Here is a 113,217-nt window from a genome sequence, read left to right on the forward strand (position 1 = left end):
GCCCATACATGTGTGTATTTCTCATGCTTACGGCCAATAGGAAAGGATAGGATGAACTTTAATATCCTCCAGGGGAGAATTGTCTTCGACACACAATACTCCTGTATACATTGCACGTTACCCATCAATAGCCACAAGAAGCCTAATGAAAGGGCCTCCAGGGGACCTAATACTGTATTCAGAATCTAAAGCATTGGATAATAGGACATGGATGCATACGCGCACAAGCGAAAGAGAGAGAGCAAAACACACACAGAGAAAGAGAGAGAGCAAAACACACACAGAGAAAGAGAGAGAGCAAAACACACACAGAGAAAGAGAGAGAGCAAAACACACACAGAGAAAGAGAGAGAGCAAAACACACACAGAGAAAGAGAGAGAGCAAAACACAGACAGAGAAAGAGAGAGAGCAAAACACAGACAGAGAAAGTGAGAGAGCAAAACACACACAGACGCACTGAAACACGGAGAGAAAGCTACAAACATATAAGACAATATTCCCATAAAAGATGAAAAACAGGGACACATTTGATACATAAAACCCTCTATTTTCCAGTCTAAATTATTTTTGAACTTTGTTTTGTTAAGAAAAAACATCAACACTTTATTTGCTATCCCAATGCCAATTGGGATACAATCCTTGATGGTATAGTACCTCAGAGACAGGCTTCTCTGTAACTTAACCATAGATGATACTGAAGAGAGGAGGAGGAGGATGAGGATGAGGAGGAGGAAGGGCATTTCACAGTGCTGCAACAGTAGTTCATCTTGAACTGGACACAATGGATGAACCTAGTGGTGGTCCCTTAAGCAATGAGATTGTGATGATGGGAACAGAGGACATTGTATGCTTTAGGGACAGAATGTACAGCACCCTCTCCTTCTAAAAATATATAAGCAATGTGTGGAGGCCACAGGAATTAGAAGAAGAATATGACCGTTGTCCAATGGAAACTTCTGGTTTATTCCAACCCCTCCGAAAGACACATATAGAGGTTGGAGAAAGGAGGAGGGGGAGGTGGATGAAGAGTGTGGCACTAGAAATGTGTGTCCATCTGACTTCCCTTGGCACCGGGCAGAACCACTCCATAGCTGTTATCCTGCCACCTCAGCCACCTCATATGGATTTCCTTTTGGACCTGATACAAACAGATACACACCCATAGAATTAGGAATTAGAATACTATAATGGACGAGAACCTTCTTATGATGGGATAAAGGGCAGCCATTTTGGTCAGGAGTTGGTCAACCAGTACTGTGATAAGATAATTGTGTAAAACAATGAATGTGAAGAATTTATCTGCACTGTATCTGTGTTAGCTAGCCAGATAGTTTTAGAGGAATGATTCCATACATTTTTCAAATTAACTGCAAATATACCAACATTCCATTCAAAGTCAATCCACAGCTATACGCTGGCTCAAATCAATTGATGATAGGATTTAGACTAGTTGTAAATGCAACAGTTACTGATATTGTATCATATAACATCACTCACAGATTTCCAAGAAAACAGTCTAAAACATTTATGGTCTGTTTACATATATTTTAGAGGCTATTTATACAGAAAGTGTATAAAACCCATATAAACTGTATTTATAATTATATGACAGGTTGATTATAATTCCATTACACAATTTCTGATATATCAAATGCCTTACTTTTATTTTCCTGCATTAGGTAAAAGCAGGGAATGCATAACCTATGCCTCTACTGCCATTCAATCCAATTAGACTGGTTTGGAATTTCTTCTTGACTAAGATGGCTGCCATTTTTGCCCCATTATGGAACTTTATGACATAGCCCCTCTAGTAATTTAATAGGATCTAAATGCACACACACAAAGACCTCAGATAACATCACCACTGACATTGTAGGAGAGACTTCAGATTACGACAGCCAGTTTCAGTGTTGTTGAAAATGAATGGATGGATGAATAAATGAACGAATTAACAAACGAATGAATGAAATTCATTGAATGATGAAAAACCGTAATCACTTATTGACTATTGTGTGTTTCTATTTACAGCAGCACTGAGTTTCATTGCTGAATTACACAAGCTAGTCATTAAGTGGTGCAAATCTGCAAAAAAAACCCCAGCTGGGATCAAATGAACTGATTTCTAAGCACTCAGTGTAAACTCAGTAGGGATGAATATTTTCCCAAAAATTTACCAGGTTTCAATACCGGGAATAATTCAAATTTATCTCGAGAGTCCCGGGAAATACTGCAAAAATAATCGGATGTGCCCCATCTACACAGTTTAAAACCAAGATGTGGTCACTATGGGTTCTCCCCAAATAAGAGTGGTGCTGCGCCACTTTGTCGGCTTGGCTGCGCCACAATGTAAAGATTTCAGAGCAAATTAAACTGATAGAGTAACTATCATTCATTACTAAATATATTTGATCACCAATGACATTGTTGTGAATTGCAAAACAGGCCTTTCATAAATTCAGAGCGTTATCATATTTCTCAATTAATTCAGTGGATTTCGACACAGAGCACACCCAGAGTATAGCATTTTCCAATCATACAACATTTGTAATGGCAGTCAAACCAAAGTAATATGGCCAAAGTTTCTAAGCTTGCTAGATAACCTCCTTTAACGCATGACAGAATATTTCCTATATTTGGAAAAATCAAGTTGATGATTATACAGATGGCAGATCAGCTCATGAATAACGAGGGGGGATGAAGAGTGGGACTAGTTTAAATATCAAGGTATCTTAATGGGGATCATCTCTACTCTCATACCGTTTGTTGATCACACATTCTCTACTGAAGCTCTCATATGGGCAGCAAGTGGGTGGGTGCTCACATTTGTCCTATTTCACACACGTGCATGTATTATGTGTGAATTGGAAATGTGTTTTCTCCATAACCCACTCCCCCTGAGACTCCCTCGGAGAGTGGGTTCACAGCCAGGGATCAACCATTATTGACTGTGACCCTGGAGCAATGTTGTGCATTTTTGTGGAATTGCATTGGTGCGACATTGGGGATGTTGTATTTACTTCTCAGGTCTTGTCATTCAATTTTTTCAGGAAATGTGAAGAGTGTTCCAGAGACAACCCCGGGATCCACGGTAACCCATGTTAATAACCCCGGGATCCACGGTAACCCATGTTAATAACCCCGGGATCCACGGTAACCCATGTTAATAACCCCGGGATCCACGGTAACCCATGTTAATAACCCCGGGATCCACGGTAACCCATGTTAATAACCCCGGGATCCACGGTAACCCATGTTAATAACCCCGGGATCCACGGTAACCCATGTTAATAACCCCGGGATCCACGGTAACCCATGTTAATAACCCCGGGATGCACGGTAACCCATGTTAATAACCCCGGGATGCATGGTAACCCATGTTAATAACCCCGGGATCCATGGTAACCCATGTTATTAACCCCGGGATCCATGGTAACCCATGTTAATAACCCCGGGATCCACGGTAACCCATGTTAATATCCCCGGGATCCACGGTAACCCATGTTAATAACCCCGGGATCCATGGTAACCCATGTTAATAACCCCGGGATCCACGGTAACCCATGTTAATAACCCCGGGATGCATGGTAACCCATGTTAATAACCCCGGGATCCATGGTAACCCATGTTAATAACCCCGGGATCCATGGTAACCCATGTTAATAACCCCGGGATCCACGGTAACCCATGTTAATATCCCCGGGATCCACGGTAACCCATGTTAATAACCCCGGGATCCATGGTAACCCATGTTAATAACCCCGGGATCCATGGTAACCCATGTTAATACCTAAAACACTGTTGTGTAAGATGCTTTGGATACAGGCATCTGCTCAATGGCTTATATTACATTATTAGCTTCTGATTTATATCAAAGCAACATTTAGAGAGCAGAACGGTTGGTGTTTATAATGGTTGGAAAGTTAGTGAAGGCTACTCACCTCTTGATTGAGAAAGCAGTAGAGGATCGCTACAATCAGCCCCTACAAGACAGAGGATATATAATCAATAACTCAATATTTATAGATTTTAAGTACCCAGATGTTCTCAACATTTAAGAGAAGTATAATTGTGAAGTATAATTGTGGCAAGTATAATTGTACATCAAGCCATAAAAGGTATATGATATATTGCTGCACAGATTCAGCCATAGCGTCAACAGCTGAACGACCGCAAATATGTATCGTGCTTGTTAATGAGCTCGCTGTAAGCTATGCTAGTGTTGAACTAGTTGATGAGACTGGTTGTATTCCCTACATAGTGCTCTAGGGATCTGGCCAAAAGTAGGGCACTATAATAGGGCGCCATTTGGGACGCAGGCGCTATCTAAACTCTCCTGCTTTTCCTGTCACCTTCAGAACCTAAAGACGTGGCACGAATCAGTTGTCAGCTGTTTCTCACTCTTCCCATGAACCAAGCCTGTATTAGAGCTCATTTATGATAGGCAACTATGAGAAACAGGAATAAACTAACGGTTTATTTTTCTATATTTGATAAGTATCATTTTTGTCTTTATCTGTTGTCTAGTACTGTCTTTTTGCTATCTAGGGCCATCTACTTTAAGTGCTGTATGTCTCCCCAGTTGCCTACTTGGTGTATGAACTGCTGACTGCTCCTAACTTGCAGATGATTGTTGACACATTCACCAGAATCAACGGGCAGGGCAATTTGTGACTTGTTTTGGTAATCAGTGGCTTTATTTGGGGGGAATGGTTTCTCCTCTCCTAGGCAATCAGCAATTAGTACAGGGAGGTGTGCTCTCCACCTGTGCTAGGCAATTAGCAATTAGTGTTAGTTCTTCAGTCTCCCCTGGTTTCTCAGCGGCAGCTGTCAATGGCGGTCGTGTCAGTCTCGTCGGCAAAACTAAGACCGTCGCCGAAACAAAGACGGTTCTGCAGAGTTCTAATGAAGGAAAGAGCGGAAGGCTACACACCACTATCTCATTTGAGTATCTTACCAAGTTATTTACATATTCTCATTTTGCTCTTTTGTAGCTTTGGCAAGTGTGTGTGTGTTTTCTATACCTGTTCGCTCCTCTCCCTGTAGGCTTTACAAACGTTTCCCACCCCTTGGCTGCAACTCTTAATGTACCCTGTGCACACAACCCATGTGGAATTCAAGGTCTTTGGCAGCATTTGGAATGAATGAATTCCATGCCGTCGATGTCATTTGTCCACTCAAGCTTAACATTGTCGTCATCTATCACCCACCAGGTCCCCTTGGGGGAGTTCCTCCATGAACTTAACACCTTGATAAGCAAATTTCCTAACAAGGGCTCACCACACTTCTTACTTTGCGACTTCAACCTCCCGACTTCTGCCTTCGATTAATTTCTTTCCAACTCTGTCTTTCCCCCTTGACCTCACCCTTTCCCAATCTCCTCCAACTCACAAGGCAGGCAATACACTTGACCTCATCTTTACTAGAGGCTATTCACCTACTAACCTCACTGCTTTGTTTCCTTTGTCTCCCTTTCCTCCAACCCTAACCACTCAGCCCCTACCAGATGGTCATGTGCCGTTGCAATCTTCGCGCTCTCTCCCACTACTCTCTCCTCTTCTGTCCTATCGTCTCTCCCTTCTGATAAATCATTTTCCTTCCTGTCTCCTGATTCTGCCTCTTTGGCCCTACTCTCCTTCCTTTCCGCATCTCCTTTCCTCCCAGCCGGCTTGCACCTCCCGTCCTGCTTCGTGGCTGAGTGACTCATTGCAAGCTTACTGAACAGGGCTGCGGGCAGATGAACAAAAATGGAGGAAAACTAAACTTCCGGAGGTCCTATCATCCTTTCAGTCCCTCCTCTCTACCTTCTCTTCCTCTATGTGCTGGTAAAGCCACCTTCTCACTCTAAATTGCAGGCTTCTGCCTCCAACCCTAGGAAACTCTCTTTTTCCATCTTCTCCTCCTGCCTTAATCCTCCACCCCCTTCCTCTCTACTGATGACTTTGTCAACCACTTTGAAAGAAGGTTGACAACATCCACTCCTCATTCACTCAGCCTATTGAGTCCAATAGTCCCACTCAAACAGAACTACCATATGCCTTGATCTCTTTCTCCCCTCTCTCTCCAGATTAAATCCTGCAACTAGTGAGGTCTGGCCACCCGACAACTTGCCTGCTCGACCCCATACCCTCCAGACCATGTCTGGAGACCTCCCATTCCTCACTTCCCTCATCTATTCATCTCTGACCACTGGCTGCGTCCCCTCTGACTTCAAAATGTCCCGAGTCGCTCCCCTCCTTAAACTCACAAGGCTCCCCTCCATCAACTCATCTGATGTGAAAACCTACAGACCTGTAACCCTTCTCTATTTTCTTTCCAAAATACTTGAGCGTGCTGTCTCTGATAACAATCTTCTTGAATGTAACCAGTCAGGCTTCAAGACGGGTCACTCAACTGAGACCACTCTTCTGTGTCACGGAGGCTCTCCGCACTGCCAAAGCTGACTCTCTTTCCTCATCCTCCTAGATCTATCCACTGCCTTCAACACAGTGAACCATCAGATCATCCTCTCCACCCTCTCAGGGCTGGGTGTCTCAGGCTCTGCACACTCTTGACTTGCATCCTACCTCGCAGGCCACTTCTACAGGTGACGTGGAGAAGATCCGTGTCTGCTCCATATACTCGCACTACTGGTGTCCCCCCAGGGCTCAGTTCTAAGCCCTCTTTTTTGTTGTAATTTTTAGCAGATGCTCTTATCTAGAACAACTTAGTGAGTGCATCGATATATATATATATATATAGTACTTGTCCCCTGGGAAATTGAACCCACAACCCTGGCGTTGCAAGCGCCATGCTCTACCCACTGAGCCACACAGGAGTCCTCTTCTCACTATACACCAAGTCACTTGGCTCTGTCACATCCTCACATGGTCTCTCCTATCATTGCTATGCGGTTGACACTCAACTACTTTTCTCCCATGGCACCTGCTCCTCTGCACACTCCAATGGCTTCCAATCGATGTTCGCATCCAGTACAAAACCATGGTGCTTGCCTACGGAGCAACAAGAGGAACGGCCCCTCCCTACCATGTTCAAACCCTACACCCCAACCCGAGCACACTGTTCTGAGTCAGGGTTAGTTTGGCCGCTGGGGTGAAAGAGGAGCAATTACGATAGAGGAAACCAAGTCTAGATTTAATCTTAGCCTGCAGCTTGGCTATGTGCTGAGAGGACAGTGTACCGTCTAGCCATACTCGAGTACTTGTATGAGGTGACTACCTCAAGCTCTAAACCCTCAGAAGTAGTAATCACACTGTTGGGGAAAGAGGCATTCTTCTATCGAACCACATAACCTTTGTTTTGGAGGTGATCAGACCCTGTCCTCATGTGACCTCGGATAAAATATTGACTATCAAGTGTTTTTACGGAGCTGTCTGGTCTACTAGCCCGAGCTGTCTGACTGTTAGAGAAGTGAATGAATAATTATTAATACAGTAGATAACTGATGGCTTGGCCTGGGAAACCTCTGCCTGGTAACTCAGGCTGGCCAAATCTCCCTCTATCAAGCACTTGGTCTTAGAGGGAGAGGAGCATTCTAGAGGGCATGATTGGGCAGAGCAAGTGATAGCTTGAAAACATTTTTGGGGATGTTATCCAATTTTATTTGATCCGATTTTTAAGTTATGTAAAATGCCAAATGACAAACTAGTATGCTATGATTATCAGGCGTTACATAACTTGAGAATTGTTCATGTAAGTAACTGCTCTATTTTATATTCTGATGACTTTGTTTTACAGGCTGTAAAAGTGCTATCCATCCCAGGAATAATTTATGTAAATTAGATTTATATAAATATTCAGTACATACGATGTACATGCCACAACACATTTTGAGGCAACATATCCACTTCATAAGACTGTCATTGTTTCCTTTCGCTGGTAATGGCTGGCTTTTAATCTATTAAAAACAAAAGCAGATGACTTAAATTGGCACCGGTCAATTGTCTAGGATAAAAGGGGAAAAAATCCCATTGCGAAATAATGCAATTTAGCCTATTCATTGATTGAAATAGCAGTCGCTGTAGCGACAGTCTCCACTACAGCTCATCAAACAGGTGTTTGTTGCTGCTGGAGTGAAACGTGCTTTAATAATCCAAATCAGTGCACAACAATTCTAAAAGCATTGGTGTGTAAAAAGAAATGTTTTCAAAATGGTGACATTGAAACTCGCATAGGCAACAAGGCAGGCTTCACTGTCACACCACTTTGCAATGAGCTGGAGACAGGTTATATGCATTTTGAAAACATGTACTTATTTGTTTGTAAGCTGAACGTCTTACTACTACATAGAGGCATGTTTATACATTTATAAAGACTTCCATATGAATAGACATTCTCTCATTCTATTGGCTTTCAAATCAACTTTCTTTCATTGTCCAGAGCCAAAGTCACAATCATAGTCATATTAGCGACCCATGCTAGTTGAATATTTAGATATCCGTCTTTCTAAATTTCGAACGAATATTTCCATCTGTCACAGCTAGCATACATGGAATGCTTTATTATGAAGGTGCATTTTTAATGGTGAAAATTTGTTTAGTTTACTTTTCCCTCAGCCAACAAGGTGAGTAATGAATAGCAAAATCACTAGCATATGTCAGTCTACTATTCCCCATAATAGAAAAGTGTACCTATTCTATTGGTCAGCTTGTCGTTCGTTCTCTTCGTGAAAGAAATTGCCTATTCCAAACAGACTCTGGGACAGTTGTGGGAGGATAGACCCCAAATGCATACAACCAGGCCTAGGCCACATCCAAAAAACATTCAAAAGCAATGAGGCTAATGCAACAGATCAAAACGTTTAGCTTAAAATTTTGATAAACTTATTTCTTCACATTGGGCACAAGGCTACACACGGGAATGTTGGTTTCATAATGCAATTAGCGGATAACATTGTGAGCTATTTAATGTGAGGGGACTTAGCTGATGTTCTCTGCTGGTGCCAATAAGAGGCTACCTTTCGCTCAATTAAGTTGAGAATTTTTCTCATTAAAAGACAGATTGGAGTCTTTTCATTATATTTACAGCAAATATAATATACCAAATTGTTTTTCTATTTGGTATTTGCCGAGCACTCTGGCCAAATTGCATGCCCTTCCGACTGGAGGCTATGCGATCTAAAACAATCGGCAGCTTTTTTTAAAATAAGCTAATGATCCTCTGTGGCCAAATCATGCTTTCTGGTGTAGTAGCCTATTTTGAATGATTATATTTATTTCTGTATAGAGGAGTAAGCTATTTAGGTAACTTTTAGCTTCCCTATCTCCTATTTGGTCAATGACAAATATACTTGATTGACAACTAAGAGACATGCTAACTGTGAATAACAGTCGTTCAAGTTTAGCATAGCTAGCTAGTTAGCAAATTGATTCAGATTTCTTGCTAGCTAACCAAATGACACCTGAATCTTTAGCTGTAGCCTCCGAAAAAGGACATAAGGGGAAAAAGTTGGCCACTCACCCACCCCTCCAATGACATCAACCCATCAGCTAGCCATCAGCTAACATTAGGCTCCGGGTTTTTAGCTTGCTAACTAGATAAATAGATATGCTAGCACAGGGGTGTCAAACTCAATCAGCTCACGGGCCATATAGATAAAACACAACAAATTCGCCCTTTATAATGTCCACTTATGTACATAGGATGCTGTATATAGCATTGTAACATTAAAACAAAAGAGATATAATAAATGTCCAACCTTTGCTGCTATTTCACTGTAAGATCTCCACCTGTTGTATTCGGCGCATGTGACAAATACAATTTGATTTGATGCTTGCAGATGTGCATAATATGCTGCGACCCTAATCCAAAAGTATTTTGGATTAGGGCTAATGCAACAGATCAAAACGTTTAGCTTAAAATTTTGATAAACTTATTTCTTCACATTGGGCACAAGGCTACACACGGGAATGTTGGTTTCATAATGCAATTAGCGGATAACATTGTGAGGGGACTTAGCTGATGTTCTCTGCTGGTGCCAATAAGAGGCTACCTTTCGCTCAATTAAGTTGAGAATTTTTCTCATTAAAAGACAGATTGGAGTCTTTTCATTATATTTACAGCAAATATAATATACCAAATTGTTTTTCTATTTGGTATTTGCCGAGCACTCTGGCCAAATTGCATGCCCTTCCGACTGGAGGCTATGCGATCTAAAACAATCGGCAGCTTTTTTAAAAATAAGCTAATGATCCTCTGTGGCCAAATCATGCTTTCTGGTGTAGTAGCCTATTTTGAATGATTATATTTATTTCTGTATAGAGGAGTAAGCTATTTAGGTAACTTTTAGCTTCCCTATCTTTGGATGCCCGGCCTATTTATTCTAACGTCTTCAAATTGCTCATCGGAATTCGGTTAGAATGTCGCACGCCATTGCATGTTGTGTTAATAAGATGAATTTCCATAAAGTAAATGTAACTTCTGGAATTTTGAGCAGTGAGTGGATGCCCTTATCAGGTTGCCCAACCAATATGGATCTGGTACATTTCTTAAATGACCGGTAAATGTAAATGCTTCCGGTCAAGTGTCCGGCGCCTCATTTTCCTAACGGAAATCCTGGTGTGTGTGTGTGGATCAGAGTACCTGAAAGGACCCCACGCAGAGCTCGATCCAGAGGCGCACGCTAACATTGAAGTAGTCAGGTAGGAAGTTAAACACCATGTAGGGGGTCCCGAAGAGGGGGATGAGGAGCAGGGTTGACTTAGTCAGCCGTCTAGCAGAGAGGGAAGAGAGAATACGTTATCTCTGGGGGTGTTCATGTTTATCAAATGTATTGGTCGCATACACACATTTAGCGGGTTTAGCGAAATGTTGGAGTATATGTGATTGTGTACAAGAATGCATTTCAAAGTAAATACTGGTATCATATGGTATATGTCTGGTATTCATATGGTATGGTTCATATGGTATCACTGGTATTCATGTCTTTTTTTAAAGTCTACTTCACTGACCTTTGAGAATATAATAGGGCCTACATATGCATGAGGGTTTTCAGGGCTCTAGTCAATTATTCTGCACTGCCCTCCAATAAGGTATTCATCCACTAAGCCACTTGAGAGGTGAAGTGGTGTAGGTTCCAGGTCAGACACACTGCAGTGACTCGGTGGTGAGTGAATCAGACCTTGCCCACATTGGAAGCATTCCATTACAAAAACATGTTTCCTTCAGCCCTTGACTACTTTCCTTCCTGGATATCAAGAGACTGGATAGGTAAGTAATAGGTAGATTTTCCACCATTGTTTTCACCTATTAAACCAGTGCACTCAGATATGTGAGGGGAAGTTAAAGGTGGTGCAATGTGAGTTTTAGAAGATAGACAGACATCCACATGAAATTAACTAGAGGAACTGAATGAAAATTAACTTAAATTAACTGATAATTTACTTAAATGAACTGAAATCAAATTAACTCCAGTTAAAAGTTTGCAGTTCTGCCTGTATAGAAAGCCTCTTAGCTCATTAAAACTGCAACAGAGCTCTTTATAAGAGGCCTGTTTCTGAACTCTCTAAAAACACCCAACTGTCACGTCCTAACCATAGAGTGCTCTTATTTTCTATGGTAGAGTAGGTCAGGGCGTGACTGTGTTTTTTAATCTAGTTAAATTTTTCTATGTTGTGTTCTAGTTTATTTTTTCTATGTTGGGTTTTTGTATGATTCCCAATTAGAAGCAGCTGATCATCGTTGTCTCTAATTGGGGATCATATTTAAGTAGTTTTTCCCACCTGTGTTTGTGGGAGATTATTTTGAGTCACTTCAGTGACCCTAGAATGTGCTTGAGCAACAAACTTCATTACCTGCTTCTGCATTGCAGAAGGTACTTAGAATACTAAGTCAGTCAGTGATTATGGTGACTTTGTCTCTACTCAAAATGGAGACTAGGAAAGTTGACTTCACTCAGATCTCCCATGTATCTGTTGCAGACAGACATCATAATAGATGGTACAGTAGACATAATTTAGATTGTATCCTATAATTGTCTCCCCCTGTCTTTTCCAGGCAGTAACTTCCCATTGGAACTGCCCAATCAAATCATCTCCCCACTAGGATACCCAACTTCTTATCCAATCATATCGATCCATTCTTGTATCATCCAATGGAGAAGAAAAAAAAAGAACTCACCTGTAGTGGTCAGAGTTATTGAACTGGATCAGACGAGGGTTCAGTTTCTGTATCAGGATTTTGATGATGTTCAAAAAGAGGATGAAATTGACCTGTTGATTTAATAAAAATTCTATCAATCATTTTATAAAGCCCTTTTTTTTATCCAGTGTTTGAGTGCTTTACAGTAACACAACATGAGTACAACTATAGAAAAACTTGGAGACAATCTTCCCAAGGTGATTCAATAAAGTAAACTAAACAAACAATATTCCTCCTTTTCTGAGTTGCAACTTGCATTGCCACGGCAACAGGAAAACCAATCTGTACTTGGTACAGATTCAGGACAATTTTCCCTGCCTAGAATTGACAGAGATCAATGGAGAAATATCAGAATAAAGCATTAACTTTCTTTAAAAGTAGGCAAAAAACAATTACAAGTTCCCTGTCACATAAGTAAGGGACAAGGCTATGCGTTCTATGGAAAATAATGAATGACATGGAAGGTGTTCGACGACGCGTTAGCTGAGTGGAACCACAGAACAATGACGCGGGTATTTCACTGGATGTATGAATGTGATGCATCCGCTTGGCGTTTCCACTCACTACCAAATATGGCAGTGAGAGGAAGCCCATTGGCCGGCAGTGGGAGAAGATGGATTTTGGCCGATATTCTGTACATTTTCTCATCAATGAAACATTTGATCTCAATACAGTTTTCTGTTCCCCAAACTAGAATCTTATGAACAGAGTGGACTAAGTTTTGTAGACTTTACCCTTTGGGCTCTGCCCACCTTCTTGCTTGTTCTGCCCACTATGACTCGCGTTCCCATTGGAAACGACGGGTTGTGGTCTATCTTGGTTTAGTTATAAAAATATTTGGTGGAACTAACCTTCCAAAGAGTTGCATTAGTTTTCAGATAAAGCATAAAGACCCAGGTTGATTATCCTTTTTATACCATGGCTATAGTTTAACACATTTGCAGCAAGAAATGTCTTCAACCTCCGCTGAAGTGGCCTTGGTAACCAAACAGACTTGCCAGTTTAGCTAACGAAACCATCAGTCCTAGCTTGCTATTATGAAAATCTAATTCAACAATGCCAGTAGTGTTTTCAATTTGACTTTTGCTTTCAAAAGCAGCTCAAACATAGAACATGTAAGAATTAACTATAGCCATTGAATTCTACCATGCTGACATACTGTACCATAAGTTATTTAAGCAATAAGGCCCAAGGAGGTGTGGTATACGGCCAATATACCACGGCTAAAGGTTGTTCTTAGGCACAACGGCAATCAGCATTCCGGGCACGAACCACCCAGTTTATAAAGGGAATACTGATTGGATGAGCAGCGTTCCAAGCCTTGCTGTATTGGCCGTCACACACACCTATGCCTGCTAACAGTTCCATCTGAAAATGGTTACATAATATGATGTTCATGTAGCTGTCTGAATCATCTTGTGTATTTATATCAACTCACATTATTCCAGTCTAGTATTTAGTTTGGTAAAGCAGGGGTTAATATAAACCTTGCTGTCTGCCTGTCTGGAAACGTTTCACTGTTGAATTTTGATCTCTGTAGTAACATACATAATCTGGTCTGGGCACCGTTCACTCAAACTTTATCTGAGCCAGTTGAAATGATGCATCAACGTTATTATCATGGGACATGTCCAAGAAAATGGCAATAGATAAAATGCGAAAATGCAGCTTCTTTAGTATCATTGGGAGGGCCCGAGTGGCGCAGCAGTCTAAGGCACTGCATTGCAGTGCTAGAGGCGTCACTACAGACCTGGGTTTGATCCCGAGGCTGTATCACAAATGCACGTAATCGGGAGTCCCATAGGGCAGCGCACAATTGGCCCAGCGTCATCCGGGTTAGGACAGGGTTTGGCTGGGGTAGGCCACCATTTTGTTTAGAACGGATGACCTGTATCACAGGTGACTGTATTCAAGACATAGCACTGCCTCATGTGCCTTATTGCTTAAAGTGGAACTGACAGTGTTTTAGCAACATAATCTTATTCAAATTGGTCTATATACACCCCCAGAAAGAATGACACTTTTTTAAAACAATTTCTGGCAAACGAGCACTTAAAAATTGGCATTTTCATTCATCCATAGAATGTTTGAGAATGACGTATAGTAAGGCATTTGTGAAAATTCTATAGCAATATAGAGTGGGAAAGCGGCCAAAGTTTGGACAATTAATTCCTTTCCTTCCAGTTCGCTGCCAATGACTGGAACGAATTGCAAGAATCACTGGAGTTGGAGACTTATATCTCCCTCACTATCTTTAAGCGTCAGCTGTCAGAGCAGCTTACCGATCGCTGCAGCTGTACACAGCCCATCTGTAAATAGCTCATCCAACCAACTACCTACCTCATCCCCATATTTGTTTTTCTGCTCTTTTGCACACCAGTATTTCTACTTACACATCCTCATCTGCACATATCACTCCAGTATAAATTAGCTAAATTGTAATTACTTCGCCACTATTGGCCTATTTATTGCCTTACCTCATTTGCACACACTGTATATATACTTTTTCTATTGTGTTATTGACTGTACGTTTGTTTATTCCAGGTGTAACTCGGTGTTGTTGTTTTTTGTCGCACTGCTTTGCTTTATCTTGGCCAGGTCGCAGTTGTAAATGAGAACTTGTTCTCAACTGGCCTACCTGGTTAAATAAAGGTGAAATAAATAAAAATACTGCAGTACTGTAAATGAAACCCCCAAAAAACATGTCTAGCGCTATAGCCAATCAGAGCTACAGTAGGCCTATATGCAAATGAGCCATTTGCCATAGGGGCCTGACCTCACTCAATTTGAACTGAAGTGTGTTTACAGGCAATAGCAACAGTGTGACTTTAGATCATTAGAACCCATTTGCCAAAAGCCACAAAATACACATAAATGGATTTCTGCAAATATGTAAATACATTTGGGTACTTCACAGTTCTATTAATCAAACAACCATGAGAATGTAAACTCTCAGTTGCTTATGCACATCAACAACAAAATCAACCAATGCTTGCCAGAGCGAGATTAGCTCAAATCTAACGAGGTAGCATTAGATAAAACCTGTCAAACCTTTTCAGCTCGTTGGACGTCTAAATTGCCCTGATAAACGATGTGGAATAGTAGCCTGCTCGCCCTTCTGCAGCTTGCATGCCAATGCATGCTTGTCCCAACCCACGTTTTGACATCTGAATGGGAACTTACCTGCCTGCCCGTCCATTTGGTCAATGACAAATATACTTGATTGACAACTAAGAGACATGCTAACTGTGAATAACAGTCGTTCAAGTTTAGCATAGCTAGCTAGTTAGCAAATTGATTCAGATTTCTTGCTAGCTAACCAAATGACACCTGAATCTTTAGCTGTAGCCTCCGAAAAAGGACATAAGGGGAAAAAGTTGGCCACTCACCCACCCCTCCAATGACATCAACCCATCAGCTAGCCATCAGCTAACATTAGGCTCCGGGTTTTTAGCTTGCTAACTAGATAAATAGATATGCTAGCACAGGGGTGTCAAACTCAATCAGCTCACGGGCCATATAGATAAAACACAACAAATTCGCCCTTTATAATGTCCACTTATGTACATAGGATGCTGTATATAGCATTGTAACATTAAAACAAAAGAGATATAATAAATGTCCAACCTTTGCTGCTATTTCACTGTAAGATCTCCACCTGTTGTATTCGGCGCATGTGACAAATACAATTTGATTTGATGCTTGCAGATGTGCATAATATGCTGCGACCCTAATCCAAAAGTATTTTACTCCAAATAACAAAAATGTAGCTATAGGTTGTTGTAACATTTTAAACATGTAATATTTTTTAATTGCACTGCATGTACAGTATCACTGGCAGTGATGCCAATTTAGCAATTTTGTTGCTAGATTTAGCAACTTTTGAAAAGTGACTCAAATGCTAAAATGCACGCATTTTCCCTCTAAATGACACAAAAACGATTTTCTCTGTCACACACTCATTCACAACACCTGGCTGCAAAAGTGCATTTTGAGTGATGTCAGCAGCAGGCGCTCAGCTCGTGCACAGGCCAGCAGCAATTTCAGCAAATTGCAAGTCATTGTTGGCCGGCTGCAGCAGCAGTAGTATGGGAGTCTGTACCTGAACAAATGTCAAATCATATTTTTTGCAGAGATGGCCAATCAATTTGAGTAACGTTATTGTGTATTCCACGTAATGACGCAGTTTTACGTTACCACGCAATGACATCACTACGTCATTTAGCAACAAATCAACCTGCCTCTAGCAACTTCCCCTGAAAATTAGTTGGCAACACTGAACTTGTGCGGTTGAATGCAGCATTTCTGTATGGTGCACTCAATGTATTGTAGTTGAATAGCTAGCCTACGCTACTGCTCAAATCTTTCTGTAATAGGCCTACATGTTTCTCCTTCGCATGGCGTTTTGTTGCAGGTTTTGTTTTTTGGTTACTCATTCTCAAACTTTAACAATAAACCGAAGCCAGACTACAACATTTTAGTAGCCTAGCTAGGACTGTGGCATGTGTCTGTACACTTTCCCTCAGCTCTGTGCTGTAAATGGGACACACGAAAGCGGCACAATTGAATTTGAATACACTGATGCAAGCACATCAGGCTGTAATTACTAGATGACTCAACTGTTGACTCATTTATACTCGCTTGTGTGTCCTATTCATCCAGCAGGCCTTGTGTGTCCTATTCATCCAGCAGGCCTTGTGTGTCCTATTCATCCAGCAGGCCTTGTGTGTCCTATTCATCCAGCAGGCCTTGTGTGTCCTATTCATCCAGCAGGCCTTGTGTGTCCTATTCATCCAGCAGGCCTTGTGTGTCCTATTCAGCCCCCAGGCCTTGTATGTCCTATTCATCCAGCAGGCCTTGTGTGTCCTATTCAGCCCCCAGGCCTTGTGTGTCCTATTCATCCAGCAGGCCTTGTGTGTCCTATTCAGCCCCCAGGCCTTGTGTGTCCTATTCATCCAGCAGGCCTTGTGTGTCCTATTCAGCCCCCAGGCCTTGTGTGTCCTATTCATCCAGCAGGCCTTGTGTGTCCTATTCAGCCCCCAGGCCTTGTGTGTCCTATTCATCCAGCAGGCCTTGTGTGTCCTATTCATCCAGCAGGCATTGTGTGTCCTATTCATCCAGCAGGCCTTGTGTGTCCTATTCATCCAGCAGGCCTTGTGTGTCCTATTCATCCAGCAGGCCTTGTGTGTCCTATTCATCCAGCAGGCCTTGTGTGCAGGCCTTGTGTGTCCTATTCATCCAGCAGGCCTTGTGTGTCCTATTCATCCAGCAGGCCTTGTGTGTGCGCCAGCCCCATTAGCTACGTTATGACTGACTTGTGATCATTTCTAGTTTGATTATATTGACGTTCCCAGCCTTAGTTACATTTGTCTGTTTCTGTTCAAAATGTTGAGTCATTGAAACTGAACCAGTGCATCCTGAATGGGTGGAGGCAGCAAACAATATACCAAACAATGTACAAAACAATGTACCAGGCCAGCTGTGATTTACAACCTGATAGCAATATTTTTGGGACTACAAAGAAATGTATTGGTGAATTATATTAATCATGCATTGAACTGCAGCCCTCTATTCTGCTAACAATGTCTTACTGTACGTCATGGAATTTGTCAAATATAACCTATTTTAAAACCTCTTAAAGTTGGTTTTGAGGCATAAACTGGGAATTATATATTTTTGAATGATATTATGATTGTCTGTTTGTTTAATATCTGCAAAGTAGTTAATGCTTTAAGTTCCACTTTAAATAATGCGCACTCTAGAATGCCCTTCAAGCCAGTCAGAAACGAGTATTGAACAGTGCCATGATATAAATGGCCTATAATCAGTACGTATCTCCCTTTAAAATATGACACATTGTGTATGACTGCACCCCTGTAGGGCCTACTCACCCCGATAGAAACAACAATTGGCCCTTTTACGATCCACCAATAGGGGGAGTCCTCATTGATGTCCCAGCATCTATAGGAGGAGAGGGGAACGATCGGTCAGACAGAACTCTCTGGTGGGAGTAAGAGTCACGAGAGTCTTTTTCAGTGAATATTATAGTTCCATGTAAACACTAACGGTACAACCCTACTGAGAATAGGGAGTAGCATATTTTCCAGAGGAAAGAAAATGGCCTCAATTGAGGACAGGACCCGATTCGGGTTATCAGGTTTACAGTGCATTCGGAAAGTATTCAGATCCCTTGATGTTTTCCATATTTTGTTACATTATAGCCTTATTCTAAAATGTATTAAATATATTTTCCCCCCTCATAAATCTACACACAATACAATACCCCATAATGACCAAGCAAAAACAGATGTAGACATTTTTGCAAATGTATTAAAAATAAACTTCACATTGACATAAGTATTCAGACCCTTTACTCAGTACTTTGTTGAAGCACTTTTGTTAGCAATTACAGCCTCGAGTCTTCTTGGGTATGATGCTAAAAGCTTGGCACACCTGTATCTGAGGACTTTCTACCATACTTCTCTGCAGATCCCCTCCAGCTCTGTCAGGTTAGATGGGGAGCATTGCTGCATAGCTATTTACAGGTTTCTGCAGAGATCAGGTTCAAGTCCGGCCTCTGGCTGAGACACTCAGGGACATTCAGAGACTTGTTCCGCTGTTAGTGTCTTAACGACCGTTCCACAGGTGCATGTTCATTAATTGTTTATGGTTCATTGAACAAGCATGGGAAACAGTGTTTAAACCCTTTACAATGAAGATCTGTGAAGTTATTTGGATTTTTACGAATTATCTTTGAAAGACAGGGTCCTGAAAAAGGGACGTTTCTTTTTTTGCTGAGTTTAGATAAAGTATTTTTGTACTTTTTTTGTAACCTGTTTTTGCTTTGTCATTATGGGTTATTGTGAGTAGATTGAGGAAAATAAATAATTTAATACATTTTAGAATAAGGTTGTAACGTAAAAATGTGAAGGGGTCTGAATACTTTCCGAATGTACTATTCAGTTCTGTGAGAGAATGTCTTAGTAATACTCACTCAGTATCTTCAAAATACACCCTGGACCCAATCCATATGACTGTGAAGACGATGGGTACACCTAAAAAATGAAGGCAAACAATCAAGAATCAACCTGAAAAGGAAACATGTTAATGTTAAATCATAATGTAAATGTAATGAGGGGGGGGGGGTGGAGAGTGCTCACCCCAGCCCAGCAGGCCAAAGCCCCAGAGGCAGCGGCGGTAGTGGTGGAAGGAGGAGAGGAGCAGTGAGTTGAGGTAGAGGGCCTCAACCAGGAGCCAGAAGAAGTTAGTCATGACACAGTAGTGACAGAAGGCCACTGATGCCTTACAGGCTGCCTGGAGAGAGGGGGAAAATCAGTGAAGAGGGAATTGAGAGAGGCAATCAGAGAGAGAGGGCATGGGAAGGAAGAGGGGAAGATTGAGAAAGAGAGGTAAGAGTAGTGGAGGGTGCAGTGGTTGATTTATGGTTTACAGGGTGCAGTGGTTGATTTATGGTTTACAGGGTGCAGTGGTTGATTTATGGTTTACAGGGTGCAGTGGTTGACTTACGGTGGACAGGGTGCAGTGGGTGATTTATGGTTTACAGGGTGCAGTGGTTGATTTATGGTTTACAGGGTGCAGTGGTTGATTCATGGTTTACAGGGTGCAGTGGTTGATTTATGGTTTACAGGGTGCAGTGGTTGATTTACGGTTTACAGGGTACAGTGGTTGATTTACGGTTTACAGGGTGCAGTGGTTGATTTATGGTTTACAGGGTGCAGTGGTTGATTTATGGTTTACAGGGTGCAGTGGTTGATTTATGGTTTACAGGGTGCAGTGGTTGATTTATGGTTTACAGGGTGTAGTGGTTGATTTATGGTTTACAGGGTGCAGTGGTTGATTTATGGTTTACAGGGTGCAGTGGTTGACTTACGGTGGAGAGGGTGCAGTGGTTGGTGTCGTCGCTGGCGAATAGTGTGGCGTCCTTGATGAACACAGCCACCGCCTTCAGCATGAAGGTGACAAACAGCTGGATGTGAATATAGTTCCTGGCACAGTGAAGCCTCCTGGGAAGAACCACAGAACGTGGTCAGGACCAAGGACCGCAGGGCAAACACAAAGCGTGGTCAGGACCAAGGACCGCAGGGCAAACACAAAGCACAGTCAGGACCAAGGACCGCAGAGCAAACACAAAGCAGGGCCAGGACCAAGAACCGCAGGGCAAACACAAAGCACGGTCAGGACCAAGGACCGCAGGGCAAACACAAAGCAGTTTCAGGACCAAGGACCGCAGAGCAAACACAAAGCAGGGCCAGGACCAAGAACCGCAGGGCAAACGCAAAGCACGGTCAGGACCAAAGGCCGCACACACAAAACACCGTCAGGGCAAAGGACCACAAACACAAAACACCGACAGGGCAAAGGACCACAAACACAAAACACCATCAGGGCAAAGGACCATACACACAAAACACCGTCAGGGCAAAGGACCACACACACAACACCATCAGGACAATCTTCAACTTATGCCTACTGGAAAGTGTGTGCCCTCCTGCCTGGAGGGAAGCAAAAGTTATTCCCCTACCTAGGAATAGTAAAGCCCCCTTTACTGGCTCAAATAGCCGACCAATCAGCCTTTTACCAACCCTTAGTAAACGTTTGGAAAAATAGTGTGTGACCAGATAAAATGGTATTTTACAGTAAAGAAATTGACAAGACTTTCAGCACGCTTATAGGGAAGGACATTTAACAAGAACAGCATGTACACAAATGACTATCGATTGGCTGAGAGAAATTGATTATAAAAAGATTGTGGGGGCTGTTTTGTTAGACTTCAGTGTGGCTTTTGACATTATAGGTCATTGTCTGTTCCTGGAAAAATGTATGTATTATGGCTTTACACCCCCTACTATATTGTGGATGAAGAGTTACCTGTCTGACAGAACACAGAGGGTGTTCTTTAATGGAAGCCTCTCATCCAGGTAGAATCAGGAATTCCCCAGGGCAGCTGTCTTTTTCAATCTTTACTAACGGCTTTGAGTAAAGCCAGTGTGTGTATATCTGCGGATGACTCAACGCTATACACATCAGCTACCACAGTGACTGTGTCACGACTCCCGCCGAAGTCGGCCCCTCTCCTTGTTCGGGCGGCGTTCGGCGGTCGACGTCACCGGCTTACTAGTTGCCACCGATCGATGTTTCACTGTTCGTTTGGTTTTGTCTTTATTGTGTACACCTGTTTTTCATTTCGCTAATCATGTTCATTATTTAACATCTGCATTTCCTGTTTGTCTTGTCGGTGATTGTTTGTCTGTTTTGTGTAGTTGGAGGTGTTTTCTCCAAACTATGTATTTTTCGATGAGAAGATTTATTGATAATTTTAGTAAACACGTTTGTTTACCTTTATCCCTGTGTCCTGCGCCTGACTCCTCCACTTCTCTAAGAAAACCATTACAGAATCACCGACCTCACAATGGAGTCAGCAGGAGCAGCCAGTCTTCCTATTCATATAGAGGAGCACGTTCAGCAGCAGGCGAATATGATACAGAATCTTGTGACTGCCATGGATTACGTGCTACTGACTATGGAAAGAGTGGAGAAGAAAGGATGTCCCATCAACCCAGCCACACCACCGCCCAGCACACCTCTGGATCATCTCCAACCGCCGTCTAGATCCGGTGGGATTCGGCTCTCGCTCCCGGGAGCATATGACGGAGCAGCTGCCGGGTGTCAGGGGTTCCTACTCCAGCTGGAGCTCTACCTGGCGGCTGTCCAGCCGCCGCCCTCGGGATGCGAGAGAGTGAGCGCCCTCATCTCCTGTTTGACTGGTAAAGCCCTGGAGTGGGCCAACGCCATCTGGGAGGTGGAAGACCCGACTCGGGAAAACTACGAGGACTTCTCCCGCCGCTTTCGGGCAGTGTTTGATCATCCACCAGAAGGAAAAGCGGCGGGAGAGCGCTTGTTACATTTAAAGCAGGAGATGAGGAGCGCTCGGGAGTTTGCACTGGATTGTAGAACTCTGGCGGCTGGTGCAGGATGGAATGAGCGGGCCCTGATCGATCACTACAGGTGTGGTTTGCGAGAGGACGTTCGTAGGGAGCTAGCCTGCAGGGACACCACCCTCCACCTGGACCAGCTGGTGGACTTATCTATCCAGCTGGATAACCTGCTGGTCTCCCGCGGACGTCCGGATCGGGGTCCGTTGGTTCCATCCTCCAGTCCCTTAGACCCAACACCGATGGAGTTGGGCGGGGCTGGTACTAGGGAGACCGGAGGGGAAACCGTTCCATGCACCAGAGGTGACCGCAGAGGACACACTGCTGGTTGGTGCTGGGGAGGTTTTCTAGGTAGTCGAGGTGGTAGGCGGAACACTGGTGGTTCATCTCGGGTGAGTTATTACACGACTCACCCAGAACCCCCTGTTGCTCACATGTGGTTATCTATAAGATTTCCGGGGTTTTCCCCGCATTCCCAGCATAAGGCGCTAGTAGATTCAGGCGCAGCTGGGAACTTTATTGATCGGTCTTTGGCCAATAGATTAGGGATTCCTATTGTTCCCGTTGATGTTCCCTTCCCTATACATGCCCTAGATAGTCGTCCTTTGGGGTCTGGGCTGATTAGGGAGGTCACAGTTCCCATTGCTATGGTGACGCAGGAGAGTCATGAAGAGAGTATTAGTCTCTTTCTGATTGACGCTCCTGCGTTTCCCGTTGTGTTGGGGCTTCCCTGGTTGGCTTCTCATGATCCTATTATTTCGTGGCAACAGAGGGTTCTCAAGGGATGGTCCTGTCAGTGTTCAGGGAGGTGTTTAGGTGTTTCCTTAGGTGCCACTACGGTGGAAAGTCCAAACCAGGTTTCCACCATGCACATTCCTCCCGAATATGCCGATTTGGCAATCGCCTTCTGTAAAAGGAAGGTGACTCAATTACCACCCCATCGACCGGGGGATTGTGCGATAAATCTCCTGGAGGGTGCTGCACTTCCCAGGAGTCACGTGTATCCTCTGTCACAGGAGGAGACGGCGGCTATGGAAACATATGTCGCTGAATCTCTGGGACAGGGATACATTCGGCCCTCCATTTCACCTGTCTCCTCGAGCTTCTTTTTTGTGAAGAAGAAGAAGGATGGAGGTTTACGCCCGTGCATTGACTATCGAGGTTTGAACCAGATTACTGTGAAATACAGTTACCCGCTACCTCTGATCGCCAGTATGACAGAGTCATTGCTCGGGGCGCGCTTCTTCACAAAATTGGACCTCAGGAGCGCGTACAACCTGGTGCGTATCAGGGGAGAGGATGAGTGGAAGACGGCATTTAGCACTACTTCTGGGCACTATGAGTACCTCGTCATGCCGTATGGGTTAATGAATGCTCCATCCGTCTTCCAATCATTTGTGGATGAGATCTTCAGGGACCTGCACGGGCGGGGTGTAGTGGTGTATATAGATGATATTCTCATATACTCCACCACCCGCGCTGAGCATGTGTCCCTTGTGCGTACGGTGCTTGGTCGACTGTTGGAGCATGACCTTTACGTCAAGGCGGAGAAATGTCTGTTCTTTCAACAGTCCGTCTCCTTCCTTGGGTACCGTTTGTCCGCGTCAGGGGTGGAGATGGAGACTGACCGCATTTCAGCCGTGCGTAATTGGCCGACTCCAACCATGGTAAAGGAGGTGCAGCGGTTTTTAGGGTTTGCCAACTACTACCGGAGATTTATCCGGGGTTTTGGCCAGGTGGCGGCTCCCATTACCTCCTTACTGAAGGGGGGACCGGTGCGGTTGCGGTGGTCGGCTGAGGCGGACAGAGCTTTTGGTAACCTGAAGGCTCTGTTTACCACGGCTCCAGTGCTGGCGCATCCTGATCCCTCCTTAGCGTTCATAGTTGAGGTGGATGCATCCGAGGCTGGAATAGGGGCTGTGCTATCTCAGCGCTCGGGTAAACCACCAAAACTCCGCCCCTGTGCTTTCTTTTCGAAGAAACTCAGGCCGGCGGAGCGAAACTATGACGTGGGGGATAGGGAGTTGTTAGCTGTTGTCGGGGCTCTGAAAGCGTGGAGACATTGGCTTGAGGGGGCTAGACACCCTTTCCTCATTTGGACTGACCACCGAAATCTGGAGTATATTCGGGCAGCGAGGAGACTGAACCCTCGCCAGGCTAGGTGGGCTATGTTTTTCACACGCTTTTCTTTCACTCTTTCTTATAAACCAGGTTCCCAGAACGTCAAGGCAGACGCACTGTCCCGGCTGTATGATACAGAGGAGCGGTCCACAGAGCCCACTCCCATAATTCCAGCCTCATGCCTGGTGGCACCGGTGGTATGGGAGGTGGACGCGGACATCGAACAGGCGTCACATGCAGAACCCACTCCCTCCCAGTGTCCCGTTGGGCGCGTGTACATGCCGTTTGATGTTCGCGATCGTTTGATCTGTTGGGCCCACACATCACCCTCCTCTGGTCATCCTGGTATCAGTCGGACGGTGCGCTGCCTTACGGGGAAGTACTGGTGGCCCACGTTAGCCAAGGACATGAGGGTTTATGTCTCCTCCTGTTCGGTATGCGCACAGTGCAAGGCACCTAGACATCTGCCCAGAGGGAAATTACAACCCCTTCCCGTTCCGCAATGACCGTGGTCACACCTATCGCTGGATTTCGTGACGGATCTTTCCCCCGTCACGGGGTAACACCACGATCCTGGTCGTTGTGGATCGGTTTTCTAAGTCCTGCTGTCTCCTTCCTTTGCCCGGTCTCCCTACGGCTCTACAGACTGCGGAGGCCCTATTCACCCATGTATTCCGGCACTACGGGGTGCCTGAGGATATAGTCTCTGATCGGGGTCCCCAATTTACGTCTAGAGAGCATTTATGGAACGCCTGGGGGTCTCGGTCAGCCTTACCTCAGGGTTCCACCCCGAGAGTAACGGGCAGTTGGAAAGAGTCAACCAAGAGGTGGGTAGGTTTCTGCTGTCCTATTGCCAGGACCGGCCGGGAGAGTGGGCATCATTTATCATTTATTTATGCTTTCTATAGTAGTAGTTTTTCCTGTTTCCTTTTTGAGTTTAGAGATGGCCCAAAATTCCCTACGCCACTCTTCCACTAACCTTACCCTAGCACACACTGAAAAGGGGTATCAGCCGGTCCTGGCACCATGGCATCAGAGCCAGATCGAAGCTCCTGCGGTGGATGAATGGTTTCGGCACTCGGAGGAGACATGGAACGCTGCCCATGTACGTCTTCAACGAGCCATCAGGCGGCAAAAGGCGAGTGCCGACAGCCACCGCAGTGAGGCCCCGGTTTATGCACCGGGGGATCGGGTCTGGCTCTCGACCCGAAACCTGCCCCTTCACCTGCCCTGCCGGAAGCTGGGTCCGCGGTTTGTGGGGCCATTTAAAGTCCTGAGGAGATTGAACGAGGTTTGTTATAGGTTACAACTCCCCCCTGATTATCATATTAACCCCTCGTTCCATGTGTCTCTCCTCAGGCCGGTGGTGACTGGTCCGCTCCAGCAGTCTGAGGTACGGGAGGTTCCTCCGCCCCCTCTGGACATCGAGGGGGCCCCGGCATATACCGTACGAGCCATTATGGACTCCAGACGTCGGGCGAGGGGCCTTCAGTACCTCGTGGAGTGGGAGGGATATGGCCCGGAGGAGCGAAGCTGGGTACCGGCGGAAGACATCCTGGATCCGTCGTTAATCCAGGATTTTCACCGCTTCCGTCCGGATCGCCCTGCTCCCCGTCCTCCGGGTCGTCCCCGAGGCCGGTGTCGGCGCGCTGCTGGAGCCGCGCGTCGGGGGGGGGGTACTGTCACGACTCCCGCCGAAGTCGGCCCCTCTCCTTGTTCGGGCGGTCGACGTCACCGGCTTACTAGTTGCCACCGATCGATGTTTCACTGTTAGTTTGGTTTTGTCTTTATTGTGTACACCTGTTTTTCATTTCGCTAATCATGTTCATTATTTAACATCTGCATTTCCTGTTTGTCTTGTCGGTGATTGTTTGTCTGTTTTGTGTAGTTGGAGGTGTTTTCTCCAAACTATGTATTTTTCGATGAGAAGATTTATTGATAATTTTAGTAAACACGTTTGTTTACCTTTATCCCTGTGTCCTGCGCCTGACTCCTCCACTTCTCTAAGAAAACCATTACAGACTGAAATGCCAGCAACACTTAACAGAGAGCTGCAGTTAGTTTCAGAATGCGTAGCAAGGAATAAGTTAGTCCTAAATATTTAAAAGCATTGTATTTGGGACATCATTCACTAAACCTCAACTAAATTTTGTAAAAAATAATGTGGAAATTGAGCAAGTTGAGGGGACTAAACTGCTTGGAGTAACCCTGGATTGTAAACTGTCATGGTCAAAACATATTGATACAACAGTAGCTAAGATGGGGAGAAGTCTGTCTATAATAAAGCGCTACTCTGCATTCTTAACAACACTATCAACAGTGTAGGTCCTACAGGCCCTAATTTTGTCGCACCTTGACTACTGTTCAGTCATGTGGTCAGGTGCCACAAAGAGGTGCCATTGCAAATGGCTCAGAACAAGGCAGCACGGCTGGCCCTTGGATGTACACAGACAGCTAATATTAATAATATGCATGTCAATCTCTCCTGGCTCAAAGTGGAGGAGAGATTGACTTCATCACTACATGTATTTATGAGAGGTATTGAAATGTTGAATGCACAGAGCTGTCTGTTTGAACTACTAGCATACAGCTCAGACACCCGTGTATACCCCACAAGACATGCCACCAGAGGTCTGTTTGAACTACTAGCATACAGCTCAGACACCCGTGTATACCCCACAAGACATGCCACCAGAGGTCTGTTTGAACTACTAGCATACAGCTCAGACACCCGTGCTTACCCCACAAGACATACCACCAGAGGTCTGTTTGAACGACTAGCATACAGCTCAGACACCCGTGCATACCCCACAAGACATGCCACCCGAGGTGTCTTCACAGTCCACAAGTCCAGAACAGACTATGGGAGGCCCACAGTACTACAGAGCCATGACTACATGGAACTCTATTCCAATCAAGTAACTCATGCCAGCAGGAAAATTTGATTTAGAAAACAGATAAATGTGAAGCAACACAAACACAGAAACAAACACATGATACACACATGGATTTTGTGTTATAGATATGTGGTAGTAGAGTAGAGGCCTGAGGGCACACATTTATGTTGTGAAATCTGTTATGATTTTATATTTAACCTTTATTTAACTTAGCAAGTCAGTTAAGATCAAATTCTTAATTACAATGATGGCCTACCCCGGACGACGCTGGGCCAATTGTGCACCACCCTATAGGATTCACAATCACAGCCGGATGTGATACAGCCTGGATCCGAACCAGGGACTGTAGTGACGCCTCTTGCACCGAGATGCAGTGCCTTAGACCGCTGCGCCACTCGGAGCATGTATTGTAATGTTTTTAAAATGTATAACTGCCTTAATTTTGCTGGACCCCAGGAAGAGTAGCTGCTGCCTGGGCAACACCTAATGGGCAACAGCTAATCCATAATAAATACAAATGGACCACACACACACACAACACCGTCAGGATAAAGGACACACACACACACACACACACACACACACACACACACACAACACTGTCAGGACAACAGACCACACACACACACACACACATAAAACACTGTCAGGACGAAGGACCACACTTCTCAACCAACAATTGAAAGACATTAAAATTAGGTCAAGGAGAATAGTACAACAATAGGGGAGCCTTAGGTTTAGAAACAATAATGTGTTGAGAAGAGTCCCCTAAGCAAGATGGTCCTGGAGCTCTGTCCACAAACACACCCCACAGAGCCCCAGCACAGCAACACAATTAGACCCAAACAAGTCATGAGAAAACAAAAAAATCATTACTTGACACATTGGAAAGAAATAACAAAAAACAGACCAAACTAGAATGTTATTTGGCCCTAAACAGAGAGTACACAGTGGCAGAATACCTGACCACTGTGACTGACGCAAACTTAAGGAAAGCTTTGACTATGTGCAGACTCAGTGTGCATAGCCTTGCTATTGAGAAAAGCCGCCGTAGGCAGACCTGGCTCTGAAGAGAAGACAGGCTATGTGCACACTGCCCACAAAATGAGGTGGAAACTGAGCTGCACTTCCTAACCTCCTGCCAAATGTATGACCATATTAGAGAGACATATTTCCCTAAGATTGAATCGATCCACAAAGAATTCGAAAACAAACCCAATTTTGATAAACTCCCATATTTTTTGGGTGAAATACCACAGTATACAGTCGTGGCCAAAAGTTTTGAGAATGACACAAATATACATTTTCACAAAGTCTGCTGCCTCAGTTTGTATGATGGCAATTTGCATATACTCCAGAATGTTATGAAGAGTGATCAGATGAATTGCAACTAATTGCAAAGACCCTCTTTGCCATGCAAATGAACTGAATCCCCCCAAAACAATTCCACTGCATTTCAGCCCTGCCACAAAAGGACCAGCTGACATCATGTCAGTGATTCTCTCGTTAACACAGGTGTGAGTGTTGACAAGGACAAGGCTGAAGATCACTCTGTCATGCTGATTGAGTTCGAATAACAGAGTGGAAGCTTCAAAAGGAGGCTGGTGCTTGGAATCATTGTTCTTCCTCTGTCTACCATGGTTACCTGCAAGGAAACACATGCCATCATCATTGCTTTGCACAAAAAGGGCTTCACAGGCAACGATATTGCTGCCAGTAAGATTGCACCTAAATCAACCATTTATCAGATCATCAAGAACTTCAAGGAGAACAGTTCAATTGTTGTGAAGAAGGCTTCAGGGCGCCCAAGAAAGTCCAGCAAGCGCCAGGACCGTCTCCTAAAGTTGATTCAGCTGCGGGATCGGGGCACCACCAGTACAGAGCTTGCTCAGGAATGGTAGCAGGCAGGTGTGAGTGCATCTGCACGCACAGTGAGGCGAAGACTTTGAGGATGGCCTGGTGTCAAGAAGAAGAAGCCACTTCTCTCCAGGAAAAACATCAGGCACAGACTGATTTCAGCAAAAGGTACAGGGATTGGACTGCTGAGGACTGGGGTAAAGTACTTTTCTCTGATGAATCCCCTTTCCGATTGTTTGGGGCATCCGGAAAAAAGCTTATCCGGAGAAGACAAGGTGAGCACTACCATCAGTCCTGTGTCATGCCAACAGTAAAGCATCCTGAGACCATTCATGTGTGGGGTTGCTTCTCAGCCAAGGGAGTGGGCTCACTCACAATTTTTCCTAAGAACACAGCCATGAATAAAGAATGGTACCAACACATCCTCCGAGAGCAACTTCTCCCAACCATCCAGGAACAGTTTGACGATGAACAATGCCTTTTCCAGCCTGATGGAGCACCTTGCCATAAGGTAAAAGTGATAACTAAGTGGCTCGGGGAAAAAAACATTGATATTTTGGGTCCATGGCCAAGAAACTCCCCAGACCTTAATCCCATTGAGAACTTGTGGTCAATCCTCAAGAGGCGGGTGGACAAACAAAACCCCACAAATTCTGACAAACTCCAAGCATTGATTATGCAAGAATGGGCTGCCATCAGTCAGGATGTGGCCCAGAAGTTATTTGACAGCATGCCAGGGCGGATTGCAGAGGTCTTGAAAAAGAAGGGTCAACACTGCAAATATTGGCTCTTAGCATCAACTTCATGTAATTGTCAATAAAAGCCTTTGACACTTATGAAATGCTTGTAATTATACTTCAGTATTCCATAGTAACATCTGACAAAAATATCTAAAGACACTGAAGCAGCAGACTTTGAGAAAATTAATATTTGTGTCATTCTCATAACCTTTGGCCACGACTGTACAATCACAGCAGCAAGATGTGTGACCTGTTGCCACAAGAAAAGGGCAACCCGTGAAGAACAAACACCATTGTAGATACAACCCATATTTATGTTTATTTATTTTCCCTTTTGTACTTAACTATTTGCACATAATATGACATTTGAATGTCTTTATTATTTTGGAAGTGTAATGTTTACTGTCAATTGTTTATTTCACTTTTGTTTATCTACTTCACTTGCTTTGGCAATGTTAACATATGTTCCCCATGCCAATAAAGCCCTTAAATTGAAATTGAATTGACACAGAGAGAGAGAGAGAGAGAGAGAGAGAGAGAGAGAGAGAGAGAGAGAGACAGAGACAGAGACAGAGACAGAGAGAGAGAGAGAGAGGGTGCTGGCGTTAGCAGGTGTTTGTTACTGAGATCATAAATTATACCACTCAGCTTTAGTATGCTATTATCTGCCTATCTGTTTATTACATATCCAGCTCATGGTCACTACTATATCGCCACCCCCCAATGTGTGAGCCCACCAGTCTCTCTTTTACTGTCATTCCTTAAAGAGACCATAATTCATTTGAGTGAATTTAGCGAGAGAGCGAGAGCGAGTGAGTAAATGGCCATCTATGGATTTGTCGTTTAAGAGTGTTTTATTAGATTAGCCTGCTAAAAATGACTGGAGGGAGAGAGGAGGGGAGGAAAGCATGGTAGATATTGGGAGAATCTCAATTGCATATTCCTCACATCCTCTCTCCTTGCCTCCTTCTCAAAACCCACTGGAGGGCAGAGGTCAACTTTGGTATTACAGTAGAGTATGCAAATTCTAGCCATTCTTTTTCTTCACCCAACAACGACCTCAAAACAATCTCCTGTTGTGACCTTTGACCTCCTCCTACCTGAAGAGCAACAGGATCACCACGGCGATGGAGAGGAAGACCAGGGAGGTGCCGTAGCCGATGGTGTAGATCAGCTTGACAGTGGCAAAGTAGGAGTCCTGCATAGGTTTCACATAGAGATCAGAACCCATATTCAGTCTCAGAGTAGTGGAGCTGATCTAGGATCAGCTTCACCCTGTCCATATACTTTTGTTCATTATGATCTAAAAACAAACAGATCTTATATCGGCACTCCCACTTGACACCAGGACCTGTACTAATGAAGCCTCTCAGAGTACGGGTGCTCATTTAGGATCAGTTCTCTATTTTAGATCATAATAAGTACGATTATATGAACAGGGGGACCTGATCCTAGATCAGCTTTGAGGCTCTGGGGTCATTCCATGTCATTTCAGCAAGCCATGAAACCCAGCCAAGCCACCCAGATTGTTCTGAAATCGTTTCTGTAGTTAGAAACAGATTAGATAATCATTCCTGAAACACTATTTTGTTGAAATATAATTTGATCGCTGAGACATTAAGGTAATTGATTGCACCCAAATTGGCCATTTTAATTCACAGGATTCAAATAATTGTAAATAAATGTAGTACCTAACATTCGATTTGGACGATAAGTCTTTCTAATAATGATCAAATGACAATAAAATGATCATTAGCCACCCACAGACCCCCCACACCACTCCCACCCCAACAACCAGTATACACTATTAGTTCTCTATGTCTGACAACCTTTAAGTCTTTACTGAAGACTCATCTCTTCACTAGGTCCTATGATTGAGTGTAGTCTGGCCCAGGGGTGCGAAGGTGAACGGCAAGGCACTGGAGTGACGAACCACCCTTGCTGTCTCTGCCTGGCCGACTCCCCTCTCTCCACTGGGATTCTTTGCCTCTGACCGTATTACGGGGGCTGAGGCATTGGCTTGCTAGTGCTCTCCCATGCCGTCCGTTAGTCTGTCCTATCTGGGGAAACGTTCCTGTCTTATCTGGTTTCCTGTGTGATCTTAAGTATGTTCCCTCTAATTCATCCATCTCTCTTCAGTCGCAGAGGACCTAGGCCCTAGGACCATGCCTCAGGACAGCCTGATGACTCCTGGCTGTCCCCTTCCCCAGTCCACCTTGTCGTGATCCAGTTTCTGTTCTGCCTGCGGCTATGGAACCCTGACCTGTTCACCAGACCTGCTACTTTATCCCGGAACGGATGTTTTAACCCTCTCTCGCTCTCTGCCACACCTGCTGTCTCGACCTCTGAATGCTCGGCTATGAAAAGCCAACTGACATTTACTCCTGAGGTGCTGACCTGTTACACCCTCTATAACCACTGTGATTATTATTTGACACTGCTGGTCATCTAGGAACGTTTGAACATCTTGAAGAACATTCTAGTCTTAATGGCCATGTACTCTTATAATCTCCACAGGCACAGCTAGGTTCCTGCCTTTCTAGGGTTTTTTTCCTAGCCACCGTGCGTCTACTGTACATCTGCATTGCTTGCTCTTTGTGGTTTTAGGCTGGGTTTACCTACAAGCACCTTGTGACATCTGTTGATGTAAGAAGGGCTTTTTAAATACATTTGATTGATTGAAAGTAGTATGGAGTTGTTGCTTGGAGTATTGATAATTCAACCTTTGTAATGCACTCCCTGTGAAGATGGTGATTTTTATCCCCCCTGTTCAGAGAAATTAGCCATTGAAATCACTTGCAATCTTTACCAGAAATGAGTGTGAAAGTACCAAGTTTTGCCCACTAGGTGCCGGTGTTCCTACTAGTGCCACCACACAGTTTCATCTATTTTGCTGGTCTCGTGTTTAATAAAATTGCAACATTGGGTAGAAAACCAATTGCTTTTGCTCATGATGATAATATCAGACTTGAATGAGATTTCCAACTCTAGGTTTTTTTTCACAACTGCCACTAGTTTGGCCCCAAAACATTTACAACAAAGACATATTGACATATTAAACACCATACTATTTATTTGACTATGAAACCCTGAACACCAATGGTGTTCACTACATTGATGGTTTATATTTAGGATAATGCTTACAGCTTTATCATTGTATTTTACATTTTTAAATAATCTTATTTGATGTTTTATATATATTTTACATGTGATAGGGCCACACAGAGGGCCAGAGATAATTACAGACACTTGTAATAATCTTGTAATAAATACCCAAAAAGGCCACTAGATGTCATCGATAAATTCATATATTCCTTGAAAGTTAGCAAAATTCTGGTTGTTTACTGGTAAACTTAGAAAGTTTCCAGTAATATACCCTCCCTTAGCAACCCTACCCCTGAACCTTCTCTCTAAACTCTCTTTCACCTCTGGAATGTGAACGTCGTCGTCCCCACTACAGGCTGTGTGGTACGGGGGGAAGGGTCGCGACCATCCAATGCTGGTGCAGTTTCTGCTGACTGACCCTGCTGAGGTAGAGGCCAAAGGTTAGGGGTCACCGGGGATGAGAAACAGAACCCCCATGAGGGGCGGGACTATGGGCTGTCAGTCACTGTGTTACTGTGACTGACAGGGATTGAAAGCCAGTGGAAAACGGACAAAGATAATTACTGCATGCACATACACAAATGTCACCTGCACCTGTGTTATTCCCCCAAAAAGAGAAGACAGCAGGACAGGTTGTGTTGATCATCTCCCCAACCGCAGCATATGGCCAGCACACCACAGAGTCCCAGAACGGTAGACAACCTTCCAGAGAGAGAGAGAGACAGAGAGAGGTGATGTATAGTCTACAGTACATTCATTCATAAAGCCTACTTAAATCACAACCCAAACATAATACCTCACTCACAGTCTGTTTCAACTAATAACACACAAACAATTAGACGTGTTCATGTCTTTATTGAACACACCGTGTAAACATTCACAGTACAGGGTGGAAAAAGTATGTGAACCCTTGGAGGTGTTGGATGCAAGGTGTTGGATGCAATAACGTTGATGCTGCACTGACCATCGGATAGGGGTAGAGTGATGGTGAAGACGATACCAAATGTTTGATTTTTTTGGTTGACCCTCCTTTGGCAGCAATAACCTCAACCAAACATTTCTGTAGTTGCGGATCAGACCTACACAACGGTCAGGAGAAATTTGGACCGTTCCTCTTTACAAATCAGTTTCAGTTCAGCAATATTCTTGGGACGTCTGGTGTGAATTGCTCTCTTGAGGTCATGCCACGGCATCTCAATCGGGTTGAGGTCAGGACTCTGACTGGGCCACTCCAGAAGGCGTATTTTCTTCTGTTGAAGCCATTCTGTTGTTGATTTACTTCTGTGTTTTGGGTTGTTGCCCTGTTGAATCACTCAACTTCTGTTGAGCTTCAATTGGCGGACAGATAGCCTAACATTCTCCTGCAAAATGTCTTGATAAACTTGGGAACTAATTTTTTCGTTGATGATAGCAAGCTGTCCAGGCTCTGAGGCAGCAAAGCAGCTACAAACCATGATGCTCCTTCCACCATACTTTACAGTTGGATGAGGTTTTGATGTTGGTGTGCTGTGCCTTTTTTTCTCCACACATAGTGTTGTGTGTTCCTTCCAAACAACTCAACTGTAAGGTTCATCTGTCCACAGAATATTTGGCCAGTAGCGCTGTGGAACATCCAGGTGCACTTATGCAAACTTCAGACGTGCAGCAATGTTTTTTTTGGACAGCAGTGGCTTCTTCCGTGATCCTCCCATGAACACCATTCTTGTTTAGTGTCTAACGTATCGTAGACTCGTCAACAGAGATGTTAGCATATTCCAGAGATTTCTGTAAGTCTAGGATTCTTCTTAACCTCATTGAGCATTCTGCGCTGTGCTCTTGCAGTCATATTTGCGGGACGGCCACTCCTAGGGAGAGTAGCAACAGTGCTAAACTTTCTCCATTTATAGACAATTTGTCTTACCGTGGACTGATGAACGTCAAGGCTTTTAGAGCTACTTTTGTAACCCTTTCCAGCTTTATGCAAGTCAACAATTCTTAATCTTAGGTCTTCTGCGATCTCTTTTGTTTGAGGCATGGTTCACATCAGACAATGCCTCTTGTGAATAGCAAACTCAAATTTTGTGAGTGTTTTTAGAGGGCAAGGCAGCTCTAACCAACATCTCCAATCTCGTCTCGTTGATTGGACTCCAGGTTAGCTGACTCCTGACTCCAATTAGTTTTTGGAGAAGTCATTAGCCTAGGAGTTCACATACTTTTTCCAACCTACACTGTGAATGTTTAAATAATGTATTCAATATATACAAGACAAATAGAATAATTTGTGTGTTATTAGTTTAAGCACACTGTGTTTGTCTACATACTGTATAGTGCAAGACTTTTTCCACATTTTGTTACATATATATATTTTGTTTATTCTCAATCTACACACAATATCCAATAATGACAAAGCAAATACAGGTACAAAAAAAAGTTTTTTAAATACATAAGTATTCAGACCCTTTTGCTGCAAGCGATTACAGCCTTGAATCTTCTTGGGTATGACGCTACAAGCTTGGCACACCTGTATTTGGGGAGTTTCTTCCATTCTTCTCTGCAGATCCTTTCAAGCTCTGTCAGGTTGGATGGGGAGCATCGCTGCACAGCTATTTTCAGGTCTCTCCAGAGATGTTCGATCAGGTTCAAGTCCGAGCTCTGGCTGGGCCACTCAAGGACATTCAGAGACCTGTCCCGAAGCCACTCCAGCCTTGTCTTGGCTGTGTGCTTAGTGTCGTTGTCCTGTTGGAAGGTGAACCTTCACCCCAGTCTGAGGTCCTGAGCGCTCTGGAGCAGGTTTTCATTAAGGATCTCTTCGCTCTATTCATCTTTCCCTGACTAGCCTCCCAGTCCCTGCCACTGAAAAACATCCCCACAGCATGATGCTACCACCACCATGCTTAACCGTAGGGATGGTGCCAGGTTTCCTCCAGACGTGATGTTTGGCATTCAGGCCAAATAGTTCAATCTTGGTTTCATCAGACCAGAGAATCTTGTTTCTCATGGTCTGGAGACCTTTAGGTGCCTTTTGGCAAACTCCAAGCGGGCTGCCATGTGCCTTTTACTGAGGAGTGGCTTCTGTCTGGCCACCCTACCATAAAGGCCTGGTTGGTGGTGTGCTGCAGAGATGGTTGTCCTTCTGGAAGGTTCTCCCATCGCCTCAGACAAACTCTGGAGCTCTGACAGATTGACCATTGGGTTCTTGGTGACTTCGACCTCATGGCTAGGTTTTTTCTCTGACATGCACTGTCAACTGTGGGACCTTATTTAGACAGGTGTGTGCCTTTACAAATCATGTCCAATCAATTGAATTTACCACATGTGGACTCCAAGTTGTAGAAACATCTCAAGGATGATCAATGGAAACATGATGCACCTGAGCTCAATTTTGAGTCTCATAACAAAGGGTCTGAACACTTATGTAAATAATGTATTTCTGTTTTTATTTTTAATACATTTGCAAAAATGTCTAAACACCTGTTTTTCTATTTGTCATTGTGGGGTATTGTGTGTAGATTGATGATGGGAAAAAAACATATTTTAATCCATTTTATAATAAGGCTGTAACGTAACAAAATGTGAAAAAAGGGAAGGAGTCTGAATACTTTCTGAATGCACTGTATATAGGCCTTAAAGGGATAGCTCACCTCAACTATACACTGTATATAGGCCTTAAAGGGATAGCTCACCTCAACTATGCACTGTATATAGGCCTTAAAGGGATAGCTCACCTCAACTATACACTGTAGGCCTTAAAGGGATAGCTCACTTCAACTATGCACTGTATATAGGCCTTAAAGGGATAGCTCACCTCAACTATACACTGTAGGCCTTAAAGGGATAGCTCACCTCAACTATACACTGTATATAGGCCTTAAAGGGATAGCTCACCTCAACTATACACTGTATATAGGCCATAAAGGGATAGCTCACCTCAACTATACACTGTATATAGGCCTTAAAGGGATAGCTCACCTCAACTATACACTGTATATAGGCCTTAAAGGGATAGCTCACCTCAACTATGCACTGTATATAGGCCTTAAAGGGATAGCTCACCTCAACTGTACACTGTATATAGGCCTTAAAGGGATAGCTCACCTCAACTATACACTGTAGGCCTTAAAGGGATAGCTCACCTCAACTATACACTGTATATAGGCCTTAAAGGGATAGCTCACCTCAACTATACACTGTATATAGGCCTTAAAGGGATAGCTCACCTCAACTATACACTGTATATAGGCCTTAAAGGGATAGCTCACTTCAACTATGCACTGTAGCTCCTCTCTTGTGATATATTATAATGCACTTACTACTTTTACTCTAGAATCGTTTTGGAATCTGCTCTTTCAACAACCTATTGTCTATAAATAATTTATTCAATGCCAGACTCTCATGTTTACATGTGAACATACTGTATATCATATTATGACTGACTATTAATTGAGATGAGCAGTAAACTGGAGAGTGAGAAAATGTAATGGCTCATTCTAAGACGATAATGACACGGATACCTAGTGTAGTGTGGTTGTTGTCGTGCTCTGTGATGTATTGAAGACAATGCCGCTCCTCTCGCTCCAGCTGTAATATATACTCGCAGTCTGGGTGCAGACTCGACAGATCCTGGCGAGAGAGATGGGTCGGGGAGAGAAAGAGAGACAGAAAGTGAGGCAAATATTGAACCAAAAGTTGAAACCATAGAAACAAAACCAATCATTCTTCTCTTAAGTGTATGGAAGAACACTCACGTCTCCCTCCAGCAACCCACCTGAATGGCTATTGAAGAAAGGAATGAATGTTATCTATTGGCTGAGATGTCTGCACATTTTATTATTCATTTTAAGTGCACCCAGATTAAATGGCATATTTGAAATATGAAGGTGGCTATTCACAAGGAAAAAAAGAACATACAACAACTTGACATTGACAGAGTCTGTATCCCTAATGTCAGAGAGAGGAAAATTAACCAACAAGACCAACAGGACCCTGAACAGCTTCTATCCCCAAGCTATAAGACTGCTAAATGGTTAGTCAAATAGTTGACCAATAGCTACCCGGACCATCTGCATTGACCCTTTTGACTCATCACATACGCTGCTGCTACTGTATATTATCCATCCCATTGCCTAGTCACTATACCCCTACCTATATGTACAGTTGAAGTCAGAGGTTTACATACACCTTAGCCAAATACATTTAAACTCAGTTTTTCACAATTCCTGACATTTAATCCCAGTAAAAATTCCCTGTCTTAGGTCAGTTACGATCACCACTTTATTTTAAGAATGTGAAATGTCAGAATAATAGTAGAGAGAATGATTTATTTCAGCTTTAATTTCTTTCATCACATTCCAAGTGGGTCAGAAGTTTATATACACTCAATTAATATTTGGTAGAATTGCCTTCAAATTGTTTAACTTGGGTCAAACGTTTCGGGTAGCCTTCCACAAGCTTCCCACAATAAGTTGGGTGAATTCTGGCCCATTCCTCCTGACAGAGCTGATGTAACAGAGTCACGTTTGTAGGCCTCCTTGCTCGCACACGCTTATTCAGTTCTGCCCACAAATGTTCTAAAGCATTGAGGTCAGGGCTTTGTGATGGCCACTCCAATACCTTGACTTTGTTGTCCTTAAGCCATTTTGCCACAACTTTGGAAGTATGCTTGGGGTCATTGTCCACTTGGAAGACCCATTTGTGACCAAGCTTTAACTTCCTGACTGATGTCTTGAGATGTTGCTTCAATATATCCACATCATTTTCTATCCTCATGATCCTATCTATTTTGTGAAGTGCACCAGTCCCTCCTGCAGCAAAGCACCCCCACAACATGATGCTGCCACACTCGTGCTTCACGGTTGGGATGGTGTTCTTCGGCTTGCAAGCTTCCCCCTTTCTCCTCCAAACATAACGATGGTCATTTTGGCCAAACAGTTCTATTTTTGTTTCATCAGACAACAGGACATTTCTCCAAAAAGTACGATCTTTGTCCCCATGTGCAGTTGCAAACCGTAGTCTGGCTTTTTTATGGCGGTTTTGGAGCAGTGGCTTCTTCCTTGCTGAGTGGCCTTTCAGGTTATGTCGATATAGGACTCGTTTTACTGTGGATATAGATACTTTTGTACCTGTTTCCTCCAGCATCTTCACAAGATCCTTTGCTGTTGTTCTGGGATTGATTTGCACTTTTCGCACCAAAGTACGTTCATCTCTAGGAGACAGAACGCATCTCCTTCCTGAGCGGTATGACGGCTGCGTGGTCCCATGGTGTTTATACTTGCGTACTATTGTTTGTACAGATGAATGTGGTACCTTCAGGCGTTTGGAAATTGCTCTCAAGGATGAACCAGACTTGTGGAGGTCTACAAAAAAAAAGAATTCTGAGGTCTTGGCTGATTTCTTTAGATTTTCCATTGATGTCAAGCAGAGGCACTGAGTTTGAAGGTAGGTCTTGAAATACATCCACAGGTACACCTCCAATTGACTCAAATGATGTCAATTAGCCTATCAGAAGCTTCTATAGCCATGACATAATTTTCTGGAATTTTCCAAGCTGTTTAAAGGCACAGTCAATTTAGTGTATGTAAACTTCTGTCCCACAGGAATTGTGAAACAGTGAATTAATTATAAGTGAAATAATCTGTCTGTAAACAATTGTTGGAAAAATGACTTGTGTCATGCACAAAGTAGATGTCCTAACCGACTTTCCAAAACTATAGTTTGTTAACAAGAAATTTGTGGAGTGGTTGAAAAATGAGTTTTAATGACTAAGTCATTAAACCTAAGTGTATGTAAACTTCCGACTACAGTCCCTTTACCTACAGTCCTTCTAAAAATAAATTGTGTTTTATAAAAGCATCTAAGATTTACACGTAAACTAGATGGTAATGTTCCATGAAGTAAAATTGTGTGACATGCTTCAGCTCTTTAAAAAGTATTTTTGTGGCGGTGGACAGGATAGCCTTTGTATGTGAAAGTTGGTTTGGTGACTAATTTGAACGGTTCAAGAGTTACTGTTGGTGTGTTATTTTATGCAAATGTAAATATATATAGTTGATAAAAGTGTAATAATTTCAAGTTAGGAAAGCCTGAATATTAAGCGTCTGAGGCTCAGTTACACTTGCAGGGAGAATTCTGTGGTGCCTGGATGATCAGATAAAGTAACCAAACATATGAAACCATTATCTTCTAGATGGGCAGTATAATATATACAGTGCTCTTTACAAGGCTAAGGAGGTACAGGGAAAACATTTTGTGTGCCTGCGTTCGTGTGTGCGTGAACGGAGGACTGGAGGAAGCAACACACACATATTTCTTCCATTTCCGTGTGTGAGAGTATGTTTGTGGAATTGTTAGTCTTAGGATATGCTGAGTGGTTGTGTGGATGGACATGCATTGCATTCGGAAAGTATGCCGACCCCTTGACTTTTTCCACATTTTGTTACATTACAGCCGTATTCTAAAATTGATTGAACTGTTTTTTCCCTCATCAATCTACACACAATACTCCATAAAGACAAAGCGCAAACAGGTTTTTAGACATTTTTGCAAATGTATTAAAAATAAAAACGGAAATATCACATTTACATAAATATTCAGAACCTTAATTCAGTACTTTGTTGAAGCACCTTTGGCAGCGATTACAGCCTCGATTCTTCTTGGGTATGACGCTACAAGCTTGGTACACCTGTATGTAAGGAGTTTCTCCCATTCTTCTCTGCAGATCCTCTCAAGCTCTGTCAGGTTGGATGGGGAGCGTCGCTGCACAGCTATTTTCAGGTCTCTCCAGAGATGTTCAAGTCTGTGCTCTGGCTGGGCCACTCAAGGACATTCAGAGACTTGTCCCGAAGCCACTCCTGCGTTGACTTGGCTGTGTGCTTAGGGTCGTTGTAATATTGGAAGGTTAACCTTCACCCCAGTCTAAGGTCCTGAGTGCTCTGGAGCAGGTTTTCATCAAGGATCTCTCTGTACTTTGCTCTGTTCATCTTTCCCTCGATCTTGGACTAGGGTTGCAATGGGTCAGATATTTTCCTGGAAATTTCCATGGGATGTTAAGGGTGGAAGTTTTTGGAATTTTGCTTAAATTCATTAAAAAAAGTTAGCTTATACTTTTAGGAAGTAGTAGGCAAGACAGATTTCAGAGACGGACAGTTTCGTGGCTTTTACCGACACACACCCTGAATTCCATATCGCCCCCTAGACTCTTGTCTTGATCTGAGAGGATTGGCTATATATCAGCGTTACGGTAATCACTTCTGATTGGTTGCAATAGGTCTATTGGTTCTGATTGGTTGCCATAGGCCTATTGCTTCCATCTATCCAATCCTCTCAGATCTACAGTAGTGGCTGGGGTGTAGGGTCTAGGGGTTGGGTTAAGGTGTAGGGCTAGGGGTTAGGGTATAGGGTCTAGGGATCAATATGGAACTGAGCATAAGCAGAGTAGAGTCGCTCTGTGTTTGTCTGGATCACTGTTAGGTTAGTAGGGTTAATGACTAGGTAATTACAAGTCTCTGGGTAGAAGAGTAGAGAAGAATGGATATCAGACGAGGAGAGCAGCGTGTGTTCTGTATGATGTAGCTAGTGGCATAGTCACTTCAACTAAAATAAGCTCAGGGTTTATGTTTACATTTGTAAGATATGCAGGTCATGTTATCGGCCATGTTGGAATACGCTAAGAGACCTAATGCTAACCCTATCACTACTGTAGTTGACCTTTGAACTTGTTTGTGTAAAGCATTTACACTGGTTGCTATTATTGGCTTCATTGCAACAATATCATCAACAATAACAACATGTGTGTGTTAGTAACACGCTTGTCAAATTCTCCATATGGGAATATTTCCCACCAGATGTTCTTGTCTCCTGGTTCGGCAGCTGAGGCATAAAATGGATCGTTGTCGCTCTGAAAAACCAGGTCACATTGATTCTGATAAAGGACTTTATTTCTTTGGATAAGCCGAGGCACAACGACGACTTAATCTCCCTGGAGTAGAAAAGTGTAGATAACACTCAGGTTGGTCGGGGTCTCTCTCATAAACACACCCATATGTCAGTCTTGTCACTGAAAAAGGTTACATTTTGTTTTCCTGTCAATTCTTCACTCCTCAAATGAAGGCTACCCAATATAAACTTTCAGTCCCACTTTAGGCATTACAATTTATAAAGGCTTTATGTAGCATACATAAAGTCTTCATAAGCACTTTAAAGATGCTTCACAAATCCTTATAATATGTACATAGCTATCTCAATTACCTTGTACCCCTGCACATCGACTCGGTACTGGTACTCCCTGTATATAGCCATGTTATTTTTACTCCTTATAGTGTGTATTTATTCCTTGTGTCACTATTTCTAATTTGATTTTATATTCTTATCTTATCTTTAACTCTGTATTGTTGGAAAAGGACCCTTAAGTAAGAATTTCACTGTTAGTCTACACCTGTTGTTTACAAAGCATGTGACAAATACAATCTGATGTCATACCATATTAAGGGTGTATGGGAAGGGGGATACCAAGTCAGTTGTACAACTGAAATGTGTCTTCTGCATTTAACCCAACCCCTTTGAATCAGAGAGGTGCAGGGAACTGCTTTAATCGACATCTTCGGCGCCCGGGGAACAGTGGCTTAACTGCCTTGTTCAGGGGCAGAACAACAGATTTTTACCTTGTCAGCTCGGGGATTGGAACCAGCAACCTTTCGGTTACTGGCCCAACGCTCTGGGTGCATTGCCAAATGTGACCAAATGTTCTGATGTGAAGAGCAAAGTGCTACAATTTAATAAAATCAGTCAGATATCATGGTGGAGTTCAATGCTCAACTTCCAACTTTGTCGGTAAAAACACCTTTTAGTAATTTTTGTAATACTTGACCCAGTTAGCTGGTTATTTTGTTTGCAGTGCCTTTCTGCCTCAATCTGACTACAGAACTGTTTCAGAGGATGAGTGATAAAGAGCAGTTAAAGTTTCAATGTAGCAGTTTGTATGTCAATACGGGTCTCCCGAGTGGAGCAGTGGCCTAAGACACTGCATCTCAGCACTAGAGGCCTTACTATAGACCAGTGGTTCTTAACCTTGTTGGAGGTACTGACCCCCACCAGTTTCATATGCGCATTCACCGAACCCTTCTTAATTGGAAAAATAAAATTCAAAACATAGGTATATATTTTACTGGTGCACAAAATGAACCGTGCATCAACATCAGTGTTCAAAGAACAAAACCATTAAAACATGATTTTCACACAAAAACAAAAACATAATAATGAATATTTACTGCAAATCAGTGTGACTTCTGCTGTTGCCTTTCAGAGACCAGTTCAGAAATGCGCGGCTTCACCTTGGCAAGTGCCACTCTCATGTCATTTTCGCAACAAAGTCTGTTCCTTTTCTTCGTTTTTATGTCCAGCATCCTCGAAAAGGATTGCTCGCAAAGATATGTTGTAACAAACGGTATGAAAATCTCCAGAGCTTTCTTAGCAATAACAGGGTACGTTAACATTTGTTGACACCAAAATGTTGAGAGCGTTGTTGTTCTGAAGAGTTGCTGTTGAACCTGGCTCTGCTGAATTTCAATGATTTCATCGAGGTATTCATCATTGACATCTGTTGTCTCAACACTAAACGTGAACGGCTGTCTCACCCATGCTGGATATGACTCTCTTGTACGGAAGTATCCGTCGAGAGACTTTGCAAGCTCATCTAAGTGCGTGGCAATTGCTTGCTTCAGTTCCGCGGGTACAGAAATGTCTCCTATTCCAGATACATCTTCGATCTTACTTACACAGTCGTCCAGCAGGGGAAAGTTTGCGAAGTTATCGTTCTCTGTTCGTCGTTTCCATAACGGTAGCTTTTTTTGAAAAGCCTTCAGGTTTTCTTCCGCTTCGATGATGTTGACTCCACCGCCCTGCATCTGTTGATTGAGATGATTGAGAGCTGCGAAGATATCAGCCATGTACGCTAAAATGAGAATGAACTCAGAATATTTTAAGCAATCTGCATGACGATGTTGGTGCTCTTGCAAAAACAGGGCTAATTCCACACTCACGGCAAAAACACGATTCAGCACCTGTCCCCGGGATAACCACCGAACGTTAGAATGGTACAGAAGTACCTCGAATTCAGAGCCCATTTCTTTACACAGCTCACTGAAGATGCGGTGCCTCAGAGCACTATTTCGCACATAGTTCACGCATTCCACTACAATTTTTAATACTTCTGCCAGTTTTGGAGGCAAGGTTTTTGTTGCCAACGCATGCCTGTGCAGAATACAATGCGTAACAATGATGTGTGGTGCATCGGCTTTCACTAGCGCACCAAAACCAGACTTTCTTCCCAGCATGACTGGAGCTCCGTCCGAACAAACTGCAGAAACCATATCCCACGAAAGATTGTTGTCTTTGAAGAAGTCATCCACAAGTTTCTTCACATCGGCTGCCTTAGTTGTTGTCGTAAGAGGCTTACAAAATAAAAAATCTTCCTTTATCACGTCGTCTTTCACATAGCGCACAAATACAGCAAGCTGGCTTAGATTGGAAACGTCTGTGGTCTCGTCGAGTTGAAGGCTGAATTTTGCCGGGCTTGAAATCAGATCTGCAACTACTTGAGCCAAGATGTCTTTGCTCATGTCCTCTATTCTGTCGCTAATGGTGTCATTTGAAAGAGGAATTTGGGATAACTTAACTTCAGCCGCTTTTCCCAGCATGATATTCGCCATCTTCAACACAGCTGGTTTTATGAGTGTTTCACCAATGGTGTGTGGTTTGCCCTGCTTTGCGATCAGGTAAGCAACTTCGTACGATGCTGTGAGGATCGGTTTGTTGATGGGTACAAAGCCGAGAACAGGCAGAGTAGCCTTTTCATCGAATGTGGCTCTCTTCACCTTGAATTCAGCGAGCGTTGTGTTCTTGTATTGTCCATCTCCATGCAGCTTAAGGAAGTGTTCTCTTAGTTTTGCCGGTGCTAGACTAGAATTGCTCAACTTGGCATTGCAAATCATGCAGTTAGGACGATGACTCTCATCACGTTCCGTTATACATGTGAATCCATATTGTACATATTCGTCCGACCACTTTCTTTTTTTGCTCAATATAGTTAGTATGAAGGGATTAAAATATTAAGAAAGAAATCACACGACGTACCATCACGACAGTCACAATTCGACTACTGAGCGCGCCAAATTCCCTGCAGCACAGATAGGCCAAGCGATGTTGCGTGATCACCTGCAGCCAATGATGGCCAAGCGGGGCGTGTCATCACGAATCATATGAGTCGGGTGTGTGTCTTGACCTCCGCCGAACCCCTGAGACTGACTCACCGAACCCCTGGGGTTCGATCGAACCCAGGTTAAGAACCACTGCTATAGACACCCTAGTTCAAATCCAGGCTGTATCACAACCGGATGTGATTGGGAGTCCCATATGGCGGCGCACAATTTGGCCGGTGTAGGCCGTCATTGTAAATAAGAATTTGTTCTTAACTGACTTGCCTAGTTAAATATAGATTAAATCATTTCTGGGTAACAATTAAGTATCTTACTGTAAATGTTTTCAATTAAAATGGTCAAAAAGAAACAAAAATAGCTTCTTAGCAAAAATGTATTTCTTAAGCAAGAATTTTGCTAGGACTGTTTGGAAGTGGCCTGAGCGGGGAGGGGATACCTGACAACTAGCTGTTATTGTGCAGAGAGGTTTGGAACTCTTTTTCTTATTGGTCTATTAACTAATTTACTGGTGATGTCACCAAGTAGGCCAAAACTCCATCCCACCAAAACAGGGAAACATTTCAGGTGGTCTTTTCCAACAGCTCTTACACTAACAGAGCATTATCATTTTCACAATTCCACAGAGGAAATATACACTGAGTATCCAAAACATTAAGAACACCTGCTCTTTCCATGACATAGACTGACCAGGTGAATCCAGGTGAAAGCTATGATCCCTTATTGATATCACTTGTTAAATCCACTTCAATCAGTGTTAGATGAAGGGGAGGAGACAGGTTAAAGAAGGATTTTTAAGCCTTGAGACAATTGTGACATGGATTGTGTTGGAGTGCCATTCAGAGGGTGAATGGGCAAGACTAAATATTTAAGGGTCTTTGAACGGGGTATGGTAGTATGGCCAGGCGCATCGGTTTGTGTCAAGAACTGCAACGCTGCTGTTTTTTTTCACACTCAACAGTTTCCTGTGTGTATCAAGAATGGTCCACCACCCAAAGAACATCCAGCCAACTTGACACAACTATGGGAAGCATTGCAGTCAAAATAGGCCAGCATTCATGTGGAACGCTTTCGACACCTTGTAGAGTCCATTCCCGACAAATTGAAGCTGTTCTGAGGGCAAAGGGACTCAATATTTGGAAGGAAGGTGTTCTAAATGTTTGGTATACTCAGTGTACTGTATATACTGCACTGTGCCTTTAATGTCTGGTTAATGCCTTACATTGTTTCTAATGCATCGCTAATAGCCTAAAGAGAGATTTTATTAAGCAATTTACTCCACAATTATTGTCTCCTGTAGCTTTTGACTGGAAAATTAAGATGAAGAAACATATGGAGAGAGAGAGAGATAGAAAGCACAATACATTAGTGGAGAGAGAGAGGGGGAGAGAGAGAGAAAGCACAATACATTAGTGGAGAGAGAGAGAGAGAGAGAGGATTTGAGTTATTATGCTTAGAGATGAAACACACACACTTCAATGCAATATGTTTATTCCGTACTAGGCTGCTTCCTCTGGCTGTGCAACAGTGTAGACTACAGTAGGGATCCCTATGTACAGACTGCACCTCCATTGAGGAGAAAGTGGGTTCTCTAAAGCACTCAACTCAAGCAGAGTATATACAGTATAGATACAATTGTTGGGGAGAGGGTAAGATAGAGAGATGTGTGTGTGTTCCTGCAATTCTACAGATGTGTCCATGGGGCAGACGGTAAATGGAACTTTCCACTCTAGCCAAATCTGCGATTGCATTAGTGGAGAAAGAGGGGAGAGAGAGAGGAGAAGAGGAGGGAGAGAGGCAAAGAGTGAGAGAGGGGGGTGGAGAAAGTGAGAGAACAAATGAACGAAAGTAGGAAAGAGAGAGGGATGTAGTCTCCAGTACATGAATTAATGTGTGACAGAGAGAGTGTGAGAGAGAGAACGAGGGAGGCTGAACAGATAAACAGAGACCCATATTATAATTATTATTGTTGTTATAATTATCAGTGTTTAGATTTATTTCTTGTTATGCTGCAGTTAGAGGTCTTGGGTCATCGGAATAGAATGAGGTAAGAGACGAGCAGTCACACCTCACCACCAAGCTCACCACCAAGCTTAGTTTGGTAATCACTCTGTTGTTGTCACCGCCAAGCTTAGTTTGGTAATCACACTGTTGTCACCACCAAGCTTAGTTTGGTAATCACTCTGTTGTTGTCACCACCAAGCTTAGTTTGGTAATCACACTGTTGTTGTCACCACCAAGCTTAGTTTGGTAATCACACTGTTGTCACCACCAAGCTTAGTTTGGTAATCACTCTGTTGTTGTCACCACCAAGCTTAGTTTGGTAATCACACTGTTGTCACCACCAAGCTTAGTTTGGTAATCACACTGTTGTTGTCACCACCAAGCTTAGTTTGGTAATCACACTGTTGTCACCACCAAGCTTAGTTTGGTAATCACACTGTTGTTGTCACCACCAAGCTTAGTTTGGTAATCACACTGTTGTTGTCACCACCAAGCTTAGTTTGGTAATCACACTGTTGTTGTCACCACCAAGCTTAGTTTGGTAATCACTCTGTTGTCACCACCAAGCTTAGTTTGGTAATCACTCTGTTGTTGTCACCACCAAGCTTAGTTTGGTAATCACACTGTTGTTGTCACCACCAAGCTTAGTTTGGTAATCACACTGTTGTTGTCACCACCAAGCTTAGTTTGGTAATCACACTGTTGTCACCACCAAGCTTAGTTTGATAATCACACTGTTGTCACCACCAAGCTTAGTTTGGTAATCACTCTGTTGTTGTCACCACCAAGCTTAGTTTGGTAATCACTCTGTTGTTGTCACCACCAAGCTTAGTTTGGTAATCACTCTGTTGTTGTCACCACCAAGCTTAGTTTGGTAATCACACTGTTGTCACCACCAAGCTTAGTTTGGTAATCACTCTGTTGTTGTCACCACCAAGCTTAGTTTGGTAATCACTCTGTTGTTGTCACCACCAAGCTTAGTTTGGTAATCACACTGTTGTTGTCACCACCAAGCTTAGTTTGGTAATCACACTGTTGTTGTCACCACCAAGCTTAGTTTGGTAATCACACTGTTGTTGTCACCACCAAGCTTAGTTTGGTAATCACACTGTTGTTGTCACCACCAAGCTTAGTTTGGTAATCACACTGTTGTTGTCACCACCAAGCTTAGTTTGGTAATCACACTGTTGTCACCACCAAGCTTAGTTTGATAATCACACTGTTGTCACCACCAAGCTTAGTTTGGTAATCACTCTGTTGTTGTCACCACCAAGCTTAGTTTGGTAATCACTCTGTTGTTGTCACCACCAAGCTTAGTTTGGTAATCACTCTGTTGTTGTCACCACCAAGCTTAGTTTGGTAATCACACTGTTGTCACCACCAAGCTTAGTTTGGTAATCACTCTGTTGTTGTCACCACCAAGCTTAGTTTGGTAATCACTCTGTTGTTGTCACCACCAAGCTTAGTTTGGTAATCACACTGTTGTTGTCACCACCAAGCTTAGTTTGGTAATCACACTGTTGTTGTCACCACCAAGCTTAGTTTGGTAATCACACTGTTGTTGTCACCACCAAGCTTAGTTTGGTAATCACACTGTTGTTGTCACCACCAAGCTTAGTTTGGTAATCACTCTGTTGTTGTCACCACCAAGCTTAGTTTGGTAATCACACTGTTGTCACCACCAAGCTTAGTTTGGTAATCACTCTGTTGTTGTCACCACCAAGCTTAGTTTGGTAATCACACTGTTGTCACCACCAAGCTTAGTTTGGTAATCACACTGTTGTCACCACCAAGCTTAGTTTGGTAATCACACTGTTGTTGTCACCACCAAGCTTAGTTTGGTAATCACTCTGTTGTCACCACCAAGCTTAGTTTGGTAATCACTCTGTTGTTGTCACCACCAAGCTTAGTTTGGTAATCACTCTGTTGTTGTCACCACCAAGCTTAGTTTGGTAATCACACTGTTGTCACCACCAAGCTTAGTTTGGTAATCACTCTGTTGTTGTCACCACCAAGCTTAGTTTGGTAATCACTCTGTTGTTGTCACCACCAAGCTTAGTTTGGTAATCACTCTGTTGTTGTCACCACCAAGCTTAGTTTGGTAATCACACTGTTGTCACCACCAAGCTTAGTTTGGTAATCACTCTGTTGTTGTCACCACCAAGCTTAGTTTGGTAATCACTCTGTTGTTGTCACCACCAAGCTTAGTTTGGTAATCACACTGTTGTTGTCACCACCAAGCTTAGTTTGGTAATCACTCTGTTGTTGTCACCACCAAGCTTAGTTTGGTAATCACACTGTTGTTGTCACCACCAAGCTTAGTTTGGTAATCACACTGTTGTCACCACCAAGCTTAGTTTGGTAATCACTCTGTTGTCACCACCAAGCTTAGTTTGGTAATCACTCTGTTGTTGTCACCACCAAGCTTAGTTTGGTAATCACACTGTTGTCACCACCAAGCTTAGTTTGGTAATCACACTGTTGTTGTCACCACCAAGCTTAGTTTGGTAATCACTCTGTTGTCACCACCAAGCTTAGTTTGGTAATCACACTGTTGTCACCACCAAGCTTAGTTTGGTAATCACACTGTTGTCACCACCAAGCTTAGTTTGGTAATCACACTGTTGTTGTCACCACCAAGCTTAGTTTGGTAATCACTCTGTTGTCACCACCAAGCTTAGTTTGGTAATCACACTGTTGTCACCACCAAGCTTAGTTTGGTAATCACACTGTTGTCACCACCAAGCTTAGTTTGGTAATCACACTGTTGTCACCACCAAGCTTAGTTTGGTAATCACTCTGTTGTTGTCACCACCAAGCTTAGTTTGGTAATCACACTGTTGTTGTCACCACCAAGCTTAGTTTGGTAATCACTCTGTTGTTGTCACCACCAAGCTTAGTTTGGTAATCACTCTGTTGTTGTCACCACCAAGCTTAGTTTGGTAATCACTCTGTTGTTGTCACCACCAAGCTTAGTTTGGTAATCACAGTGTTGTTGTCACCACCAAGCTTAGTTTGGTAATCACACTGTTGTTGTCACCACCAAGCTTAGTTTGGTAATCACACTGTTGTCACCACCAAGCTTAGTTTGGTAATCACTCTGTTGTCACCACCAAGCTTAGTTTGGTAATCACACTGTTGTTGTCACCACCAAGCTTAGTTTGGTAATCACACTGTTGTTGTCACCACCAAGCTTAGTTTGGTAATCACTCTGTTGTCACCACCAAGCTTAGTTTGGTAATCACTCTGTTGTTGTCACCACCAAGCTTAGTTTGGTAATCACTCTGTTGTTGTCACCACCAAGCTTAGTTTGGTAATCACACTGTTGTCACCACCAAGCTTAGTTTGGTAATCACTCTGTTGTTGTCACCACCAAGCTTAGTTTGGTAATCACTCTGTTGTTGTCACCACCAAGCTTAGTTTGGTAATCACACTGTTGTCACCACCAAGCTTAGTTTGGTAATCACTCTGTTGTTGTCACCACCAAGCTTAGTTTGGTAATCACACTGTTGTTGTCACCACCAAGCTTAGTTTGGTAATCACTCTGTTGTTGTCACCACCAAGCTTAGTTTGGTAATCACACTGTTGTTGTCACCACCAAGCTTAGTTTGGTAATCACACTGTTGTTGTCACCACCAAGCTTAGTTTGGTAATCACACTGTTGTTGTCACCACCAAGCTTAGTTTGGTAATCACATTGTTGTCACCACCAAGCTTAGTTTGGTAATCACTCTGTTGTCACCACCAAGCTTAGTTTGGTAATCACTCTGTTGTTGTCACCACCAAGCTTAGTTTGGTAATCACTCTGTTGTCACCACCAAGCTTAGTTTGGTAATCACTCTGTTGTTGTCACCACCAAGCTTAGTTTGGTAATCACTCTGTTGTTGTCACCACCAAGCTTAGTTTGGTAATCACACTGTTGTCACCACCAAGCTTAGTTTGGTAATCACTCTGTTGTTGTCACCACCAAGCTTAGTTTGGTAATCACACTGTTGTTGTCACCACCAAGCTTAGTTTGGTAATCACATAATCACACTGTTGTTGTCACCACCAAGCTTAGTTTGGTAATCACACTGTTGTCACCACCAAGCTTAGTTTGGTAATCACTCTGTTGTCACCACCAAGCTTAGTTTGGTAATCACTCTGTTGTTGTCACCACCAAGCTTAGTTTGGTAATCACTCTGTTGTCACCACCAAGCTTAGTTTGGTAATCACACTGTTGTCACCACCAAGCTTAGTTTGGTAATCACACTGTTGTCACCACCAAGCTTAGTTTGGTAATCACACTGTTGTCACCACCAAGCTTAGTTTGGTAATCACACTATTGTTGTCACCACCAAGCTTAGTTTGGTAATCACACTGTTGTTGTCACCACCAAGCTTAGTTTGGTAATCACTCTGTTGTTGTCACCACCAAGCTTAGTTTGGTAATCACTCTGTTGTTGTCACCACCAAGCTTAGTTTGGTAATCACACTGTTGTCACCACCAAGCTTAGTTTGGTAATCACTCTGTTGTTGTCACCACCAAGCTTAGTTTGGTAATCACACTGTTGTTGTCACCACCAAGCTTAGTTTGGTAATCACACTGTTGTTGTCACCACCAAGCTTAGTTTGGTAATCACACTGTTGTTGTCACCACCAAGCTTAGTTTGGTAATCAAACTGTTGTCACCACCAAGCTTAGTTTGGTAATCACTCTGTTGTCACCACCAAGCTTAGTTTGGTAATCACTCTGTTGTTGTCACCACCAAGCTTAGTTTGGTAATCACTCTGTTGTCACCACCAAGCTTAGTTTGGTAATCACACTGTTGTCACCACCAAGCTTAGTTTGGTAATCACACTGTTGTCACCACCAAGCTTAGTTTGGTAATCACACTGTTGTCACCACCAAGCTTAGTTTGGTAATCACACTATTGTTGTCACCACCAAGCTTAGTTTGGTAATCACACTGTTGTTGTCACCACCAAGCTTAGTTTGGTAATCACACTGTTGTCACCACCAAGCTTAGTTTGGTAATCACTCTGTTGTCACCACCAAGCTTAGTTTGGTAATCACTCTGTTGTTGTCACCACCAAGCTTAGTTTGGTAATCACTCTGTTGTCACCACCAAGCTTAGTTTGGTAATCACACTGTTGTTGTCACCACCAAGCTTAGTTTGGTAATCACACTGTTGTCACCACCAAGCTTAGTTTGGTAATCACACTGTTGTTGTCACCACCAAGCTTAGTTTGGTAATCACACTGTTGTTGTCACCACCAAGCTTAGTTTGGTAATCACTCTGTTGTTGTCACCACCAAGCTTAGTTTGGTAATCACACTGTTGTTGTCACCACCAAGCTTAGTTTGGTAATCACTCTGTTGTTGTCACCACCAAGCTTAGTTTGGTAATCACTCTGTTGTTGTCACCACCAAGCTTAGTTTGGTAATCACTCTGTTGTCACCACCAAGCTTAGTTTGGTAATCACTCTGTTGTTGTCACCACCAAGCTTAGTTTGGTAATCACTCTGTTGTTGTCACCACCAAGCTTAGTTTGGTAATCACACTGTTGTTGTCACCACCAAGCTTAGTTTGGTAATCACTCTGTTGTTGTCACCACCAAGCTTAGTTTGGTAATCACACTGTTGTCACCACCAAGCTTAGTTTGGTAATCACTCTGTTGTTGTCACCACCAAGCTTAGTTTGGTAATCACACTGTTGTTGTCACCACCAAGCTTAGTTTGGTAATCACACTGTTGTCACCACCAAGCTTAGTTTGGTAATCACACTGTTGTCACCACCAAGCTTAGTTTGGTAATCACTCTGTTGTTGTCACCACCAAGCTTAGTTTGGTAATCACACTGTTGTCACCACCAAGCTTAGTTTGGTAATCACTCTGTTGTCACCACCAAGCTTAGTTTGGTAATCACACTGTTGTTGTCACCACCAAGCTTAGTTTGGTAATCACACTGTTGTTGTCACCACCAAGCTTAGTTTGGTAATCACACTGTTGTTGTCACCACCAAGCTTAGTTTGGTAATCACACTGTTGTTGTCATCACCAAGCTTAGTTTGGTAATCACACTGTTGTCACCACCAAGCTTAGTTTGGTAATCACACTGTTGTTGTCACCACCAAGCTTAGTTTGGTAATCACACTGTTGTTGTCACCACCAAGCTTAGTTTGGTAATCACACTGTTGTTGTCACCACCAAGCTTAGTTTGGTAATCACTCTGTTGTCACCACCAAGCTTAGTTTGGTAATCACTCTGTTGTTGTCACCACCAAGCTTAGTTTGGTAATCACTCTGTTGTTGTCACCACCAAGCTTAGTTTGGTAATCACACTGTTGTTGTCACCACCAAGCTTAGTTTGGTAATCACTCTGTTGTTGTCACCACCAAGCTTAGTTTGGTAATCACACTGTTGTTGTCACCACCAAGCTTAGTTTGGTAATCACACTGTTGTTGTCACCACCAAGCTTAGTTTGGTAATCACACTGTTGTCACCACCAAGCTTAGTTTGGTAATCACTCTGTTGTCACCACCAAGCTTAGTTTGGTAATCACTCTGTTGTTGTCACCACCAAGCTTAGTTTGGTAATCACACTGTTGTCGTCACCACCAAGCTTAGTTTGGTAATCACACTGTTGTCACCACCAAGCTTAGTTTGGTAATCACACTGTTGTCACCACCAAGCTTAGTTTGGTAATCACACTGTTGTCACCACCAAGCTTAGTTTGGTAATCACTCTGTTGTTGTCACCACCAAGCTTAGTTTGGTAATCACACTGTTGTCACCACCAAGCTTAGTTTGGTAATCACTCTGTTGTCACCACCAAGCTTAGTTTGGTAATCACACTGTTGTTGTCACCACCAAGCTTAGTTTGGTAATCACACTGTTGTTGTCACCACCAAGCTTAGTTTGGTAATCACTCTGTTGTTGTCATCACCAAGCTTAGTTTGGTAATCACACTGTTGTCACCACCAAGCTTAGTTTGGTAATCACACTGTTGTTGTCATCACCAAGCTTAGTTTGGTAATCACACTGTTGTCACCACCAAGCTTAGTTTGGTAATCACTCTGTTGTTGTCACCACCAAGCTTAGTTTGGTAATCACACTGTTGTTGTCACCACCAAGCTTAGTTTGGTAATCACACTGTTGTTGTCACCACCAAGCTTAGTTTGGTAATCACTCTGTTGTTGTCACCACCAAGCTTAGTTTGGTAATCACTCTGTTGTTGTCACCACCAAGCTTAGTTTGGTAATCACTCTGTTGTTGTCACCACCAAGCTTAGTTTGGTAATCACACTGTTGTTGTCACCACCAAGCTTAGCTTGGTAATCACTCTGTTGTTGTCACCACCAAGCTTAGTTTGGTAATCACACTGTTGTTGTCACCACCAAGCTTAGTTTGGTAATCACACTGTTGTTGTCACCACCAAGCTTAGTTTGGTAATCACACTGTTGTCACCACCAAGCTTAGTTTGGTAATCACTCTGTTGTCACCACCAAGCTTAGTTTGGTAATCACTCTGTTGTTGTCACCACCAAGCTTAGTTTGGTAATCACACTGTTGTCACCACCAAGCTTAGTTTGGTAATCACAGTGTTGTTGTCACCACCAAGCTTAGTTTGGTAATCACACTGTTGTTGTCACCACCAAGCTTAGTTTGGTAATCACACTGTTGTTGTCACCACCAAGCTTAGTTTGGTAATCACTCTGTTGTTGTCACCACCAAGCTTAGTTTGGTAATCACACTGTTGTTGTCACCACCAAGCTTAGTTTGGTAATCACTCTGTTGTCACCACCAAGCTTAGTTTGGTAATCACTCTGTTGTTGTCACCACCAAGCTTAGTTTGGTAATCACACTGTTGTTGTCACCACCAAGCTTAGTTTGGTAATCACACTGTTGTTGTCACCACCAAGCTTAGTTTGGTAATCTCACTGTTGTCACCACCAAGCTTAGTTTGGTAATCACACTGTTGTCACCACCAAGCTTAGTTTGGTAATCACTCTGTTGTTGTCACCACCAAGCTTAGTTTGGTAATCACAATGTCCATTATTATCCTGGACACACACACTGTCATACTGTTAGCTTGGGACAGGAATACAAAACAGCTTGTAAAACACACATCCAGTGGTTTTAATTTGGCAGATGTCACATACATAAACCTTTGGAGATAAAGTATGTTCATTCGTAACCAGACTCTAATGGCTAGTGGAATCACTCCAAGCTGAACATAGAGTAATTGCTTGGCTATTTTTAGCTCTGGTCCATGTCGTTAGTGCGCGTTCCTAATCAAGGTTGTTAATGAGCATGGAGAAATTCACACTAACGTCGTGGACCAGAGCTAAGTTATTTGGTGTCTCTGCAAAAGTGAATGGGCCAAGAACACCATTTCATTTTCACTGATCACATTTCATTTTGACTGATAACATTTAATTTTGACGGAGACAACATCACCCTTGGCTCTAGTTAAATCAGAGCACCGAATGCCTAGCCTGGTCCCATCTGTTTGTGCTCTTGCAAACAACATAGCTGATGAGAAGCTGAACACGACATTGTCATTGGCATGACAAGGAGTTGGCATGATAGCACAAACAGACTGGCCCCCGGGCTACCGTAGGCCCACCCATGTGGAGAAAGAGGAAAGCCAACATGGTCATATATGACCAGTATATTCCAACAACAATTCAATACAAACCTAGCCTGGTGGTCCCAGATCTAATTGTGTTGTCTTGTCAACTACTAGGCTATATGGTCATTGTTATTGCCACACATCAGCCATAGGAGTCTGCAAACAGACAGCACAAACAGATCTGGGACCAACAGGCTAATACAAATCCTACTTTTATATGTGAACACACAGGCTACTTTTATATGGGAACACACAGGCTACTTTTATATGGGAACACACAGGCTACTTTTATATGGGAACACACAGGCTACTTTTATATGTGAACACACAGGCTACTTTTATATGGGAACACATAGGCTACTTTTATATGGGAACACACAGGCTACTTTTATATGGGAACACACAGGCTACTTTTATATGGGAACACACAGGCTACTTTTATATGGGAACACACAGGCTACTTTTCATTTCAGAATTGAAATGCAGTTCATTTAATAGCCTGGCTACACTTCAAAATATGGATATAGGGTGACGGCCTTTAGACATTGTGGCACAAACAACATTCATTAATAAATCGCATCATTACTCTGCAGATACCACATAGTCCCATGTGATTAACATTAACCTTGAAGAATAACTTAAATTATAATTTCCCTATGGGGGAGCAGGGCTTATTAGAAGACAATCAGTGTCAGCACAAACTCATTCATTATGGGGCTTTCGTGCCATGGATTTAATTACACCAATGAAAGACCCCTCCACACTCACACAAACACGCACGTACACAGACAAACATGCAAACGCACGCAAACACATGCACAGACACGCACTTAAAATTTGATATAGCTATCTCCTTGCAGTCTTTCAAATGTATTATAACGGGCTCATCACGCTCTAGCGACTCCTTGTGGCGGGCCGGTTGCCTGCAGGCTGACTCCGGTCATCAGTTGAACAGTGTTTCCTTCGACACATTGGTGCAGCTGTTTTCCAGGTTAAGCGAGTGGGTGTTAAGAAGTGTGGTTTGGCGGGTCATGTTCCGGTGGCTGCATGACTCGATCTTCACCTCTCCCGAGCCCGTTGGGGAGTTGCAGCGATGAGACAAGATCGTAACCACAAAATTGGGTAGAAAAAGAGGGTAAAAAAAAAATATATATATATATTTCGTTTTTATATACAGCTACATCAAAGTTTGATATTTAAAAAAAGGAAATAAAGGAATGCATGAAAGTGTACACTGAGGGTGGTGGACCATCCTTGATACACACTGGAAATTGTTGAGCATGAAAAACCCAGCAGTGTTGCAGTTCTTGACGCGAAGCTGTGAGCATGGCACCTAACCTGTTCAAAGGCACTTAAATATTTTGTCTTGCCCATTCACCCTCTGAATGGCACACATACACAATCCATGTCTCAATTGTCTCCAGGCTTAAAAATCATTCTTTAACCTGTCTCCTCCCCTTAATCTACACTAATTGAAGTGGGTTTAACAATAGACATCAATCAGGGATCATAGCATTCACCTAGATTCACCTGGTCAGTCTATATCATTGAAGGACCAGGTGTTCTTAATGTTTTGTCTACAGCGTATTTCTTCATCATACACGTGACATTTTAAGTTATCCAAAACATGTAGGCGATAACCTATTCTATATACATGCGTGTAACCTAATTGTCAATGCTCCCGCAGTTGTTTACACTTTTAGAGTCTAATGCATGCACAATACGGCCCTCAACATCTGTGTACAGTAAGTCATATTGTGGCAGAAAGCACTTCAAATACTCACAGATGGAGCCAAAGACGTCACGAAAATAATCCAATAGAGACGGACATGCATCTTGAGTGTTCGAAGCTGTTTGAATGCGTCAAATCAACTCAGCAAACCGTCCACTCTCACTGAACTGCCGTCTATTTAATTAAGTCTCCAATGACATGCGCTGAAGAACGTAGCGGAAAGCCTATCTCCCCACCACAGGGCGAGATGCATCTAAAACCATCTCTCCGCTGCGTTGGAGCCTGTGCGTTTCACCGGCGGTCGCACTACAAAGTCACATTACTGAAGCTAGAATCTGTTGGAAATTTGATTATCACAACTAACGCCACCCATGTAAACTTATATTATGGGTTTGCTGCGCTTTATGTGCGTTAAACCCAGTGTCCGATTGTGGTCCAGTCCTTTGTTGTGCATCATTGGACATTTCTGTAAGCGTGCTTGGGGGGTGTAATTAGGGCCATTTCCACTTTGGACAGATCACCAATAGACTGGGATGTACACAGTTGATTTTCCTCTTTATTTTAATCTTAGAAGTCATTACATACATTGACATTAAAGCACAATGCGCACTTAATTCACTGATGGCCTGGTAGCTCCGGCGCACACATCAATCCACATTTTCGCCTCATCTTGTTGTCACGGCTTCACCCAAGCTGAGTGGATGCGATAGTCTATGATTTCATGTAGGTAGGGGTACCAGAGCGCCAAGTCTAGGTCCAAAAGGCTCCTTAACAGCTTCTACTCCCAAGCCATAAGAAGACTGCTTAACAATTAACTAAATGGCCACCCCTCACCTACATGTACCAATTACCTCGACTAACCTGTACCCCATGCACATTGACTCTGTACCGGTATATAGCCACTTATTGTTATTTTATTGTGTTACTTTTTATTTTATTTTGTACATTTTTAATTTAGTAAATATTTTCTTAACTATATTTCTTGAACTGCATTGTTGGTTAAGGGCTTGTAAGTAAGCATTTCATGGTAAGGTTGTATTCAGCGCATGTGACAATTTTGGGGGGATTTGATTTGAAAACGCAACGGGAGTGTGCAGGGGAATTAGGGGGAGTCTATGCAAAAAGCTTCAGGGCTGAATGGAATTGGTTTTAACGCACCACACAAATCTATGTAGCTTACTCATGTAAGGCTTCAAATTACCACAGAGAGACATTGCAGGTTCCTCAGAAACCATTTTGGAATTGAGACTTTGAAAAACACTCTACGCATATAGAAAGAAAGGGCTACCTAGAACCAAAAAGGGTTCTGCCTGGAACCACAAAAAGCGCTCTGCCTGGAACCACAAAAAGCACTCTGCCTGGAACCACAAAAAGTGCTCTGGCTGGAACCACAAAAAGCGCTCTGCCTGGAACCACAAAAAGCGCTCTGCCTGGAACCACAAAAAGCACTCTGCCTGGAACCACAAAAAGCGCTCTGCCTGGAACCACAAAAAGCACTCTGCCTGGAACCACAAAAAGCGCTCTGCCTGGATTGAGTGTTGCCTTGTTAATGTCCAAAAGCGGAAGTCGCGGGTGATATGACCCATCACTATCTGTTCTACGTTTGTCGTGTCTAGACATGGTATTGAAATTAGTCTCTTATAAGTCCACTGTGTCTGCATTGTGACCAGAGTTCCTGGTGCCACCCTGTAAGCAAATTCTTTAACAGGTATTCTTTTAACATAAAATGTTTTAGAATTTTTTTTTACGACAATTATTGATGCCATAAGTCAATGGTGCTACCTGTCAATGGACAAGATACAATGGATCCTCTGGAGGTGGTAAGGAAGATCTGATCACAATCCATTTCTTAATTGAATACTTCTGTCTAAAACTGTGAGCACAATCAGAATGTGGACAAGATGCATGTTAAACCCAGTGCATGTTAGCAGCAGATATAAACGGGGCCAAAGACTTCCAACCTGGAACAGGTGTGAGGGGTTAGGAAGAGGAAGAAAGTGACATCATTAGTGACATCAACCTGGAACAGGTGTGAGGGGTTAGGAAGAGGAAGAAAGTGACATCATTAGTGACATCAACCTGGAACAGGTGTGAGGGGTTAGGAAGAGGAAGAAAGTGACATCATTAACAAACTTTATTTTAAAGTTGAACTGTACATGTTTTTACATCATAGTGACTGCATAGATAAAGAATAGGGTCATGTGGATTTCACTGAAGTCACATGATGCTGGTGGCAGACTCTTGAAAGCCCTCAGTTTGTTAATTAAAAATACATAGGATATCTTTCCCTGCACAATCTCTTTTACAAACACCAGAAAATACTATCAAAATACTATTCATTGTGACATTGTAAATCATTATCATTACTAAATTCCATCCAAAAGTGCAAAACTGTAGAGAAAAAAATGAGGCTTTGTACACAAATTGCATACATTTAGACCACTTATAAAATACAGAAGAAATGCTCCCAATAAAAATGGAAAACAGTTCTCTGCAAAAGCAGCATCCGATGTAGCTATTGAGCCCCATTGGTGTAGGTAGGGTGAAGTTGCCCCTAGAATCTGATCTTGGGCCAGTGTTGAAATTTTCCTCACTAAGGGTTAAGGTTATGATTGGGGGAGGGGAGGCTCATCCTAGATCTGTACTAAAGGAAAATTCACCCCAGAGCTTGCTTCATTAATGAAGAACATTGGTTGCCTCCTTGACTGATGGTATGACTGAGATGTCATTCCTTATTGCTTTCAGATACTATAATACATACAAAGGAAAATATCAACACCTAGGATCCTTATAAGAACAAAAAACGGAGGTCCTATTTATACACGGTATCTAAAATGTATGGCTATAACAAAATTCTAAAATCCCTTATAACGAAACATAACAAAATCATATTCCTATGATGGTATATAATCTATAGACCTGCTGTTATGCTCAATCCAGATCTTATCCAAAGAGACCTTACACAAACATAAGCTTGCCATGGTACACTACACTATGCCTTGAGGTGCTCAGGGAGGATAGCCTAAACACAAAACAAGTATAAGCCCTGGGCACAGCAGTGTATTCTCAAAGATACGGACTATAGCAAGAACTGGCTATGCAAAACACGTGTAAATCCGCACTTCGAAAATTGTAATTTTTAATCTTTAAAGTGCAGTTTTATGTGTCTTTTGTAATTAAAACATAAGTTCCCTTCAACATAATTCAAAACTATCTCCTATAGGCAAAAGTTGGCACTTGCTTTGTCAGTAAGTGAAATTGAGTTTATAGGTCACAGTAATAGATCATGTTAGTTGATAGTGTGCTATATAATATAACCTTGAAGTAATACAACCAAATTATTATGTTGCGGTTATCTTAATGAAATGATCATAAAACATTGTCTTTTGCCTCAAAACCATTTGAAAATTGATTTCTTAAACTATCCTTTTGGGATATAAATGCTCCCCATGTGCTTTTTACATGACAATAAATATTGCAGTCTTTCATTTGAAATCTTGAACTATGGAAAAACTTGAGGAAAGCCTATTAACGGTCGAAGAGAGTTCCTTTATAGTGTATGACCCATGAGTCTGAGTTCAATTCGTTTAAACAGAAGGCTTCAAAAGCTCCCACAGACACAAGAAATTGGTAGCAAAGCTTTCAATCTCTTGTATTACTTAGTGCCCATTTTCCCCCCACACAATTATCTTCCCTTCAGCCTGGCAGCATTTGAGGATGACACAAAGTAACTGCCTCCTCCTAAACACAATGTAGTCTAGCTGTACTTGTTTTTGTAACATTATTCATGTTTTTGTAGCATGAAAAAGATGCTATATTGTCCAGTATCCTCTGTATTGTCCTCTGTATTGTGATTACAATGTGAGCAGTTGCTCAATAAGTGTCATCTTACTTGTGGACACTGTGTTAGTCCATGATAGAAAACAATCATAGCTAATAACATTGTATAAATGTGTGCGCAATATCCTCTCTATCTCTGTTTAACAAGACCATGTAGTGAACTCATAAGGCTACCATTTTAACTCTTCACCTGTGGTTAAGATTTGAATTCCTGGTTTTCCTACAGATGTAGGATCTAAATTTGAGCCAGTTTGCTACAGCAGGAAAATAATCCTGCAGCAACAGAAAATGTGAATTATTATGTGGATTATAATTAGTGTGCATTTTTTTAGGGTTTGATACATTTTTGTAAGGGAAAATCAAGTCTGAAATGTAAAAGTGGAAATAACAAACTTTAGAAGCCTCTTTATGCCTCAAATACACAACAGGTTTTACATTTCCTGCATTTCATGAAAGTTCTCCTGCACGAGGGTAATCAAATTAAGACCCTACATCTGTACGTTTGTTTCACCACATACTCTATGTGAAGAGTCCATTAGCTCAAAACAACCACCATGTCTGCAGGGTGTTTGTGCTCTAACTAAAACATGACCAACACACTCAAAACATAAAAACATTAGTGTTAAAAATATACGGATCCTACAAAAACGTATTTTTTTTAAAATAAAAGAGCAAAACCAAACATAAAATACTGTAGTTGGTGGGGCATCCAGAAACAAATAAGCATTTGAGAAAAACAAACTATAACCTTCACCCTGCGTAAGAATCCATTATCCAGGCTTAGAAATCACTCCCATCGTATATAACCGTCTTCTCGATTGTCAAGTGGTAGAGGACTTTCTTTGAGATGAACCTGTCAGGGTTGTAGTGAAGAAATAGAACAATATAACATTTTGCAACAAAAATTAAACCCTCAGAAGCAACTTCATAGTACTGCAGTGCTTCAGAGAGCTGTCATCCTTCACCACAAGGGCACATGGGAACTGGAGACTGACTTGATTCTAGCAATAGATGTTCTACACAAGCACACTGCCATGAGAAGGTGGGTTTCAGTGTGTTCAAGGGTTTGAAGTGGTTACGGTTAAGAACGTGACTGTTTTGCCTATCGTTCGCTGAGAAGGGATAACGTTCTGCTCTACACAATCACACGGAGAGGTAAAGAGTTTTGACTGACTACAGGGTAATTCTAATAATAAAGGTATGTAGTGTATCATACCTTGAGAAGGAGTTGTCAAAGATGAGAGTGTAGAGACCAGGGTTCCTGACTTTCAGCTGGCCTTGGATGGTCTCTTTGTGAGAGTTACAGCGAGTCAGAGGAATCAGCACCTGAGAAGAGAACACCAGAATAAGTCAATGGATTCCTACCTTATAACACTCAGTGATAAATAATACTGTCGATGTGGAGCCGTTTATATTTGAGATATTAAAGTTCATGTTCAAAAAGAGGCCACAATCTTCAGTCTTGTTGTAATCTGATAGGTTAATTAAATTGGGAATTGGGGGAGCCTTTCTTTTAGGTGACCAATCGAAACCCAAAGTTATTTTATTGCTATTAAAATAGGCCATAGCTACGAATACAGAGTTTTAGCCCCCGCCCTCGACCGTCCCCTATGGAAACCTCTTTCTCAAAGCTAAGGGTCCGGATCACGTTCTCCTCATTTGTTATTTTACACACACACACTATGTTATTTTACACACACTATGTTATTTTACACACACTATGTTATTTTACACACTGTTATTTTACACACACTATGTTATTTTACACACACTATGTAGCCACAAGCCACTAGCCCGAGTTCCTGAAAAACAGAATGTAACTCCCTGCTTGAGTTTTAACCCCCCAATTAAATCAGACATAATGCAACGTAATGCGCGTCACAGCAAAAACATAAATAAAAAACAATGACAATAAGAAAATATTTATTTATTACACAACAAACATAAGAGGATAAAAAAAACATAAGAATAACAATAAAAACTGAAAGACAGAAAAACACCCTTTATTTACCTTTATTTAACTCGGTAAGTCAGTTAAGAACATATTCTTATTTTCAATGACGGCCTACCGGGGAACAGTGGGTTAACTGCCTTGTTCAGGGGCAGAACAACAGATTTTTACCTTGTCAGCTCAGGGATTCAATCTTGAAACCTTTCGGTTACTAGTCCGACGCTCTAACCACTAGGCCACCTGCCGACCCTAAGGAAAGGCAAAGCTAAAAAGGGGTGTTTTAAGATCTCAGGTTCTCTGGCAGGCTATTCCAGAGGCTGGGGGCATAGTAACTAAAGGCTGCCTCTCCATGCCTCTTGGTCCCCCTCAGGTTCTCTGGCAGGCTGTTCCAGAGGCTGGGGGCATAGTAACTAAAGGCTGCCTCTCCATGCCTCTTGGTCCCCCTCAGGTTCTCTGGCAGGCTATTCCAGAGGCTGGGGGCATAGTAACTAAAGGCTGCCTCTCCATGCCTCTTGGTCCCCCTCAGGTTCTCTGGCAGGCTGTTCCAGAGGCTGGGGGCATAGTAACTAAAGGCTGCCTCTCCATGCCTCTTGGTCCCCCTCAGGTTCTCTGGCAGGCTGTTCCAGAGGCTGGGGGCATAATAACTAAAGGCTGCCTCTCCATGCCTCTTGGTCCCCCTCAGGTTCTCTGGCAGGCTGTTCCAGAGGCTGGGGGCATAGTAACTAAAGGCTGCCTCTCCATGCCTCTTGGTCCCCCTCAGGTTCTCTGGCAGGCTGTTCCAGAGGCTGGGGGCATAGTAACTAAAGGCTGCCTTTCCATGCCTCTTGATCCTAGGCTTTGGGATAGTTAAAAGGCCAGTGCCAGAGGACCTGAGGAACCTACTGGTACATAACTTAAAAGCATGTCTGATATGTATTGGGGTGCACAATCGTGGATTGATTTAAAAACAGAAGAATCTTTAAATGAATTCTAAAACTCACAGGCAGCCAGTACAGAGACTTTAAAACCAGTGTAATGTGTGCTCTCCGTCGGGTCTTGGTCAGTACCGGTGCTGCAGCATTCTGTATGTTTTGTAGTTGACCAATGGCTTTTTTGGGTGGACCAGACAGGAGAGCATTACAGTAGTCAAGCCTGCTTGCAATAAAAGCATGGATAAGTCTATCTGTATCAGCCTGAGAGAGAAATGGCTGCACCTTGGCAATGTTCCTCAGGTGGCAAAACATTATTTTGGTCACAATCCTTATTTGTGATTCAAAATCAAGTTCAGAATTTAAAATATTTTTGGTTTGTTACATTTTACCTCTTTTCTCCCCAATTTTGTGATATCCAATTGATAGTTAGTCTTGTCCCATTGCTGCAACTCCCGTACAAACTCGGGAGAGGCGAAGGTTGAGAGCCATGTGTCCTCCGACAAACGACCCTGCCAAGCCGTAACTGCTTCTTGACACACTGCTCGCTTAACCTGGAAGCCAGCCGCACCAATGTGTCGGAGGAAACACCGTACAACTGGCGACCAAAGTCAGCGATTCTCTCTCTGTGCTTTGGCTCCAATAATAAGTCCCTCGATCTTGTCTTGATTTAGCTGGAGGAAGTTGTGAGCCATCCAAGTACTGTATTTAAATCACTAATGCGGTCTAATAATTAATCTGTGGAGCTAAAGTCCTCTGGTGACAAAGAAATGTAAAGTTGTGTATTGTCTGCATAGCCATGAAAATCAATGCCATGCTTTCTGATAAAGTTGCCAAGGGGTAACATATATAAACTGAACAGTACCGGACTGGACCCAAAATCAAACCTTGTGGAACGCCATGTGATATCTATTTTCACTGAGTTTTGTTCATCAAAGGTGACAAAAAACTTGCGACCGGTTAAAAAGGTCCTAAACCAATTTAGAAGTGGACCGAAGAGGCCAACCCACCTCTCCAGTCTGTCCAGAAGGACATCATGGTCAACAGTGTCGAATGCAGCACGTTAATCCAACATTACAAGGACAGAGAGCGTTTTGGCATCTGTGTTGGCTCTAAGATCATTTCCCACTTTAACTAAGGCTGTTTCTGTGCTGTGGTGGGCACGAAAACAAGATGGACATTTTTCTAAAATACAGATGGCACAAAAAAAATAAAAAATCTGTTTGAAAAACAATTTCTCCAGAATGGTGGGACAAGACCGTAACTACCAATTGGATACCACAAAATTGGGGGTGTAAAAAAATATATAATAATAATATTAAAGTTCACATGTCATGTTTTGACCTCTTATTTTTCAGAGTTCCCAGTTATCTTGAAAGCACCATAAAACTCATGGTAGGCAACCCTTCGCCAGCTCTTAGCTGTGTGAAGCTGGATTCAGTGCTCTTGCTTGCATTAAAACCAAATATCGATCCAGGTTGGATGTGACAGCAGAGATGAGGTGCGCACTGTCGACCACGCCCCCTGACTTTGAGAAGATCTGACACGACATGCATCAAGCACACCCATCTCATTAGTGGTGGTGAGATAAGATACATTACGTCAGACTAATTTGCGATTGACTGTCATATCCCCGCATTAAAAGTATGTGATCATGAGTTGAGAAGACAATCAGAAATACTGTTATAATGTTTTTCAATTCTCTGTCATTGCCCCAAATAATATTTTTTTTTTTTACATTGGCTGTTAATTACATCATTTTTTGGAAATGGGTGGGGTCTCGAACATTTTCAGATGTCAAAATGGGGTGGTAGTCCCAAAAAGTTTAGGAACCCCTGCTCTAAAGGGTTCCCTTTCACCTGTTACCATGGTTATGCATTTTGCTTTTCAGAATTCTTTCCATTAGAAGCATTTACATTTAGGCCTGTTCATAGTAGTGGTCGACCGATTATGATTTTTCAACGCCGATACCGATTATTTGGGGGACCAAAAAGGCCGATGCCGATTAATCGGCCGATTTTTTATATATATATATTTGTCCGATTTTTATATATATTTGTAATAATGACAATTACAACAATACTGAATGAACAATGAACACTTATTTTAACTTAATATAATACATAAATAAAACCTATGTAGTCCCAAATCAATAATGAAACATGCTCAATTTGATTTACATTTTGGAAAAACACAATGTTGGAGAAGAAAGTAAAAGTGCAATATGTGCCATGTAAAAAAGCTCAGAACATGAGAACATATGAAAGCTGGTGGTTCAATATTCCCAGTTCTTCAATATTCCCAGATAAGAAGTTTTAGGTTGTAGTTATTATAGGAATTATGACGCGTCGAATATTTCTCTCTATACCATTTGTATTTCATATACCTTTGACTATTGGTTGTTCTAATAGGCACTTTAGTATTGCCAGCCTAATCTCAGGAGTTGATAGGCTTGAAGTCACAAACAGCGCAGTGAAGCAAGCATTGCTAAGAGCTGCTGGCAAAAGCATTAAAGTTTGAATGAATGCTTACGAGCCTGTTGCTGCCTACCACCGCTCAGTCAGACTGCTCTATCAAATATCAAATCATAGACTTAATTATAATATAATAAACACAGAAATACATGCCTTTGGTTATTAATATGGTCAAATCCGGAAACTATCATTTAGAAAACAAAACGTTTATTCTTTCAGTGAAATACGGAACCGTTCCGTATTTTATCTAACGGGTGGCATCCCTAAGTCTAAATATTACTGTTACATTGCACAACCTTCAATGTTATGTCATAATTACGTAAAATTCTGGCAAATTAGTTCACAACGAGCCAGGCGACCCAAACTGTTGTATATACCCTGACTCTGCGTGCAATGAACGCAAGAGAAGTGACACAATTTCCCTAGTTAATATTGCCTGCTAACATTAATTTATTTTAACTAAACATGCAGGTTTAAAAAAAAATACTTCTGTGTATTGATTTTAAGAAAGGCATTGATGCTTATGGTTAGGGACATTCGTGCAACGATTGTGCTTTTTTTCGCGAATGACCTTTTGTTAAATCATCCCCCGTTTGGCGAAGTAGGCTGTGATTCAATGATAAATTAACAGGCACCGCATTTTTTATATGCAACGCAGGACAAGCTAGTTAAACTAGTAATATCATCAACCATGTGTAGTTAACTAGTGATTATGTGAAGATTGATTGTTTTTTATAAGATACGTTTAATGCTAGCTAGCAACTTACCTTGGCTCCTTGCTGCACTTTCGCGTAACAGGTGGTCAGCCTGCCACGCAGTCTCCTCATGGAATGCAATGTAATCGGCCATAATCGGCGCCCAACAATGCCGATTACCGATTGTTATGAAAACTTGAAATCGGCCCTGCCGATTAATCGGTCAACCTCTAGTCCATAGTTAATTCCCTGGTGTGTAATGGACTACCTGAGCTGCACCAAGCTGCTTGCTCTACTTTGGGTGAAAGGTCAATAAAGAGTTCTGTTCTCAGCAGGGGGAGCTCCTCTCTCATTTACACTGCTCCCGGGTGAAGCTTCCCCTAGGTACAGATTTAGAATAATCTTTCCGTTCCCAATCCAGAATTGAAACATTCGTTTGGGAAATGCAAAACTGACCAAAGATCAGCTTCTAGGGGCGACATCATCCTACACTATTTAGACTCAACGAGGGTTATTATTTACTACTGGGATCATCTACAGCAACAGTTCTCCTAATCACGGCCCTGGAGAGCTACAGGCCCAGTACTCACACAGTATGTATCAAGCGTCTCCCAGTAGGAATGCTGATTTAGGATCAGTTTAGCCTTTTAGATCATAATGAACAAGCTTACATGGACAGGGCTGGGTGATCCTAGATCAGCACTCCTACTATGAAACACTTGATTTATAAAGCCCCTGATTCAACTAATCTTAGTCTTGATGACTGCACAAAATCCTGCTTGTACCTCCAATAGCTCTTTAGGTCCAGGGTTAGTGACTGACCACTGGTCTAAGAGCGGAGCTGGTCCGTAGTGGTCCTACCTTGGACTGTTCCACTGGGACGTCGGCGGTCTCACGGTACACCACGCTGAAAGAGATGCTCTTGGGCTCCGAGGAGAACACCCAGCTCACGGTAGGCCCGCAATCGACCACGGCGATGTTGATCACGCTGTAGCAACTGGATTTGACAAAGAGCTCTCGGGAGCCATCGCCAAACTGAGAGATGTCTTCGATGCTGAGAGGGACAACCAGCCTGGAAACACAACCAGATAGCAGAGGAAGAGTAGGCATTGATTTGACTGAGATTTCAACTTGAGTTTTCACACACAATACACTGCCAGTCTTGGCCAGGATTTGGTGTAGTGATTAGGATAGGTGTTATGGAAAAAGGAAGTACTGGCAGAGGAAGCTGTAATGGTAGTGCTTTTATTTCCAACATACATGTGTGTGTGATTGTGTGTGTGCAAGTGTGTCTGTGCGCGCAAGGTTCTAGACTCACGTGACTTCTCCAGACTTGAGAAGGGTGATCTCTGTGTCCTGCACAGTGGGTACATTCTCTTCCGGGTCGTCTGGGGACACTGCTCCTGTATCTCTGCAGGTCGAGGGTCACATGACAAAAGACGGTGTTGATTTACCACAAAGCTCCTCATAACCACATACCTACTGTGCCTATTGGCTAATTAACACTATGGGACTGACCAGAACCATACTGTGCTGTGCTGGACCACGTTTTGCTTTCACATTGTTCTTTCCAGCATGGCTCTAGTATTTATGGTGGATATGTAACCTGGCCCAGTACAGCTAGGCTTGGCTCAGCTTGGCTCCTGTGAAACCTGGCCCAGTACAGCTAGGCTTGGCTAAGCTTGGCTCTAGTGTAACCTGGCCCAGTACAGCTAGGCTTGGCTAAGCTTGGCTCCAGTGTAACCTGGCCCAGTTCAGCTAGGCTTGGCTAAGCTTGGCTCCAGTGTAACCTGGCCCAGTACAGCTAGGCTTGGCTCCAGTGCAACCTGGCCCAGTACAGCTAGGCTTGGCTCCAGTGCAACCTGGCCCAGTACAGCTAGGCTTGGCTCAGCTTGGCTCCAGTGTAACCTGGCCCAGTACAGCTAGGCTTGGCTCAGCTTGGCTCCAGTGTAACCTGGCCCAGTACAGCTAGGCTTGGCTCAGCTTGGCTCCAGTGTAACCTGGCCCAGTACAGCTAGGGCTTGGGTCCGTAGGGGGATCGACTTGATCACCAGAAGGATACAAAGTGAAAGTATGACAAATAATGTGTTTTTTTGATAACGACACCCCTCACAGACAAGGGTCAAATCAAGCCGAAGCATTATCTGAGATTAGATAATGGGAGATGATGATATAAGAAATCACACTTGTAAATCTGGATGTCTTAAATCACACCTCTGGATGCATAAACTCACAGTCATTTTCTCTCCCATTGTTTACTCCTGGGTTTCTCCTTGGTTTGCTCATGCCTTCCATTTACAATCATTTCAGCAGCGGGTGTTCATAAATGGAAGGCAGCAGAATGTGTGAAGGTCACACTGAACTTTTTGTCTTTCAGAGATTTGAGAGAATTTGTCATGACTTTGTCATGACTGTTTGAGAGAGAGTTTGTCATGACTGGACACTTGGACTGTACAGCTAGGCTTGGCTCAGGTTTGACTTCCTGTTATGGGCATGTTATAGGCATAGGTTTGACTTCCTGTTATGTCTTATGTATCTCTTATGAAGGCTTTATGAATGTATACATAAGAGGCTACAGTAAGTGTTACAGGTACAGGTATCCATGTGCTGTGCTGTGCTGTGTGTGTGTGTGTGTGTGTGTGTGTGTGTGTGTGTGTGTGTGTGTGTGTACATACACATTTGTGTGTGTGCGCGCGCGGGCGTATCCATTTGTGTGTTTACGCACGCGTATGAACGTACGTGCATGTGTGTACGCACGTGTGCGTGTTTTATTTGGCTAGGTATCTGTCCACGTCTGGTTGTACTCACATGTCTAGCGCCCCCAGTGGCCGTGCGTCCTGTTCGCCCTCCAGTGAGCCCCCTGTTGTTTGGGACAGTGAGTCGCTGTCGTAGGTCCCGTTCACTTCCTCCTGTGTGATGATGTCATAGGCTACGTCATCAGACTTGGCGCTGGGGTCCGACACTGCACAGGACACAGGACGTCAAACCAGTCATGTACCTGTAACACTTACTGTAGCCTCTTATGTATACATTCATAAAGCCTTCATAAGAGATACATAAGACATAACAGGAAGTCAAACCTATGCTATTCTATACCAGACAGTCATACACCTTTTACACAGAGAAAAGCCATTGTTATGATCACATTGTGTGTTCATGTACAACAGATTGTGATCACCAAGGCTTTTCACTTGATGTATTTACCAGCCTGTCTACTATCCTCAGGGGTAGACGCAGAGGTAATGTTCCCGGTACGGGGACCTCCTATATATTCAATTACTTCTTTTTTTATATGGGCATAATCATAGAATTACATATAAAATCACTATTCATTTAATAGGATCTTTATGGGTCTAATAGTGAAGATATGTTGTTTAACTTTGAAAATGTATTAGCCTACCTTTTAATGTGGCATAAACACAACCAGTCATGATGTTTTTATCTGATTGTCAAACAATTACTTCAAAAGCTTGCCTGACGACTCAAACTGAATTATTCTGCTGCATTATGTTCACTAGATTCTTTAGTTCGCTAGATACTTTTTGTGGCGACTTCAAAATGTGGGGTGTTGTGCAAAACAAAGTCATCAGAGATTGGATCATCTCTAATCAACTAGAGTATCAAAGTTCTGGCTCTGGCCCAACCCATCAGTTTCTGGCACCAATCAGAACAGTTAGAATGTGTTTGCGTTCCAGAAATCGTTGGGGAGGTACTCAGATCCAGACTCATTGCGGAGAAGAAACTAACGTCCGTGGGTGTGGCATAGCGTTTGGCCGTAGCAAGGAGTTTGGGTAGCCAGGCAACATGTAGGCTACCTGCACCCGTTATTCAGAGACGGTGGAACGATAGGCGGTGCAGGAAAAAAAAAAAGCTTTTAAGCCTCATTTAGATATTTTTCTGCTTATAATTTCGGACATTTGGTAGACTATTTCTCAGTCAACTTGTTAGTCTATAATTAGATACATGCAGCTTGTCTTCTGTCATTACTTGATGCTTGTCCAGAATATTAAATAAAGCCTTGATCACCAGAATAATGTCATACATTTATAGAATGATCAATGCATCATCAACAATCTAGTTGACATCAGTAAAGTTTTATCTTTCATTTCTGCTTCTCTCACGGAAAGAGGCCATTTAGGGACCAGGGGAATTTCAAAAGTTTGACTGGTTTTAAGGAAATGAAAAGCTGTGAAAATGATCCAAAATCTTTCTGATAGTATTTCAATTGGTCTTGCATGCATATTTTATGTGGATAAAAATTAAATACTGTCAGCTTTTATGTCGAAATTGCATATTTAGCCTACACAACAGTCCCCAGATTCACAAAATCTCTCTTAAGAATACATTTCTTAACTGCCATTTTTTTCCTTTAAATGTAGACTTATGAAGAAAGTTAAGCAAAGTTTATCTTTCTCAAAACGGTTATTGGAAATGTTTTTGCGTTATTTGTAATGCTTCTCCTTAAGCAAAAAGTTAAGAAGAAATACGATTCTTGAAAATAAAGTTGGATTTGTTCTTGGAAATGTTTTTAATTCCAAGATAGCTAAACCCTTCTCTTAAACTCAGGTCAGTGAGAGAATAAGCATCAAAGCAATTTAACATGTTTAATTCACTTAGAAACTTTATCTAAAAGTTTCAGTATTGATTCTTTTAACATTGATTAGGTTTTAGAACTGTAATCTCAGTAGGAAATATGCTAACATGATTGCCATTGCTAGCTAGATAGCTACATCGGTTGCCTAGCGACAATGATCTTAAGAAGATAGTTAAGAAGTTCATAGGAAGATATTTGAAAAGTTTGTAAGAACATCATGAAATCTTAAAATATTGTTGAGGATTTGCACTTTATGAACTATCTTCTCAACTCGATTTCTTCTTATTTGTTTTTTTTAATAAAAAAGTGTTTTGTGAATCTGGGCCCAGGGCCCATTTGGTCTATCATTTTATTCTACAGGAGTTAACATTATAATAAGCTACATGTGAGGCCTACAGTCAGTGTGCAGACTTCAATGACTATTCCAACTATTAGGCTATTCCACTCTAATATAAAAGTTTTATGAATGACATTCGGTGATTGTCAAGTCTATTCAGTAATTTGTCATGCGACTGACATGTGGTAATGATAGATAGTGTAATAGCCTACAGTTTTCTTGGAATCTATGTTTCAATTATTGTGATAGGCTCATGTTTTACCGGTACGGCGTAACCCCACTATTTATTTTGCCGGTCCCGGACCGTTCCGGCTAACTTTCACACTTGCCGATCTTGTCTGCCAGATTTCAGAACTGTGATGATGATGATGATGATGTCATTGGGATTTGTTGTTACGCTTTGTAACTTTCCACAAAATAACTGCTCTTTAGGGACTATAAAGATTTCTTGAAATGTAATTTCTCTAGTAGTCGTACAGTTTTGACTTCCCAGTACCATGTTGTGACAAAACAATGCCAATGACTGCCAACGCAATCTCCGCTGCGAGTTTTGTCATTTTGAAATGAAAGCAGTAAAGCAGAATGGAGATTAAGAAATTAGAATTAAAAGTGTTTCCCTTTTTGCTCAGAACAAGGTAAACCCCTAGAATCAATCACATTTATAAAGTCCTTTTTATATCAGATGTCACAAAGTGCTATACAGAAACCCAGCCTAAAACCCCAAACAGCAAGCAATGCAGATGTAGAAGCACAGTGGATAGGAAAAACTCCCTAGAAAGGCAGGAACCTAAGAAGAAACCTAGAGAGGAACCAGACTCTGAGGGGTGGCCGGCACCCCACATCACTTTTTGTACATAGTCCCCCCCCCATTTTAGGGGACCAAGAGTATTGGGACAAATTCACTTATATGTGTATTAAAGTTGTCAAAAGTTTAGTCTTTAGTCCCATATTCCTAGCACACAATGACCTCATCAAGCTTGTGACTCTACAAACTTGTTGGATGTATTTTCTGTTTGTTTTGGTTGTGTTTCAGATTATTTTGTGCCCAATAGAAATGAATGGTAAATAATGTATTGTGTCATTTTGGAGTCACTTTTATTGTAAATAAGAATAGAATATGTTCCTGAACACTTCTATATTAATGCGGATGCTACCATGATTATGGATAGTCCTGAATGAATCATGAATAATGATGAGTTACAGAGGCATAAATATCATACCCCCAAAAATGCTAACCTCCCCTGTTATTGTAATGGTGAGAGATTAGCATGTCTTGGGGGTATGATATAAAATGCTAACCTCCCCTGTTATTGTAATGGTGAGAGGTTAGCATGTCTTGGGGGTATGATATAAAATGCTAACCTCCCCTGTTATTGTAATGGTGAGAGATTAGCATGTCTTGGTGGTATGATATTTATGTGTTTGCATATGTGTGTACATCTCACCTTTAACCCTGGGAGTGGGTTTGTAGGGGGCTGGTTCTGGGGGTGAGTGAGGCCCAAAACTGGGGGGAGGTGGCTGGGTATCGGAGGGGCTCAGCTCACCCTCGGTGAACCTCTCCACCACAGCGCTGTGCTGAGAGTAACACTCCCTGCAGCAACGCTCCTTCTTCCCACTGTGCTTGGTCATCACAAAGTTGTTACTACAGTAGTAGCAGAAGGCGCGTCCACACAGCCTGAAACAAGAAGAGAACGTACCACAGTATCATATCACTGTGGAACATTCACCCAAAACCTGAAACCTCTCAGATTTCTCAATTTCTGGAAACTATTGTATCACAGTTCAAGGTTAGCAATAGAGCGGATCACCTTTTCACTCAACATCAATTCAAGAGTTACATTCAAATTACCAGTCAGACCGAAGTCTGTGGAAGCCACGATACAAAAAAAACAAAGTCACTGACTCTCTCTGACATGTCCAGTCAGCTCTAAAAGCAATAAAAGCACTACCATTACAGCTTCCTCTGCCAGTACCTCAGTTACCTCGACACCAGTGCACCTGCACATTGACTCTGTACCGTAACACCCTGTATATAGCCTCCACATTGACTCTGTACCGTAACACCCTGTATATAGTCTCCACATTGACTCTGTACCGTAACACCCTGTATATAGCCTCCACATTGACTCTGTACCGGTACCCCCTGTATATAGCCTCCACAGTGACTCTGTACCTGTACCACCTGTATATCGCCTCCACATTGACTCTGTACCGTAACACCCTGTATATAGCCTCCACATTGACTCTGTACCGTAACACCCTGTATATAGTCTCCACTTTGACTCTGTACCGTAACACCCTGTATATAGCCTCCACATTGACTCTGTACCGGTACCCCCTGTATATAGCCTCCACAGTGACTCTGTACCTGTACCACCTGTATATCGCCTCCACATTGACTCTGTACCGTAACACCCTGTATATAGCCTCCACATTGCCTCTGTACCGTAACAACCTGTATATAGTCTCCACATTGACTCTGTACCGGTACCCCCTGTATATAGCCTCCACAGTGACTCTGTACCTGTACCACCTGTATATAGCCTCCACATTGACTCTGTATCGGTACTCCATGTACAGTGAGGGGAAAAAAAGTATTTGATCCCCTGCTGATTTTGTACGTTTGCCCACTGACAAAGAAATGATCAGTCTATAATTTTAATGGTAGGTTTATTTGAACAGTGAGAGACAGAATAACAACAAAAAAATCCAGAAAAACGCATGTCAAAAATGTTATAAATTGATTTGCATTTTAATGAGGGAAATAAGTATTTGACCCCCTCTCAATCAGAAAGATTTCTGGCTCCCAGGTGTCTTTTATACAGGTAACGAGCAGAGATTAGGAGCACACTCTTAAAGGGAGTGCTCCTAATCTCAGTTTGTTACCTGTATAAAAGACACCTGTCCACAGAAGCAATCAATCAGATTCCAAACTCTCCACTATGGCCAAGACCAGAGAGCTCTCCAAGGATGTCAGGGACAAGATTGTAGACCTTCACAAGGCTGGAATGGGCTACAAGGTCATCGCCAAGCAGCTTGGTGAGAAGGTGACAACAATTGGTGCGATTATTTGCAAATGGCAGAAACACAAAAGAACTGTCAATCTCCCTTGTCCTGGGGCTCCATGCAAGATCTCACCTCGTGGAGTTGCAATGATCATGAGAACGGTGAGGAATCAGCCCAGAACTACACGGGAGGATCTTGTCAATGATCTCAAGGCAGCTGGGACCATAGTCACCAAGAAAACAATTGGTAACACACTACGCCGTGAAGGACTGAAATCCTGCAGCGCCCGCAAGGTCCCCCTGCTCAAGAAAGCAAATATACATGACCGTCTGTAGTTTGCCAATGAACATCTGAATGATTCAGAGGACAACTGGGTGAAAGTGTTGCGGTCAGATGAGACCAAAATGGAGCTCTTTGGCATCAACTCAACTCGCCGTGTTTGGAGGAGGAGGAATGCTGCCTATGACCCCAAGAACATCATCCCCACCGTCAAACATGGAGGTGGAAACATTATGCTTTGGGGGTGTTTTTCTGCTAAGGGGACAGGACAACTTCACCGCATCAAAGGGGCGATGGACGGGGCCATGTACCGTCAAATCTTGGGTGAGAACCTCCTTCCCTCAGCCAGGGCATTGAAAATAGGTCGTGGATGGGTATTCCAGCATGACAATGACCCAAAACATACGGCCAAGGCAACAAAGGAGTGGCTCAAGAAGAAGCACATTAAGGTCCTGGAGTGGCCTAGCCAGTCTCCAGACCTTAATCCCATAGAAAATCTGTGGAGGGAGCTGAAGGTTCGAGTTGCCAAATGTCATCCTCGAAACCTTAATGACTTGGAGAAGATCTGCAAAGAGAAGTGGGACAAAATCCCTCCTGAGATGTGTGCAAACCTGGCTGCCAACTACAAGAAACGTCTGACCTCTGTGATTGCCAACAAGGGTTTTGCCAACAAGGGTCAAATACTTATTTCCCTCATTAAAATGCAAATCAATTTATAACATTTTTGACAAGCGTTTTTCTGGATTTTTTTGTTGTTATTCTTTCTCTCACTGTTCAAATAAACCTACCATTAAAATGATAAACTGATCATTTCTTTGTCAGTAGGGAAACATACAAAATCAGCAGGGGATCAAATACTTTTTTCTCTCACTGTATATAGCCTCCACAGTGACTCTGTACCGGTACCCCCTGTATATAGCCTCCACAGTGACTCTGTACCGGTACCCCCTGTATATAGCCTCCACAGTGACTCTGTACCGGTACCCCTGTATATAGCCTCCACAGTGACTCTGTACTGGTACCCCCTGTATATAGCCTCCACAGTGACTCTGTACCGGTACCCCCTGTATATAGCTTCCACAGTGACTCTGTACCGTAACACCCTGTATATAGCCTCCACATTGACTCTGTACCGGTACCCCCTGTATATAGCCTCCACAGTGACTCTGTACCGTAACACCCTGTATATAGTCTCCACATTGACTCTGTACCGTAACCCCTGTATATAGCCTCCACATTGACTCTGTACCGTAACACCCTGTATATAGTCTCCACATTGACTCTGTACCGTAACACCCTGTATATAGCCTCCACATTGACTCTGTACCGTAACACCCTGTATATAGCCTCCACATTGACTCTGTACCGTAACACCCTGTATATAGCCTCCACATTGACTCTGTACCGTAACACCCTGTATATAGCCTCCACAGTGACTCTGTACCGGTACCACCTGTATATAGCCTCCACAGTGACTCTGTACCGTAGCACCCTGTATATAGCCTCCACAGTGACTCTGTACCGTAACACCCTGTATATAGCCTCCACAGTGACTCTGTACCGTAACACCCTGTATATAGCCTCCACATTGACTCTGTACCGGTACCCCCTGTATATAGCCTCCACAGTGACTCTGTACCGTAACACCCTGTATATAGCCTCCACAGTGACTCTGTACCGTAGCACCCTGTATATAGCCTCCACAGTGACTCTGTACCGTAACACCCTGTATATAGCCTCCACATTGACTCTGTACCGTAACACCCTGTATATAGCCTCCACAGTGACTCTGTACCGTAACACCCTGTATATAGCCTCCACAGTGACTCTGTACCGTCACACCCTGTATATAACCTCCACATTGACTCTGTACCGTAACACCCTGTATATAGCCTCCACAGTGACTCTGTACCGGTACCACCTGTATATAGCCTCCACAGTGACTCTGTACCGTAACACCCTGTATATAGCCTCCACATTGACTCTGTACCGTAACACCCTGTATATAGCCTCCACAGTGACTCTGTACCGTAACACCCTGTATATAGCCTCCACAGTGACTCTGTACCGTAACACCCTGTATATAGCCTCCACAGTGACTCTGTACCGTAACACCCTGTATATAGCCTCCACAGTGACTCTGTACCGTAACACCCTGTATATAACCTCCACAGTGACTCTGTACCGTAACACCCTGTATATAGCCTCCACAGTGACTCTGTACCGTAACACCCTGTATATAGCCTCCACATTGACTCTGTACCGTAACACCCTGTATATAGCCTCCACATTGACTCTGTACCGTAACACCCTGTATATAGCCTCCACAGTGACTCTGTACCGTAACACCCTGTATATAGCCTCCACAGTGACTCTGTACCGTAACACCCTGTATATAGCCTCCACATTGACTCTGTACCGTAACACCCTGTATATAGCCTCCACATTGACTCTGTACCGTAACACCCTGTATATAGCCTCCACATTGACTCTGTACCGTAACACCCTGTATATAGCCTCCACATTGACTCTGTACCGTAACACCCTGTATATAGCCTCCACATTGACTCTGTACCGTAACACCCTGTATATAGCCTCCACAAGGACTCTGTACCGTAACACCCTGTATAGAGCCTCTACAGTGACTCTGTACCGTAACACCCTGTATATAGCCTCCACAGTGACTCTGTACCGTAACACCCTGTATATAACCTCCACATTGACTCTGTACCGTAACACCCTGTATATAGCCTCCACAGTGACTCTGTACCGGTACCACCTGTATATAGCCTCCACAGTGACTCTGTACCGTAACACCCTGTATATAGCCTCCACAGTGACTCTGTACCGTAACACCCTGTATATAGCCTCCACAGTGACTCTGTACCGTAAAACCCTGTATATAGCCTCCACATTGACTCTGTACCGGTACCCCCTGTATATAGCCTCCACAGTGACTCTGTACCGTAACACCCTGTATATAGCCTCCACAGTGACTCTGTACCGTAACACCCTGTATATAGCCTCCACAGTGACTCTGTACCGTAACACCCTGTATATAGCCTCCACATTGACTCTGTACCGTAACACCCTGTATATAGCCTCCACAGTGACTCTGTACCGTAACACCCTGTATATAGCCTCCACAGTGACTCTGTACCGTAACACCCTGTATATAACCTCCACATTGACTCTGTACCGTAACACCCTGTATATAGCCTCCACAGTGACTCTGTACCGGTACCACCTGTATATAGCCTCCACAGTGACTCTGTACCGTAACACCCTGTATATAGCCTCCACATTGACTCTGTACCGTAACACCCTGTATATAGCCTCCACAGTGACTCTGTACCGTAACACCCTGTATATAGCCTCCACAGTGACTCTGTACCGTAACACCCTGTATATAGCCTCCACAGTGACTCTGTACCGTAACACCCTGTATATAGCCTCCACAGTGACTCTGTACCGTAACACCCTGTATATAACCTCCACAGTGACTCTGTACCGTAACACCCTGTATATAGCCTCCACATTGACTCTGTACCGTAACACCCTGTATATAGCCTCCACATTGACTCTGTACCGTAACACCCTGTATATAGCCTCCACATTGACTCTGTACCGTAACACCCTGTATATAGCCTCCACATTGACTCTGTACCGTAACACCCTGTATATAGCCTCCACAGTGACTCTGTACCGGTACCACCTGTATATAGCCTCCACAGTGACTCTGTACCGTAGCACCCTGTATATAGCCTCCACAGTGACTCTGTACCGTAACACCCTGTATATAGCCTCCACATTGACTCTGTACCGTAACACCCTGTATATAGCCTCCACAGTGACTCTGTACCGTAACACCCTGTATATAGCCTCCACAGTGACTCTGTACCGTAACACCCTGTATATAGCCTCCACAGTGACTCTGTACCGTAACACCCTGTATATAGCCTCCACAGTGACTCTGTACCGTAACACCCTGTATATAACCTCCACAGTGACTCTGTACCGTAACACCCTGTATATAGCCTCCACAGTGACTCTGTACCGTAACACCCTGTATATAGCCTCCACATTGACTCTGTACCGTAACACCCTGTATATAGCCTCCACATTGACTCTGTACCGTAACACCCTGTATATAGCCTCCACAGTGACTCTGTACCGTAACACCCTGTATATAGCCTCCACAGTGACTCTGTACCGTAACACCCTGTATATAGCCTCCACATTGACTCTGTACCGTAACACCCTGTATATAGCCTCCACATTGACTCTGTACCGTAACACCCTGTATATAGCCTCCACATTGACTCTGTACCGTAACACCCTGTATATAGCCTCCACATTGACTCTGTACCGTAACACCCTGTATATAGCCTCCACATTGACTCTGTACCGTAACACCCTGTATATAGCCTCCACAAGGACTCTGTACCGTAACACCCTGTATAGAGCCTCTACAGTGACTCTGTACCGTAACACCCTGTATATAGCCTCCACAGTGACTCTGTACCGTAACACCCTGTATATAACCTCCACATTGACTCTGTACCGTAACACCCTGTATATAGCCTCCACAGTGACTCTGTACCGGTACCACCTGTATATAGCCTCCACAGTGACTCTGTACCGTAACACCCTGTATATAGCCTCCACAGTGACTCTGTACCGTAACACCCTGTATATAGCCTCCACAGTGACTCTGTACCGTAAAACCCTGTATATAGCCTCCACATTGACTCTGTACCGGTACCCCCTGTATATAGCCTCCACAGTGACTCTGTACCGTAACACCCTGTATATAGCCTCCACAGTGACTCTGTACCGTAACACCCTGTATATAGCCTCCACAGTGACTCTGTACCGTAACACCCTGTATATAGCCTCCACATTGACTCTGTACCGTAACACCCTGTATATAGCCTCCACAGTGACTCTGTACCGTAACACCCTGTATATAGCCTCCACAGTGACTCTGTACCGTAACACCCTGTATATAACCTCCACATTGACTCTGTACCGTAACACCCTGTATATAGCCTCCACAGTGACTCTGTACCGGTACCACCTGTATATAGCCTCCACAGTGACTCTGTACCGTAACACCCTGTATATAGCCTCCACATTGACTCTGTACCGTAACACCCTGTATATAGCCTCCACAGTGACTCTGTACCGTAACACCCTGTATATAGCCTCCACAGTGACTCTGTACCGTAACACCCTGTATATAGCCTCCACAGTGACTCTGTACCGTAACACCCTGTATATAGCCTCCACAGTGACTCTGTACCGTAACACCCTGTATATAACCTCCACAGTGACTCTGTACCGTAACACCCTGTATATAGCCTCCACATTGACTCTGTACCGTAACACCCTGTATATAGCCTCCACATTGACTCTGTACCGTAACACCCTGTATATAGCCTCCACATTGACTCTGTACCGTAACACCCTGTATATAGCCTCCACATTGACTCTGTACCGTAACACCCTGTATATAGCCTCCACAGTGACTCTGTACCGGTACCACCTGTATATAGCCTCCACAGTGACTCTATACCGTAGCACCCTGTATATAGCCTCCACAGTGACTCTGTACCGTAACACCCTGTATATAGCCTCCACAGTGACTCTGTACCGTAACACCCTGTATATAGCCTCCACATTGACTCTGTACCGGTACCCCCTGTATATAGCCTCCACAGTGACTCTGTACCGTAACACCCTGTATATAGCCTCCACAGTGACTCTGTACCGTAGCACCCTGTATATAGCCTCCACAGTGACTCTGTACCGTAACACCCTGTATATAGCCTCCACATTGACTCTGTACCGTAACACCCTGTATATAGCCTCCACAGTGACTCTGTACCGTAACACCCTGTATATAGCCTCCACAGTGACTCTGTACCGTCACACCCTGTATATAACCTCCACATTGACTCTGTACCGTAACACCCTGTATATAGCCTCCACAGTGACTCTGTACCGGTACCACCTGTATATAGCCTCCACAGTGACTCTGTACCGTAACACCCTGTATATAGCCTCCACATTGACTCTGTACCGTAACACCCTGTATATAGCCTCCACAGTGACTCTGTACCGTAACACCCTGTATATAGCCTCCACAGTGACTCTGTACCGTAACACCCTGTATATAGCCTCCACAGTGACTCTGTACCGTAACACCCTGTATATAGCCTCCACAGTGACTCTGTACCGTAACACCCTGTATATAACCTCCACAGTGACTCTGTACCGTAACACCCTGTATATAGCCTCCACAGTGACTCTGTACCGTAACACCCTGTATATAGCCTCCACATTGACTCTGTACCGTAACACCCTGTATATAGCCTCCACATTGACTCTGTACCGTAACACCCTGTATATAGCCTCCACAGTGACTCTGTACCGTAACACCCTGTATATAGCCTCCACAGTGACTCTGTACCGTAACACCCTGTATATAGCCTCCACATTGACTCTGTACCGTAACACCCTGTATATAGCCTCCACATTGACTCTGTACCGTAACACCCTGTATATAGCCTCCACATTGACTCTGTACCGTAACACCCTGTATATAGCCTCCACATTGACTCTGTACCGTAACACCCTGTATATAGCCTCCACATTGACTCTGTACCGTAACACCCTGTATATAGCCTCCACAAGGACTCTGTACCGTAACACCCTGTATAGAGCCTCTACAGTGACTCTGTACCGTAACACCCTGTATATAGCCTCCACAGTGACTCTGTACCGTAACACCCTGTATATAACCTCCACATTGACTCTGTACCGTAACACCCTGTATATAGCCTCCACAGTGACTCTGTACCGGTACCACCTGTATATAGCCTCCACAGTGACTCTGTACCGTAACACCCTGTATATAGCCTCCACAGTGACTCTGTACCGTAACACCCTGTATATAGCCTCCACAGTGACTCTGTACCGTAAAACCCTGTATATAGCCTCCACATTGACTCTGTACCGGTACCCCCTGTATATAGCCTCCACAGTGACTCTGTACCGTAACACCCTGTATATAGCCTCCACAGTGACTCTGTACCGTAACACCCTGTATATAGCCTCCACAGTGACTCTGTACCGTAACACCCTGTATATAGCCTCCACATTGACTCTGTACCGTAACACCCTGTATATAGCCTCCACAGTGACTCTGTACCGTAACACCCTGTATATAGCCTCCACAGTGACTCTGTACCGTAACACCCTGTATATAACCTCCACATTGACTCTGTACCGTAACACCCTGTATATAGCCTCCACAGTGACTCTGTACCGGTACCACCTGTATATAGCCTCCACAGTGACTCTGTACCGTAACACCCTGTATATAGCCTCCACATTGACTCTGTACCGTAACACCCTGTATATAGCCTCCACAGTGACTCTGTACCGTAACACCCTGTATATAGCCTCCACAGTGACTCTGTACCGTAACACCCTGTATATAGCCTCCACAGTGACTCTGTACCGTAACACCCTGTATATAGCCTCCACAGTGACTCTGTACCGTAACACCCTGTATATAACCTCCACAGTGACTCTGTACCGTAACACCCTGTATATAGCCTCCACAGTGACTCTGTACCGTAACACCCTGTATATAGCCTCCACATTGACTCTGTACCGTAACACCCTGTATATAGCCTCCACAGTGACTCTGTACCGTAACACCCTGTATATAGCCTCCACAGTGACTCTGTACCGTAACACCCTGTATATAGCCTCCACATTGACTCTGTACTGTAACACCCTGTATATAGCCTCCACAGTGACTCTGTACCGTAACACCCTGTATATAGCCTCCACAGTGACTCTGTACCGTAACACCCTGTATATAGCCTCCACATTGACTCTGTACCGTAACACCCTGTATATAGCCTCCACATTGACTCTGTACCGTAACACCCTGTATATAGCCTCCACATTGACTCTGTACCATAACACCCTGTATATAACCTCCACAGTGACTCTGTACCGTAACACCCTGTATATAGCCTCCATATTGACTCTGTACCGTAACACCCTGTATATAGCCTCCACATTGACTCTGTACCGTAACACACTGTATATAGTCTACACCTTTTGTATTCGGCACATGTGACAAATAACATTTGATTTTACTTCCTTTTTCCACTACACATGCGCTGATCACTACTCCAAATCTCGGCCAAGACTGGCAGCGTATTGTGTGTGAAAACACAAGTTGAAATCTCAGTCAAATCAATACCTACTCTTCCTCTGCTATCTGGTTGTGTTGCTAATAGTGCTTAAAACGTTGTCCATTGTTCCCGTAACAAGACATAAGAAGGCCATCTAGTGAGACAGCGCCCTCTCTGTGCCCACCTGCAGTTATGTCGGCGTAGCCACCAGGTGAAATGGGCCTGGCAGCCCAGGCAGTGGGTGGTCTCCTTGTCCTGCAACAAGCGCTCCTCTGCCCACAGCTTCTGCTCAAACTCCAGAGCGTCCGATTTCTGCCACAGAACATCCTTATCCCTGCAGGAGCACACACACGCACTGTGAATACATTTTTAATGTTTGGATCCAGCATCGAAGTACAAAGGACCCAAAACATCACAAACACACACACAGACAGACACCCAAAGACACACACACACACACAGGTGGGGGGTTAAGGCACCAGCATGCTTCAGTTCCGCTGGCGGCTAGCCGAAGTCGGCTAGTTGAACCGAACAAGTGTGCTCACATACACCCTTAAAAGACATTCACTTGAAAAAGATGAAAAAGTGGCAATAGTACTGTTTGTCTATTTTGAGACGCCGTAGCCAGCATTCACTTCCTCACAATATTCAGAATTAATCTAAGATAATTTAAGAAATGTGTCATTAACTTTGACGTTTTGGACGAGAAGATCTTAGTCACGTGATTTTACATCTAACTAAGATGTTTGGAACAGTATTTCTCAATGACTAAATGTGCATGAAAACGAGTCGTCTCTCATTGAATGACAACAAAGACTTTACTGAAGAATCCCTATTGTTGACCAATCACCGATGAAGGGGCGTAGACTTTGGCTACCAACTTCGGCTTGCCTCAAGAAAAAAAATTGTGTGCCCGAACAACCGAAACAAAAACATACGTAAATCCAAAACTAACAAAAACGTCACAAAATGTTGTCATAATATTTGCAAACTCTTCCGGCTGGGAAGCATGCGGATGCCTTTAGAGCGCAGGACCTGCTGTTAAAAAGAACACGGTTACATCAGTCTGGTTGTTCCCCTCTGATCTGCAGGATATTGTTTGCTCAGTTAGGTTTGTTCAGGCATGGTTTCTTTGTAATCAGTGAATCATACATTTGTGTGATTTGTGGGTATTTGAGGACTAAACGTAGTGTCCACCTGCTCATGGACTCTCTCTCTAACATCCCCAAGGACTGCAGTTGAAAACGAGCTAAAACCGTCACTTTTACTGAAACGTCGATTAATGTGTACTGTCCCTGTAAAAATAAACTCAATAAAGTCAACAAAATCATTATTCATGCTATTCTGGTTATATTGTCCTAATCTAATTTTACATGCACTTCCAACGACCCCCTGTTCTGATGTACTGTACGTCTCTCTGCCAATAAGCAGTTGGAATATGAAAAAAAATGTAGGAGTAAATTAAGATAAACAAAAGGGATTGTAGTGAATTAAGGACACCCCAGGGGAGCATGCATTGTGTTTAATCCCCTACAGGGGATGAGAGCTATGCAAATGGAAGAGACACACACACACACACACAGAGAGAGAGACACACACACAGAGACACACATACACACACACACACACATACATACACAGAGAGAGAGAGAGAGAGAGAGAGAGAGAGAGAGAGAGAGAGAGAGAGAGACACACCCAGACACAGAAAAAGAGAAAGAGCGAGAGAGAGCAATGACTGCCAAAAAAACGGAAAATTCCTAAGCAGACGAGAGCTGTCACTTTCTGTGCTTTCCTCTCCCTCTTGATATCCCCCTCTCGCTGTCTTCCTCCTTGATATCCCCTCTCGCTGTCTTCCTCCTTGATATCCCCCTCTCGCTGTCTTCCTCCTTGATATCCCCCTCTCGCTGTCTTCCTCCTTGATATCCCCCTCTGGCTGTCTTCCTCCTTGATATCCCCCTCTCGCTGTCTTCCTCCTTGATATCCCCCTCTCGCTGTCTTCCTCCTTGATATCCCCCTCTCGCTGTCTTCCTCCTTGATATCCCCTTCTCGCTGTCTTCCTCCTTGATATCCATCCCCCTCTCGCTGTCTTCCTCCTTGATATCCATCCCCCTCTCGCTGTCTTCCTCCTTGATATCCCCCTCTCGCTGTCTTCCTCCTTGATATCCCCCTCTCGCTGTCTTCCTCCTTAATATCCATCCCCCTCTCGCTGTCTTCCTCCTTGATATCCCCCTCTCGCTGTCTTCCTCCTTAATATCCATCCCCCTCTCGCTGTCTTCCTCCTTGATATCCATCCCCCTCTCGCTGTCTTCCTCCTTGATATCCCCCTCTCGCTGTCTTCCTCCTTGATATCCCCCTCTCGCTGTCTTCCTCCTTGATATCCCCCTCTCGCTGTCTTCCTCCTTAATATCCCCCTCTCGCTGTCTTCCTCCTTGATATCCCCCTCTCGCTGTCTTCCTCCTTGATATCCCCCTCTCGCTGTCTTCCTCCTTAATATCCATCCCCCTCTCGCTGTCTTCCTCCTTGATATCCCCCTCTCGCTGTCTTCCTCCTTAATATCCATCCCCCTCTGGCTCTCTTCCTCCTTAATATCCATCCCCCTCTGGCTGTCTTCCTCCTTGATATCCCCCTCTCGCTGTCTTCCTCCTTGATATCCCCCTCTCGCTGTCTTCCTCCTTGATATCCATCCCCCTCTCGCTGTCTTCCTCCTTGATATCCATCCCCCTCTCGCTGTCTTCCTCCTTGATATCCATCCCCCTCTCGCTGTCTTCCTCCTTGATATCCCCCTCTCGCTGTCTTCCTCCTTGATATCCATCCCCCTCTCGCTGTCTTCCTCCTTGATATCCATCCCCCTCTCGCTGTCTTCCTCCTTAATATCCATCCCCCTCTGGCTGTCTTCCTCCTTGATATCCCCCTCTCGCTGTCTTCCTCCTTGATATCCATCCCCCTCTCGCTGTCTTCCTCCTTGATATCCCCCTCTCGCTGTCTTCCTCCTTGATATCCCCCTCTCGCTGTCTTCCTCCTTAATATCCATCCCCCTCTGGCTGTCTTCCTCCTTGATATCCCCCTCTCGCTGTCTTCCTCCTTGATATCCCCCTCTGGCTGTCTTCCTCCTTGATATCCCCCTCTCGCTGTCTTCCTCCTTGATATCCCCCTCTCGCTGTCTTCCTCCTTAATATCCATCCCCCTCTCGCTGTCTTCCTCCTTAATATCCATCCCCCTCTCGCTGTCTTCCTCCTTAATATCCATCCCCCTCTCGCTGTCTTCCTCCTTAATATCCATCCCCCTCTCGCTGTCTTCCTCCTTAATATCCATCCCCCTCTCGCTGTCTTCCTCCTTAATATCCATCCCCCTCTGGCTGTCTTCCTCCTTGATATCCCCCTCTGGCTGTCTTCCTCCTTGATATCCCTCCCTCTCGGTGTCTTCCTCCTTGATATCCCCCTCTCGCTGTCTTCCTCCTTGATATCCCCCTCTCACTGTCTTCCTCCTTGATATCCCTCCCTCTCGGTGTCTTCCTCCTTGATATCCCCCTCTCGCTGTCTTCCTCCTTGATATGCCCCTCTCGCTGTCTTCCTCCTTAATATCCCCCTCTGGCTGTCTTCCTCCTTGATATCCCCCTCTCGCTGTCTTCCTCCTTAATATCCATCCCCCTCTCGCTGTCTTCCTCCTTGATATCCCCCTCTCGCTGTCTTCCTCCTTGATATCCCCCTCTGGCTGTCTTCCTCCTTGATATCCCCCTCTGGCTGTCTTCCTCCTTGATATCCCCCTCTGGCTGTCTTCCTCCTTGATATCCCCCTCTCGCTGTCTTCCTCCTTGATATCCCCCTCTCGCTGTCTTCCTCCTTGATATCCATCCCCCTCTCGCTGTCTTCCTCCTTGATATCCATCCCCCTCTGGCTGTCTTCCTCCTTGATATCCATCCCCCTCTCGCTGTCTTCCTCCTTGATATCCATCCCCCTCTCGCTGTCTTCCTCCTTAATATCCATCCCCCTCTGGCTGTCTTCCTCCTTAATATCCATCCCCCTCTGGCTGTCTTCCTCCTTAATATCCCCCTCTCGCTGTCTTCCTCCTTGATATCCCCCTCTCGCTGTCTTCCTCCTTGATATCCATCCCCCTCTCGCTGTCTTCCTCCTTGATATCCCCCTCTCGCTGTCTTCCTCCTTGATATCCCCCTCTCGCTGTCTTCCTCCTTGATATCCCCCTCTCGCTGTCTTCCTCCTTAATATCCCCCTCTCGCTGTCTTCCTCCTTGATATCCCCCTCTCGCTGTCTTCCTCCTTAATATCCATCCCCCTCTCGCTGTCTTCCTCCTTAATATCCATCCCCCTCTCGCTGTCTTCCTCCTTAATATCCATCCCCCTCTCGCTGTCTTCCTCCTTAATATCCATCCCCCTCTCGCTGTTTTCCTCCTTAATATCCCCCTCTCGCTGTCTTCCTCCTTGATATCTTGTGACTCTTTCTGAATTCCAAATGGACTACTCCTAGGCAAAGATCTGAAAGGATCGGATATGTATAAGATATATAGCAATTATTGTATATTGCCCTCTAGGAGTCTAGATGGCCATTTTGCCATATTGGATACACCTAACCAATCCTTTCACAACTACAGAAGTGCCTAGAGGTTGATTTTGAATTCAGAAGCGGTCTCTCTTTGTCTCCAAACAACTTATTTATTTTTCACCCTCCTCTGTGTCACTCACCTACATCCTGTTCCTCAATCCACCTCTTTTCCTTTCCTTCCCTCCCTCCATTTCATCAGATCCCTCTCTCCCTCCTTTTTGTCAGATGAGACTGTCAGTGGTGAGATGGCATTACAAAGACCCACACTGTGCTCGCTATGGGAGAGCATCCTCAGAGGACAAACTCTCCACAGGACTCAGCCAAGAGGGTAGAACCAGACCTTGCTATTTGATCACCCAAACAAAGGCAGAAAACACACCCTTTCCAGTATCTAAACAAAAGCCTGTCTTAGATCTACAGATCAAAGGTTCAGCTGTCGCTTTGTCTTTTTCTTCCCGCGCTCAGGAGAGTGCAGAGGAGGGACTAGGTCGTACTTGATAAGTTCGATGAGGCGCTCCTCCAGAGTGCTCTTGGTTCGGTATAGGTCGTCGATCTCTGCGGTCGTCCTAAGATAATGACTACGTTTGTCCACCTCGGCCTGCTCAAGTTTCTGCTTTTGCTCCTCACACACCGCCTGGACCGTTGAGAGAGCCTCCTCAGCACTAAATGACAGAGAGATAAGGGAGAGAAAAATATTAAAGTACAAGGCTCTGCATGTTCAATCCGACATCTGCAGTGGCCGTACAGCATTTACTGCGATGCGGACTCCACAGAAGTCAGAGCATTCATACTTCTTGCGCTTCGCGGAGCAGAGCTGTTGTGAAGGAAGTTGTCAAGGAAGTGATTTTGTGTTTATACAGGACCTCCTGCCCCACCTACCATCAACCAATCATGTCAATGCGGAGCTATACAGAGACCTTCGCAGTATGGAGCTCGATTTGGCCTTCGCAAGCCTCCGGAGGCTCCGCAATTGCATCACACTCTCTGTACAGAGCCTCCGGATCGCATTTCTGGAGTAAGCATAAATTGGCTTTAACTGTCCACTGAATATTTGTAAAAGTTAATATTCTGTTAACTCATCCCAAATAATGTTGTTGACTTGTCCTATATATGTGGCCAAAACATAAATTGGAGAAAAAACACTTCAAAAACCCCACCTCAAACTTATCTCAAAAAGATTGTTTAAAAAATGCTTGCTATTTCCTCATAGAGCATGATGTCATGTTGGCTTGTTGGCTGAGCTGGCCAATCAGCGGTCTACTTCCATTAATATTTTAATGACCGGTATACGCCCACCCCATTTTTTTGTTGTGGTACGCCCACAAATTTCCAACACATAAAAGCTGCTTTTTAACATACTTAATAATAACAACTTTAAATTAATTATAGGCAATATTTCATAGAAATCTGGAAATACTGGACAGTTACTTTAAGAGAATGGAAAAGGGAGTGTGTACGATTACATGGTGTTGACTGTATCAAATCAAAGTGTATTTGTCACGTGCGCCAAAAACAACAGGTGTAGACCTTACAGTGAAATGCTTACTTACAGGCTCTAACCAATAGTGCAAAAAAGGTATTAGGTGAACAATAGGTGAGTAAAGAAATAAAAACAACATTAAAAAGACAGTGAAAAACAGTAGCGAGGCTATATACAGTAGAGAGGCTATAAAAGTAGCGAGGCTATATACAGCCACCGGTTAGTCAGGCTGATTGAGGTAGTATGTACATGTAGATACAGTGAGGGAAAAAAGTATTTGATCCCCTGCTGATTTTGTACGTTTACCCACTGACAAAGAAATGATCAGTCTATAATTTTAATGGTAGGTTTATTTGAACAGTGAGAGACAGAATAACAACAAAAAAATCCAGAAAAACGCATGTCAAAAATGTTAGAAATTGATTTGCATTTTAATGAGGGAAATAAGTATTTGACCCCTCTGCAAAACATGACTTAGTACTTGGTGGCAAAACCCTTGTTGGCAATCACAGAGGTCAGACGTTTCTTGTAGTTGGCCACCAGGTTTGCACACATCTCAGGAGGGATTTTGTCCCACACCTCTTTGCAGATCTTCTCCAAGTCATTAAGGTTTCGAGGCTGACGTTTGGCAACTTCAACCTTCAGCTCCCTCCACAGATTTTCTATGGGATTAAGGTCTGGAGACTGGCTAGGCCACTCCAGGACCTTAATGTGCTTCTTCTTGAGCCACTCCTTTGTTGCCTTGGCCATGTGTTTTGGGTCATTGTCATGCTGGAATACACATCCACGACCCATTTTCAATGCCCTGGCTGAGGGAAGGATGTTCTCACCCAAGATGTGACGGTACATGGCCCTGTCCATCGTCCCTTTGATGCGGTGAAGTTGTCCTGTCCCCTTAGCAGAACACCCCCAAAGCAGAATGTTTCCACCTCCATGTTTGACGGTGGGGATGATGTTCTTGGGGTCATAGGCAGCATTCCTCCTCCTCCAAACACGGCGAGTTGAGTTGATGCCAAAGAGCTCCATTTTGGTCTCATCTGACTACAACATTTTCACCCAGTTGTCCTCTGAATCATTCAGATGTTCATTGGCAAACTTCAGACAGGCATGTATATGTGCTTTCTTGAGCAGGAGGACCTTGTGGGCGCTGCAGGATTTCAGTCCTTCACGGCGTAGTGTGTTACCAATTGTTTTCTTGGTGACTATGGTCCCAGCTGCCTTGAGATCATTGACAAGATCCTCCCGTGTAGTTCTGGGCTGATTCCTCACCGTTCTCATGTTTATTGCAACGCCACGAGGTGAGATCTTGCATGGAGCCCCAGGCCGAGGGAGATTGACAGTTCTTTTGTGTTTCTTCCATTTGTGAATAATCGCACCAACTGTTGTCACCTTCTCACCAAGCTGCTTGGCGATGGTCTTGTAGCCCATTGTAGCCCCTTGTAGCCCTTATGTAGGTCTACAATCTTGTCCCTGACATCCTTGGAGAGCTCTTTCGTCTTGGCCATGGTGGAGAGTTTGGAATCTGATTGATTGATTGCTTCTGTGGACAGGTGTCTTTTATACAGGTAATAAACTGAGATTAGGAGCCCCCTTTAAGAGTGTGCTCCTAATCTCAACTCGTTACCTGTATAAAAGACACCTGGGAGCCAGAAATGTTTCTGATTGAGAGGGGGTCAAATACTTATTTCCCCTCATTAAAATGCAAATCAATTTATAACATTTTTGACATGCGTTTTTCTGGATTTTTTTGTTGTTATTCTGTCTCTCACTGTTCAAATAAACCTACCATTAAAATGATAGACTGATCATTTCTTTGTCAGTGGGCAAACGTACAAAATCAGCAGGGGATCAAATACTTTTTTCCCCTCACTGTATGGTTAAAGTGACTATGTATATATGATGAACAGAGAGTATCAGTAGCGCAAAGAGGGGTTGGCGGGTGGCGGGACACAATACAGATAGCCCGGTTAGCCAATGTGCGGGAGCACTGGTTGGTCGGGCCAATTGAGGTAGTATGTACATACATACATTAATGTATAGTTAAAGTGACTGTGCATATATGATAAACAGAGACTAGCAGCGTAAAAGAGGGGTTGGGGGGGGCACACAATGCAAATAGTCCGGGTAGCCATTTGATTACCTGTTCAGGAGTCTTATGGCTTGGGGGTAAAAACTGTTGAGAAGCCTTTTTGTCCTAGCCTTGGCACTCCGGTGCCGCTTGCCACGCAGTAGCAGAGAGAACAGTCTATGACTAGGGTGGCTGAGGTCTTTGACAATTCTTAGGGCCTTCCTCTGACACCGCCTGGTATAGAGGTCCTGGATGGCAGGCAGCTTAGCCCCAGTGAAGTACTGGGCTGTACACACTACCCTCTCTAGTGCCTTGCGGTCGGAGGCCGAGCAATTGCCGTACTAGGCAGTGATGCAACCAGTCAGGATGCTCTCGATGTTGCAGCTGTAGAACCTTTTGAGGATCTCAGGACCCATGACAAATCTTTTTAGTTTCCTGCGGGGGAATAGGCTTTGTCGTGCCCTCTTCACGACTGTCTTGGTGTGTTTGGACCATTCTAGTTTGTTGGTGATGTGGACACCAAGGAACTTGAAGCTCTCAACCTGCTCCACTACAGCCCCGTCGATGAGAATGGGGGCGTACTCTGTCCTCCTTTTCCTGTAGTCCACAATCATCTCCTTACTCTTGGTTACGTTGAGGGGTAGGTTGTTATTCTGGCACCACCCGGCCATCTCTCTGACCTCCTCCCTATAGGCTGTCTCGTCGTTGATCAGGCCTACCACTGTTGTGTCGTCTGCAAACTTAATGATGGTGTTGGAGTTGTGCCTGACCATGCAGTCGTGGGTGAACAGGGAGTACAGGAGGTCTCTGAGCACGCACCCCTGTGGAGCTCCAGTGTTGAGGATCAGCGTGGCAGATGTGTTGCTACCTACCCTCATTAACTGGGGGCGGCCCGTCAGGAAGTCCAGGATCCAGTTGCAGAGGGAGTTGTTTAGTCCCAGGATCCTTAGCTTAGTGATGAGTTTTGAGGGTACTATGGTGTTAAACGCTGTGCTGTAGTCAATGAATAGCATTCTCACATAAGTGTTCCTTTTGTCCAGGTGGGAAAGGGCAGTGTGGAGTGCAATAGAGATTGCATCATCTGTGGATCTGTTTGGGCGGTATGCAAATTGGAGTGGGTCTAGGGTTTCTGGGATAATGGTGTTGATGTGAGCCATTACCAGCCTGTCAAAGCACTTCATGGCTACGGATGTGAGTGCTACGGGTCTGTAGTCATTTAGGCAGGTTGCCTTTGTGTTCTTGAGCACAGGGACTATGGTGGTCTGCTTGAAGCATGTTGGTATTACAGACTCAATCAGGGACATGTTGAAAATGCATAATCTTTGACTCATGCACTAACATAAGAGACTAGCAGGCAGAATTGTCTTGTCCATTCTGTACGATACGTTTAAAAATATCTTAAGACAGGGGCTACTTAGCTCATCTAAATGGAAAGGTTGTTTTCTGTGTGGGGTATAATAGGTAAATGCCGGGGTTATAGCCTTACCTGGTGACACAGTCTCTTAGGTGCTGAATCTCTCTCTCGCTCTGACAAATGGCTGCTTCGGACTTTGTGATGTGAGCATCCTTCTCTCCAATCAGCCGTGAGTATTCCTCATTCACCCCCTTCACCAAACATAATCATAACATGCAGTAGTTATAAAAAAAGAACCAACAAGCTTTCAGAAACAGGTGTTTGATCGGTTGATAAATTAATACAGACAAACGATTAAGAAGTCTACAGCGGAGCGACGCTTTGTAAATGAACGGCCTATCTCTCTCCTTCACTCAGATTATCATAGCACAGTACAGGCAGATTAATTACAACGTGTCACATCCTCTCTAGGCAAGGACAGGAAGGAGATTAAGACCACTCGGCTCTCTGTTTTATCATACTCGGCTGATGAACACCGAACTCTAATCTGTGTCGTATTAATTAACCCAGTCAGCTGTGTACAGGCTTGCTCTTCTTTCATATTCATTTCTTTGCCCTCCCTCATATTTATTCCTAGGCATCTCTAATGAAAATGTAAAAACCGTACGCCAGAGCAGACAGGCTGGACGTGTACACATCTGACTTTGTCATCCACCCAATTACATGATCATCTTACGAATTCTTATCACTGATTCTTTGCTTTCAGCTATTTCAATGTCAGCTATTTGAATTGGGTCTAAAGACAGTGCTGAACAGACATGCCATTTAGCCAATCATTTTTTCTCTGCCAGTGTTTCCCAAAGTGTTTTACTGTATGTATCTTGATTGTGATTTATTAGGATCCCCATGGTGACGCCAATGGTGACAGCTAGTCTTACTGGGTCCCGACATATAACGAAATACACATTACAGACAAAAGACATTACAGACAAAAGACATTATAGAGAAAATACATTACAAGACAAGGGATTGTTATATTGTACTCTTGTCATACTGTGCATGCGGAAAGTATTCAGACCCTTTGACTTTTTCCACATTTTGTTATGTTATAGCCTTATTCTAAAATGGATTAAATAAGAAAAAAATCATCACAATACCCCATATTGACAAAGTGAAAACAGGTTAAGAAATTTTTGCAAATGGATTACAAATAAAAAACAGAAATACCTTCCTTCTATACATAAGTATTCAGACCCTTTGCTACGCGACTCGAAATTGAGCTCAGGTGCATCCTGTTTCCATTGATCATCCTTGAGATGTTTTACAACTTGATTGGAGTCCACCTGTGGTAAATTCAATTGATTGGACATGATTTGGAAAGGCACACACCTGTTTATATAAGGTCCCACAGTTGACAGTGCATGTCAGAGCAAAAACCGAGCCATGAGGTCAAAGGAATTGTCCATAGAGCTCCGAGACAGGATTGTGTCAAGGCACAGATCAGGGGAAGAGTAACAAAAAATGTCTGCAGCATTGACGGTCCCCAAGAACACAGTGGCCTCCATAGTTCTTAAATGGAAGAAGTTTGGAACCACTAAGATTCTTCCTAGAGCTGGCTGCCCGGCCAAACTGAGCAATCGGGGGAGAAGGGCCTTGGTCAGGGAGGTGACCAAGAACCCGATGGTCACTCTGACAGAGCTCCAGAGTTCCTCTGTGGAGATGGGAGAACCTTCCAGAAGGACAACCATCTCTGCAGCACTCCACCAATCAGGCCTTTACGGTAGAGTGGCCAGAAGGAAGCCACTCCTCAGTAAAAGGCACATGACAGCCCACTTGGAGATTGCCAAAAGGCACCTAAAGACTCTCAGACCACGAGAAACAAGATTCTCTGGTCTGATGAAACTAAGATTTAACTCTTTGGCCTGAATGCCAAGCGTCACGTCTGGAGGAAACCTGGCACCATCCCTACAGTGAAGCATGGTGGTGGCAGCATCACACTATGGGGATGTTTTCAGTGGCAGGGACTGTGAGACTAGTCAGAATCGAGGGAAAGATTAACTGAGCAAAGTACAGAGAGATCCTTGATGAAAACCAACTCCAGAGCGCTCAGGACCTCAGACTGGGGGCGAAGGTTCACCTTCCAACAGAACAACGACTCTAAGCACACTGCCAAGACAACACAGGAGTGGCTTCGGGACAAGTCTCTGAATGTCCTTGAGTGGCCCAGCCAGAGCCTGGACATGAACCAGGTCGAACATAAATGGAGAGACCTGAAAATGGCTGTGCAGTGATGCTACCCATCCAACCTGACAGAGCTTGACATGATCTGCAGAGGAGAATGGGAGAAACTCCCCAAATACAGGTGTGCCAAGCTTGTAGAGTCATACCCAAGAAGACTGAAGACTGTAATCGCTGCCAAAGGTGCTTCAACAAAGTACTGAGTTAAGGGTCTGAATACTTTCAATTTGATATTTCAGTTGTTGTTGTTTTTTGTAAATTTGCAACAATTTATTAAAACCTGTTTTTGCTTTGTCATTATGGGGTATTGTGTGTAGATTGATGAAGAAGAAAAAACAATTTAATATATTTTAGAATAAGGCTGTATTGTAACAGAATTTGGAAAAAGTCAAAGGGTCTGAATACTTTCCGAATGCACTGTATGTGAATAACGTGAAGAGGTCAAGATTACAAACCTCTAACTCTGAGACTTTGGCCTCCAGACCGGACACCTTCTCCTGCTCTTTTGGCAGCTGGACTCTCAGTTTCCCCAGCTCATCATTCACACTCTGGATAGATAGAGAGTAAAACACACAGGTGTTCTAATAGAGAGTAAAACACACAGGTGTTCTAATGGAGAGTAAAACACACAGGTGTTCTAATGGAGAGTAAAACACACAGGTGTTCTAATGGAGAGTAAAACACACAGGTGTTCTAATGGAGAGTAAAACACACAGGTGTTCTAATGGAGAGTAAAACACACAGGTGTTCTAATGGAGAGTAAAACACACAGGTGTTCTAATGGTGCCAGGTAGTCATTAACTGTTTTATTAATCACATTGCTCTTAATGCTGCTTTCGACTAACACCAGTGTTACACTAGTGTATACACCCTTATGATATACTAGGGAAATTGTGTCTCCATAGCTAGGGCCTACAGTGAGGACTTGTGATGAGCAGAATCAACATCCTCCGCTGGGTGTTGAAGTCCACAGTTAGACATTATTATTTATATGTCAGCTGAAAAGTACCAGTGGCCTGGCTTTGGCCCCAAGTTAGAGCAGGTCCGCCTGAGACATGGCCCAGTGAGACACAGGTGCTGACCCACGCAGATGGAAACAGAAAAGTCTGAGACTTTTGGGTAAACACTAGGTGGAAATACACCATAAACTGCCCTTTCATGTGCTGCCGTAATGATATGATTTTGCTGCTGTCCGGGATTCCCCCATGGCACACGCTTTTCACAGAACTCCAGTCAAACTCACCTTGATCTGGTTCTGATGATTCATGCTCTCGGAGCTCATCTGGAACTTGATCGCCTCCATCTCCTCCCGACTTGAGTCTTTGAGGTTCCTCACCTGGCCCTCCGCCTTCTCTAGCTTCTCCTGGAGCTCCAGCATGGCTGCCGGAAGGTTCTCCATCATCCTCAGCTCCTCTCTCAGGCTGGCGTTCTCCTGGCGAAGGGCGGCCATGCAGGCCTCCTGCCGCTCCACCTCCCTGGACGTCCGCTCCTCTAGCTCCCCTATCCTGCCTGCCTCCCCCGCCCAGCCTTCCTTGGCCTGCTCCCTTTCTGCTGTCAGTCTACATATGGTCATCCCAAGCTCTGCCATCTCTGTATTGGCCCGGTGGAGGCCCTCGCGTGTCTCAACATTCTCCATGGCCAGCCTCTCGCTCTGGGTCTTGAGTGTGGCCAGCTCTCCTCTGGCGGAGGCCTCAGCGGCAGCCAATTCTGCCCGGGTGGCTGCCTCCACCCGGTCACGCTCCCTGCTCAGAGCCTCTTCCCTCTCATTGCACTGCAGGAGCTCGGCTACGTGCCTCTGGTTGAGTGCCTCGGTCTGGGCTTTAAGCTGCTCCGTTAGGGTCCTGAGTTCGTCTCTCTGGGCCTCCGTCACCTCCAGCTGGGCCTGGCTCCTCATCCTGTCCTCCGCAGAGGTGTTCAGCTGCACCCTCAGATCCAGCACTTCCGCCTGGAGCCTGGTCACTTCCTTCATGTTCAGCTCCAGCTGGCCCTCTACCATGGTCATTTTGGCGGCTATCTCCTGGCTCTCCTTGGCCTGGGCAGAGCTCCTCACTAGCTGGGTTCTCTCCACCGTCTGCTTCTCGGTGGTGACCCTCTCTATCAGCTTTGTCTTTTTGGCGCAGGCCTTTTCTGCATCTGTCTTAGCCTTCTCCAGTGCCCTCCCCCTGGCCTCTAGGGCCTCCACCCTGGCCTGGAGCTCTACACAGCCTTTCTCCTTGTTCTCGAGCTGGGCCTGCCGGTCTTTGAGCTGCTCCTGCAGGCTGGCCTCACTCCTGCGGGACCGACCCAAGCTCTTCTCCAGCTCTCCGATCTGCCCTTGGATGGCCTTCAGCTCATCCTGCATGGAGCTCAGGGCCGCACTCACCGTGGCCTGCTCCTCCCTCAGGCCTAGGTTCTCCTGCTCCAGCCGCTTACTGGCGGCGTCTGACACCTCGGCAGCCATGGCTGCCCTCTGCAGACTCTCGTCCAAGGCCCGGTTCTCCTCACGCAGCCTCCTGTCCTTCTCATCCACAGTCACTTTGGCATCGTCCAGCTGGCCCCTCAACTGCTTGTCAGAGGCCCTCAGAGCAGCCACCTCACCCTCAAGGGCTACCCGGCTTTCCGCCAGCTCCTTCTTCAGCTCCTCATTCCTCTTCACTGTGCCCAGCAACTTCCCGTTCAGCTCCATCAGGTTGGTGCACTGGGTCTTGTACTCCTCGATCCTATTGGCTTGCTCCCTGACGCTGGACTCCAGTTCTGAGAGGTTGGCGCTCAGGCCGTCGCGCTCTGTGGTCAGGCTATGGTTCTGGACCTCCAGGTGCTGGAGCTTCTGGGTGCTGGAGAGCAGCTGCGCCTCTCTGGTCTTCAACTGCTTCTTCAGGTAGAGGAGTTCCACTTCCAAGGCTTCTTTCAGATTTCCCATGCTTCCCTGGATCTCCTCTTTCTCCTCCTGCGCCCTGTCCCTGGCCTCCTCTGCCTGTATCTCCCTTTCTTCCAGAGCACTCTGGAGGTCATGCAGCTGCCTCTGCAGGTTGCTGGCCTCCTTCTCCCTCAAAGTCAATGCCCCCTGCAGCTTGTCAATGGCGTTACACTGCTCCTCTGCACACTCTGCGAACTTAGACTTCTCCTCTGCAGCAGACTTTGACAGCGCCTCCAGCTTGGCCTCATCCTCCTTTGCTGCCACCTCCTTGACCCTTAGCTCATTTGCCAGCTTCTCGGCCTGCCTCCTCCTATCCTCTCCCTCTGCCAGAGCCTCTATCTTCCCCCCCTCTGCCTCCTTCAGTCTGTCCAGCAGCTCGTGGATCTTCTGTGCTGAGTCAAAATAGCTGGTCGCCTGCTGGCCCTTCTCATCCAACACACCGTCCAGCTTGGCCATTAGTTCTACGTTCTTGCCCTCTGCGGCCACCAGCTTCTCCTGCAGGTGGCGCTGTTCTGCTTCCCTGGCCCTCTCCCCAGCCCTCAGGGTCTCCAGCTCGCGGGACAAGGCCTCCTCACGCCTCTCCAGGGCTTTCAGGGTCCCTTGCATACCCTGCTGTTCCTCCTGTGCGGTCAGGGACACGTCCAGCTGCCTCTGGAGTTCCACCACCACGCCTTTGAGCTCAGCACCCTCCTCCCCCATCAGGCGCACCCTGTCCTGGAGCTCCTGCTGTTTCAACTCTGACTGGTCCAGCTCCAGGCGGAGCTCGTCCAACATGCTCACCTCCACGCCGGAAGGCAGCGACTCGTTCAGCTCGCTCAGCATGCCCTGGCCATACTCAGGACTGCCGGGGAACTCATGAGCGTGCTGGTGGGGGGTATTAGAGGAACAGGGTACTAGAGTGAGTACTGCAGACCTGACACATTGTTAAGACTTCACTAGAAATGACTGTATGATCTCACAAGATATGACTAGCTCCTTATAGAACCATATTAGTCCCAGTAGAGTAAAAGCTCTGAGGAGCTGTGTCAGTACCTGTGAGTATGTGCTGGCCAGGCTGTTAATGCTGGAGCTGCGACTGGGTGGTTTCCACATGTGGCCAGGTGAGTTGGGCATGCCCAGTGTCCTCCTGGAGATCAGAAAACACACATGTGATGAGGTGACATCATCAAATGTCTACATTTGATCAATTCCTCAATCCAATGCGCAGCATCTTGAGTATGGGGTGCATTTATAAACATAATGACTTTGCGATTGGTTACCTTGCAAAGGTGGGCCAGGACGAGTCAAGGTCATGACCCCTGGAAGCCACGTCAAACTGGATCTCGTTGAGCTCATACAGGTGACTTACGATGTCAACACTTAGGTGGGATTTCAGCAAGGGGCTGCGAGCATAGTACCAGTCACTGCAAGGAGAAGGAGAGAAGCATATAGACAGGGAAATGAGTGGAGAGATAGGCATAACAACACGCACGTGCATATATTCACATAGAAATACCTTCCCTAACACACTTGGATTGTTCGTTATATTAAATCACTTCGACACTTACAAAAAGTACTTTTTTGGACTAATGGGCATGCCTTTCACAAACACACAGGGACATTTCACAAGTACATCGAGCATATAGACGTGGTTCTGTACAACAGGAGAAGTAACATTTTGAGAAGCAGATTGGTACAAAATGCTGTATCTATACTCAGTCAGACAACGTCTACTCCCCTCCCACTGGACACTGCTTCCAGTAACCTTTGGCAACATAAGAACCGGCACACTGTGTTTACTCACCTGAGGAACAGGGAAATGTTTACAGAAGTAAAACACCACAAGGGAAAAGAGAAATGAAAGGCGCTAACAAGAATCAGGAAGGAAACATTGTTTACTTGAAACAATCGATTTCAGAATAGTAGTCTGTAACATAAACAAGTCCCTTCATTTACCCAAACACTATCCCAGACGTGAACCTATGACCTACGCACCCATGTTTAACACCTAAAACTGTTGCTGGAGTAGGGTCAGGTTTGAGATTTGAAAAAAAAAGTGTCTGCTCACTTTGCAGTTCCCAGGTATAATATTTCTTTGAGACATGACCCCCTCTTTGCCACAGGGATTTCAACCAATGGCCTTCTGTGAATCCTGTGCTGGGTTGAGTTTTACCTGGTCACCCTTTGGTTCATCAGGCACTGCTGCAGCGTGTCGGCCAGTCGCTGGTGCACCAGGGAGTAACGAATGAAAGCCCTGCCTTTCCCCAGAGAAGTCTTCAGCTGGAAGGGAAAAGTAGAGGAAATATTCACAGTGCTCTACAGCAAATATATGTGATAGCTGTTCATCTGCCAATAAGACCTTAATCTAGTGTATGTGCTTCCTGAATGTGTCCATTAAAGGGATAGTTCAAATCAAAGTTCGTCAGACATTTTCATTCCTCAAAAGTGGTCTATAATCAATCATCAATATTCAACTAAATCCGTTATGTAGATCCTGTTAACAAATATGATTTGTTTTTCATGGCTAGTATCCACTACCCAGCAGAATGCTAAATTCCCCCATGCCCTTATAACTCCTTATCAGTGAGACTGACAATTGAGTGCATCTATGTTAATTATGCAATCCGTGACAGCTGCAATGTCAGGAGTATTATCCGTTTAATCACACAAGGGAAATATGCGTCAAAGTAGATTTGGTAGATCATTTGTAGATCCAGTTAATTTGTTCCTTCATTATTTCACATTTGGTGAAATTGTAATGGTATACATAACTTCAGACAGAGGGTACAAAGAAATGGTGACAGTGGTGTTTGCTGTGACCCATAAAAAGGTGGTAAAGAACTCTAAAGATCATCATTAAGTATGAATTACTACTATACATTGTGTAATAACAGTTGACGATTCTTATAATTGACTTTTAAAAGTGCTGATCTCTATACCTCAGGGATGGATTTGACAAAGCGGATACCATCGTTGGCTCCTTTGATCTTGGCCAGACAGTCGCTGAAATAATCCCAGTAGTCTTTTCTGGTACCAAGAAATGTCGTCTTCTCCTTCTGGTCAAACTGAAAAGTGTAGATGACGTGTTAGCGACAAATTGTATATGACCTACTGTACAGAGATCTGAACAATGCCATATTGGTGAGCATAGCAGGTTGGCCTTGATTTGACTTGGACTCTGTGCGGCGGTTTCCTGGACACAGATTAAATCTAATCCTGGACTGAAAAGCATGTTGCTTAATCTGTGTCTGGTAGAAAAAAAAACTGATTGTTCTATAGATTTTTTGATTAATTAACTAGTCCTGGATGTTGCTTTGGTGCCTTGGTCCCGCTTAAAGAAAGGGAAAACACTGTTCGTACTATACCACTGTCTATGAACAGTGAGTAACTCACCTGTAGAAGGTACTCCAGTTTGTAGGAGAATTTCTGCAGATTGGGACTATCATCTGTGATTGGCTCCCCATTCTCCCTGTACTCTTTAGTGAGCTCAGCAACAGCATCTGTGGTTCAGAGAGAGGACATGAGAGAGCGAGAGAAATACAGAGGCTGTCGCAGAACACAAACGGATGTAAACAGATGGTTTTTCTCTATTTTTACTATGTTCTACATTGTAGAATAATAGTGAAGACATAAAAGCTATGAAATAGCACATATGTAATCAAGTAGCAACCAAAAAAGTGTTAAACAAATCAAAATATATTTTATATTTGAGATTCTTCAAAGTAGCCACCCTTTGCCTTGATGACAGCTTTGCACACTGTTGGCATTCTCTCAACCAGCTTCCAACAGTCCTGAAGGAGTTCCCACATATGCTGAGCACTTGTTGGCTGCTTTTCCTTCACTCTGCGGTCCAACTCATCCCAAACCATCTCAATTGGGTTGAGGTCGGGTGATTGCGGAGGCCAGGTCATCTGATGCAGCACAGCTGTTCTTGCCATAATATGGACTTGATCTTTTACCAAATAGGGCTTTCTTCTGTATATCACCGCTATCTTGCCACAACACAACCGATTAACTCAAATGCATTAAGGAAAGAAATTCCACAAATTCACTTTTAACAAGGCACACCTGTTAATTGAAATGGATTCCAGGTGACTACCTCATGAAGCTGGTTGAGAGAATGCCAAGAGTGTGCAAAGCTGACATCAAGGCAAAGGGTGGCTACAATTAAGAATCTCAAATATAAAATATATTTTGATTTGTTTAACACTTTTTTGGTTACTACATGATTCCATATGTGTTATTTCATAGTTTTGATGTCTACACTATTATTGTACATTGTAGAAAATAGTAAAAAATAAAGAAAAACCCTGGAACAAGTAGGTATGTCCAAACTTTTGACTGGTACTGTACATCGACATTACACGAGCATTCCCCTCACTCGTACACAGCTGACAGGAACTGAGTTTCTACTACACAAGCTTTACCTGTTGAGAGAAACACATTATTGTGATCGTCCCTGACCTGGTAGCCTCTTCCTCCTGAACTAAATGGAAAAAAACGTAAATCGATCTAGGCCAATAGGCACAGTATCTGTTGAACGTTTTGAATGGGCACAGAAACCCTGACATTTCTAGAAACCATTACAATGCACCAAACATACAGTACACACAGTCAGATGATACATTTCAATGGTTTCCAGGTCATATACAGGTCAAAACTGATGGAGTCAAAAGCCCAGTATATCCACCCAGGCATGTCTCCCCAACCCCAACCCCTACCCACAACCTCTAACTCCACACAGACGACCCCTTCCTCACACATCCCAGCTCAGTACAATTACCCACTTGCCTCTCATCCAGCGTAAAAACAGGAAAGATACCCGTGACGGGTGCAGCCTGAGGCTCAGCACCCCCTCTCTCTCTCGCTGCATGCTGACAGGGCCTCTCTGTCGCCCCAGCCACACCCTGGGGGGTACACCCCGGGGACTGGGGGAGAGGGTCGGCTCCATGATGTCGTCCCAATGAGGAGACCGGACAACCAATGTGTGGAAAGAAATGCTGTCGGGCTTGAAGCCGAGGCCAAGCCAGTTACATCTAGGCCACAGCAACCCTTCTGTCACTTTCTCTACCTCTGTGATCCTACTCTCTTTCTATCTTTCTCTCCCTCTCTGACTCTCGATGTCAGCCGACAGTGGCGGTCTACCCCTGTAACTATCACACAGGCCCGCACGCACTGGTTGTTACAAAGGGCCCGACACGCGAGAAGTCACACGCAGTCACGCACACAAAAACACACAATGGCAGTGTACCATGCAGATCTCTGATAATCCTCTGAAGCTGGCTCTCCCCCACACCGCCGGCCATGGTCCGACTGGCTCTATGGCAACCAGGTCACGGGGTGATACACAGTCTGCTGAATCAGAGAATCAGATGGACAGTCAGGAACAAAAGACATGCATGTACTGACACACACACGCACGCAGGCAGGCGGACTGGGACCAAAAATCTACCCCCATTATTAGCTACATAATGATCATTTAGACAAGTTAGACAATCTGACTGGGCTAAAAATGGACCAGCCCTACATCTCAGTACTACATCCCTTTCACATTCTGTCTGTCATTCACTCACTATATCACACACACACACGCATGCATGCAAACACACACATACAGTCAAACACACACACACACTTTCATTACACAATTCTAAGCACCGCTGGAGACCATGCTGTGGTTTGAACTCCACCTACCTTGGTCGTGGCTAAAAATGTGAAATATTTGATGCTGGTACATAAGCCTGTGAGCTCAGTGTTACCTCAAGACAAGTCTGAGAAATAAATAGATCAGCTTTCTATGAGTTCCACAGGGAACTCACTTTTAGAATATGGTGTTCTTGGATTCTAAATATGGTGTTCTTGGATTCTAAATATGGTGTTCTTGGATTCTGAATATGGTGTTCTTGGATTCTGAATATGGTGTTCTTGGATTCTGAATATGGTATTCTTGGATTCTGAATATGGTGTTCTTGGATTCTGAATATGGTGTTCTTGGATTCTGAATATGGTGTTCTTGGATTCTAAATACGGTGTTCTTGGATTCTGAATATGGTATTCTTGGATTCTGAATATGGTATTCTTGGATTCTGAATATGGTGTTCTTGGATTCTGAATATGGTGTTCTTGGCTCTCTGGTTGTATAGAGATCACCCTCTGCGGGGCCAGAACAAACAGATGCATCTGGTTTTCATGGGAAATGGAAAGAGATCCTGTGACGCAACTACCACATTTGGACGTTAACAACAAAGATTGTACAGTATGAAGATAGGCAGAAACTGCTTCTCCAGTAGAAATCCCTGATCACACTTGTAGGTGAACGTCATGATGACGTTGGCTAGCTGAGCTCATGCGTAGAAACACGGGTTTAATGGTCATCTCGCACTGAACTGCGCATGTGCAGGCCGTCAAATCAAAAGCACTTCTTCGATATAAAGTTGTTTTGGACAAAAATGAAAGCGTGTCAGTTTGTCACTTTCACGAGGTTGGAGTATTAAGATGTTCAACTAGTTAAGACATTGGCTCAAATCTAGGTCGTACCTTTAGATTTCAAGAAAATTAACTAAGGAAGAATTTTTCACTTCTCTCATTGATTTCTCAAACTCCAAACCCCGGCCTGGTCTGCTTAGTCTGTTTCGCAAGTCCCGCCTCTGGTTTTTAGAAACGCTGTATTAACAAGGCGACACCAGGCAACACGCCACCTTAACATACTGACCACACCAGCTGCGTTGCGTGCGTGAGCGTGGCAAAATAAATGTACACATACATTACATGGCCAAAAGTATGTCACCTACTCGTCGAACATCTCATTCCAAAATCATGGGCGTTAATATGGAGTTGTGCCCCCCTTTGCTACTATAAACAGCCACTCCTCTGGGAAGGCTTTCCACTAGATGTTGGAACATTGCTGCGGGGACTTGCTTCCATTCAGCCACAAGAGCATTAGTGAGGTCGGGCACTGATGTTGGGCGATTAGGCCTGGCTCGCAGTCGGTGTTCCAATTCATCCCAAAGGTGTTCGATGGGATTTAGGTCAGGGCTCTGTGCAGGTCAGTCAAGTTCTTCCACACTGATTTCGACAAACCATTTCTGTATAGACCTCACTTTGTGCACAGGGGCATTGCACGAGGGCTTTGCACGGGGGCATTGGGGTTGGCAGGTAGCCTAGTGGTTAGAGCGTGGGCCAGTAAACGAAAGGTTGCTGGATCAAATCCCTGAGCTGACAAGGTAAAAATCTGTCGTTCTACCCCTGAACAAGGCAGTTAACCCACTGTTCCCCGGTAGGCCGTCATTGCAAATAAGAATTTGTTCTTAACTAACTTGCCTAGTTAAATAATGGTTAAATAAAAAAAACTATGACATTGTTATGTTGAAAGAGGAAAGGTTCTTCCCCAAACTGTTGCCACAAAGTTGGAAGCATAGAATAGTCTAGAATGTCATTGTATGCTGTAGAGTTAAGATTTCCCTTCACTGGAACTAAGGGGCCTAGCCTGAACCATGAAAAACAGCCCCAGGCCATTATTCCTCCTCCACCAAACTTTACAGTTGGCACTATGCATTGGGGCAGGTAAAATAACAACCCAATGTTTATATCCCAGGACAAATTAGCTGGCAACAGCAAGCTAGCTATCTAAATGTCCATGAATGTCTCATGTGTTTCACTCTGTCCCCAAATTAATATAGTTGGTTCAAATATTTTTGATATTTCAACCTGCATGTCCTGATCTCATCCTATGTGGATGGACAAAATCAACATGTGCGCTATGGCGCACGCGGACGCACGTGCCCAGTGTAGTCAGCATGTAACTCCTCCTTGGTTCACCAGTGCAGAAGAGAACCTTCCCCGACAGGGCCATAAAAAATGAAACGCTGCTCAGGCGTTTCTGTTATGCCTGCTATGTTACATGCTGACTAGACTGGGCACTTGCATGCGTCCGCGTGCACACGCATGTTGATTTTGTCCATCCACACCAATCGCAATCTAGACAAGCAGATTGAAATATCAAAACAAACTCTGAACCAACTATATTAATTTGGGGACAGGTCGAAACCCATGAAACATTCATGGACATTCAGCTAGCTAGCTTGCTGTTGCTAGCTAATATGTCCTGGGATATAAACATTGGGTTGTTATTTTACCTGAAATGCACAAGGTCCTTTTTTTCTGGAACTTTGTAGAATTTTGACCCATTTTGAGATAAAAGGTGAAACCTAGTTAGTTCTAGTAATCTCTCCTCCTTCAGTCTTCTTCTTCTGTGAACTTTATATGGCGGTTGGCAACCAACTTTAATAAGGTGCATTACCACCACCAACTGGACTTGCCAAATTCTATTTTAGCGCCTGGCTACTCAGACACTCGTTGACACGCGCGAGCGTTTTGGATGAAATGATTGAATAACATGTATGTGTACATTTATTTTGCAACGCAGGTGGTGTGGTCAGCATGTTAGGTTACATAGAGATTTTTCCATTTACCACAGCATCCATTGCCTCACCTCCACACCTATCATTTACTATACTGAGAGTTTTGCTTAGTCTTATCTACGATAGGTGAAGTGGATATTATTAGGTTGGCACTCAGGCTACAAAGGCAAATATGTCTATAAAATATGCAGGCCGACAGTTAGGCATACTGCAAATTCTAAAATACAGTGTCAGACTTCTTAATTCAGGTGTGACTGTCTTTTTCTTTGGTTCTTCCTTTCTTATTTATCAACGTTCTTTCTCTCTCTATATATCTTAGCCTAGTAACGCAGTTTAATGTAATGGGTGCAAATGTGCACTGTATTATATACAGCTGAAGTCGGCAGTTTACATAGACTTAGGTTGGAGTCATTAAAACTCGTTTTTCAACCACTCCAAAAATGTATTGTTAACAAACTATAGTTTTGGTAAGTCGGTTAGGACATCTACTTTGTGCACGACACAAGTAATTTTCTAACAATTGTTTACTGACAGATTATTTCACTTACAATTCACTGTATCGCAATTCCAGTGGGTCAGAAGTTTACATACACTGAGTTGTCTGTGCCTTTAATTAAACAGCTTGGAAAATTCCAGAAAATGATGTCATGGCTTTAGAAGCTTCTGATAGCCTAATTGACATCATTTGAGTCAATTGGAGTTGTACCTGTGGATCTATTTCAAGGTCTACCTTCAAACTCAGTGCCTCTTTGCTTGACATCATGGAAAAATCAAAAGAAATCAGCCAAGAAAATCAGCGCCAGTCTACAAAGAATTGTAGACCTCCACAAATCTGGTTCATCCTTGGGAGCAATTTTCAAACGCCTGAAGGTACCACATTCATCTGTACAAATAATAGTACGCAAGTATAAACACCATGGGACCACGCTGCCGTTATACCGCTCAGGAAGGAGACGCGTTCTGTCTCCTAGAGATGAACGTACTTTGGTGCGAAAAGTGCAAATCAATCCCAGAACAACAGCAAAGGACCTTGTGAAGATGCTGGAGGAAACAGGTACAAAAGTATCTATATCCACAGTAAAATGAGTCCTATATCGACATAACCTGAAAGGCCGCTCAGCAAGAAAGAAGCCACTGCTCCAAAGCCAGCATAAAAAAGCCAGACTACGGTTTGCAACTGCACATGGGGACAAAGATCGTACTTTTTGTAGAAATGTCCTCTGGTCTGATGAAACAAAAATAGAACTGTTTGGCCATAATGACCCTCGTTATGTTTGGAGGAAAAAGGGGGAGGTTGCAAGCCAAAGACCACCATCCCAACCGTGAAGCACGGGGGTGGCAGCATCATGTTGTTGGGGTGCTTTGCTGTAGGAGGGACTGGTGCACTTCACAAAATAGATGGCATCATGAGGCAGGAAAATTATGTGGATATATTGAAGCAACATCTCAAGACATCAGTCAGGAAGTTAAAGCTTGGTCGCAAATGGGCCTTCCAAATGGACAATGACCGCAAGCATACTTCCAAAGTTGTGGTAAAATGGCTTAAGGACAACAAAGTGTAGGTATTGGAGAGGCCATCACAAAGCACTCTTGTCAAACCTGTGGAAAATATGTTGGCAGAACTAGGATTAAATGTCAGGAATTGTGAAGAACTCAGTTTAAATGTATTTGACAAAGGTTTATGTAAACTTCCGACTTCAACTGTATATTGTGTGTGTGTTTAAATTGCATAGTTGTATCCTCTGAGTGGAACAGACTGTATTGTGGCTGCAACAAGAATGCATCATTGAAAACTGTTGCGTAAGAACAGGGTAATGTCTAACTATCAATCCCCGGAAGGCGAAAACATTGTGTACTAGTCCTTTAAACATTTTACTTGTCGCTAAAAGTTGATTATGTTCGCACACAGATTTTCATGAGAAAATCCATCGATCGATTGTAATACACGAGAGACTAACAAAGCTCCAATCAGACCGCGATGATGCCAAAAGAGGAAGTGGGGAGGAACTGTAAACTAAGTGAAACTATTCATACATTGTTGTATCGTTTTCTAATTGTTGGATAAGGGGAACCGATTAAAACTGGGAGCGGACCTATTATGGCTTGTATTTAAAAAGAACAAGCTGTCCAAACGTTACAAAAAATATAGACTGTACTTAATTCTTAATAGCTATTCAAATTAAAACACTAATTGGCAAAACATTTGATTCTAGACTACATTATGTTGCACAACACATTTGACTAAAACCCTAAATAAAATGGGCTGGTATGTCCACATAGCTAATAATGTTGTTATTATTATCTGACTATATCCAGTGACAGTCTGTCCTTGGCATGTATATAGCCCTAAATAAGTTATTTCATTGTAAGTGAATGTACATAAAACACATTTATATTAATATAAACAAATAGACATTGATCATTTAAGAAAGAAAACTACTTAAACGTACGTTAAACTGCGTGATCCATGAAAATCCAGATAGTTTACATCCACACACAATCTTGCTATGTATGGGGCGGCAACAATAACTAGATTGACAAGTACGTCAACCACTTACAATGCGAGAATGAGGACAAGGGCAGGGATTTCACTAGTTACCATAGCCACAAAGTCATAATTGGCTGTAGGCCTATCGTTATTTTTTTTTGCTTTCTGGTATTCATTTAAAGTTACAGTTAGGCATAAACTTAGCAGTGTGGTTAAGGTTAAGGTTTGCGGTTAGGGATAGGTTTAAAATCAGATTTTAAGAAGATAAATTGTAGAAATAGGCGGTGTTTATGACTTTGTGGCTGGGGTAACTAGTGACGACCCAAGGGCAGAGGACTCGGTATGTATAGTTTGGTTGTAGAGTATTACAAGGTAAATAGTAAAATCGTGTGGCGTGATTAATGTAGGACTGGTTTATTTCTCAGGACAACCACACCCCACTCAGGCATGATTTGTAAGAAAATAGGCTTTTAGCCAGAGCTGCACAGGCGAAGAGAAAGGGCTTACTTGGGCCCAATATCTGCCCATGAAAATATGACCACGAAGTGGGTTGAAACTTGGTCTCAGAGCATTTCGTATTCTATAGGTAAATCCGAGACACTCCATTTATACTGAACATAAATATAAACGCAACATGTAAAGTGTTGGTCCCAAGTTTCATGAGCTGAAATAAAAGATCCCAGAAATGTTCCATATGCACAAAAAGCTTATTTCTCTACAATGTTGTGCACAAATATGTTTACTTCCAAATCAAATTTTATTTGTCACATACACATGGTTAGCAGATGTTAATGCGAGTGTAGCGAAATTCTTGTGCTTCTATTTCCGACCATGCAGTAATATCTAACAAGTAATCTAACCTAACAATTTCACAACTACCTGCATAGGCAAGATGCAGTAGATGGTATAGAGTACAGTATATACATATGAGATGAGTAATGTAGGGTATGTAAAAATTTATAAAGTGGCATTGTTTAAAGTGGCTAGTGATACATTTATTACATAAATGTTTCATTATTAAAGTGGATAGAGATGAGTCAGTATGTTCGCAGCAGCCACTCAATGTTAGTGATGGCTGTTTAACAACAGTCTGATGGCCTTGAGATAGAAGCTGTTTTTCACTCTCTCGGTCCCTGCTTTGATGCACCGGTACTGACCTCGCCTTCTGGATGATAGCGGGGTGAACAGGCAGTGGCTCGGGTGGTTGCTGTCCTTGATGATCTTTTTGGCCTTCCTGTGACATCGGATGGTGTAGGTGTCCTGCAGGGCAGGTAGTTTGGCCCCGGTGATGCGTTGTACAGACCTCACTACCCTCTGGAGAGCCTTACAGTTGTGGGCGGAGCAGTTGCCGTACCAGGTGGTGATGCAGTCCGACAGGATGCTCTCGATTGTGCATCTGTAAAAGTTTGTGAGTGTTTTTGGTGACAAGCCAAATTTCTTCTGCCTCCTGAGGTTGAAGAGGCGTTGCTGGGCCTTCTTCCCCACACTCTCTGTGTGGGTGGACCATTTCAGTTTGTCCGTGATGTGAACGCCGAGGAACTTATAACTTTCCACCTTCTCCACTACTGTCCCGTCGATGTGGATAGGGGACAGTAGTGGGTTATTTTCCTGACACCACACTCCGAGGGCCCTCACCTCCTCCCTGTAGGCCATCTCGTTGTTGTTGGTAATCAAGCCTACCACTGTAGTGTCGTCTGCAAACTTGATTATTGAGTTGGAGGCGTGCATGGCCACGCAGTCATGGGTGAACAGGGAGTACAGAAGAGGGCTGAGAACGCGCCCTTGTGGGGACCCAGTGTTGAGGATCAGCGGGGTGGAGATGTTGTTACCTACCCTCACCACTTGGGGGCGGCCAGTCAGGAAGTCCAGGATCCAGTTGCACAGGACGGGGTCGAGACCCAGGGTCTCGAGCTTAATGACGAGTTTGGAGGGCACTATGGTGTTAAATGCTGAGCCGTAGTCGATGAATAGCATTCTTACATAGGTATTCGTCTTATCTAGATGGGTTAGGGCAGTGTGCAGTATGATTGTGATTGCGTCGTCTGTGGAGCTATTGGGGCGGTAAGCAAATTGGAGTGGATCTAGGGTGTCAGGAAGGGTGGAGGTGATGTGGTCCTTGACTAATCTCTCAAAGCACTTCATGATGACAGAAGTGGGTGCTACGGGGCGATAGTCATTTAGCTCAGTTACCTTCGCTTTCTTGGGAACAGGAACAATGGTGGCCCTCGTGAAGCATGTGGGAACAGCAGACTGGGATAAGAATTGATTGAATATGTCCGTAAACACACCAGCCAGTTGGTCAGCGCATGCTCTGAGGACGCGGCTGGGGATGCCGTCTGGGCCGGCAGCCTTGCGAGGGTTAACACGTTTAAATGTTTTACTCACGTTGGCTGCAGTGAAGGAGATGCAGGTTTTGGTAGCGGGCCATGTCAGTGGCACTGTGTTGTCCTCATAGCGAGCCAAAAAGTTGTTTAGTTTGTCTGGGAGCAAGACATCGTGGTCCGCGACGGGGCTGGTTTTCCTTTTGTAGTCCGTGATTGACTGTAGACCCTGCCACATACCTCTCGTGTCTGAGCCGTTGAATTGTGACTCTACTTTGTCTCTATACTGAAGCTTAGCTTGTTTGATTTCCTTGCGGAGGGAATAGCTACACTGTTTGTATTCGGTCATGTTTCCGGTCATCTTGCCCTGATTTAAAGCAGTCGTTCGCGCTTTCAGTTTTGCACGAATCCACGGTTTCTGGTTGGGGAATGTTTTGATAGACGCTGTGGGTACAACATCACCGATGCACTTGCTAATAAACTCACTCACCGAATCAGCATATTCATCAATGTTATTGTCCGACGCTATGCGGAACATATCCCAGTCCACGTGATTGAAGCAATCTTGAAGTGTGGAATCCGATTGTTCGGACCAGCGTTGAACAGACCTGAGCACGAGTGCTACCTGTTTAAGTTTCTGTCTATAGGCTGGGAGCAACAAAATGGAGTCGTGGTCAGATTTTCCAAAAGGAGGGCGGGGGAGGGCTTTAAATGCGTCGCGGAAGTTAGAATAACAATGATCCAGGGTTTTGCCAGCCCGGGTTGTGCATTCGATATGCTGATAAAATTTAGGGAGCCTTGTTTTCAGATTAGCCTTGTTAAAATCCCCAGCTACAATAAATGCAGCCTCAGGATATGTGGTTTCCAGTTTACATAGAGTCAAATGTAGTTCTTTCAGGGCCGCCGATGTGTCTGATTGGGGCGGGATATACACAACTGTGATTATGAATGAAGAGAATTCTCTTGGAAGATAATGCGGTCGGCATTTGATAGTGAGGAATTCTAAGTCAGGTGAACAAAATGACTTGAGTTCCTGTATGTTGTTATGATCACACCACGTCTCGTTAATCATAAGGCATACACCCCCGCCCTTCTTCTTACCAGAGAGATGTTTGTTTCTGTTGGCGCGATGCATGAAGAAGCCGGGTGGCTGTACCGACTCTGATGACGTATCCCGAGTGAGCCATGTTTCCGTGAAACAAAGAACGTTACAATCTCTGATGTCTCTCTGGAAGGCAACCCTTGCTTGGATTTCATCTACCTTGTTGTCAAGAGACTGGACATTGGCGAGTAGTATGCTCAGGAACGGTGCGCAATGTGCCCACTGTCATGACATTGGTGTAACGGCCGTCGTAGGAAGTGGACCAAAATGCAGCGGGTACGTGATTGCTCATCTTTATTTTATGATGCACACTATACAAAAACAACAAAAGGAAAAAACGAACGACAGCTAAACTGTAATGCAGGCTGAACATAGCAGTGCACAAACAACCTCCCACAATTCCCATGACAAACCCACCCCTATACATAGGACCTTCAATCAGAGGCAATGAGGAACAGCTGCCTCCAATTGAAGGCCCAATCCCAATAAACTAAACATAGACTAGACTGAACATAGAAATACACTAACATAGAACATAGACCAAAACCCCAGAATACTCTAAACAAACACCCCTCTACATAAACACACACCCCGAACCACATAAAACAAATACCCCCTGCCACGTCCACCAAACAATAATAACAAATAACCCCTTTACTGGTCAGGACGTGACAGTAC

General features: G+C 43.9%; 2 protein-coding genes across 4 annotated transcripts; both read right to left on the bottom strand.

The window, feature by feature from the left end:
* Positions 1-392: 392 nt before the first annotated feature.
* Positions 393-57,801, bottom strand: LOC115151588 (growth hormone-releasing hormone receptor-like). Its single transcript, XM_029695640.1, has 13 exons — positions 57,388-57,801; positions 37,300-37,408; positions 33,404-33,511; positions 33,131-33,231; positions 30,805-30,902; positions 20,028-20,160; positions 19,297-19,450; positions 19,131-19,191; positions 18,028-18,097; positions 12,116-12,207; positions 10,580-10,709; positions 3,940-3,981; positions 393-1,139 (listed from the first exon to the last, which is right to left on the bottom strand). The coding sequence occupies exons 1-13, from the start codon at positions 57,436-57,438 to the stop codon at positions 1,038-1,040; spliced, it is 1,251 nt and encodes a 416-aa protein (XP_029551500.1). The 5' UTR covers positions 57,439-57,801; the 3' UTR covers positions 393-1,037.
* A 1,654-nt stretch (positions 57,802-59,455) lies between these two features.
* Positions 59,456-109,159, bottom strand: LOC115151587 (FYVE and coiled-coil domain-containing protein 1). 3 transcript variants are annotated; one of them, XM_029695637.1, is made up of 18 exons: positions 109,079-109,159; positions 103,460-103,560; positions 101,602-101,708; positions 101,148-101,273; positions 100,382-100,488; positions 99,489-99,632; positions 99,262-99,355; positions 96,577-99,093; positions 95,789-95,881; positions 93,228-93,346; positions 88,688-88,855; positions 83,823-83,972; positions 73,580-73,809; positions 70,012-70,165; positions 68,522-68,614; positions 68,065-68,275; positions 62,392-62,501; positions 59,456-62,028 (listed from the first exon to the last, which is right to left on the bottom strand). In XM_029695637.1, exons 2-18 carry the CDS (start codon positions 103,512-103,514, stop codon positions 61,956-61,958), a joined length of 4,551 nt encoding a protein of 1,516 aa, XP_029551497.1. In that variant the 5' UTR covers positions 103,515-103,560; positions 109,079-109,159; the 3' UTR covers positions 59,456-61,955. The 3 variants fall into 3 exon arrangements, with proteins under 3 accessions (XP_029551497.1, XP_029551498.1, XP_029551499.1); XM_029695638.1 differs by having other exon boundaries at positions 103,460-103,563; positions 109,079-109,146; XM_029695639.1 differs by lacking the exon at positions 95,789-95,881.
* Positions 109,160-113,217: the final 4,058 nt, after the last annotated feature.

The sequence above is a fragment of the Salmo trutta genome, chromosome 17, assembly GCF_901001165.1.
Source record: "Salmo trutta chromosome 17, fSalTru1.1, whole genome shotgun sequence".
Classification (NCBI taxonomy): Eukaryota; Metazoa; Chordata; class Actinopteri; order Salmoniformes; family Salmonidae; genus Salmo; species Salmo trutta.

What these genes read in the sequence shown, in the direction of transcription:
- LOC115151588 (XM_029695640.1), bottom strand. Translation starts at nt 57,438, where the DNA reads ATGCATGTCCGTCTCTATTGGATTATTTTCGTGACGTCTTTGGCTCCA. An exon ending in CAACAACCACACTACACTAG is followed by an intron (nt 33,512 to 37,299) that starts GTATCCGTGTCA and finishes TCTCTCTGGAAG; the next exon opens with GTTGTCTACCGTTCTGGGAC. An exon ending in TCTGCGTGGGGTCCTTTCAG is followed by an intron (nt 3,982 to 10,579) that starts GTACTCTGATCC and finishes TCTGTCTTGTAG; the next exon opens with GGGCTGATTGTAGCGATCCT.
- LOC115151587 (XM_029695637.1), bottom strand. Translation starts at nt 103,514, where the DNA reads ATGGCCGGCGGTGTGGGGGAGAGCCAGCTTCAGAGGATTATCAGAGAT. An exon ending in CGCCTCATCGAACTTATCAA is followed by an intron (nt 83,973 to 88,687) that starts GTACGACCTAGT and finishes GTGCTCCTGCAG; the next exon opens with GGATAAGGATGTTCTGTGGC. An exon ending in TTTGACAACTCCTTCTCAAG is followed by an intron (nt 62,029 to 62,391) that starts GTATGATACACT and finishes CAACCCTGACAG; the next exon opens with GTTCATCTCAAAGAAAGTCC.